The 144,179-nt window shown below is 45.9% G+C and overlaps 2 protein-coding genes across 2 annotated transcripts; both read right to left on the bottom strand.

Annotated features, from left to right (window-relative positions):
* Nucleotides 1-18,376: 18,376 nt before the first annotated feature.
* Nucleotides 18,377-49,226, bottom strand: CD101 (CD101 molecule). Its single transcript, XM_058660111.1, has 9 exons — nt 49,150-49,226; nt 40,716-41,096; nt 38,709-39,125; nt 36,755-37,135; nt 33,422-33,805; nt 32,398-32,802; nt 29,089-29,496; nt 25,287-25,679; nt 18,377-18,941 (listed from the first exon to the last, which is right to left on the bottom strand). The coding sequence occupies exons 1-9, from the start codon at nt 49,190-49,192 to the stop codon at nt 18,700-18,702; spliced, it is 3,054 nt and encodes a 1,017-aa protein (XP_058516094.1). The 5' UTR covers nt 49,193-49,226; the 3' UTR covers nt 18,377-18,699.
* Nucleotides 49,227-61,709: 12,483 nt separating this feature from the next.
* PTGFRN (prostaglandin F2 receptor inhibitor) lies at nt 61,710-139,660 on the bottom strand. The gene is made up of 9 exons (XM_036494282.2): nt 139,457-139,660; nt 106,466-106,834; nt 104,354-104,767; nt 98,405-98,785; nt 86,443-86,868; nt 80,427-80,846; nt 70,638-70,745; nt 66,583-66,888; nt 61,710-65,139 (listed from the first exon to the last, which is right to left on the bottom strand). Exons 1-9 carry the CDS (start codon nt 139,503-139,505, stop codon nt 64,973-64,975), a joined length of 2,640 nt encoding a protein of 879 aa, XP_036350175.2. The 5' UTR covers nt 139,506-139,660; the 3' UTR covers nt 61,710-64,972.
* Between the last annotated feature and the right edge of the window lie 4,519 nt (nt 139,661-144,179).

The raw sequence follows: 144,179 nt of genomic DNA, 5'->3' as shown, positions 1-144,179 counted from the left end.
CAAGTCCGTGCTGTTCTGTGGTGGCAGCCCAAGTTGAGTAATACAGATTCCTGGGCTGATTATCTGCTCTCTGCCATAATATTTGTTTCCTAACTGTTCCAATCTACATGCAAATTGAATTCTCTAATTCATCTAGGTGTAAAATACCTCGCAATAAGAGTCTTTGGTGACTCCATTTCTCATTAAATCCCTTAGGTGTATTGGTCTGTATTTGGAACTCCAGGGTTAACTTACCCTGGGTTTTCCTTTAAGAATTTCCTTTTCAGGGCTCAGCACAGTAGTCTAGTGGCTAAGGTCCTTGCCTTGCATGCAGTGGGATCCCATATGGACAGTGCTCCACTTGCCTTCCAGCTCCCCACTTGTGGCCTGGGAAAGCAGTATAGGATGGCCCATAGCATTGGGACCCTGCACCTATGTGGGAGACCCAGAAGAAGCTCCTGGCTCCTGGCTTTAGGTTTCAGATAGGCTCAGCTCTAGCCGTTGCGGCCACTTGAGGAGTGAACCAGTGGATGGTAGCTCTTTCTCTCTGGCTCTCCTTCTTTCTGTAAATCTGCCCTTCCAATAAAAATAATCTTAAAAAAATTTCCTTTTCAGAATTTGAAAGCAAGCAGTGTAAACCTAGACCTCACACTCTCCTTTAACTGTGAGCATGCACAACTGTAGTGAAATGTCCCTCTGTCCACATTGTTTCAATATCATGATTTGTTTTGGAAACATCATGCTTCATTCTCCCTGTTCAATCCATAAATTAGCCTGTTGTCTGAGAACTAAAGCACTGATCCCATTTTGCGGCAGAGGCCACACTTACCTTGGGTTCTCATGTGGGGTGCTAAGTACACACTGCAGGTATCTGGCTGCTTTCCAGAGGTGGGAAGAATTGAAATGACTGGTTTACCAATGACAAAAATGATGACACCTAATGATTATGAGGTATTGCTTCTTTTTTTAGATTTTTTTTTAATTGGAAAGACAGATTTACAAAGAGGAGAGAAAGATTTTTCTATCCACTGGTTCATTCCCCAAATGGTTGCAGCAGCCAGAGCTGAGCCAATCCAAAGCCAGGAATTAGAAGCGTCCTCCTGGTCTCTCATATGAGTGCAGGGTCCTAAGGACTTGGGTCATCTTCCACTACCTTCCCAGACCATCAGATGGAGCTGGATGGAAGGTGGAACAGCTGGGACATGAACTAGCACCCATATGGAATGCTAATGGCAAAGGCAGAAGATTAGCCAATTGAGCCATCACACCAGTCCCATGATTATGAGTTCGAAGCCCTCCCCTTGTGACTCACGATGCTACCAGGTATCGTCCCCATTTTATGAATGAGGAAAGTGAGCTGAAGAGAGACTGTCAACAATCACACAGCCAAGGGGTGATGTGGTCAGAATTTGAAAACAAGCATTGTAAGCCTAGACCTCCCATTCCTGGCTCTTAACTTGCCAGCTGGAATCCCTGAGCACACCACCGACAAGAAGCAAAGAGCTGAAAAAGAAGACAGGAGGAGGGAGCAGTCGGGGGCCTCATTTTTATCTTGTTGGGCCATCCTTCTTAGGACGGCTCATAGATCTACCATTTCTTTTATGGGAAGAATTACTAAGATATGGTGGCTGCCATTTGCCTTTGTCATCAGAGGGGACACCTGTGGGTTTACTGCATTTGATGACCCACAATTATCAGCACATTGGATGCTTGCCCCCCGTCAACACAGATGTGTCAAGAAAGCTGTCTGGGCATGCTGCATATGATAGAACTGCTGCTAGGCACCACCTGTCACTTTGTATCGAAGCTGTGCTCAGCCAGCCGCAGACTCCTGTGACATCACTCCATGGCTGCCTTCAGGAGAATAGGTTTTTCACACAGCACTCCCTTCTACAGGTTCTAGAAGGTGTTTGCCCCATGCTTAGGATCTATAAGCTACATAGCACCAGCACCCCTCACACTGGACTTGTTTGATGATGAGCATGGAAGGACCTTCCATTGTCTATTGCCAGCAGAACGGTACAAATAGTTGCTGCTGTTACACAAACCATTAACTAATACCAAAATCTCCTAGAGGCAGACTCAAGAACTTGTAGTGTCTGCTTGCCACCCTGGGAGACCCTAATCAGTCATGCTGCTTCGTGTGGATTGGAATAGTGTTGTAAGATAGCACAGGGGAGCCACTGAATCGGCATGTACTGGGCTGAAGGGCAATCGAGGGAAACCAGGGCAAAGATAGCGAAGGGTCCCCTATTCCTTCAATCTGAATCCATCTCTCTGGAGTCGTGGAGACCCAGGGACAAAGCAAGAAGCTCTCTCCCTGTTTTCTGACCCATGGTCCTCTTGCTACTTTATAATGGGAATGCTTTGTTGTCACAATGAGATAGTAGAATGTTTGCAGCCAAAGGAACACTTTGGTGAAGGAGAGTCACTCTTGGAGGCAATACCTGTGGCTTTAATAATCGTGAGTCATAATGCCATTTTTAAATATACTTATTTATTTTTATTTGAAAGTCAAAGTTGCAGAGAAAGAAAGATCTTCCATCTGCTGCTTCACTCCCCAAATGGTTGCAGTCACTGAAGTTGGGCTGCTCCGAAGTCAGAAGCTTGGATTTCCTCTGCAGGGCCCCAAGGAACTGAGCCATCATCTGCTGCTTCCTCAAACACATAAGCAGGGAGATGGATTGGAAGTGGAGTTGTCGGGATTCAAACCAGCACCCATGTAGAATGCCGTCTCCATAGGTAGAGGCTTAACCTACTATGCCATAGCACCAGCCATGAGCCTTAATGCCAGTGAATATCATGACAGCAACTAGTCTTGCCTGATTTGCAGCTGTAGTGGTCACCTGTATGTGTCAACCTGCCTGAGCTGAGGGACCCCTGTGTAACTGACAGAATATGATTTCCGGATGTTTCTAGGAGGATGTTTTGGGAAGAGATTAGCATTTGAATCAGTAGCGTCCCTCACTGACACAGGTGGGCATAATCCAACTGTAGAGGGCCTGAACATGACAAGAAAGCAGAGAAAGGGAGGGTTCTCCCTGCTCCTGAGCAGGAGCAGTCTACCTGCTCCATCTTCAGGCGAGACCACACTTGGTTCTAGGGCCTACAGACTCTGGGACTGGGTCCTGTGTGCGTCTCCACTTCTGGACAGCAGCCCCAGGCTGGGAGTTAGAGAGCACCAGCTCTCCTGGCTCGCAGACCTTCGACCGGAGAAAGACTTGGACCGGTGGCTTTGTTGGTTCTCCAGCATGGAGCACAGGTCCTGGGGCTTGTTAGTAGTATCTGTAAGCAGGTGTGTGACGGTTCCCAGAGTAAATCTCATTGTGCATGTGTAATCTAAGCCCATGGCTTCCATTTCTACAGAGGGCCCTGACTAATACAATGGTTTCAATTTGGCTTCACTACATCACTGGCACAAGCATTCAGTCCTCCTAACACACCACAGTTGCTTGGTGCTCGGAACATGTTAGCTCCTTCTCCTCTCCTGCTTAAGAGAAGGGACAGTGTCAATGATTTATGTATGCCTTAGCACCTAGCTCAAGTCTTGGTGCTTACGAAATGCCAGAAAACTGCTTGTTGAACACACTCAACTTTTCATTTCTTTTCTACATGAATATCCGGTGGGAGGGGCAATGCATGGGGCACACTGGCTGAGATTCCATCATCCTGCCTCTGTGTTTGGCTTTGAGTCTGGGCTCTGCTCCTGATTCCAGCTGCCTACTACTGCACACCCTGGGAACCCACATGAGCAATCCATCTTGACTCTGGTTCCCAGCTTCAGCTTGGCCCAGCCCCAGCTATTGTAGGCATTTGGAGAATGAGCCAGTGGGTAGGAGATCTGTCTGTCCATCTCTCCCTCTTTTCTCAGTACCTTTCAAATAAATAAAATAAAGAAGAAAAATGTTGTTAATTCCTCACCTCACATTGGTCATCTATCTGATTCTCAAATCTGTTTTGAAAGATTTTTTTTTTTTTAAATCACTCAGCACGGCAGGTTAGACCTCTGCCTATGGTGCTGGGATCCCATATCATATTGGCACCAATTTGAGTCCCAGCCATTCCATTTCTGTTCCAGCTGCCTGCTAATGTGCCTGAGAAAGCAGCAGAGGAAGGCACTGGTACTTGGATCCCTGATCTCAAGTAGGAGAACCAGAAGAAACTCCTGGCTCCTGGGTTCAGACCAGTCCAGCTCTGGCTGTTGTGGCCATCTGAGAAGTAAACCAGTGGATGGAAGATTCTATCTCCCCTTCTCTCTGTGTAAATCTATCTGCCTTTCAAATAAAAATAAGCCAATCTTCAAAACAACCCAGCAGATTTGAGTTATTTGCCTACAGAAGATATACTATTACATACATTCATGTTTTGTTATTTACATAAAGTACAATACCCTTTTTTTAAACATATGAATATACTCATAAAACCATCACCTAGGTCAAGATACAGAAAATTCCAATTCCCCCAGAAGGTTCTTTGCTGTTACTTCCTACTTGCTACTCCCCTGACAGAGGAAATCATTCTGATTTCTATCACCACAGATTAGTTTCTATGGTTCTTGAACTTCATACCCTTCTGTATCAGGTTTCTTTCACTCAACAAACGCCATGGGATTCATTATATTGTCATGTACATCAGTAGTTTATTCATCCTTATTATAGTATTCAATAATACATAGAAACTATAATTCACCCACTCATCTGTTGATGAACAATTTTTTTTCTTTAACAACGACGAATCAGTTACATGTCATTTAGTGAACATCTCTTGAGTACATGCTAGGAGTGGAACTATTGAATCATAAGGTACGTGTATTTTTACCTTTATTAGAAACCTTTGAACTATTTTACCAAACAGCTGAACAGATTTACAGTCCTGGCAGCAACGTACTAGTTGCTCCAAATTCTCTCCAGCATTGATACTGTCTTTTACCTTTTGTTTTAGTTCTGCACGTGTGGAGTTATCTCACTGTTTTAATTTGCATTTCTCTGATGAGTAATAATGTTGAGTATCTTTCATTAATATCTCCCGTCAAGGAACTCTGATGCTGAGAGCGTAGCTGATTGACAGCCTCCAGCTTCCAGATCTTCAGATCTATCATGTTCGTGCTGGGGTACATTTCCTTCCAGCTGCTTCCAGCCAAACACTAAGCCTGGCAGCGATACTAAAAATAGGCCGTTTCTTCCTAATGGGGCTACTCCTCCAATTGGCAGCCTTTGTTCAGACGGCTCTCAGTTCAGCCCAGAGGATCCTGGAACTGCTGTGTTCTCTGAAGCTCTCACTGTGTAAGCCTTCTTCCCTGCCTGTTCCCTTTCACACCAATCAAGCCTCCATGGCAATCAAGGGCTCTTCCACTCCTCTCAGGCTCCATTGAGCCAACTCCCTTTTGCCTTTACACTTCTTGGCCCTGGTAGAGCCTTTGCATGACTAATTCTGGTGTGTGTTTCTCAGAGAGCCCGAGCGACACACGTGCTGATCTGTGCACACTGTTCTGGTGCTCTCTGGAGAAGCTCACCTCCAAGTCTTTATTTTTCTTTCTCAAACCCTTGGTTATTATTTGCCTATTTTCAAATGGAATTATGTGCTTCTCCCTTTTTTAAGTTGATTTATAGGAGTCCAGTATACAGCCTGGATGCAAGTCCTTGTTCTATGTTTTGTGAATATCAGTTCCCCAGTCTGTGGGGAAACTGCTTCAAAGTTGTCTTTTAATAAACAGGAAATTTTAATTTTAATTATGTCCAGCTTATCAATCTGCTTTCTCTATCACATAAAGTGTGATAAAGATATCAAGATTTATTTTTGTAGGATTAGTCCATTATTCCAATACCATATATTAGAAAGAGCATCCCTTCATCAACATAATATTGCCTTGAATGAGAATGAGGTTTATGCGGGAATGTATTTCTGGACTCCATTCTGCCACATTTATTTCTTTGTTTGTAAATACACGTTTTCCACATCATCTTCATTGTTGCAGTTTCATAGAATATTCTGGGATCTGAAAGTTTTATTCTTCCAATGTTTTATTCTTAAATACTGTCCTCAGTGACCCTAATTTGTTTTTTAATTTAATGTAAATAATTTGTCAATTTCTCAAATCATAACTCAATATCTGAATTAAGATTAACTTAAATCAAGATTGCTGACACTACTGAAATCTTGGAACAGACAGTCCTTTGTTGTGATGACAGAGATGTTAGCAGCATCTCCATTTCTGCTCACTAGATGCCAGGAGCACCTCCCCAACTGCTGACACCAAAAATGCCTCCATAAATTGCCTAGTGTCTCCTGAGGAGCACAGTGGTCAGCTCTTCCCCATTGGTGACAACTGCAACAAACCTAAAGCTGAAACTGAAGAAAACTGACCTCTTCATAATATTGAGCCTTTCTCTTGATAAAGTTTCCATTAATTTTGTTGATTTGAACAAGACAGAGAAACAAAGGGAGGAACCGGGAGTGATCTCACCTGCTCATCCATTCCCCTAACGCCTGCAGGGTCTGGGGATGGGTCGGATGAGGCTGGGAGCTGGGAACTCAATCCACATCACCCATCTGAGTGGCAGAAACCCAACTATCCAAGCATCACCACTGTGTCCCAGGGTATGCGTTAGCAAAAAAGCTGGAGTCAGGAACTGGGGCTAGGAAGTGAATCCTGCACTCTAGCAGAGGTTGCAAGCGTCCTCATTGGTATCTGAGTCATGAAGCTAAATGCCCACCCATCATTTATTCTGAAGGCTGCTCTTGCATCCAGCAGTCCTGTTTGTAAATACTTGTGAATTTTCTCCAAATATTCAAGTAATCTGCAAATAAATGTACATTAACTTCTTCTATTTCAATCTTTTTACTTCTTAGTTTATTGTACTTGCTAGGATGGCCTGCATAATATTCAATAGACATAGAAATGTTTCATCTTACTGCTAACTGTGGGGCAGAAGGACTCCATATTCTACTACTGAATATAATACTCTTCAGAAAGTTCCCTTCTCTCACTATTTTCCTGAGAAATAATACCAAGAATGAGTTGATGTTATTAAATTCTTTTTCTGGAGATGATCAAGTAATTTTTCTTCTTTATTCATGATTATTTATGTAGGTCATATTTTAATATTAAAACAACCCTGGGCCCGGTGGCGTGGCCTAGCGGCTGAAGTCCTCACCTTGAACGCGCCAGGATCCCATATGGGCGCCAGGTTCTAGTCCCGGCAGCTCCACTTCCCATCCAGCTCCCTGCTTGTGGCCTGGGAAAGCAGTCGAGGACGGCCCAAAGCTTTGGGACCCTGCACCCGCGTGGGAGACCCGGAAGAGGTTCCTGGCTCCTGGCTTCAGATCGGCACAGCACTGGCCCTTGTGGTCACTTGGGGAGCGAGTCATCGGACGAAAGATCTTCCTCTCTGTCTTTCCTCTTCTCTGTATATCTGACTTTGTAATAACAATGAATAAAATCTTTAAAAAAAAAAAGAAAATGTTTTCTAAAAAAAAAAAAAAACACCACCACCACCACCAACAACAAAAAACCCCTGCATTTCTTTTTGAGGATTGATTTATTTGTTTGAAAGGTACAGTTAGAGAAGGAGAGAGGGAGGGAGAGGAAGAGAGAAAGAGAGAGAGAGGGAGCTTTTTCATCTACTGGTTCACTCCCCCAAAAGTCCTCAATGGTCAGGACTGGGTCAGGTCAGCACTAGGAAGCAGGAACTTCTTCCAGGTCTCTCATATGAATGAAGGAACCCAAGAACTCGGACCATTTTCTGCTGCGTTCCAGGCGTGTTGGCAGGCAGCTGGAACAGAGGTGGAGCAACTGTATCTCAAACTGGCACCATACAGGATTCTGTTGTCACTGGCAGAACTTACCTGACATGCCACAGCACCAGCCCCCAACCTTGCATTCTTGTAATGAATCATGCCCAGCAAAAAATTTTGCTTAAATCATGTTTGATTGTGATTTAATATTTCATTGATGTCTATCAATGAAACAATTTCTTAATAGTACACTAAAATTTAATATTCATCTAGTTTTGTTATAGCTAGCACTACCGTGGAGAAATAACACTTTTTAAAAAAGCATAATATGGGCCCAGCGTGATAGCATAGCGGTTAAAGTCCTCGCTTTGAACACACCAGGAACCCATATGGGCACCGGTTCTAATCCCAGAAGCTCCACTTCCTATCTAGCTCTCTCTTTGTGGTCTGGGAAAGCAGTCCAGGACAGCCTAATGCTTTGGGACCCTGCACCCACATGGGAGACCTGGAAGAGGCTCCTGGCTTCAGATTAGCTCAGCTACAGCCATTGAGGCTGCTTGGGGAGTGAACCATAGGACAAAAGATCTTTCTTTCTCTGTCTCTCCTCCTCTCTGTGTATCTGCCTTTCTATAAAAATAAATACATCTTTTTTTAAAAAAAAAAAAAAGCATAGGGAGGGGTGTGGGGAGGGGTGGGGGGATTCCCAGAGCCTATGAAACTGTCACATAATGCAAAATAATTAATAAAAAAATGAAAAAAAAGCATAATACTTGAACTGTGAGATCATCATATAGAATAAAACAAACCTTGATCTTTCTCCCGCTTTTTATAATGTAGTGAAATATGCACAACATGAAATTTTCCATTTCAACCATCTGAGGTGTGTGGTGCAGGGGAATGCAGTTCAGAAACATTGTTGTACAATCCCCCACATCATCCGTCTCCAGAAATCTCATTTTCTTAACTCTATAACCCATTAAATAATAATTTCCTCCTGTCCCCCATACCCCCAAGTACTGACAATAATGTTCATTGTCTCTATAAATTTGACAGTGTTAGGGACTTAAAATAAATGAAATAATACAATACTTACCCTTTTGTGATTTATTTCACTCGGCGTAATGTCTTCACAGTTCATCCATGTTGTGGCATGTATCAGAACTCCCACAATATTCAAAATGATACAGCATCATACACATACAACAGATTTTGTTTATTTGCCATCAGTTGACAGTAGCTGCTTTCACCTTTTGTCTATTCTGAATTATGCTGCAATGGACATAGGTATGCCAGTGTCTCCTCCTGTCCCTGGTTTTAATTATTTGGGATATGTGCCCAGAAATGGAACTACTGGGCACATGATAATTCCGTTTTGAGAAACTGCCATACTATTTTTCATAACAGCTGCGCCATTTTATATGCTCCTCAGTAACGCTGTTTTGTAATTCCTATACAAAAATTAATTTGAGATGTATTATAGATATCGTTTTTACTGGCAAAGCAATGAAGTTGCTACAAGAAAACATAGGCAAATAGCTTCATGATTCATCTTGCTGTTCCTACATTTATTTATTTGCACATTGAGTTATTTTTAGATTTATTTATTTTTATTACAAAATCAGATATACAGAGAGGAGGAGAGAGAGAGAGGAAGATCTTCCATCTGATGATTCATTTCCCAAATGACCGCAATGGCCGGTGCTGTGCCGATCCTAAGCTAGGAGCCAGGAACCTCTTCTGGGTCTCCCACGCGGGTGCAGGGTCCCAAAGCTTTGGGCCGTCCTCGACTACTTTCCCAGGCCACAAGCAGGGAGCTGGACGGGAAGTGGAGCTGCCGGGACTAGAACCTGGCGCCCATATGGGATCCTGGCACGTTCAAGGTGAGGACTTTAGCCCCTAGGCCACGCTGCCAGCCCTGCACATTGGTTTTTGAAAAGCAGAATGACAGACAACGGACCGAGAGGAAGAGTCATGTCATCAGCTGGTTTAAATGCCTGGTAACGGCTGGGATCAGATCAGTCAGAAGCCAGTGCTTGGAATTCAGTCCAGGTCTCATACTTGGGTGAAAAGGACCTAACTACTTAGGCTGTTATCTGGATGCAACAGCAGGAGGATGGAATGGAAATGGAGGAGCCAGAACTCAAACCGGCACTCTGAAACAGGTTATGGGCATCCCAAGTACCGTTAATTTGCTGTACCACAACACGCTTGCCAGCCTAATGATCTTGAGATGAAGACATAGCCATGAGATACTATTTTGAAGGCAGATTTTTCATTTCTAATAGTGGCTTTAAGATACAGTACAATGATGACAAAAAAGGGAATTCTCCCTAACTTATTCTAATAACCCTGGATAATATCTTATATCTTATGTTGTGTTAGAATGCTTTAAATAAGAATGTATATCCTAGTCTGTCAAGGCTTCATCACTAAAGAACTCTTCTCAGACTCATTGATTTTCATTTGTCAGCCCTGACTCTGAAACATCTAAGTTGATGATCCTTGATTTATAGTATTATTGTATTCAAATAATTATTACAGGTAACTTTTTTTAAAAAAAGATTTATTTATTTTTATTGGAAAGGCAAATTTAAGAAGAGAGGAGAGATAGAAAGATTGTCCATATGTTGATTCACTCCCTAAGTAGCCACAATGGCCAGAGCTGGGCCAATCTGAAGTTAGGAGTCAGGAGCCAGGAACCTCCCCCAGGTCTTCCACACGGGTGCAGGGTCCCAAGGCTTTGGGCCGTCCTTGACTGCTTTCCTAGGCCACAAGCAGAGAGCTGGATGGGAAGTGGAGCAGCCAGGACACGAACCGGCGCCCATATGGGATCCTTTTACATGCAAAGCAAGGATTTAGCCACTGAGCCATTGTGCTGGGCCCACCGGTATGTTTTTCAATTAGGAACTAACTGTGCTTACACATGTGCATGCCATCAACAAACATGTAGTGTAATTGTCCTAGTTTACCTTTATTCTATTGGCTGGGGACTCTTCATGATTAATGTTCTAAGAAAACTTTGAAAACCCCTCACAATTTGTGCACCAGTGGCACAGGACAGGCTGCACATTGTGTGTCCCTCCCTGAGTGGAGACAACAGGTAACAGAGAAAGGTCTCCCAGCAGAGTGCGCAGTTTATCATTGTATAGTTACAAAAGGGCATGGATCGGGGAAGGAGGGTGAATTAACAAGCATGTCATCACTTTGTCAAAATACCTGACAAGTCTCCTTAAGAAGAAATGGAGGGCATATATCCTACAGTTTTGGAGGTTCAAGGGTCCAGTGCCTGCATCAACTCAGGGTTGGTGAGAGTCATGGATGGGTTGTAGTGGTGGGAGGGGGAGCAGTCATATATATTTTTTCCAGATTTATTTTATTTTTATTGAAAAAGCAGATTTACAGAGAGAAAGAGAGACACAGAGAAAGATTTTCCATCTGCTGGTTCATTTCCCAAATGGCCACAACGGCCTGAGCCCAGTTGATCTGAAGCCAGGAGCCAGGAGCCTCCTTGAGGTTTCCCCAAACATTGGAGTCATCTTCTACTGCCTTCCCCTTAAGCAGAGAGCTGGATCAAAAGTGGTGTAGGCAGAACACAACCTGGCACCCATAGGGGATGCCAGCACCTGAAGATAGAGGATTAGCCTGTTGAGCCACTGTGGAGCCATGCTTGCTCCTTTTATAGCAACCTCCCCTCAGCAGCACTCACCCTAGAAGACCAGTATCCCCTCCAGAGGGCTGCACACTCCCTCCCAGACCTAAGAACCTCACATGCTCTCACCTCTTAAAGCTTCCACCACTCCCCACCACCATGCCCAGGACCAAGTTCCCAGCACCTGGAGCAGAAAGCACAGCAGAGGCTTTCTGAGATTGCTGGATGGCCTCACAGCTCTCTCAGGGGCATGGTCCAGTTCAGAACATTGCAAGCAAACAGAAGAAACACTTTGGTCTTCCTCTTGTTTCTTAAATGAATATCCTGAGCAATAAATAAATACCGAAATGAATTCAATGGGGATTGTGGGATCATGCAAAGGGAGAAGAGTTCCAATTGAAAGACACCAAATGAGGGCATCCTTAGGGCTCGGTTACCTGTAATGCTATGAGGTCAGAGCACAGCATACCAGGAAACAAATATTGTGAGATGAGGTCACAAAGAGCCTATTACCAGCAAAGGCCATTGAAAATGGGAACATAAACCTTCTCTACATCCTGCCATTGTGACCCTGAAGGAGTAATAAGTTTGGATTTCCACCCATTGGTTGCTTATAATACACGAACTTCTTAATCACCGTGCTTACCCAGTGTATTTTTTTGTCACAGCAAATGGTTTAATGGGATAATTTACACTGTAGTCATTCACTGCTATTTAGCCATCAGAACCGGTCTGGAAGGAGCCTTAATTTCAGAGGTGACATGATAGAAACTCCAAATTTCCAACAAGTAACTTAAATATAAAAGCAAGTACTGAAAGGCCAAACGAGAAGCCCATTAAGATGGTGAGGAGTGTCTCTTACCTCTGCACTCAATAGCAGAAAGCAGGTTAACAAGACACAAGAGCAAGGATCTCTAACAGACAGCACCGTGTTTAACAAATGTATACATTACCAGTCTCTATGACCTTGAAGTGACATGCAGAACTTTCTGGTAATTTTGTTTTGGACTTGAAACATTTACAAGCATTATCTCCATCATGTAATTCAGGAAAGGGAAGACCATTTTCCAGCTGGCTGACCTGCCTCACCTTGGTACTAATGCCTCAACCCAGCCCCTCATCTGTGTTGATGTACTACTAAATAATATGCAGTGGCTTGCCTATTAAGTAACATCCAATAGCTCAACACTGTCAAATGAAGTCCAAGTTCATATGCATGTTCAGGAGCTATTCTCCTGCCCCTTTGTAACTGGCCCCTCTAACTGCCTTTCCAGATTTATCTCCATGGTTCTCCTCCATGAATCCGACACTGGAATCATGCCAAAGCTCCTCTGTACATTGTACTTTACCTGGGCCTCCTGGACCAGACTACAGCTTACCTCCCATTCCCCTGTCAAAAGACATTCTTTTGTTTAAGGCCCAACTCAAATGACACTTCTCTTTGGAGTTTTTGTCTAATTTCTTAATATCCATAACACTTTTTTCACTAGGAGTAAAAAAAAAAATAACTGGGGAGTAGATTTTTAGCCTAACAGATTAGATGCTTGCAACCAAAATTGGAGTACCTGGCTTCCATTTCTGGCTCCAACTCTTGACTCATTCTTCCTACCAGCTCAGATCCTGGGAAGCAGTGGTGTTGGCTCAAGTAATTTGGTTCGTGCCACCGACATGCGAGAGCTGGATGCCATTCCTGGTTCCTGGCTTCGGCTCCAGGCCTGCCGAGGCTGTTGCAGGCATCTCAGGAGTGAATCCGATTGTATGTGCTTGTTCTTCTCTCTCTGTTTCTCAAATAAAAGCAATTTGAAAAAACTGGTAGCCAGTGTAACAGAAGTCCCATCTGAGCCTACAGGAAATGTACACTTCTCTGGTCCTGCCTAAGAAGGGTGGAGCAGTACAATCATACAGTACAATCGTATGATATCATCTGTTGGAAAGAAGTGGGAAGGTGTGATGAATAGGTAGGTGCATAGGTTCTTGGGAGCAGAGCATAGAAAATGGAGAAGATATGCAGACTATCTCCCAGCCTTGTCCAAGATATGCTCCTGCATGGACCCCATGGGGACAGGAGGTATTGGGCCAAAGCCCATAGAGCTGTTTTCCCAAGAAACTCTGCAGAGAGACAGAGGGACATAAATAGGCTTGGGTCTGTCTTCTTAGATTAGGGGCAGAAGGAGAGTGTTAGCTTGCTGTCACTGAGCCCTGACCAGCCTGTGCACAGAAAATGAAGCCTGGAAAAAACTTGGGTTGTGTTGACATTCATTTACAATCTGGAATTGTTTAAAAATTTGTCTCCAAATAATTGTCTGATTTGATCACCAAAAACTCCATGTGAGCTGGGTGTATATCTGCCAGGTTCTCCCCAGAGCAATGGATATGAGCACAGTATTTGTGGAGGAGAGAACCCAAGACTTGTTGGCAGCTCTAACTATGAGCACAAATTTTTCTTCATATGGCTATAGAAGCATGGATAAACCATGATCACTCTGAGCTTTGATTCCTTAGCTTCAGAATAGGAATAACAACTCCTTCTGCATGGGGATGCTATGAGACCCAGAAATGACAAACAAATCCTGCACGAGTGTGAGAAATTATTATGGCACAGGACTATGCACCATGCCATTCATCTTCTGTCATAACTCAGTTACTCTCATACACATTGCAACAGACCAGAAATGATGAAGGAACAACCATGCCTTATTCATCTGTCTCAACTTGTTTTGCACAAAGTAGGAATTCAATACTATGGCATGCCCCAGAAGCACTGCGCTTCCCATCTCTAGGACAGGCCTGGGAAACAGGATTCTAATTGCAGAATGACTTGGACACCAATCCTGACAGACCAAGGTCATTTATTCAGGTAATCAGGTATGTAAGAGAGTCAAAAACGCTAGGACAAATCAAGTTTCCCAGGAATGCAATTCGTGGTAAGATAGGTAGTAATAAAGCATTGTTGTGGTTTGCATATGGTTGGAGTGTTGCCCAATGATTGGAAGCTTGGTCTCCACACTGGCAGGTTTGAGTTAGGCAATGGTTTGAGTCTTTAAGAGACAGTGGTTAATGGGAGGTCCTGGGATCCCTTTGGGGCCCTGCCCTCTAAAAGGAGTTAGATCTTTTCTTTTTGAGCCCTGGGTAGTCCCCACGGGAGCCTTGTTGTAGTAGGAGCAAGCCCTGCTCCTGCTCTGTTTTCTTCTTCCTGACAACAGATGTGACTGCTCACAACCAGTGGCTCTCACTTGACTCCTGTGTCATGCTATTTGGGCTTCCAGCCTCCAAAATTAAATAAGACTTAAATAAGCCACTTTCCTTTATAAAGTTAGCCTACTTTAGGAATTTTTTGTTTTGATAAGAATAAACTGACTTGGGGGGGGGGGACCCCAGAGTGGAGCAAGCGGACAGGAGGAGGCTTGTATCCCAACCCTGGAGACTCCCGGATCCTCACCAAGGACTATCAGTACGGGCACCAAGGACTACATCCCAACTGCCAAGGAGACCACGGGGAATTGGAGTGCCTTCAGAGGCCGAGAACTCTGAGGTCATCCACCCCTGTTTGGATCTCCCACGTGGGATGGACGAAGCCCAAATCCTTCCTCGCAGGATCCAAGGTCATCGGAGCAACAGCCAAGAACCCTGAGTGGTCCGCAGAAACAGAAGAGTAAACTTCCTTTGGGAGTAGGGAGAGAGAAGCTTTCTCTGGTCCTTACTTAGTTCCAACTTTGGATCCCCACCCTCTCTTACAATAACCATTAGGGTTGCTCTGGAGCAACCCCTCAACACACACACACAGACATACACACACACACACACATTAGAATAGATAGACAGAGAACAACAAGGAAAGCTTAGAACCAGACAGGAAACGGTCAGTGTGTACTCACACGTACCTTACTAGGTAGGACACAAAGATTAGTTACTCCTCAATAAGGTACTGAAGATTTCTCTGCACACCCCTCCTAAAACTGTTCTGCACCTCAATTGTTGACATATGCCTTGTTAGAGTTACAACCCAGTTTAGACTATCCTAAAATCTGCCAAGTTCAGCAAAATTATGCTTCAACACTATAAACTGCTAAATACAAAAATGAAAACAGACACAAGACAGCTGAATAGTACCCTATAGCCATTTTAAGGAGTATAGAAGCCAGTAGTATATAAACTAAAATTGAAATGTCAATGAAGTAGTCACAGGACATAGTTAAGAACTTGCATTTTTTTTAACATATTGGTTACTCAATGCCATGTCAATTAATTCCATAAGGTTGTAAATTGTCGTTGATGTTATGTTGTGGCTTTAAATTGATCAGGATGATATTCTGCCAGCTCTGCCTTCAGATCAGAGATGGTCTCCCCAAGAAACTGTTGAATTTACCTGGACAGTAAGATGCTGGACTCTATGCTTGGTATACGCTTGCAATGAAAGAATCTTGACTGATTTTGAAATGTAATACAGCAACAAGGTGGAGGAATCCACCATGGAGGGAGGGTTTGGGGAGGGGTTGGGGGGAATCCCAGAGCCTATGAAACTGTGTCACATAATGCAATGTGATTAATAAAAAAAAATATATATATATATGTTAAAAAAGAATAAACTGACTAAATATAACTATTAAAAGATAGCGAGCAGGGACTTGCATTATGGCATCCCATGTTACAACACTAGTTCACATACTGGCTATTCCACTTCTGGTACAGCTTCCTGCCAATGCTCCTCAGGAAGCAGTAAAAGATAGCCCAGGTGCTTTGGTCCGTGCTACCCATGCGAGAGACTTGAAAGGAGTTCCAGGATCCTGGTTTTATCCCAGTCCAGTCCTGGGTATTGCAGGCACATGGGGATTGAACCAGGTGATAGAAGCTTTCTCTTTCCCTTTCTCTGCTTTCCTAATAAAATAAATCTTTTGCAGGAGAGAAAGTGAGCAGAGACAGGCATACCTTTCCAATTAAGGGCCAGGTAGTAAACACTACACTTTGTCACATTAACATAAAAGCAGTTGCTGACAGAATGTGAGCAAAAAGAGTGACTAGTTTCCTAGAAATCATATTTAAGAAACAGAAGTGGTGAGCTGCAGTTTGCCAGCCCCCAAGGCGGAAGCCAGGGAGGGCACACGGCACAAAACATGGAGGACGTAAAAGCACCCTGTGACACAGAGCTGAGAGGGGGACCCCAAAGAGGAAAGGTAAAGCTCTTGGTAAAGTTTCAAGCACTGAAATGAACAAGTACATCGCTGGAGAGAAGACATTCTGCTTACACTAGATCCAAGCAAATTTCATCCTAGAAGCTCAAAAGGAGAAAGAAGACTCTGGGGTTTTAGCTGCCTAAAACACCCATATGAGCCCCACAGTGAGATGCAACAAGCTGCTTAGAGAACCAAATGTGCTGTTGGGCCTACTCATGAGAGCAGAGAGACCAGCCCCAATACCACTGACCTTCCCTGGGAAGTCATGTACTTGACCTTAAGTCCTGCTGAGCATCTGACACATGGGAGGTAGTCCCTGGAAATCATACCCTCCTGTTTTGCTCTGGAACAGTCTGGTGGTCTTCTTTGTAGCACTCTGAAAGGTGACACTGGGTGAAAGGTAGGTGAGGGGTTATGGGTGTGTAGAGGGACGGAGCACAGGCAGCACTCCAGGCAGGGGTATAACACCAGAATCTGTGATGCCCAGCAGGGGCTCACGTGCCTTCAAATCCCCAATGAGAATGCAGGTGCCCAGAAAGTGAGGGGAGCAGGTCATCTGGCTTTCCAACAAGTCTCCAGCTTTTTAGCTTCTGTTTTTGTTTTTCCTAAAAATGTGCTCCCTTACCTGAGAGAAGAAACTAATGTGTTGATGTGTTCAAGGAAACATTGGGAGTATTTGACAGGAGGCTATAAAGGGAATGAGTTCAAGGAACAAGCGCGTCTATAGCAGGAGTTCTCATCACCACCAATAATCCACTTGCAAAGGAACTAATTACATTTGGAGAGGATTGTGTGCTTGATAAAATAATTAAAAATAAATTGCTCTCCTTGGAAATGCCAATTGCTGAATATTAACCCTTTGTCACACAGACATTAAATAGCTGTATTTTCTCAAGTCTGGCATGCGGCTTTGATGGCACTCTAAGACTGGGTACAGAAAGGCCTCGGTTTCTCAGAGGGCAAAGGAAGGGGCCCTCGTCCAGTCGTTGAAAGCCTCAAGCCATGACATTGGCCTCCTTGGGACTTTCTAGCCTAAGGGGCTAGAGCTGACTCACCTGAACCCTGAACCCTGCTCCCAAGGGAGCGGACAGAAGCACCGTTAGCCACTCCTTTACCACATGACTTGTCCACCTTCCCGTGAGCCTTTGGCAGGGGGAGGGAGGGAAGTAGGGGGCCCTGGGGTGGGCAGGGGCAGTGCCACTCAAAACAAGAAAAAGCCCAGTTGTTACTCATGGTGACTCAGGAAGTCATATTGAACAATAGCAAGGAACAAAACAACAACGAAAATAGGTTACTGCCTGTCTCAGCATTTTGTCAAAGAGTCGGTACAGGTTAAACACCTACTCCTAAGGTCTTGGATAGCCATTTGTAGATGGGTTGGAGGAAGAAAAATGGATTTTTGTCTCAAAAGAAGCATGGAGGCACACAAGAGCATGTTCCTGGCTTTTCCTGCCTTGGAGACAGCAGGCTGCCTGGGTTTTACCTCAGGATCTCGTGGAATTTAGAGGCCACTTCTATCCTTACGAGGAGGCGTGGCCTCCCATGAGGGGTGGTCTGTGCAGGGAGATACAAAGGAGCGATGAAGTAACATATATCACTGAAGCGAAAACTGGCCTGTGTGTGGGCAAAACCCATGCTCATATGCAGAACATGGCAGTCATACAGCAAGGAAACAGGTTTCATAGGAACAGCAAAGTCAGGTAAAGTTTGGAATGCTGAGGATCAGGAAAGAGATGGGAGAAGCTGGCTGGAACAACTCAGGAAGTTCCTGGGACTGTATTAGCCCAAAAGCTAACCATGTGTATTTGCATGTGTATCCCCATTCACTTGCCTCCACCAGCACTAAAAAATAGCTCCTGCCACTGCTCTATAAAATGTAGAAAGAGTGGACCACTGAGGCCCAACCAATACGGCATGATCCAGGCTGGTGCCCTCTGGAGCCAATCAAAGGCTCTTCCTCTCCACAAGTGGCCATCGAGTCTGGTGGTCAGTTTCCATAACAGCAGCATGAAACACCACCTGACCCCATGGACACAATCAATAATACTATGTGTGCTTACTGATTGCTAAGGCCACAGGCAACGGTGACAAAGAGAAAATGCCTGGAGAGTCCAATCCAAAAGCCTCGTGCTCCTTCCAGTCCGCAGCAGGTGCCTCTCAGCAGGCTCAGTTGTCTTCCTCTTCCTCTCCATCCTCCATCCCGCCGGTGGTCCTGTCTCCAGCCCCTCTCAGGTGCACCCAGGGAGCCTTCTGCTGCTGAGCCTTGAAGGTCAGTGTCGCCACCTTCCTGGCATTCTGGTACCAGCAGAGCAGTGCCAGGAGCAGAAGGAGGATCAGGACCAAGGGGCAGATGATTAGGAAGTAGAGCAGAGAGGTGGAGGAGCAAATTCCGGAAAGAAATGCGGGTTCTGCAAAGAAGGGGAGACAAAAGAAGCCAGCATCAGTTGATGGCTGCGTCCTGCTCAATCCCTGACTCTTGTGGGACTTGCCGTTAAGGCAAATAATGTCCATATAATGGGGCCAAATAGCCCCTTGAGCGGGCCAGGAAGGGAGGAGGGCGCTGCTCTGTTCTTCCAACACAGCTCCCCCTGGGTCTGGCAATTTCCAACACCGCTGGAGGTTCCAGTGACCTACTTAAAGCCACCAGGCAAAACAAACAAACAAACAAACAAAACAAAACAAAAAAGCAAGCCTCTCCTTTAATCTACCTTCCTGGGAAAAGATATCCATAATTCAGCCCTCGTTCTCAACTGTGTTGCTGCTGCTGAATTTTTAACTCAGTTATTCCCACCGCTGCTTCCAGGGCACAAACCGCCCTGTTCTCAAAATCCGCTGCATCTTCAGTGAGGAGCCCCTGACAAAACTCCCCCCTCCACACCGCCGAACACATACACACAGCACCTGCCGCTCCCCAACCCGGGGGGCCCACCCTTCGGCTCCCTGACCGCGTAGCTCCGCTGTGGTCACCGCCTGACCTACTCCAGGGACCCAAGCCTCCTCCTCCTTCCCAACCGGCTGGTACTACCCTTCCTCCACCTGCTTCCTACCTAGCCTCAGGCACAGTTCCTCTTTTTTATCCCCTTTGTGTAGACATCTTTCTTGCCCTTCCACCCGCCCCCTTTGCTTCCTTGTCTTTAGTGGAGGTTTGCTGAGGATGCCATTGGCTTTAGTATCCCCTGCACACACGTGCTCGATCGCTTCTGCTGATCTGAATTAAACCGGATCGACTGCAGCCACACAGACAACGGGGACTCTGTGCAGGCAAACAGAGACACTTGCTCGGCGGCAGCTGCTGTCCCGGGGGAAGAAGCGGCAACAGCAGCCAGCACGCTGAGCACGCAGAGCAGCCCAAAGTGGATGCTGACCACTCAGCCAGACAAGCAAAGGCAGGCAGGACAGCAAACACTCTAGTTTCCAGGAAGCTGCGTCCTGAGCAGCTGGCCAGTGAACCAGGTGTACATTCTCCTGGAGCTGAAAGGCACACGCTTAAAGGGACACTGCTTACTAAATGGGGTCTTCAAACAACTTACATTTATTGATGAGATAGTATTTGAAAGCAGGGGTGTTCTGAAAATTCTGACGCTAACAGTAGCTAACAAAGATTTTGCTGGAGAATTGCAATGATAGAAGTAATTTCTTTCTCTTAGTTTACACACTCTTAGAGATAAAAACAGCTTTTAGAGGTCATTTTGACCAGCCTTCTGCAGCAGGAATTCCATTTTGTCATTGCTGATTCATTTTCATGTGCAAGAATGTCTCTCTGGTGGAAGTCAAGGAAGGTTCTAGAAAAGTGCTGAACTCCTGCATTATGAGCTTCTTGAGGGTACAGCCTGTACCTTACACGTCATGGGATCTGGGGCAGCACTGTGTGCCGGGCCTCCATGGAACTCAGTGACAGCATCCACGGCGCAAGCACACTCACAGTTGGGAAAGCAGCGGCGGCTGCCATCACCTTCCACGAGGTCAAGGTTATCACTGTGCATGAGTTGGCTGCTCTGAGTGGGCTAGTGAAGAGCTGCAGAGGTTTGGGCTGGGATTTTCTCTGGGCTCCTTTCTATTTTCCAGCCAAACTAAGTGGTGTATGTCTCTATATGTGTCTCTGTGTGTTCATGTATATATAAAAGGAAACAATGATTAAGCTAGATTTCAAAATCTTGACCATCTCCTCTTCACATCCTAGCCAGCCCTGCTCCCAAATAAACCATCTTGATCATTATTCTTCTTCTAGGTTTGATTGATGTGTATTTGAAGGCCAGTGGGCCAAAGAAGGCATAGATCACAATGCTGAAAGAGAATGAAGCCAGACTCTAGGTGTTAGGAACCCTCATTTGGGGATTTTACAGAGAGTACCGAGTGAACACCTAGTGGGTCTCAAAGAGAACCTGGTTCAAATCCTCACTCTCCACTTAGCATTATTGACATTGTATGTTACTTGTCCGGTCTAATCATCATTTTACGGTTTTTCAAATGGAGATACTAATTTCTAGAGTTCTGAATATATATATATATGTATATATATATACACACACACATATCACTTCACAGAAGATTGAGGGTACTTGCTGAGTTGGCAAACCCATAAGCATTAACTAAAATGCTACTGAGAAAGTTATGGTACAGGATAATCACAAGCAATCTCACAAGACCAGAGCCTGCATCTGTTCTATTTTTGTCCCCAGATCAAAGTGACGTTCCCAAGAGAATGAACACTTGGCCCTTCTAATCACAGAGGGCAGAGAAATGTGAGGTCAGAGTTCATGCACCAAGTACCGTAGTTGCTTACATGGTGTAATCAGAATGGCAAGAATGATCAATGTCCAGGACCTGGGAGAATTCTAAGAGTGTGCAGTCTTTCCGTGAGACTTCAACATGACAGCACTGCCAGAGAGCTTGCCTATCTTAAAGGAGAGGTTGGCTCCACTTAAAGTGCTCTTCTCAGTGCCAAACTGGCCAACAGCAGCCACTTGCAGCTCTGGAGTTTCTACATGACCCCTCCTGGGAGCACACTGTTTGCCTGACATCCTACAATCACCATGTCCCACCATCTGCCTCTCACCCATATCTGGACTAGAATTAGTGACATTCCACCATTAAGTTTTGGCATTTTCAATCAGTCCAAGTGTTCAGTGCTCAAAGTACAAGGCCTGCAAAACAGAGCCAACAATGTAATGAGAATACTTCATCATGAGGTTTAGCTCATAACGTGCTGCTGCCCACAGCCAAATACAGCATGAGGAACACTCTTTTTTTGTACTGTCCTAGAAATACATCAGAAGAGAGCTATGGAATAACAACGGGGTTACTAACTTCTTTCCATATGCAACTCAAAACGTGAGCATCTAACCATGCACTGTGTGCTCATGTAGGTGAATTGGCTCCCGTAAAGGAAATAGAAGTGGGGTGAACTGACCTAGTAAGAAGTATATCCCACAATAAGTATGGAAAAGACAAGATCCTTCCCCCAAGAAATCTGTCTTAATTTTTCTGCCTTCATTTGCATAACCACATGTTCCAAGAGTTCTGGAATGTAGTCCTAAAGCAAAGTCAATCTGAGATGAACAAATAGAGTGAATAGAAAACCCTTAGGGAAGTGAGAATTGGTACTATGTTATAATTAATCTAGGTTTCCTCAATACATAGAACTGATACTCACAAAGAGATGAATTCACTGTGATTCTGTAAATATTTAAGCACCTGCCCCCATCTAGGCACTGTGCTAATTAGTGCTGGCAACAAGATGCTCACAGTCTTTGTGTCTCAGAATTCATGGTCCGGCAATGGTGATGAATGATAAATAGGCAATTGCAGGTGTAAGGACTGAGAAAAAGGTAAGTCACCGAAACTGGCAGTTTAGTTGGTAGGCAGAGGATTAGTAGATACTTACCCGGGAATGGTAGCATGGAGCGTTCCAGTGTGGCGATCCATTCAAACTGAGAGGTCAGACATTCAGTTATAGCTACTCTCTTCTACATTGTACCTTTTTCCTTTCCTCTTTTCCCTTTAGAACTTAAAAGACCTCAAATCTTTAGCATCTTGAAACCAAAACAGAAAAGTAGAGCTAAAAACACTTTGACTAACACCTGTCGTTTGCCACTGCCTTTTCTCTTTTCCTTTCCGTCAAAGCTCTTGATAGAGTAATCTACACTTGATGTGGGCACTTGCTTACTCCTCAGCCCACAGCAGTCTGATTTCTCATTCTTTTTCTATAACTGTCCTATAATGTCAAATGCAAAGGACACTTGAAGCCTCTTGTTGTGATCGACCCCTTAGCAGGAGCTCAGTGTGCATATTCTCCCCCTCCTCTATGGATACGCTCTCTGCCTCTGCATTCTTGGCTGTCATCAACACAGCTTCTCCTCAGACCTCTCAGGCTCCGCTTTCAAGCTCCTTCACAAGTTCTTCATCCTCACTCCTCGATAAATGCTGCTTCTCTTGGAGGTTCATTCTTGGGCATCATTACTGGCTATAAATGGATAACTAACTGTTAATGTATAGCTCCATTTGAAAGCCATCATGTGTCCCAGACACTTCCTCTTTGACAACTCACAGGTGCTCCAGTCTCAATTCCTGATGAACTGACTCAAAATTGAACTAATCTCCCTCTAAAGCTTTCTCCTGTATTGCCATGCTTGGGAAATAGCTCCAGTCCCCACCTAAGCCAGAATCCAACCATTCAGCCTTGCTTTTCCCTTCCACTCACTCACTCTCCACATATATGAAACCAGTTTCTGAATCTTGAAGAGTCTCATAATTCTCAAAACTTGTCCCTAAGTCACACTGGTGCTGCCATAACTGAAGTCTTCACCTTGTCTTACACTCATTCGTACATTTCTCTTTTTGTTCTATCTGCCTCCCCTCTAATTCCTCTTGAACACTACTCCCAGTTAGGTATTCTAAAATGCAAATCTGATGTCACCTCTCAGCTGGAACCGGTTCAATGACAGTTTGTGTGAGTATCTGCATCTGTGTGTGTGTGTGTGTGTGTGTGTGTAATATGTTTTGAGGCATGGGGAGAAGTGAACTGTGCTAGATGCTTGAAATGCACTTGTGTACATAAGTCAAATGATATGCATATGATTTCATGGATAGTAGGTAGTGGAACTGTGAAGCTTATCTGACTCCGACTTTGGGGGGCTTTCATCAGTCAAAAACGTGGATGGAAATGCTTATTGGGGTGGGAGGGGTTCCAGAGAGCTTTGATTGTAATTATATAAAAAGCCTTCCATTGGTCATGGCATTAGTTACTTTTGAGACTTTGCAATTATGAAGAATACAAAGATCCCTCAAGTTTTAATATTGCATTTTCAGAACTCAACTCTTTAAAATATTACACCTGTTTCATAAGGATTCCACAGAAAATAACAACCTACACATTCATTATATATATATGCATATATATGTACTTGTATATATATAAAATGAAGGATCTCAACTGCTCCATGGGAAATGTGTGTTTTAGTGACAGAATATATACTGTTTGGGTTATTATCTATTTATTTTGCTGCAAAAACTGCTGATTCTACAGAGCCCATGAATTCTAGTGGGAAAACATGTATGGGATGTTCTCTGGGGTGTGTGACTTCCTATAATTGTTGGAATAGAAGAAAGGCTGAGAGGAAAAATAATGTTTTGCCTGGACACTCGGGAGAATAATTTTGCTGAAGAAGAGAGGGGGCAAGAGGATGATGGTGCCCCAGGGAACCTAACAGATAACTCTGAACTCACTCTTGAAGCTGGGCTGCAATTGTCCATGCTTTAAGATGTTGTGTTTTTCCCTCCTGAGAAAGTTGGCAGGAGTCGTTGGAATCTTTCCTGATCATTTCTGTGTATTCTTCCTGGTGTGAGCACAAGACCACACCTCTTCTCCTCCAATGATCTTCCCACAGCAAGTTCAGCTTCTAGTTCACCTCTTGCCCAGTGGAATGAACTGAGTAAATGAACTTGGCTACAACACCTGCTCACTGATCAGAAGGGAAGATGTCCTAGCCTGTCCAGGGGCATTTGGCTTTTCACTAACAAGGGTTCAATAAATGGCTATTATACGCCTGGCACTGGCCCTCTCGTCCATCACAGTGACCTATAACACTGCCCTCCTGAGGCTGGGTGTCCAGCTGAGAAGGATGACCTTTGCTCTTCGAGAAGGGTCACCCTTTACCAATAACCTTGAGTAGTTGCCCTCCTTGCTGGAACCCCCAAACAAGTTCTTTCCTTGATGCTTTCAGGTGTTAGAATAGAGACACTAAATGCCTCATTAGCAACGTCATCCTGGAAGTTTGTGGAGCACAAAGAAACACCAGGAGGTTGGCACTTATTCATTGGGGCAGGTTTTTATTTTTGACATAGGGAGCCCTTAGCTCTGCAGTTGACCTTGGTTCAATCAGATCAAATTGTAAAGTCACCACCTCCTATCTCTCATTCCTATTCTTACTTTAGCATTTCTGAGATGAAAAGATCAACCAAGGGATAAGCCTGTCTGCCTCAGGCATTATTTGGCTATTCAAAGGGACATAACACTGGTGGCTTTGATGTTTGGGGGAAGAAGGGCAAGCAGGTCAGATGCTCCTGATAATTAAATGTCTGTGCTAAAAACTCATTTAGACTTTGTTCAGATGAGCTACTGTTGAGAGAGACTGCCATAGTATTGACTTTAGGAAATCTTAAAACTCTCTTCAGCCCAATGGAGAAGCAACAGGTACCTGGGAGGAAAAGCCTTCCCAGTCCCTGACCCTTGCATGTCAGGTGAATCCCATTACCTGAGGGCAGCACCGTGAGCATCATGCGTGGTGACTCATCGGATGCTTGGTTGATCCACCTGCTTGGCTGCCCGTGTAACTGCCACTCTCCCACTCTGCACCAGTACATTCCAGCATCTTCCATCTCCACCTGATGAAGCTTCAGGACGAAGTCTGCAGGAGATGAACGGTAACAGTGCAGGCGCTCCCGGAGCCCTTCTCCAAATTCCAGCAAGCCATCATGCTGCAGGTGTACCAGCATTTTACTTCCAGAATTCTCTCTGTCCCAGTACCACATCACGGAGTACAAGGAGGCTGGGCTGCCTGAGCTCTCCAGGCCACAGCGCATGGCTGCCTCTCTGTGCTCAGTAGCATTTTCTGTCCAGTTCACTTTGGAGATACGAAGCTTACTTCCTAGGAAATAGATGGCAGTCAGTTAGAGAAGAATGCAGACTGACCTTGTTCTCTGAAAAATCTGTTTCTCCATAGGCAGATCCAAGAGAGAGGTGGCAGTGGGGTGGAGAGAGAGAGCTGGAATGAGAGTGAGCCACCAATGGCTAATACACTCCTCAAATGCCTGCAATGGCTTGGACTGAGCCAGGCCTAAGCCAGCAGCTGGGAACAATTTAGGTTTCCCGTATGGATGGCCAGGACCCAATTACCTCAGCTGTCACTGCTGCCTGCTAAGGCAGCTGGAGTCAGGAGCTAGGGCTGAGAGTGGGCCTCAGGAACTCTGGTAGGAGTTGGGAGCACCTTACTGGATGTCTTCATCTCTGCACCAAATGCCCACTCTCAATGTTTCAACTTTATTACTTTTCCTTGGGCCCTGGCCTTCTTTCAGATTTGCCAGAACATTCTCTACTGGAACCAAACCAGCCACTTCTCTTTTTTAACCCAACCTCTTGGCCCCTGGACCTACCACTGAGCAACACCCAGATTGAAGTGGATCACCTCACCAGCAGCTTCTAGTTTCTCCTCGGTTCTTTTCCTGTTTTGCTTCCCAGGGGACCTATCTGGCCCTCTCTGCACCTCCGGTTTTATATCCACCACTCCTCCTCCTTAGCAAGCTACCCTCTGTGCACACCCAGGCTTTGCCTTTGGATTCAAGCATCAAAATACTACCCAAGGGAACCATTTAAATGACTAGATTAGGTGATGTTTTAAACAGATTTTAATATTTAGTTTTTGTTTCCCTCCTTCCCCATTTCCACTAAACAGCAGGTGAGGACTTGAAATGTCATCCAGAGTAGTTACAAACAAAATAAATTCCAATTCTATTACAAACATTTATTAATCTACTTTTTAAAAAAAACTTATTTATTTGTTTGAAATAATTACACAAAGAGAGAAAGAGAAAGGGAGGGAGGAAGAGGGAGAGAGAGAATGAAAGCAAGCTCTTTCATCTGCTGGCCTACTTTTCAAATATCTGCAATGGCTGGACAGGGCCTGGGATAGGATGAAGCCAGGAGCCTGGAACTCCACCTGGGTCTCCCATTTGGGTGCACGGGCCATATTTTGCTGTTGGCTCAGGTCATTATGGGGAACTGGATCGGAAGTGGAGCAACCAGGTCTTGAACCAGAGTCCTTATGGGGTGCTAGCACTACAGATGGAGGCTTTATCCACCATACACTTTACCCACATTGGCCCCTGATCTACTTTTAAAAGAACAACTTTGTCTCATCTCGAACTTTCTAATTACCATATCTACTTTCTGCTTTCTTTCTTAGAGAAGTAGGTGAAGTGTTAGCTCATGGGATATTGTCTCTGTTTCCTGGCCTCAGACCACTCCCTATTTTATTGCAATCTGACTTCCAGTCCCAACACTAAATTTAGCCAGGGCCTGGTGACTCAGCTCAAGGGAAGCTCCAGTCTTTCATTATTATTTTTTTTGTCTGCAATATTTATCACTGACATTCATTTTCTTCTTGAGATTCTCTTTTGACCTCAGAGAAAACTTCCCTCCTCCAATTCTAACCAATTTTCCTACGTTTCTTCTTCAGGGGCTTCTTCATTAGTCATTCCCTATAACAGACTCTCGGCAACCTGCAGGCTGTTTTGTGTGACAGCTACAGTATTTTATTTTACTTATTTTATTGTTTTTTGAGGGGGATGCAAAGAAAGAGAACACACTCCCAGCTGATGATTCACTCCTTAGATGCCTGCAAAGATAGGAGTAAGGAGTTCAGTTCAGATCTCCCAAGTGAGTGGTAGGATCCCAAGTACTTGAGCCATCATTAGCTGCCTCCTAGAATCACATACCAAGATGCTAAAACCAGTTTTAGCATCTTAACTCACATCTTAACCACCGTGCTAAGTGCCCACCCCTACTTAGAGTATATAAAGAGATTAAGGATTAGCAATTAATGTGCTAAAATTGGGAATCTTTCTTTCTCTCTCTGTCTCTCTGTCTCTCTCTCTCTCACACACACACACACACACACACACAGAGAGAGAGAGAGAGAGAGAGAGAGAGAGAGAGAGAGAATATAGTTATCTCTAATGTACAAATGATCTGACAGCACTGAGCCCACATCTCTACATGGGAAGCATGTCTCTTTAAAAGGTGGCATAAGCACATGGCGAAGACTCTGTCTGAAACACAGCCTAAGCTATAATAATGTTCTTTGCGCCTCCACAGATTGTGAGTCCCTTCAGAGAAAAGAGCTGGCCCTTCTATATCTTTGTATACCCTCTACCTCACACACAGCATTGTCCAATTATGATATTGTTTACTTCTTTGAGAGACAGAAATGTCCCATTTATTAGTTCACTGCCCTCAATTCCCACACCTGGATTGGACCAAGCCAAAACTGGGAGCCAGGAATGCAATGGATGGCAAGAACCTAAGTTGCTTGAACCATCACCTGCTTCCTCTCAGGGTATGCATTAGGAAGCTGAAATCAGAAGCAAACCCAGGACTCTACCCCAGGCACTAAGTTGTGGGATGTGAGCATCTTAACAGCCATGCCAAATGCCTGCTTCATAATCTTATTTTTTGATGCTGCCTTGAAAACAGAATTTTAAGCATGAAACTCAACCAATTTGCGTTGTGCTACCGGAGCTTATCCAATTGCTGGACCTTAGCTGTGACATTCATTTAATTTTAATCAACATTGGAGGTGACCTAACCAATGCTGAGAGGTCTAATCAACCCTGTCCACATTTAAGCTAGTGCAAATGGGTGGTATTTCCATTACATTTTTAAAGATCTCCTGAGGAAGAGGAGATTCCCTCAGTAAGCCATCGCAACGGTTAACTACTCTTATTTGCCAAATGTTGAAAAGCAATTTCTCTACCACATCCCCATAGAGTTGTACAGTTTCTGTTCACAGTGGGAGAAATATGCTTCGTATTACTCTTTCTCAGCCAAATTACAGTTGAGCCCCATTGGAATGACACAGCTTGTTATTATAGAGATCCGGAGATATGATACTCTGGGTAGCTGCAGACCAGGCTGCCAGGCTGGTAAGCGAATCAGTCAGAGATCTTGCGCCCATCTGAGCTCCTAGGACTCTGGGATGGATTCACCTTGAATGACCTCACTTCCTAAGTGGACTAGTAGGTGCTAGAGTCACTGCTGAATGGACATCAACTCTGAAATTCAAGGTCATCTTTTCATTTCCATATAATCACACCATAGGATAGCTACCCAAGCAAAGATGGTAGTCCTACAGAAAGACACATGAGAATCCATGCATAGTTTTTCCTAACACATGAATTTTTGAAGGTCTCTGATATGCATGGGTTTCAAATTTGCTTACATCAAAATTAAGTTGCCTTTAATTCCATTTCCCATACACTCATGTACACTGCAAGGTTTACCTGTGAACTTGAGTCTCAATTCTGTTAGTCCTGACTTCTCACGTCCCAGCTTGTGCCAAGTGCTGTTTGTAGACAACAGCCACTCTTCCACCACACAGTGATAGTGACCCTGGTCACTGTTATCCACACCCAGAATGTGCAGTTGAAACAAGTCCTGGGAAACTTTCTCAGTGTGAAATTTTTGTTTCTTCCAAGGGGTGAGAAATTCATCCCCATATTTCACAATATTGGTTTGGTCCATTTCCAGGATCTTTAGCCAGGGTGCATTAGTAGAAACAGAGAAATACCAAATAACAGCAAATTTAAGGTTTCCAGTGGACCAGGACAAAATGTTACATTCTATGTTGATGTTGGAGTTAGAGGAGATCTCTAGAACTTGGTTGCTTGAATTCACTTTTAGCTTGCTTTCTACATGAAAAGAAAGGAAACAGTTACTTTAAAAATGAAATTTAAAGGTAGAAGGGTGCTTGCTCTCTACATGAAAAGAAAGGAAACAGTTACTTTAAAAATGAAATTTAAAGGTAGAAGGGATACTAAAGATCAACCAAGGCAGTTCTTCCTACAATGTCTATGTGAATTCCCTTGACAACAGCCGCTCTAACTGCTCATTCAGCCTTAGAAGCCACCTTAAGACCAAGCAGCCCATTTCAACTGCAGGACGCTCGGCCACTAGGGAGACCTCTCCGTGATATCAAATTGAATTTTCTTTCTTCATACTCCATCCACTCTTCCTAGTTCTTGCTGCAGAAACAGATGGCAGAGGAAGCATCACCCCAAAAAGCCCAGTCTCTTTTCCACATGCTAATAGTTTGCTGTTTAAGCACAGGTCTGCTCTCTGCAGCATTGCATGCAACAAATCAAGGGGAAGTGGCATTGTTAAAGCTTCCTTTTCTATATGTTTGTTACCCAGAATACTTCTGGATACACAGTCTGCCAGACTGTACTTGTATCTGCCTTCAAACATGGGTAAACACAAAGAAGTCATCATGGGCTATTAAAATTGTATGTCTCTTTGATGGGCTGTAAGTCTTGTTTTCAATTCTTATTCTGACTTTTTGCTGATCTACTTTTGTAATTGCTTATTGATGTTGACATAGGTCTCTTTTCTATTCTTCAACAAACATTTATTAAGTGCCTAGTATACTCTATGCTGGACCACTCCAGGCTTCGTGGCTTCTCAGTGGCTCACAGTTAGAAGCAGAGACATACACATGGACAGAGGCTTAGAGATTACAGCATCATGTCACTCTGAGCTACAGGGTTATAGAGAAGTGGTGGTTATCAAAGCACATGGAAGGACCACAACCCAAACATAGGGATGTAAAAAGATATTGAGCTAAATCTTACGAGTTCGTGGGAATAATTCTAAGGCAAAAGGACTTAAAGAACTCCACACGAAAGAAGCAACTTGAAACACTCTGAAAGGGAACACTGAAAACGGAACAACTGTACATGATTTCATGTGGCTAAACTCAAGATGGAAAGTGGAAGATGGTACAGGAAAGCCCAACTGTGCCAGATAAGAAATCTTGTGGAGCATGACAAGGGAGTTTGGACATAAGATGCATGTGGAGGAGCTGTGATGACTCAGGTTTCCAACATGTATCACTGGTGGATCATGGGGACATGAGAATCATATAGGAGTAGATCTGGATAATCATGATGGATTTATGTTTTTGCCCTTTTAAGTGTGGACATGTCTTCGACATGTCTCTCCTGGAGGTCAGAAGAGAAGTGCTTCAGGATAATGCTTTGGGGGAATTGTTAGGCTGCATCCATCTTGGGAGGGTGCAGGGTGGAAGGAAAACAAGCTAAAGATAAAACTCAAAGGAAGAGTTTTCTTTAAGTACTGAATCAGTAAAGAGGTGATTTCTGCAAAAGACAATGAGAAGGAACACCCGCTGTTAAGAACAAACTCTAGTGTTATGCGGTCAAGAGAAAAAGAAGCTCCAAGAAGAAAGTCTTGGGACAATCATTTCAATACCAGAGATAGCACAAGTAAATGGGTTCATAAGCAAAACAACACTGAGCACAAAACAACACTGAGCAGCAGAGAATATGATAGCTATCATGTTTAAGCACGTGTCAAGCATTGTACTAAGCATGTTACATATGTCACATTTAAATTGCATATCAGCAATTTACAGCTGAAGTAACTAAGACTTGAACAAATTGATTGATCACTGCTGCTATTCAATGCCTGTCAGGTCTAAATGACATCAAATCTCTCAGTCATTCTTAAGAGAACTGAAATTATGAGACAGAAGATACACAACATAGCAGAACTTTGTCTAAGTTGTGTTTTAGTTTTAATGAGTTGATGAGGTAGATTTCATTTGACTGTAATAAGAAATTCCTTGGTTCTTATATATTAACACATTAAAAAGAGATAGATAAAGGTATTCTGATGGAATTTACATGCTCCTGACTACTAGGCAAGACATTCCAAACATTAGATAATTGGTAAGGCATGGGCAGTAACCAGGAAAAAGACTTTTCTCTCCTCTGCAGTTGGGTCCTTGAGGCTCCCTGCTGTACTCTGGTTTCCTTCCCTTCCCTTTCCTTTCCTGTCCTTTTTCTTTCTTTATTTACTTCTCTTTCTTCTTTCTCTCTCTCTCCTTTTCTTCCTTCCTTTCCTCCTCCCTCCCTCCCTTTCTCTCTCCATACTTCCTTCCTTTCTTTGTTAAAAGATTTATTTCTAGTTGAAAGGCAGATTTACAGAGAGGAGAGACAAAAAAGTCTTCCATTGCTGTTTTACTTCTCAAATAGCCTCAACAGCTGGAGCTGAGCCAATCCAAAGCCAGGAGTCAGGAACCAGGAGCTTCCTCTGGATCCCACATGAGTGTAGGGGCCCAAGTTCCCTTCCTCTTCTGCTTTCACCGTCCATAATAAGGGAGCTGGACTGGAATTGGAGCATCAGGGACACGAACTGGTCCAACTATGGGGTGCCGGTGCCGGTGCCACAGGGGAGAAGTATTTGCCTGTTGAACCTCCACACCAGCCAATGCCCCATGATATTTTAGTCAGCAGGTGGAAGGAGCTTTATAGGAAGATGCTGAAAGGACATAATACAGTGGTTACATTAGCCAGTATAAAAGGATGCTAGTGCCTCAACCACCAATATGACCATCCCATGTAGTCTTACTTGATGTTGGGTTGAATGTCACGTATCAATGATGCTTATTTATACAATACAGGAATGGGGAGGAGATGCTTTAAATTATATTTCTGTGACTTGCCGAGGATGGGAAGGATGCTTTAAAACAACAACAACAACAAAAAATGTAGAACTTCAAGAAGTGCTTATACCTGGTAAAGTGATGGCTATCTTCACGGGGTGAGAGACAGCAGAAGCCTTTGCAAATGTATTCGTTTGTAGGACATTTCTGTCATAAACTTCCACTTTACACCTGTACATCCCTGTCTCTTCCTCAGCAGCATCGTAAATTCGGAGTTGAGAGCGCCACAAAGATTGCAACACCTTCGTCTTCCTTTGGAACTGGGGTAGGAAATCCCCCCACTCAATAGTGCCATTGTAGGTGATCTGGATAAGCTGCTGGAAGACATGAGACCCAGCTGGCTGGAACTGCCATGTCACGGTCAGTGGATACCTGAGATTACTGAAGTTGGCAACAACGATGCAGGACAAGTCAATGGTGTTGGTTAACTTCACTTGTGGTTGACGGCTCAGCAGATTAACTTGTAAACTTGACTCTGCACACAGAAAAGCACAACACAATCTCTGCTATGCTTCCCAAATCCAAGTACTTTCAAGCATTTCTTGTTGCTCCCTCTTCACATTGGACTGTCCATTTGTATATTTGGAGTGTGGTCTGTCCTGCATGCTGACCCTGTTTTCTAAACCTGCCCTCTTTTCTACCACTGTCCACGGTAATGACAACGAGTAGGCAGTATGTCTCCAATTTGGGACTTGGACAGCTGCCCCTGGTGGGTAGAACCCTCCCCAGCCTGGACGCTGCTCTCCCTCTCCTCCCCCTAGGCATGGATGCAGTATCAGTACCCTCTTGCACCTGCTAGAAGACTCTGCAATGATAGGCAGGCACAGCTACATGCTTCCATAAGTTGTAATTTACAGACATTAAAAAAAACTTTGACAACTTATAAGTTGTACTGTAAAGATGATCTTCATACAGATAAAAAAAACTGTAGAGATTGATGGGCAGAGCCTACAGCCAGTGACCATGTGCTGTGTGTCCTGAGATATACATGGCATTACCGGGGGACTCAGGATGACACACGATCAAATTCCACTGCAGGATGAAAAGACAGATACACGTGTTCGGGGGCGGGGGGAGAACCCTTTGACACTTACGCAGAGACTTGACGGTCACTGCAGTCCTTTTAGTCCAGCTCAGATCTCTGGCCTGCCTCCGGGTCCCTTCAGATACTCTGCACTCATACGTGCCGCTGTGCGTGACAGCAGCAGAGGTGATCTCCAGCTGGAAGGTGGCCCAGTCGCCTTTCTCCAGCCTTGCGTTACCATGGTTACTGTGTCCCCCAGAGGAGGCTCCCAGCTGCACAGTGCCATCCTGTGCCATGGCAGCCACCAGCTCAGGCTGGGTCTGGTCCTGCGGGGTGTGCCACCAGCTCACAGACAGCGGACAGGCTGCTCCCCCGACCTTGCAGAGCAGGGTGAGCGGCTCTCCTTCCCACACAGCCTGCTGCTTGTTCTTAGTTGACACCATCACACTTCTTGCTGTGCATTTCAGATTTTAGAAGAAAAGAGGGTTTAGGTCAATGAAAACAAAAAAAGAAGTCTAATACACATAAAAAGCCAGTTTACTGGGATTTGATTGGCTTGTCACAAACCAGATCTAGCTGATTCTTCCTTCACCCCCTCCAGGGAAAAGATTTGCTAAACATTGAAAGAGTGGGAGCAAGAGAGCAGAAAACATATCAAGCCTGTTTCTACTTACATAACTAATCATCTGTGTACATTTTTAAACCAGTTTGTTAAATTGGCCCTTCCTTAGGAATATAGAGTTGGGCAAACATCTGGTGATACTGTGTTAGAGTAATTAGGGTAGGGGTATTGGACTGGAAGTAATAAAGTTATATTTATTTAAATTCTTAGGTTTTCAAACTCATATCTTTGGCTTCAAAATGATCCTCCTCTTCCTACTTATCTTTCCCTAATTAATCCTAATTAGTTTAGAATATGTTTCAAACAGGGAAAGAACATTATTAAATTTCTGTTTACAATACTTCCATAAAATAATGACTAGGAGGAGGGACAATGACTTGGGAAATATACAGATACATGTATCTGTATAAATACATCTACACACATATTCATACATTGACATACATATGTACTTTTTGCTAATGAGAGGAGATTTTTTGATCTAAGCCGCAGTTTAAAAAAAAAGTGAATGTGAATGTATAGATGTAGGACTAGTTCCCAGATGGGAAGTTAAAGACGCAGAAAGGCAGACATCCATCCAGCAGCCACTTATTGCATAGCGTCTTGTCCTGGTTGTGGGCAATGCAGAGACACATCAGGAGCTCATACATCCTGCACAGCCCAACACCGTGTTTAAGGTCAAAGCCCCTGGAGTTACAACCACCCTGGCAACCTATTCAATCTTTCTGAACCTCGGTTTCCTTTTCTGTAAAATAAGGAAAGCAATACCAGTTTCCTGGCACCTGCAAAGGGCTTAGCCTGGCTAGCTAGAATAAATTCTCAGTAAAGGTTAGCTGTTAGCATCCGTGTTTAATGACATGCACCTGTGAAAGAAGAGGTGGTTCAAAGCAAAAGAGAAAAAGCAAAAACAGAGCTGGCATTAGCACTCTTAGGAGGATCTAAATGAATTTGCAAATTGCACTTCCCTGCTGAGAAAGGAGTTCAATTTGTGTTTTATGTATACATAACATGTAAGTTCCAAAGGCAAACTGAAGGTTAACGTTCATAAATGGGTTAAAAAATTAGCAAACTTGCTTCCAGAGTTTGCATGTTAGAAACATGATTATACTTTAAAATTTTTTTCAAGTTAAAAATAGACTCATCACTGAAGTGTAGAAATTAGAGGGGAAATTATGACACATATTCTCACCACTTTAACATAACCATTATGTGTTTCAACTAACATCATTTAAACAAAAAACCCAATGAGGTTTCCTTAGCTCATTGTGGTTGTTATTGCCTCTTAGTAGGAGATAATAAATTTACTAAGTGTGTATAAGTTACACGTTCACAGTGGTAGTGGATGCCCCCTTCTGTTTAAAATATTCATAGAATGATAATACTCTTCTCATACTTCAAATAATGGAGCAGCATACTAAATAAGGTACTTAATGAATTTGTGAATGCTCCTGGTTCTGCCAAGTAGGCGCAGGCTGGACTTGAGTCCATGCAAAGAGCTGTTTTCAGCTTTGGAAGTTGCCCCTTTGTTGGGTTGAGTTGCTGTGTACTCAAAGCACAACTTTGGACATCTTTGGCACAAATTGCCACCTCCCAGGTTGAAGAAAGCCTGCAGATTGTTCTAGAAGAGTCTGAGACACGTGAAGCAGAGATTTAGCTTGATGTAAATATCCAAATCCGCCTACATTGTTTTTCCTGAATCCTAGAAAGTTAGACCAAATGCTCAGTGTGAAAACTCCACCAACACACTTCCTAGCCTGCCATTCTACACCAGAGCTTGGGCGTCTTCGTTTCTGGCAGCTGGGGTGATAGAGAAGAGGAAAGGGAATTTATCCATCTTCAGAGATGCTTCCCATGAGCAAGTACAACAGGATGTCTTTATTTTTAGCTCAGCTTATTTTTTTTTCTAATTTTGAAAAACTTGGTTTGCTTTTGGGCAATTGCTCTAAGTCTTTAAATTTAACACCCAGTCCAGAGCATCCTAATATTAGCTGTGAGGTTATCTGCTTTGTCTCCACGCTGAAATATGAATTATCCATAAGGGATGAAGGTCACAGAGTGCAGGTGAGCTGAGTGTTTTTCTCAGTTCCATGTATCAGATACTCAGAGCCTTTTGGACAGGTATCTCATTCCATCACAGCAAGTTCAGGCACTGAAGTCTGCGCCATCATCCACCTCTTCATTTCTCATTTTAAGTCAGAATTACAGCCAAGCATCCTTCCGCATCATGGGTTAATATAACAGGCAATTAACAGAAGACAACTGAATGATTTAGCCCAGCTTTGAGGTGTAACCGGGGTGTTCCCCCAGGAAGGGCAACAAGGATAGCAATGCTTAATCAACTTTTTCTCTTTCTTTCTTCCTTCCTCCCTTACTTCCTTCCTTTTTTTCTTTCTTCCTTTTTTGTCTTTTCTCTCTTTCTTTCTCTTTTTCATTCTTTCTCTCTGTCTCTGTTTCTCTCACACACAGAGCAAATAAGTCAAAGAATCTAAGGCAGTAAGAAGGAACTTAGGGTCCCTCTGATTGCATGCCATTGTTATATAGACAAGGAGGAAGACATCTAGAGAAAGGAAGTGGTGTGTCTGTGGTGGTGGCCCAGGAGTTGGACTCAGTTCTTCAGCTACAGTGGATATTTCCCTTCACACATTTCACCCGCAGCATGATCTGTTTGACACTGAGGCATCAGGGCAACATTCTTTTCTGTCTAGCAAGGTGCCCTGCACTGTCTGACAAAGGAGAAATCTAAATGCAGCCCAGGCCATGCCCCATGCTGTCCTTACCCACCTGCTGGCTTCTTCAGGTACACGCTGTTGACTGCTGACTGCTTTCTCTGAAGCTCCTGCCAGGAGCCCATCTGATTTCTCACCACCTCTGACACAGTGCAGCTGTAAGCACCTTCGTCCTCTGGGCCCACAGAGAAGATCTTGAGACAGAAAGCCTTGGGGTTTAATTTTGAAACCTGGAGTTGTCCTTGACTTGCTTTCTTTTTGTAATCTTTGCTCAGAACCAGGACTCCGTCAGCATCCATGTGGGCAATTTGTGTCCCATTGAAGAACCAAACACCCTGAAGCTGTTGGTTGCTGCCACTGCCCTCCACCAGGCAAATGAGTTCTAAAGGCTCCTGTTCTGCAAATGTGCTCTTAGCTGTAATGTTGATTTGAAAATCTCTCCCTGGGAAACAAAAGTAAGGCTGGTAATTAGAGAGTCCATTGCGTCTATGCTTGCAGTAACAGAGAATACCACATTGCAGGAATACCACAGGGCTCACCTTTCATTTGGGAGTTCAGTTCTGTAGTGGCAGGTAAGCAAAAATAAATAAATAAGAAAGAAAATCAAGTCCCTGGAGTGAAATATACCCTGGCTGCTCTTTAAATCACCTAGACAGGATATCCCATGGAGCTTTTGGAATGCAACCCTTATAAACAGGATGGAGGCACAAGTGTAGAAAGCACACAGTTAGGTATGCTTTTCAAATTAGAAAAAAACATTTTATACTATGTTGAATGGTTGCACGCTGTGATTTATCATGGCTGAGACTATCTAGAGGAACTTTTGTAAGTAAAAGGCACATGTGTTGTGGCTCTGCAGGAATTAACTATGAGGCCAACGGGATAACTTAATTGAATATGGTAACTTCTTAAATTTTTATTAACAGAAACAGAATAGATTTCGTTCATTTCAGGGACACTATTCTAAGACAACTCTACTTCCTTCCCACCCTCAATTAGAGTCACTTCTTTAAAAAGAAAAGTGGAGTGAGAACTTGGCCTAGAGTTTAATATGTTAATGTCCCACACTCAAGCCCTGGGTTTACACCTGACTCCGGATTCCTGCTCATACAGACCCTGGGAGGTAGCAGGCTTAGCTCAGGTAACTGGGTCCCTGTCACCCACGTGGGGGCCTTGGATTGAGTTCCTGCCTCCTAGCTGTGATCATTGTGGCCATTTGGGGTGTGAGCCAGCAGCTGGGAGCTCCATCTCATCTCTTTGCCTCTCAATTTCTTTTTTTTAAAAAGGCAAACTTTAGGAATCCAACAATGACTTTTAGCAAAGGATAGATGCAATTTTAACAACTCCCTCCTGCAGGACCATCACTCATGCAGAAGGACAAGGATTCAGATTTAGGCCTTCCTTCTTGTCTGGATGAAAATACCAGTGAGGGTCACAGCATTCCAAGTTGGGAGAAGGAGGGTGAGGGGGAAGGAAACCCCAGTTCTGACCAAGGCAAACCTTGGGCTGAGAACTGTTTCTGCTTTGAGGTATCCATGGTGAATGTCTCTGCAGAGAGATTGGTCTGGCTCTGAGTCCAGGCCCCCTGTCAGGCTGGGGGGAGGAGAATGGGGGTGGGAGGTGAGTGGGAGGCAGTGGTTATGGTCAGACAAGCTCAGCAACCTCTGTTTTCCAATGGGGAGTCAGCTTCTTGTCTCTCAGGTTGACTATAAGGTTTTCATTAGGGAAAATAGGTAATGTGCTTGCACAAAGCTGGCTAAAATGGAAACTCCATTTCCATATGTCTCGGGGAATCCATCTCACCCCCAGCAGGCCTTGTCTCGTGTCAAACCCCCATGGGCAGAACCAGCAGAACATCCTGCTTAGCTATACTTCCCCCAGAGACAACATTTACTCAAAGCTTTCAGCCGCATTTTCTGGGAGCCAACAAACGATCAGAGAAAACGAAAGAGGCACTCCCTCCCTAACCCACCACTGTGTATTAATGAATTTCGTGAGAAGATAATTACCCGCTGGCTGGATCTTCAGAGTGGTGGGAGCCGTCTGCTTTTTCGCGATGCAAGTCCAGGTGTCGTCTGGATCCTGAACCCACTCGGCTGCCTCACACATCAGCTGGCCTTCATCTGAGGGCTGCAGTCTCCCTAGGGACAGCCTGTAGGTTGTGACCCCAAGCTTGTCCAGCCGCACATCACCTGCCACAAACCTCTCTGCATACGACGGCCCAGGGATCAGTACCAAGTCTTTGGAGAGAGAAATGATCTTGGTGGCTTGAACTCGTCCTCTACTGGGCATCAGGTACCAGGTGATAGAGAGGTGTGTGTGTTGGGCTGTGGCTTTGGAGGCCTCGCAGACCAGTTCTAATGATTCACCTTCTTCCTTGCTGAGAGTCTGGGGGCTCATGGTGGCAGACAGGGTGTCTGGCAGAACTGGAAGCAAGGAATGATGGTCAAATGACCCGCCTGTGCTTGTGCAGCCAGCCCTCGCAGGTGGAGCCTGAGCCTGCAGCCCTGTCTGCGTGGTGTGTGCCTTGGGATGGATTTTTCATCAGCCATATGCTTTCCCCATTGCCCATGGGAACATTGGCATCTATGTAGTCTATGGAACTTGGCAAAGTGAAGAGCTCAGTGATGTATTGACTCTGGCTTTGCTTCATCAGCATAGCTGTAACCAATTCAGGGCCTCAGACATGAAGTATTTAAAGGGGAAATTCATGGGGAGCTGCAAAAGCTGCATCCTGATCCTGCTTCTGTCCATGCCAACGCAGCCACAGGCACATCACTTGACCTGCTGGGCTTTTCTCTGCTTATTCATAAAATGCAGTTCTGAAATAATCTGTGACATTTTACCACTTAGTGTCAAGGTTTAATCCTTACTGAGGTTTTGCAACTATCCTTATACCCTACCATTATCTTTTTCCTCAAATAAAATCAGACAACCAAAGAGTATATGAGAGCAACATGTTGGACTGAATCACATTTAACTGCATTTACTTAGCATCTATTCAGTGCTAGCCACTGTGCTAGGAATTAAAATGTGCATGCTCTTCTCAAGGTGTGGTGAGAGAGATGCTAACAAACAGCCAGTTGTCACGTGGCTGGTGAGTGACACAAACAGTGGTATGGATTGAGCACCAGGAGGAAATCAGTCAGGGCCAGCGTTGTGGTGCACTCATCTCCTGTGATGCCAGCATCCCATTGGAGAACCAGTTTGAGTCCTAACTGCTCTGCTTCTGATTCAACTCCTTGCTAAGGTGCCAGGGAAGGTGGTGGAAGATGACACTGGGACTTGGGCCTCTGCCTTCAATGTGGGAGAACTGAATGAAATTCCCGGCTCCTGGCTTTAGCCTGGTCCAGCTCCCTGGGAAGTGAATCAACAGATGAAAGAGCTCTCTCACTTTTTCTTCCTTACCCTCTCTGTCACTCTACCTTTAAAGGTTTATTAAAAACTTTTTAAAAATTTATAAACAGATGCAATATTGCTTCAGTAGTGAAGAGGGATTTCACAGATATACTGTCTATCCTGGTTGCTGAAGTAGATGCAGGATTTTGATCAACTTAAAGAGGGTACTGTACAGTCCAGGCAAAAAGGCAAAAATAGCAATTACATGGACAACAATCCTCTCCCCTAGGTAAATATGCCTTGGGATGGTAGCTTGAGAATAATCATTTTTATGTTAGTCACCTATAATATTAATACCAGTTCTCTTATCAAATTTCTGTTCTGCCTTCAAGAAGAGAGGATATGAAGAGAATGTTTAAAGCTTTGCTTAATGCTACTGCTAGTACCAACCTACAGATACATGTGGAGGAGACCTTTGGAAGACTGCATGTTGTTTAAAGTTTTATGGCATAGTGGTTGGGAAGAAGGGGATACCTATTGGGGACCCCTCTCTAGTATATCCAAATATGTAGGTGTGTCATTTCCCAAAGCACATGGAGCAGCATAAGGGCATATGGGCATGTCATGATGCCAGGCCCTCTGTTACAGCATCTAGGTAACAGAAGCAGACAACTTACCGGTGAGATTAGTCTTTGCACTATAACTCCCATAATATTTCTCATCAGTGCTGGGAGTGTGACATTCATACACACCAGCATCCTCCATCTGGAGTGCTGAGATGTGCAAAAAAACGGAGTTGCCCTGCACCCTCTCCACATAGATGTCGCTCTTCTGCACTCGCCGCACATACACTGTGTAGGGAAAGTTGGCGTCCTTGGTGCTAATGATCTGGATTTCTCGAGCCGGAGCTGTCAGCAGGTATACAGACCACTCGAAGTGCTGCTCAGAAGATCCCTGATGGCCTGTTACGTTGCAGCCAATGCTGACTGAGTAACCTTCAGTTCTATAGAGTGGTCCTTTTTGTACTGTGACTTCTCTCTGGCCAGCGCTGAGCTTAGCTTGCAAGGAGGAGGAAGAAAGAGGAATAAAAATAGATGAGCGTTTGGGTCCCCAGTGTGCTGCATTATGTAGCCTCCTATATTACAAAGCTGGTAAATGAGAAGGAGGTTATTAGCTATAATCAACTTTAATGTTGTACACCTTCTTCAGGCTGAGCAGTAGTAGAACAGGTTGATGAGTTCATTGTTCTTTTATAACTTGAAATCCCATAGTAATCGCTAGTCTCATTCTTTCAGAGTTAAGCTTCATCAATGTAACATGGCTACTTTCATAAAACATCTGCTTATCTAAGTGTGCTTATTTTAAAGCACAGACAATGTATGATGATTGATCTTTCATGGGAAAATTTAGCATCCATGTCCTCAAATTCCAGAGTACCTGCTCCTCCCCCTGAGGGAAAGTCTCCAGCTTTCCTAGGTGCCATCATTGTTGTAGCTGGTTGGTTGGGACAGTTTGTAGCTCTCAGCCAGGTCTGAGGATAGACTAGCTAAAATTAGCATCTGAATGGGCAGCACCACTTCCTTCTTCTTCTTTTTTTTTTTTAATTGTCTTGTGATTTTTCTAAGAGCCTGTTTTACTGAAATACTTGATAACAGATGAGCTGTGAAGTCCAGTAGATTCCAGGTTCAGAATTTATTATAGTTCTTTGTAAGCAAGAGGGTATCAGTTAGGACTGCCTCTTGTGGAAGTGAATCTCAAATATTAGGTGCAAAGAAGAAAGCAAGATGAAATGGCAACATTTGAAACAACTCTTAAATCAAGAATTTTTTGGAACTTGAAGGAAAGGTTTAATTATTAATACTAACATCAATCTTTAAAGGTTAGTTCATTTTGCGTTGCAGGCAGAACAAAGACTGATGAAAGAGTGGTCACAAGGATGAACTGGATCTTTCAATAGGGTTGTAGGGACTGAGAATAAGGAAGTCAGGGCTGAAAGGCATCAGAATGGGTCAATAGGAAGGGACTGCTGCTGCAACAGAGCTAACAGCATATAGTTCATACAAAGTAGAAGAACAGCACCTTTGCTACATTTGGTGACTCAGTAAGGACAAAGAATAAAGGACACCTGAGAGGAGGGTGGGGAGTGAGGGAATGGAAAATGATGTTATAGCAAGCATGATGAGACTGAGCATAACAATTCTAAATGAGATGAAAACAATTCTAAAATAGACAAGGAGATACACACACATACACACACGAAAAGGACAGAGAGAATGAGTGGCCACCTGAATATATCAATTAAACATTGTACTTATGGAGGTCCAGATCATAGTGCAGTGGGTTAAGTTATCACCTGAGATGCTAGCGTCTCATTTCAGAGCACAGATATGGGTCCCAGCTGCTCCACTGCCATTCCAACTTCCTACTAATGCATCTGGAAGTCAGCAGAAGATGGCCCAAATGCTGAGGTCCCTACGATCCACATAGGAAACCTGAATGGAATTCCTGGCTCCTGGCTTTGCCCTGTAACTGCCTCAGGCATTTGGGGAAAGAATGACAGAAGGGAGATCTCTCTTTCTCTGTCTGGTAGACAAAGAAATCAATGCTCAATCAACTAATCAACAAACTAAAACACTCCAGTAATAATTTAAAACACGCTCATTTATTCCTAAATCTGAAGTAACAGATTTATATCATGTTCTTTTTGTAACAAGTATTTAAGAATGAATGTTAAACCACCTTAGAAAAATTTGTTACTTACCAAAATGTAAACCACAGAGGCAGTTTCAAGCATTTTTCAGTATTATTATCTTAGAGAAATGTGTACACTATATACCATACTATGTGAGAAAGAATATTGCTAGCCATATTGTTCATGTGGTAACCCATATGATCACCAGTGGCAGAAAGCATAAACTGGAATATTTTACAGAACTGAAAATGAATGGAACAGGTGTTTGGCAGGGTAGTTAAGCTATCTATTGGGATGTTTGTATCCCCCGTCGCAGTGCCTAGGTTCAAGTTCTGGCTCTCCTCCTGATTTCTGCTTCCTGCTAATGCGGACTTTGAAAGGGAACAGGTGATGAATCAAGTACTTGGGTCCTTGTCAGTGGTGTAGGGGACTGAATTCCAGGTTCTAGTCTTTAGCCTGGCCCAAGAGTTATTTAATTATTCAAAAGACAGAGTAATAGAGAAAAGGAAAGCTTGATTTTCTATTCACTGATTAACTTCCCAAATAGTCATGACAGGCATGGTTGGGCCAGGCTGAAGACAAAACCCTGGAACTCTATTCTGGCTTGCCACATGGGTGTCAAAGATCCAAGAACTTTCTACTGCTTTTCTGACTTCATTAGGAGGAAGCAGGATCAGAAGTGGAGTAATCCAGACTCAAACTGGCTCTGCCATCTGGGAAGCTGGCAGCATAAGCGGTAGTTTACTCTGGTGAGTCACAATAGTGACCCCTAAATCCAGAAAGATGGAAAGAAGGAAGGAAGGAAGGAAAGAAGGGAGGAAGGAAGGAGGAAAGGAAGAATTTGAAAAAAAGTGAAAATTAATTACAACTATTCTCAATAACACGAATGACTATGCGCAAAGGTAGATGCAAAGCACTTTTGAATCCTTTGACAATGTAGGAGATGATTCTACAGTTTACAAAGTTTGAAAACTGGCAAAACCGCAGTGTGTTGTCTAGTGATACAAGTAGGAGCGGTAAAAATCATTGAAAGAAAAAGGAAGTGGTTATTGTCAAGTCAAGAGACCAACTGGGTTGAGGAGGGATGGGGGGGTGGTGGAGAGGCACACAGCAGGTGGTTGAGGAGGGATTGGGGGTGGGGGGGGAGGCACACAGCAGGTGGTCTAGGACACACACCCCCCCCATGATAATGTTCTATTTTGTTGGACTTGGATAGTTGATCACACAGCTTTTAGTTTTCACTTGTTTGTTAAACTGTGTGTTTGTTTTGTTAACATTTTCTTATGTGACATTTCACAATAAAATATTCTTGTAAGAAAATATGCCTTTTAGCTACTGCTAATCTGTTTATATCAGGGCATGTTGCCACAAACGAGGTTATTTTTGGTGGCTGGGCGACACTTCTGCAACATTTTCCATCACTTTTCAGAAAGATGGGTACCACATTTGAAAAGTTTTATTGTGAGAACTAGCACTTCATTTTCTAGTGCTTTATCTGCCAATTCAAAAAATATTTATCCTTGATGCTTGAGAGACTAAAATATGAGGATATGTTTGGGAAGTCCCTGCCTTGTAGATTTTAAGATCTTGTCAAGTAGGGTGGTAATCATGTCTTTGTGAAAAAGATATAAATAAAAGTGCTTATAAGAATTTAAAGAAAGTTGCATTCTTGGAAGAAGTGGGTAGTAGGAAAGACTTACAGAAGAGGTGGCATTAGAAATAGACTTTGGAGACTCAGAAAGAGTCTGACCAAGTCAGTGGGGAGGCAGGGCCTGTTAGATGAAGGCCACTTCCTGATATGATTATAAATGCGTGGAAATGGATACATTTATTTAGAAAACAGAGAATCATATCCTGAGTAGGGAAAGTTGCTGAAGATTCACAGCAGAGGGTATCCTGACTAGAAATTTGGGGTGCAGAACAAGAGGGCATTAACTATCCTGCTTAGAAGTTTGGACTTAGTTCATTACAGGTCACTGAAAATGTTTGCAAGGGTTTAGGACAATTAACTAGATAGTTATGAAAGGTGATGGAAGTTAAGATAAGCATTCGGTAAGTATAATGGTCTAGGATGGAAGTACTGATGGCAATAGGGAGGAAGAAGGGAACTATAGCTTAGGAGCTTCTGTGGAGACAAGAGCTACAAAGTTTTCAGTGTTTGGGATTTTGGGGGATAGCATAGGTAAAGGATAGGATGGGGGAAGGAGAATTCATGGATGCTATCCAGATTATCCAGTGTAGAATAACAGTATTCTTAACAGAAATAGGAGTATCAGGAAGAGCTACTGTTGTTGTGTTTGAAGGTGAAGGAGAGCATTTAATTTTATAAACAGAAAGGATAACCAGCAAACATTTAGAAATATTTAACTGTGCGTGTGAAACTTACAGTAAAAATTTCAACTCTGAAAATTCCATAATCTAATCCTTCCCCCAACTCTGTGTTATTCCCATATTTAGTAATATTAAAACTTATAAGAGATGAATCACGTTTGAACCCAGACATTCAATTGCCTAAACCATGGCATTTTTACTGCTTCTCACTACTTCCTGTCAGCCCCTGTCGATAACTCGGGTGGGTTTAGGGATAGAAGCTAGAGGACTGGGAAATGCTAGAGAGTATAAGGAGAGCAAAGAAGAGATTACAGAAGTGAGGGAGGCAGGAGGACACCCAGTACCCAACGTCTGCTTATCCACGAAGAAGAGACTTGCAGTGGTGCTCAAGGGTGGTAAGTTGGGTCTCTGAATCATCAGTTGGAAGAGGCCGTCCAAGGACATTGTTGTAGAAGAGGTTCTGTTGGAGCAGAAACCAGTGGGCTTAAAGAGTGGCAAGTGACTGCAGGAAGTATAAACTTCTTCAAGGGGTCCCATGGAGGAGAGAGAAGACAGGGATGGTAGCTGGGAAGGGTGGCTGTGTGAGGAGACAGCGCAGGGCAGCGTGGAAACTTTCTTAAGTTAATAAGCAGGGGCAGCAGCAGAGAGCCAAGATGGATGAGGACCGTGCAGGTGATGAACGGAGGAAGGTTCTACCTAATCAGGAATGGTGTCAAGAATATCCCAGGAGAATCCTGTAGCATGTGGCCACATTTGTATCAGTACAAGTCCATACACTGGAACCCAAACCCTGAGTTGTTGGCATTTGGGAGTCAGATCTTGGAGAGGTGACAGGGTCTGAAGGGTCATCCATGGAATTGGTGCCCTTATGAAAGAATCTGGAAAACGTGCTGGTAACTTCTACCAGGTGAGACCACAGCTAGAAGGTGCCATCTACAAGGAGCAGGCCCTCAGCGAGCCCTGCATCTGCTGGGGTCTTGGTCTTGGACACCCCCAGGCTCCAGAGCTGTGGACAACGAATTTCTGCTGCTGGTGGTAACAGCCCAGATGAAGACATCTGGCTTTGTTAGAAAAACAGTAGAAGTGTAGTGGAGGCTTCTGAAGTGTTTCTGGGGTTAAAAGGACAGCAATCAATTCAGTTGAGTGTGTCTGGGATCCTGCACTGAAGCATCTTATTTTAGACCTGTTCTCTGGGGGCTGCTTCAGGAGCTGAATGCTCCTCCTCCTAGGGAGGGAGTCAGCACCAAAGGCTGTTTCCTTGCTTTCTCTTTTAATAGATGGTGGCATGGCCTAGCGGCTAAAGTCCTCGTCTTGAAAGCCCCGGGATCCCATATGGTCGCAGGTTCTGATCCCGGCAGCTCCACTTCCTATCCAGCTCCCTGCTTGTGGCCTGGGAAAGCAGTCGAGGACGGCCCAATGCTTTGGGACCCTGCACCCGTGTGGGAGACCTGGAAGAGGTTCCAGATTCCCGGCATCGGATCGGCGCCCATCGGCCCGTTGCGGCTCACTTGGGGAGTGAAACATCGGATGGAGGATCTTCCTCTCTGTCTCTCCTCCTCTCTGTATATCCGGCTTTCCAATAATAATAAAATCTTTAAAAAAAAATAGGTGGTGGGTTAGGCACCCCTGGCACAGCAGCGAGGTCCTTGCTGACCCATGAGTAAGCAGTTTCGTGGTGACCTACTAACAGGGAAGGCCTCCCTTGTTCGAATTCCCTGATAACATTGGCATTCTTACACAAAAAATCACTGGTGGGATTGTCATATTTACCATCTAAATAATTATTTGAAAGGAAAGTATTAAGTTAAATCCTATTAAATGGGCCATATTTGCTTATTTTTTATATAAAACACTTGAACCGATTTCACTGATACAAAACCTACCTGGGGAATACACAACGTAATAAGCAACTTCTCTTTCTTTACATATACAAAAACCTTAATGCTTGGAGGTGAAGAGAGCTTCCTTCTATGATGAAGTGGAGTCTTCCTCTAGCCCCCAACCACGGACACAAACAGTAGCCTCTCCACCAGCGCCTTCCACCTTCCACGTTCATGGCCTTCGTCTGTACAGCAGGAGCCTGACAGATCAAACAGGCAAAGCAAGCTGCCAAGTCCAGAGACCGCTTACCCATGACATTCATCTCCTCTGGTACCGTATCCTGAAGGGATTATTTAGCCTTTGTATTTGCCAGGAGGAGAAGGGGAAACACCGAAGGACAAAGTTCATATACATTTTCTAAACTTTGTAATTAATCTGTGATTCATCATTTTGGTTACTGCTTTACTACTGTTCTTTTTCTTATATATTTATAATGACAAATAGCAAGCTTCCAAAGATTTCAAGTGACTTCCTGATTGATTGATGTATCTTGCACTGAAAATCTGTGATTCTATACAAAATTAGTGCTTGATTTTGAGTCATAATTTACAGTATGTAAATATATAATCTGCTGTAAGGGAATTGTTTATTTAAAGAAAAGCTTCCAGCTTCCCCTTTTCGGATCTTGGTTAGTACTTTCCTTTCCCCAATCTTCTACCTTGCACAAAACACAGAGAAAGAAAAAGGAGGTTTTGTAACTGTCTGATTTATTGCACAATGTAAACCCAGTTTCCCCATTAAGCACAAGGCAAATATTCTCACACAGTCCAAACACACAAATCACATAGATTCAAGAGCCACTCAGACAACTAAGCAGGACAATAGAGAAAAACATCTATCCCCAAAGGGTCCCGCCCAGGCTCCTGTGCATCAGCACCTGCCACAGCATTCTTACAGGCAAAGAAGACACTCCCCAGCCCTCCAGCAAAGGGCCTAGGACCTTGCCCTCAAGGCCATCTCTGTTCCCATCAGGCCCAAGATCTGATCTTTACCTTACACAGTCACACATCCCTTGAGACATTAGCACAGTCTGACTCTGCAAATGTTTACTCAGTGCTTTGTCATACTGAACACTTGGTTTAGTTGCCTGCATTCAGGCCGTTCAAGTCTTACTCCATCCTGTCTCTCAGAAACTGAGTTCATAACGGGGGTCCATTTACAGGATTAAAGGATCCTACACACTGGAGTGAAAAGGCCCTCAGTCCCTTATTTTCACTCGCCTCTAACAGAAATGTAACACTTCCTTCTGTTAAGAATGGAGACAACAAACCACAGATTAAATTCATACCACATTATAATTGTTGCAGCTATATTAAAATATTATTCATGCTTATCAGTACACTGAAGTTTAGTGGTTAATAGAACCATCTCCAGATCCTCTCCTATGATGTATAAAGAATTAAACAAGTCACTACATCACAGTTTGTTAACAAATATTTTGATAACTGTATTTCAATGCTGATTTCTTCTATAATCCTACGCCTTTAAAAAAATTATTCCAATATGAGGTCTATAAACTTCACCAGAGGCTAAAAGAACTCATAGCACAAAAAGTTGCTGTTACCTGTTCTATCTGGTATGGGAGTATTTCATTCTGTCTGTGGTTTACCTATTCTTCATTCTACCTCTGAATATCCCTTTCCTTCACTCTGCTCTTACGGGGAGAAAGAGCCAGGAAAGCTTTTCCGGGGCCCTTCAGCAGGGTCATCTGAATCTCCCCAACATTTTCCTAAGCTCAAAGTTGCCAGGTAAAGTTCATGGTCTCCTTCTAAGCTTAGTTTAAACCTAATAGGTGCTCTCTTAACATAACCTTCAATCCAGCCATATCCCAAGACAGACAGGAAAACGTTAAGGTCTCTTCTTAGTTTGGGAAGCTAAGTATTTCACCCTGTGTTGGAAGGATTAGCCCAAGAAGATGAGATTTAACCAAACCCAAGAAAAACTGGCAGATCTGGCAAAGCGGGCAAGCCTAAAAAGCGATAGAAAGAGGCACCATGGAACTCAACCAAGCACTGCGCCTCCCTGGAACTGAAGGCTGGCTAGGGAAGCCAAGATCTACCATTAGAATCAATAATGACTGCCCACCCCAGAGAAATGTGGCCTCGTTGTTCCTGTGAAGACCTGAATGTTAACCTGTTCCATCACGGAGCAGCCTTCAGACAGCCAATTCCTGGAATGACAGCAACATGCAGAACAATGACACTTACTCAGAATGAAAAAGAGAGATGCCACACTCAGGATGGGTGCCATTGGGGACCAGCAGAGATCTTTCAGGGTTTTGTCACCGAAGCTGCTCAAATCTGAGTGACAAAGGCCACACTTGCTGCAAAAGCAAAGAGGAAGCGATTGTGTGGTTTTCAGCCCACTGAGAAGCAGAGGTGGCTTGCAAAGAGCCACAGTGGCTGCATTAAACAGGTCTTGGTGGATCACTCATATTTGGGGGCAAAAAAGTGATCTTTAAGGTTAAGTAGATACATACAGATAAGAATAAGAACATTTATTCAACCTGAGTGAATATGGATGGACCAATTTGGTAATGAAAGGCAACCGTAAATGCTCTCTTCTTGGCCCTTACCTCCTTTTACTTCCTCGGGGAGGAAATGAGAGAAGGGTGCTAGGAAAACCTGGTTCTAAGGAGAGGTGACATGGTGGTGAGTCAGCTTAGCTAGGTTTGTGCATCGATTCAACTTTTGCTTAGCTGTGTGATCTTAGAAAAGCTAGTTAGTGGCAGGCATTGTGGCATAGCATGTTACTGCCACCTGGGACACCTGCATTTGATACTGGAATGCCGTGGGGTCAAGTTACGGCTACTCTCTGCTTCTGATCCGGCTTTCTGGTGGTGAGTCTGGAAAGGCAATGGCTGGTGTTCAGGTTCTTGGGTCCTTGTCATCAACAGGAGAGACCTGGTTGGAGTTCCACACTTCTGGCTTCAGCCTGGCCCAGCCCTGGTTGTTCTAGGTATTTGGGTAATAAAAACCAGCAAGTGGAAGATCTCTGTCTCTGTTCCTCCTCCTCTTTCTGTCACTATGACTTTCAAGTACATAAATGAATGGATCTTTTTAATTTCTTAAAAAGGAAGCTAATAAACCTTGTCTAACCCTCTTCCGTAAAATGGGGATACTAATAGGGTGTACCACATTAGATTGCTCTGAGAAGCTGAATGCGTGAATTCATGAAAAACACATAATATCTGGTTTGAGATTGGCACTCAACAGCTATCAGCTACTATCACTGTGTGAGACATACAAGTGAATCTCTACCTGCTCAGGGTCGGCCTGGGTACAAAGATGGCAGAAGAGCAGCTAAATGCACAAGTAACCTTGTTGTAGTTCATTAGGGCCACACTGTAGAATGGACAAACTTATTGAGGACTTTAGTTCCTAAGGTCAAGCCTATATTGAGACAGGTTAGTTTCAAACTAGTCTGTTTCAGTCCATAGTTACAGGTAGGTCCTTGCTCCCTCCTGTGTGTCCATCTGTCTGTCCATCCATCCATCCACTGTGAGTTTTTTTTTCAGAGTTCTGTGGTAATTTCTGCATAAATAAAATGTGTGCAATCCAGGTTTTCACTCTTAGGATGTTTCCACTTAGCTACCTGCAGTATAATGAGTCAACCATCACTGATGGGCAAAAGAAGGAAGTGGTGGGCAGAAGAGCAGGTCAAGATGGATTGAGCTGAGCCAGATGAGTCAACCAGGGAGAAGGAGGGCCCACACAGGAAAATGGGGCCTTGTTGTTTTTGTGAAGGCCTCAACGTTAACCTGTCTCATCACCCAGCAGTCTTCAGACAGCTAGTTCCTGTGACGACAGAAGCATGCAGAGCCCGGTTCAGTGGCTAAGTCATCACTTTGCAAGCATCGGGATTCCACATGGGCACTGATTTTCATTCTAGCTGCTCCACTTCCCTTCCAGCTCCCTGCGTGTGGCCTGGGAAAGTAGTAGAAGACAGCCCAAAGCCTTGGGACCCTGCACCTACATAGGAGACCCAGAAGAGGCTTCTGGCTTTAGATTGGCTCAACTCCGGTTGTTGTAGCCACTTGGGGAGTGAACCAGCAGATGGAAGATTCTCTCTGTATCTGCTTCTTCCTGTAGCTCTACCTTTCCAATAAAAATAAATACATCTTAAAAAAAAAGCTCAGCACAGTAGCCTAGTGGCTAAAGTACTCACCTCACATGTGTCAGGATCCCAATATGGGTGCCGGTTAGTGTCCCAGCAGCCCCGCTTCCCATCCCAGCTCCATGCATGTGGCTTGGGAAAGCAGTCGAGGACAGCCCAAGGCCTTAGGACCCTGCACCCGAGTGTGAGACCTGGAAGAAGCTCCTGGCTCCAGGCCTTTGGATTGGCTCAGCTTCAGCTGTTGTGGCCACTTGGGGAGTGAACCAGCAGATGCAAAGGTTTTTCCCCCTGTCTCTCCTCCTCTCTGTGTATCTGACTTTCCAATAAAAATAAATAAATCTTTAAAAAAAATGGAGATATAGAATAATCATAATTATCCAAAAAGGAAAAGAGAGATGCCACACTCAGGATGCATGCCATGGGGACTAGCACAGATCCAGCATGGATGGCAAAGCACAGGCTGTTGGTATATCAGTTCAGACTGGTGTAAGGAGGGAGTAGGCTGGGCCAGACCTTAGTGAACTTTGCATGCCAGGTTTTAAAGTGTGCGTGCTTCATTTTAAGGATCCATTTATTTATATTTATTTGAAAGGTATAATTAGAGACAGGAAGAGAGACAAAGATTGTCTGTTCCTTAGTTCATTCCCCAATTGGCTGCAATGGCCAGGCCTGGGCCAGGCTGAAGCCAGGAGTATCTTTCAGTATCTCTTGTGGGTACAGGGCCCAAGCACTTAGGCCATCTTCTGCTGCTTTCCCATATACATTAGCAGGGTGTTGGATTGAAAGTGGAGCCTCTGAGTCTCAAACCAACACCCATACAGAATGCTGATGTTGCAGGCAGAGGTTTAATATACTATGCCACAATGCCAGCCCTAGAGTGTACTTTTATCTTGAAGGAGATATGAATAACTAAGAGTATTTAGCAGGAGCATGGCCTTTTTTTAAAAATTATGTTTCATTTTATGACACAGTTTCATAGGCTCTAGGGTTCTCCCAACCCCTCCCCAAACTCTCCCCCCATGGTGGATTCCTCCACCTTATTGCTGTATTACAGTTCAAATCCAGTCATGATTCTTTCATTGCAAGCATGTACCATGCATAGAGTCCAGCATCTTATTGTCCAGATAAATTCAACAGTTTCTTGGGGAGTCCATCTCTGGTCTGAAAGCAGAGCTGGCAGAATATCATCCTGATCAATTTAAAGCCACAACATAACATCAATAGCAGTTTAAACCTTATGGAGTTAATTGACATGGTATTGAGTGACTAATACGTTAGAAAATGCAAGTTCTTAACCACTTCCCGTGTCTACCTCATTGACATTTCTATTTTGGTTTATACGCAACCAGCTGCTACATACCTTAAAAAGGCCATAGGGTACTATTCAGCTGTCTTGTGTCTATTTTCATTTTTGTATTTAGCAGTTTATAGTGTTGAAGCATAATTTTTACCCAACTTGGCGGATTTTAGGATAGTCTAAACTGGGTTGTAACTCTAACAAGGCATATGTCAACAGTTGAGGTGCGGAACAGTTCTAGGAGGGGTGTGCAGAGAAATCTTCAATACCCAGTGAGGAGTAACTTATTTTCGTGTCCTAGTATACCTAGTAAGGTAAATGTGAGTCCACACTGACCGTTTCCTGTCTGGTTCTAAGCTTTCCTTGTTGTTCTCCGTCTATCTATTCTAATTTTTTGTTGTTTTTTTTTTTTTTTTGGCAGGGGGGTGGTGGTTGCTCCAGAGCAACCCTGATGGTCATTGCAAGAGAGGGTGGGGATCCAATGTTGGAACTAAGTAAGGACCAGAGAAAGCTTCTCTCTCCCTACTCCTGAAGGAAGTTTACTGTTCTGTTTCTGCAGACCACTCGGCTCCTGGCTATTGTTCTGATGGCCTTCGATCCTGCGAGGAAGGATTTGGGCTTCGTCCATCCCATGTGGGAGATCCAAACGGGAGTGGATGACCTCAGAGTTCTCGGCCTCTGAAGGCACTCCAATTCCCCGTGGTCTCCTTGGCAGTTGGGGTGTAGTCCTTGATGTCCGTACTGATAGTCCTTGGTGAGGATCCGGGAGTCTCCAGTGTTGGGACTCCTCCTTTCCACCTGAGGAGCATAGTTTTTTATTTTTTTATTTTTATTTTTATTTTTTTTAAAGATTTATTCATTTTTATTACAACCAGATATACACAGAGGAGGAGAGACAGAGAGGAAGATCTTCTGTCCGATGTTTCACTCCCCAAGTGAGCCGCAACGGGCCGATGCGCGCCGATCCGATGCCGGGAACCTGGAACCTCTTTCAGGTCTCGCACGCGGGTGCAGAGTCCCAATGCATTGGGCCGTCCTCAACTGCTTTCCCAGGCCACAAGCAGGGAGCTGGATGGGAAGTGGAGCTGCCGGGATTAGAACCGGAGCCCATATGGGATCCCGGCGCGTTCAGGGCGAGGACTTTAGCCGCTAGGCCACGCCGCCGGGCCCGAGCATAGTTTTTTAAAGTGAATTCCGTACTTGTGTATTTCTAACTGTTTGAAAGGTAGGGTAGAAGGGAGAAAGCCAAGTACAAGATTTCTGCAGTTGTCTGATTTAGGACCCTGAAAACAATACCAGAGGAATCAGTGAAGTGATCAAACCTTCACGAGCACCCTCTAGAGGTGTTAGAGAGCTGTGCATGATTAAACCTTCGATCTTGAGTATGGTGATAATCTTGGGATGGTGAGTGGGACAGAAAAACATACCTGACCTCACACCAGAGAGATGAGGTGAAGCTCCTGAGAGGGACAAGGAAGGAAATACAGACATTTAGAAAAGGGAGAGAGCATATTTAATTTGGGGGAGAATGGGAGGTCAGGAAGATCTTCATGGGAAACGTTGGGATTATAGTAGAATGGAATAACATTCTACAGACTCAGCTCTAACAGCTTCTGTCTTATCTATCCATCTAAACTGCTAAATTCATCTATTTTATCCACCAAAATCTATATATATCTATCATGTGTCTACTGAATCCATCCATCTTATGCCTTTATCATCAATCTATCATCTATCTATTAAATCTATCTTATGTATTTAAGCTATTTTACATATTCACTTAAAATATAAGATATATTATCTATCTTATCTCTCTGTAATGTCTACCAACCATCAATCTATCTGGTTTCATTCATTTGCAATGATCTCTAAAAATTAGTCCCCTGTGGCAGTCTACCTACAATGAAGTGAAGAGCTCTGCATTCACCTTCTCAAGGTCCTGACTATGTTAGGTAAGGTTTAGGAGATAAAAGAACCATAAGAAGGAGGGCTGCCCTCCAGGCACTTGGAAACATTCAATTCAGGGTTCACACAGGAAGTACCCAAAGAATTAATAAGCTGAAGAAATAGCAGGCACCAGAGAAGGCCATCGAGCAAAGTCTGGTGGGACAGGCACTCTGGTGAAGCAGGTTGTCACCATTTGGTATACCTACGGCCCATCAGGCCTGGGATTCAGTTCTGCCTACACTTCCGCTTTTGAATGGGCTCCTGCTAATGCATCTAGATAGCAGGAAGTGATGGCTCAAAAAGCACTGAGTTCTTGCTAGTTACAAGATGGAGTCCTTGGTTCCTGGCCTTGGCCTGTCCCAAGGCTGACTGTTGAAGGCATCTGGGAAGCGAATCAGTAGATGGAAGCTCTCTGCTTCTGTTCCTGTTGCTTTCAAATAAATGAGTCCCTCCCTCCCCACTGATTTTAAGTAGGTCCTTAGAGGTATTGCATAATTCAAATGGGCAAGGAGAAATGGGAAGGACACTTCAGTAAGGAAAGGGAAAATGTATTAAAGCTGAAGCAGGGATGTGCAGGCTGTGTTTAGGGAAATCTTAAAGTGCAGTGTGCTGAGAACGAAGTTTCAAACTCACCTCTTTAGGCTGCTAATTTGTTCATCTTCCAGTCAGAGAGATTATAGGTCACCCTCAGGCACCCATGTTGTTGACAAAATACACTGTATTAATCAGTTATTGCTGTGTAAACAAATAAACACAAACTCTTGTATCCAACAGTGAACCTTAAAATTAAAAAAAAATATTTGAAGAGCAGATTTACACAGAACAGAGGAAGAGACAACTAGGACTTGAATTGGCACTCCTATGGGATGCTGGTGTTGCAGAAGGTGGCTGTACCCATAGTGGTATCACATGGGTGCCAATGTTTATTTTTGTTAACAAGTCTTTGGGTCAGCTGGATGCTTCTGCTATTGGCAGTGGATTTGCTCTTGTCTGTGGTCAGCTGATGGGAGCTGATGGTCTAGGACCACCTTGGCTTGGACTTGGCTCTGCTACACAGGCCTGATAACCCTCTAGCTGTTATGATGCTGCCTGGGGCCTGAAAGAAACATGTTTTGAAAACACACTAATACTATTTAAAGGTTCCATTTACATCATGACCAATACTAACCTACAGGCTAGAGCAAGTAACATGACCAAGATTAAATGCAACAGACAGATATACAGACCATCTCTCTAGGAAAACTGCAGAGAGAGATATAAACCAACTGAGGTCGCCAATGCAATCGAACTACCATGAAAATTGCAAGAATTATGGGGCAGGAAATTGGCACAATAGTTAAGCTGTGTTCTCTTCTTGTAGCTCCTGGTTTGGGTCTTGAATCAGATTTGAATCCACCTTCCTACTTATGCAAACTCTGGGAAGGCAGCTCATAGATGATGGGCCCAGTGGTTGGGTCCCTGTCACTCCATGGGAGACCCACATGGAGTTCCTAGTTTCTGGCTATTGTGGGTATTTAGGTACTCCATCAGGGGATGGGAGAGCTCCATCTGTCTCTATCTCTCTGTCTTTCAAATAAAATGAAGAGAAAAGTAAGCTTTCACCACAGTCATTGTCAATATACAGAGTTCTCTGTTTCCACGAAATATATACAACCAAGTCATGCTATGTAATGTCTCATTCCTGGCTATGGCCAAAATATTTTTTTTCCTTCCCCGTTTTAGTGGTTCCATTTCTGCCAGAACTTAACTGACAGGATGATGTCACTTCTGTCTGGGGGGGAAAAAGCCCTCTGTTGTTGTCAGAAAAAGAAAAAAAAGAATCAAATAAAGCAAAACTAGAGTCATCCAGAAACAGTTCTTGTATTACCTTGGGAACCACTGCATCACAATTGTGTCAGGTAAAAGGAATGCAGGACCACAGTTCCTGATTCATATGGTGGGAGAAGGGCCAACATGGGCCAACAGCAGGAATGTGCCACAGGAAAAATTCTGCTTCAGTTAAGAAAAGATTATTTTGAAGCTGACATGCTCCAGTGTTAGTTTCCTAGAGTCATAGGAATTCCCAGGCGTTGGAAACTCTGTTTATTAATTATGTAGGCCCAAGAAATGGTTATTTCTATTTATTTATTTTTAAAAATGTATTTACTTACTTATTTGAGAGACCAAGAATCCTCGTCTGCTGATTCCCTTCTCAGATGCCTTGAATGGGTTGAAGCCAATACTCAGACACTCAAAGTCCAGGTCTGCAATGTGGGTGTATCCAATAACTTGAGCTACCACTTGCCACCTCCCAAAGGAGCCAGACCTGGGTAGCCAACCCAGTTACTCCAAAATGGAACCTGGGTTTCTTAATTGGTAGGCCATAGGTTTCCACCCCTCCCTGAGAAACTTTAAACAGGGATTTTACAAATCCATGCATCATGCTTCATATGCATGATTTCATAAAGTGACTCACATCACTCTGTGGTAGGCATTACTAATCCTTTTTTTTTTTTTTTAAAGATTTATTTTATTTTTATTACAAAGTCAGATATACTGAGAGGAGGAGAGACAGAGAGGAAGTGGAGCTGCCGGGACTAGAACCAGCGGCCATATGGGATCAAGGCGAGGACCTTAGCCACTAGGCCACGCTGCAGAACCCGGAATTACTAATCCTTTTACAGATGAGCAAGCTGAGACTTGTAGACTTCCTCTGGTGATGCAAGACCACATGAATCGAACACATGGCCAGGCTGCCTCCCTGCCCTAGCATGTCATTTGTGCCAATGCTTATGGTCTACACAAAGCAGAGTGTGGGATAGAGTGGTGGGAGAACGGGAACGCCAAGGGAGTCTGCAGAAAGTTGAACATTACTAGGTCCCTTTCCCACCTGAGCTCTTTCCTTCAGGTTCCATGGACTGCTCTTCCACAGCACCTGGGCTTGCCAACATCCAGGCAGCTCCTGCACCTGCGCACCAAGTGGGCGTTCCAGTGGACTTCTTCATGCAGCCCAAGGAGAAATTGAAGCTTGCGATGTCCCCAGCGGCAGCTTGGCCCCTGTGGTCGACAATGATGTCCAGGCCTTAAGTCCCAGCCTCGCCATGCTTACTTGCCATCGGCTTGGCTTTACCAGGATGTGACAATCAGTTAACCAAAGCCAAAGAGATTTTCTACATGGATCACTCCTCTTGTGGTTTGTGGGGTAAAGCACAGATGAGGTGTCTAAGGGCAGAAGTGCAGGCCAGGTGTCAAACTTCCTGGAAGATAAAGGACAAAGAATGGGACTCCTGGGCCAGCCATGTTTTTTAAGTGCACATTCCTTTGGGAAGGGCTATTCCTACTCTTCTTAAAGAAATTAACTGAGAGTAAGCTTTGATGAAGGAAGTTTGATGGGAAGTGCAGAATAGGGAAACTCTTTGTCTGGACCCTGGACAAGGGACAGACATGCATCCTATAAAAAGGTGCAAGTGTTCCTATCCCTTAAAAATAGTCAACTGTTTACTTCTAAGCTCCCTTCCTTCCCCACCCCTTCAATCTTCTAAGAGTTCCTAGGTATTCTGTCTGTGTCCTTGGATTTCCTAACACTCATTGGCTCTTCAGCCCAAGGAAACCTGGGCTGGGATCCACTGAAAATCCAGTACAATGGACACCACTCATGGGGCTTGGCCCTTCTGTGTCCGTGGGCATGCACAAGCCAGTTTAGAATTCTTCCTTCTTCCTTCTAGGAAGGACTTTCCCTCACTACTTGGCAAGTGTCTTCTTGCTGGATCCTTTTCCCCGTCCCACCTTGACTTTGTAGTCTTCTCAAGGACCCTCTGCTTTGTTTTTCTCCCCTCCTACTGTCCCCTCTCAGTCTGCATTGACATAGGGACAATCACAAAATCCAGGTTCTTCCTTAGGGTACAAATTGATGATCTAGCTAGGCCTGCAGGAACTCAAATTTGACTCAAACTGAAATCACTGCTGGTGATCTCCACTGTGGTTGAATGCCACACAGGCCCTAGGGCCAGCTTCCACAGTTTACTTCCACTTAATAAGCCTCATCAATTTTCTTTTGAAATCTCTTTTTAAAAGATCGATTTATTTTTATTTGAAAGGCAGACTTGCCGAGAGAAAGAGGTCTTCCATTTGCTGGTTGACAACCCAAATGGCCACAACAGATTTCAAGCTGATCTGAAGCTGTGAGCCAGGAGCCAGGAGCCAGGAGCCAGAAACCAGGAGCCAGTAGCCAGGAGCTTTCTCTGGGTCTCCCACGTGAGTGCAGGTCCCTAGGCTTTCCTAGGCCATAAGCAAGGGGCTAGATCGGAGGTGGACCAGCTGTGACACAAACCAGCACCTTACAGGCAGAGAATTAGCCCATTACACTACTGCAACTGGCCCCTCCTTAAGATCCTTTTATGAATGAATTCTACCTGCCACTGTCACAATAGAGGCCTCCAGTTTTCACATGGGCCTCATGTAGTCCAGTAAGTCTCCCAGCCTTTTCCCTCCTCCCCATCCTCCCACCAGAGTGATCTAAGATACAAACACAGCCATGGACTTTCCAGACCAGTGTTTCTTCAGAGGCTTCCCAAATACTTCTAGAAAACATTAAGTCCAGATTCCTTGGCAGAACTTTTATGAGCTGTTCCTTGGGGATTCCCCCAGTACCTTCCACATGGATTCTTACGCTATGGGAAACATGGGCCGCATGTATTTGTCTGTCTTACCATTGTTTCCCTCTCCAACTTGGTGAATGCTGCTCCTTTTGCTTACCTCCTTGCTCCATTCCTACCTGGCAAGTGCCTACCCATTTAACTACTTTAAGACCCCAAATTGCATCTCCTATGCCAAGTCTTTCCTGACCCCTTCGAGAGACCCTCCTTTGTGTTATCCCAGTGAATCTAAATGCTTTTCCTTGTTGGATGGTAACACGATCGACATGCCTCACTCCTATACATTTCATTAGGAGCAGGACCCAGCTAATTCTCATTCACTGATCTAACAAAAAATACTTATTAAGAACCCGGAACAGTTAGGCTGCTGTAGGGATTTGGAATATACACAGACTCTGCAATCAGAACAAGTTGGGTTCAACGCCTGAGCAAGTTAGCTTCATTTCTTGAAGTCCCAATGAAGACAATGTGTGTGAGAAGGAACTCTTACCTGACACAATTAAGCCGTTGCTTAATCAATTAAGAGAAAATATCAGGTAAAGTTATAAATTATAAAGACTCTTATATCCCATAGACCTTTTATTTTCACTGAAACCAGACACACACACTTCCATTTACCGATCTGCAGACACAGGCCCAACCTTTCCTTTCATTATTTGGTGTTTGGAGTTTTTCACCACTGGTTTGCCCAAGTCATGTCTGTGCTGCAGTCTCCCCAATTTTCAGATTTAATTTCCTTAAAATGAAGTTAAAAATGTAAAAATATCTGTGAAGCTGAGTACAGAATCCTTCGCTGCTTGCATGAGCCATCCCACTCTATCCTCAACCTTCGACTGCTGTTTTGGCCCTAGCTAAATCGACAGCCTCCCTGCCGTTTAAAAAAGAAGCAGTTTGTACGGGTGAACTTTGCTTTAGTGACTAAGATGCCAATTAGGACACCCATGTTCAGCAGGGGAATGTCTGAGTTTGATACCACCTCTGGCTCCTGACTCAGCTTCCTGCTAATGTGCACCCTGGGCGGCTACAGCTGACAGCTCAAGTAACTGGGTGCCAGGGAGACCTGGACCATTCAGGGGCCACAGCAGACACTGCAGAGAGCCAGCACATTGGGAGCTCACGTGCTCGCTCTCTGGTTCTATTCCTCTCAACTTAATCATCATAACTTTATTTATTTTTAGATTTATTTATTTTATTGGAAAGGCAGATTTACAGAGAGAAGGAGAGACAGAGAGAAAAATTTTCCATCTGATGCTTTATTTCCCAAATGGCTGCTACGGCCAGAGAACTGAGCCGATCTGAAGCCAGGAGCCAGGAGTTTCCTCTGGGTATCTCACATAGGTTCAGGGTTCCAAAGCTTTGGCCCATCCTCCACAGGCTTCCCAGGCCACAAGTTGAGAGCTGGATGGGAAGTGGAGCTGCCAGGACACGAACCGGTGTCCATGAAATGCCAGCACTTGCAGGATGAGGATTAGCCAATTGAGTCATCATGCCAGGCCCATTCATCATAATTTTAAGTCATTTGCTTCTCAGTCTTTACAGAACATTTTTTAGTGATACTTCTTCACTTCTTTTATTATGATATAAAAACATACAACATAAATTTATTGTCTCATGTATTGTTAGATCTAATTCAGTAATGTTAAGCACATTCACAGTGTGGTTATCAGAGTTGCAGAACTTTTTCATCTTGCAACATGGAAACCCTAGACCTATCACTTATCTATTTCCCCTTCTCCAGGGTCTCGGCAAACACTTTCTGCCTTCTGTTTCCATACTTTTTGATTACTAAACTATATGACCTTGTGGCACATGATAGGAAAAGAGTCCCTGGGGCTTGAAAGAGAAGTACAAGGTAGACAGGTGACAAGAGGCCCTCAGGCAAGCCAAGGGTATGTGCCAAGGCCTGCAGGCCAATTAAGTGGCAGGTCACTCTCACTTAGCACAATGCCTCGACATAGTTTATATGTACAAATAAGGCTTTGTTTTGTTTGTAAATTTAAATTGAGGCAGGAATGAGTTAAGAAACAATGGTTGCTGAAGACCAGCTCTCTGTGTATCAGCATTTGACCTGAACCCAAGCCTCCGGTGTAGATCAGGAAGCTGGCAATGATGGTCCTTTCCCACGCTGAATCTTAACTGCACATAAGATGCGAGGGCCTTCTGCAGGTCTGAAATGGTATCAAGTCGCCAGGCAGTGGGAAAGGTAGGGATGTAGACCCAGCCTGCGAATGACTCGCAGTGTGAGGCAGTCAGTTTCTTGACAGGACAGGAGGCCAGGGGAGGCAGCAGGGAGCTGGGGTACAGGCACTCACTCCTGGCTGGGGCTGCTGGAGCCAGCCACCTGGGGCAGAGTGAGGGGCTGGAACCTTCTCGGTGGATTTGGCTCCAGACTGCATCACAAGTCAGAAACAGCTTTCTGTTGCACTGACAGTACAGCCACAGAACCTTGGGATGTGCTGCCCGCTCCGCACGGTGGAATAATGTCCAGCTTTTCTTTGTTGAGAAGTGAACTACAAAATGCTGAGAATTCCCTGACAGACAGCCAGAATCTTCCATGAGCAGCTCTCTCTCCTAGCCTTCACCTCCACCGTTGGTGGGAAACCCAACAGCAACCCTATTCAGTGCATTCCTTCTCATTGGATGTGGGAAAATCTACGTTTACAGGGTGCAGAGAGCTTTCTTAGGAGGTGCTAACACTGCACAGGGGATCAGCTGTAGTTCCTTGTACCGGAAACCGGAACAGAGGAGGCCAATATCAAGCTCTTCATGCAAATTCAATTTAAATTAAATTTCCTTTAATGAAATAAAAAACAAACGGTGCATTGCATAATATTTGTGGTCACAGTATAAAACAATACAATTAGTTCATATAACTTCGGATATGGACAAAAATACACAAGACCCCTTCTTTGTCAATGGAAAATTCTGCAGATCCTCAGGTGCCAAGCTAAAGAAAAGTCAACCTTTTTTCTCCCAGTGACCTGCACACATATTTCTCACTGAGAATTGGGTCAAACAGCAGAGAACTTACCTAGATCCCAGCCCCCTTCTTCCTCTGTTGTCGTTGGTGAAGCTAAAAAAAAAAAAATCTTTTTTTCTCAAAGTAGCAAGTTGTGTAGTATTGCTTATTATTCCTGCCAAAAAAAGGCTCAGTCTTTGGCTCACAGAGGTGACAAAATCATGGTTGCAAAGCAAGAAGCAAGAGCCACCAGGGAAACAGGCAAAGGTCTGGGCAGAAGGGGTCTCCTTTACCCCAGGATCTCCGGGAGCCACAGGGCTGGGGTGGGGCTGGGGGAGTTGCGGGGAAGACACACACACAAATAAATACATTTCTAAATTAAGAATTAATCCAGCTGGTGAGTCAAGAGTTCCACCGATCTGTGAGAAATCTGGAAAGTTGTTAAAAAGTCAGTTTGCATTTTTCTTATCATTATTTTTTCTAAAAAGGAAAATGTGTATGTAAACATCGTAAAGTAAACAATTTACAGTACAGTCAGGCGGCGCTTAACGACGGGCACACCTCATGAGGACATTGGGGTCGCCCGCCGAGGTCACTCCTGCCAGCTAAGACGTCGTGGTGACGCTATCAGACAGGACCGCAGCGGCAGGTGCTGCCAAACTAACACGTCCTCATGAGCAGCATGACTGTAATTTTGAGGCGTCTATCTGGACACAGGGTAGGCTCTTTCCAGGGAGGAATACTTTTATGAGTAGGAAAAAAAAATCCAAACTTTCTATAAAGTTCCTTTTTGTTAAGAAGTGCAATTTCACCGTGTGAGGCCTGGCGACATTCTTGCTTCATTCACACCAATGCTGCTGACTTCTTCCGGAAGAGCACTTTGTGGGGAACCCTATTTGGTACAACAACACTGTCATAGCCCAGACAACGTCCCTGGAAGGCATCAGCTCCCTGGGGACAAAGTACTAGATTTTTCTCTCTTCTTTCTCCCAGCCCCCAAATGACTCGCAGCTTGGCCAGCCCAATGGACATCAGAGACACACAGCCATAGGTGGAAGCCAATGCCCCAATACCTGTAGCCTTGAACTTCATATCAGTCTGAAAGCAAAAAGGTACAATGCGAGAGCATTCCGCGTCACGCTACCACTAAGCATCTGGAGTGACTCAGTGCACATGTCTTTTGTCCGCCCGGGGCTACCTGGTCACAGCCAAAGCTAAGTACCTTTTCCTCCTCCTAAGAAGGGCCTGAGCTATAACAATCCTGAATTTCCTTTGACCGTAGGCCTGGTAACTGCAAAGGCTTGAAGGGCCTTGGCTGTGACAGATATGGAACCTGTTTATATCTGTTCTCTTTAAATTCTGGTTAGGGAAATCACCTGTGATTCATCTCCTCCCAAATAGCGTTGTTAGAAAATACCAAATCAGCTGCCACCATGGCTGCCTGCTCCTCCTGTCATTATGCATGCTTGGGTGGGGCATCCCCACACTCTGTGCTGAGACCATCAGTGCAGAATCTAACGTCCCAACTCACATGGGCCTCTTGGTGGGCAGAACATCAGGGAAAATTCGGTGGAAATCTGCCTCGGGGCCATGTGGGGGTAAGCACAGAGCCAGGGGTGGGCAGCGGAGAGGGGCAAGTGCGGGGAGGTGGCAAACTGGGAGGCAAGAGCTTAGTTCATCAGGCCAAGCTGGGCAGGGGTGACAAAGAGCCGCATGTGAGTGGCCATGATTTTGCACTATTTTATTGCTCAAAACAAACGGATCTTGTTTAGGAGTCCTGTTGGGAGCCTCTTGCAAGGCCAGCGCTGTGTGTGCAGAAGTGTCAGGGGAGTGCCAGGAGAGCAGGGACCAGGGCCTCGGGGACAGACCGGCCTGCTCTCAACCCTACTGGAGAGGCTGTTCCCATGACAGTCCATTGCTGGGCTTCTATTCGTGTTCCTAATGGGAAAGCAAAGCACGCTGCAAAGCACACTCTTTTTCACTAGATCCCTGTGGGACAGCCTAAAAAGATGTGAAGGGCTGCAAAGGTCATGGCAAACTACATGCCTGCCTGTCTTGTATGCAGCAATCTGCCTTCATGCTAAGGAGCCCAGGCAGCGCCCAGTAGACCCATCTGTCGGTGCCTTTGCAAAGGCCCTGGTGGACAGTTCCTGTGCCCTCATGAGGGGAGCCATAAGCAGCCCCTTGTGCTCCTGGGCCTTTGCTTAAGCTCCTGGGGATCCCGCAGAACTCTCTCTGGAGTCTGCTCCTCTCCTTGTCCCCAGCTTCTCCTCCTTCCCGCCCTGGACAGAGGTGGCTGTGTATTTTTTTTACATATTCATTCTTAAGGCTAAGGTGGCAAGATAAGGTGCTCGGTGGAGAGCTAAATTCTGGATTCCAGGGCCGCCATTCCAGCACTCGCACAAGAAAAACAAACACAAAAGAAGTGGTCAAGGAGCAGAGAAGCGAGAGGGGAGAGGGAAGAAAAATGCATCTGGGCTCCATGAGAAGTTACACACTCCAAGTTTAGGTTTCCAATGAGGTCTAAACCCCTGAAAATGTGGGGCCAGCCAGCAAAAGCCACCCTTGGCCTGCAGCCTCTGGCACAGCTCCACACCAGGTTGAGGCTGAGCCACCCCACCCTGCTGGATGAGCCTCTCGCTGGGCAGGTATGGACCAAGATCTCCCCAGGCCCATCACCCCTTCCTTACCACCACCCCTCGCAATGAAAGCTCTAAACACGCACAAGTCAGCGGATCTATAAACCAGTAGGAGAAAAAAAAAAAGTTAGACGCAGGTTAACCATTAGGAAGCTGCGGTTGGAAAACACACACACACACACACACACACACACACACACACACACGAAGGTTGTCTTTCAAAGTGCCGTGGGAAGAAGAGCTGTGTGCTGGTAACCGTGTCCGCGCTCAGAGCTTGACATGCAGAAGAGAGAGCGCGCCGAGTCCCACCTGAGATTAGAGAGGACTGGTTTGTAGTGTCACACACTTCCATTTGCAAGGTCAAGGTCCTCTTCTTGTCCTGTTGTTCCCACAACGTCCCTCCATCAGTCCCTCCCTTCCCGTGTGCCCGTACACGGCCTAGTCCATTTCCATGGACATGAGCCGGCGCCGCTCCCGCCGCGTCTCCTGCACCTCCTTCTTGCAACACCAGTGGGAGCTGCAATACCCGATGAGGCAGGACAGGAGCCCAATGACGGTGGACAGGCCCACGCCGATCAGCAGAGGGTACTTGAAGGCGTTCAGCACTGGCAGAAGAGATCAAAGGGGAGGCTGGTTAGTGATTGGCCAAGGCAGCCTCCCTGCCCTTGGGAGTAGGGTATCCCTGAGGGATCAGAGCCCATGCATTCTACAACACTGTACCAAAACCTTCATCTGTTGCAAAAATGAGCAAATATCTCCCTCCTCAATTCCCTCTGTGCGTGTGTAGGGTAAGGGAGGAGGATGAAAAAAAAATGATTCCACTCGAAGCCTTTGAATGTCAACCCGCTTTTTAAGCTTTTGGCAGGAGATTGATTTTTAAAAGTCAGGATAAGGGCACCGCACATTCGGCAGCAGATGCATCCTTTAAGAAATTGCATAAATCAATTCTATGCATCAAATAACTGAAGTGTACTAAGGGTGTTATTTTAAGTAACACTATAGTAAATTATCTAGCAAAGTGAATAATCACTCCCCGACTTGTTTGGTAAATCCGGGCTTTCATATGGAGTCACTGTAAGCAAGCAGTTTCTAAGATTCACATAAGGTATTAAAGATGAAGGAAATTTCCAGAAAGGCACAAGGTGCAGATCCCCCCCCCTTCCCCCTCAACCCCGGCCTGAAATCCCACCTTCCTTCTTCCAGGTGGACCTCTGCTGCTTGGGTGACTGCCAACCTGCGCTAAGGGCCTTGTGTCTAGTGTGGCTTCCTTTACATAACAGCCCCAAGGGAAGGTATTAGCTCATCCTACCAGCAAGGAAGCAGATCAGAAATGCTAAGTGACCCATGAAGAGCTGAGGCTTTACCTTCCATCTGCCCCAGACCGACACCTCATACAGGAAACACACTAGAACTCCCCAGAGGCACCTGCACTCATATGCTCTCTAAGGAATGCTTTCAGTAACACTTTCTGCAGAGAAGGCACGTTTCCTGGGAACCAATAACTCCCTACCCTGTGATGCTCCAGGAACGGGGCAGTTCCTGACCACCCAGTGAGGTTGACCTTGGCAATCCGTGTGGGCCAGCAAGGCCAAGTTCCTGGCTCCTGGAGATCCTTCTCTGCACTGCTGACTTCAGGAGGAGCCTCCCCTCTCCGGAAGCAGTGGACCCTAGCAGAAGGTCTCTGAGCTACAGCCCTGCTTGGAGACCTGAGCGCTCTCAGCACTGCCCTCTGCTGGTGTCCCATAGCATCTTTGCCAAGTGGGTTTGTATGGGATTTATAGAAGAGGCAAATCCTCCAAAACTCTTCCCAGTAAGTCTCAAAAATCATTTCTCAGGGGTGCCAACCAGCAGACAACAGCAAAGCAGGAAAGCTAGTGAGAGTTGTCGGGTTCCTTCTGGGGACAGGCGGAGGGCAGGTCTAGAGAGGGAGCAGCACCGACAGTGGCATACTTCCCACTGTTTTGGGAGCCTAGATCCCACCGGTAGCCACAGGGTACATAGAGCCAACATTCCGCGAAATGAGGGCAAGATGTGCATGTTATACTTACCGTCCATCTTCACGGTTATAAAGACAGGCTTAGCCTGGATCTCCACCTCCTTTTGCCAGGAGCCAGTGGGTGACTTCACCCATGGAGTCACGGAGCAATAATAGTTGCCAAAGTCCTGATCCTCAGAACCGTGCACTTGCAGCAAGAACTCCAGCACGCTCACGCGCTCCAGGCTGAGGTTGCTTTTCCAGTCCCTCTGGGCCGTGCTCACTATCCCCTTTCGATCCAGCGAAGACAGCAGGACAGGAGCCTTGTCCAAGCCAAAAGAGTGCACGGCAAACCAGGACACGTCGAAAGCCATGTCATCTGTGGATGGCGAAGCCGAGATCCTGGGATTAGATCAGTGGGCAGGAAGGACCTGGATGCCTCCCACTTATGTGTGACTCTGGCTACAGGCCAACACCACACCACAGGCCTCCCTGAATCCCCTCATAGCTGTTCGATGAAGATATCACATCCCCCCCCAGTGACAGGGAACACCCCAGATCTTCAAAGTAGCACTGCTTGAAGACGTCCAGTGTGAGCTCAGCCCCTAACCACTCCACCACTGTCCCCACCACCACTTAGCCTATAGTCACAGAAGCCAGGGCCAGAAAGGGACTCCCATAGACCATGAGGATCATCAAACTGCCCTGACATGACATTGGAAGTGACATTCCAGGTAGAAGGACCCTGGACTGGAAGGACACTAGAGATCCATGGAACAAAATATACCTAAAAACATTGCTGCCTGAAATTTAGAGCTGTAAATAGTTTAAACTTTATTATTCATTATGTTTTTCTTTTCCCCCTTTCTGTACCAATGTGCTTATGTTCAAAACAAGAGGGGGCAAAAAAAAGTCAAGCTGAGAAATGGAACACGGTTTAACAGTCAGGGAGGAATGCTGCTGAATTGTAAAGTGCCCCGCGAAATTAAGGTTGCAACAGCCTCAGATCAATGGGTATGGGCACAAGAGAAAAGAGACTCTGTCATGCATGGCGATTCACAGAGGCAGTGCAAACGGCACCCAGCACCTGCCCCTGACCCTTCCTTGCGACCTGTGTCAGCAATGCTTGGCTGTGTCAGCTCCGGGCGCCCCCCGGCAGCCCAGAGAAAGGTGCAGGTACCACAAACACTGTGGAGGCTGTGTTCCTGACAGCCTTCTAAGAAGGGTTTTTCTGTAGATGTTAAATAAAACAATTTTCCCCCAAAACAAAATAAAATAGAAATTTACTCATTTAGGAAAAACATACTAAATAACCTCAGAAAGCACATCAGGAGGCAAATGAATCATGCTTAGCTGCTCACATGTTCAACAACAACAAAAAATGATGTTCAATGCAAAGCAAGAGCTTGGGCAGCATTACCCAGATGCTAATCCTTGTCTACTCTTAAAAACATAGCCTCTGCCACCCTGCCTGGTCAGCCCAGCGTGGCAGTCAGCTCACTGGGCACTGTGGCACTGCACTGTCCTCTTCCTGGAGTAGAACGCTCTCTGCAGGAAGAGCAGTGGGAATACGGGGTCCTCCTCACACCTCCCCCAGGGCAGGGGTGGGAGGGTGGGTGGGGGTCGAGTGGGACCCCAGCTCAGCGCTGTTGCCTGTGTCTGGCTGCTCACTGAAGGTACAAAGCCACAGTGGAGTGCTTGGTCCTTGTGTGGAGACTCTAGCCCCTGCTGCCCACTGTGCCTTGCCAGAACCCCAGCACCGGCACTTGCGGCTCTAGGCCCTGGGCAAGGTCACTTCCTTACCTATAAAACAGGAATCATAGCATCCACGATTACAGGTTATAAAAATGCTTAGAATGGGTCTTGGAACTTAGAGTTCCCTAACAGTAGGCACATGCTTAATTATCCCCACAGTTCAACATCCATGGTCCTATACACACATGCCACTAACCCGAAGGCCTGTTGGTGGTACTCTGCCTGCACCAGCAGGGATACTGAGTCCCTTCCCTCCTCTACTCTGCAGGTGTCAGCTGCCGAAGCTCTCACCCCTGCCCCTCTCCCCAGACAGCTGGCCCTTGCTAACAGAAACCACCTCCTAGGGGAGCCTGGCAGTAGTTGTGCAGTGCCTTAGCTGGTGGGCACTGCAACCTAAGGATGTAAAAGCCCAGAACCTAGGTGGCCTACGCTCTGTGGTAGGACTTGTTGCAGCATCACATGGGGAGTTGGAATCCCTCTGCCCATCCTCCTCCTTGGTCCTATATAGATTCCTGATTCCCTCGCGGTGCTGGGCCTTGGGGGACCACTAGCATGCTTGCCTTGGGCTTCTGTTTCTACGGGCTACATTGTGCCATTCCTCCATCTCCACCCTGGCCACTGTGGCCTTGGCCCCCAGCATTCATCTGTAACACACCCTCTCCAGAAGCAGTTTCTCCAACCCTTAGGAGATGTGAGGGAAAACTAAACTGTAGCTGTGTTTAATTATTCAGAATCTCCCACCCACACAGTCCAAGGGTGCAAAGTTCTGGAAAATTGGGATCTGCCAGGTAACAGCCACCTATAGCTTTGCAATTACTCTGTAGGAAAAATACTTTCATATTGAGGGCACAACCAGTGACCCATTAATCTACTGAGAAAGAGCATTTAAAGGGTTTAGTTTTGTGCATCATATGTGAGTTTTAGGGGGTAAAAATGGCATTAGCTTATCCCTGCTTTGGGGAAGCATGTGTCCCAACTTTTCTGTGTGGACTATTTTATCTCGCTGTCCATTTCACTTCTGGATGCTGCCTTCATTTCCCCCCATCTGCACACAGGTAGCTCAATGGAGGAGTGGCAGCTCACTCAAGACCCAGGCTTCTCATTCTCTACCTACCCACCCAGTGAACGCCCCGGCTGGTTCAATGGGTTTCCTCCCTTTCCTTCTGTCTTCCACAAACACTGCTTTTCCCCACCTCTGGCAGGCACCTGTATCTAGCTTCCCAAGACAGCCCATGTTGTTATCCATCAACAAGCCCAGGGTCAGCTAACCACAGCTCGTGGGTCAAATCCAGGCTGCCACCTGCTGTTGTAGGCAAAGCGACACCAGAACACAGCCATGATCATCGGCTTCTGATGCCCACTGCTGCTGTCGCACTGAGTTACGGTACTTGTAGCTACTGAAGAGCCAAACATACTTCCTGTCCAGGTCCTTCACAGCAATCAGTGCAGGCTGTGAGCCAGTGGTCACCTGCAAGTCCTGCGGGGGCCTGAACCAGGCCTCCACTGTCACACACCAGCCCTGGGTGCTGGCTCTGACTTCACTAGGGTCACCGTCCCCAGACTGAACCTGCTTCTAGTTTCTCACCAGGGCCACGTCTCAGAAGTACAATTCTGCTCCTGGCCAGAAGCCAAGGTTCTGTTTGTGACAGGGTGGGGCGGGATAAGGAATGTTCAGGGTCAAAGGGGCAGAGCAGAAAGCAGCCTGTGGTGAGCTGGGTTCCCTGAGGGAAAGGGCAGTGGCAGGTGCAGGCCTGGCCAGAGCACAGATTGCCTCAATGTGTTCAATGTTCTTCTGAGCCCTAATGAGTAAGACCGATAGGTTCTCACAACTCTTGGCCATCCTGTTGGGAACAAAGAAAAGCTCTACAAAGATGTCCTGAGAATTCTAACTTCAACAGTACCCCTAGAGTTGCTTGTAGCCCCTCTGTTCCGTATTTCTCCACAATGCTAACTGCTAAGTGACACTATTCAGCAATCTGTGTCTTGCTTCTGTTTTTAGCTAGCTTGCACGCTCCAGGGTGGCAGCCTTTGGGTACTCTGTGCACTCCACCACTCTACATTCACAGCAGCACCTGCACGTAGGAGCTCCAGAACCTCTGAATGGATGAGATACACAGAGCAGGAACAGGACCTGGAGGGGTGAATCAAACCAGCCCAACATGGGCCTGGAGGGATCCACTGATTGCCCTTTCAACTCAGCCACTCAGCAAGTATTTATTAAATGCCTGTAATGTACATAACGTGCCAAGCCAGGCAATTGTGGGACAGACAGATAATCCTGTCCCGGACCCCGACATCTGTGTAGCACATTGAAAATGATATGGGAGAGCCACAGAAAGCAATGTGAGGAGGGGCTGGGATGGGGAGAGGTACCTGGATCCAGCACTGCCCCTTCAACGGTGATGATGCAGAACAACCTGACCAGGTCTCCTCGGGTGACCGACGGCGTTTCTGAATGCACAGAGGCGTTAAAAACAGGACCTGGAAAAAAAAAATCACACTTTTGTGAGATTCCACTGCTGGTGCTCATGTGGGAATCTCCATGTGGAAAGTGGTCTGGAAATTCATGAATACATGTTTTCAGGTTCCCTTGCTGCTCTTCAGAGAGACACAAACCTTGGCTGCCTCCAAATGCACCTCACCTTAAGAGGAGAACAAAACAGAACTCCACCTGGAGACTTACTTTTACTCCTGGCTTTTCCTTTGCTTTCTTCTTCTTTTTTTTTTTAAGATTTATTTATTTTTTTTTAATTTTTATTACAAAGTCAGATATACTGAGAGGAGGAGAGATAGAGAGGAAGTGGAGCTTCCAGGATTAGAACCAGCAGCCATATGGGATCAAGGCGAGGACCTTAGCCACTAGGCCACGCTGCCGAGCCCTTCCTTTGCTTTCTGACAACCTTGGCCTCGGGCAGGCCACCCCTACCTTGCTTCCTTGTACAGCCAGGGTTGTTTCTGATTCAGTGCAGTGAGTTCTAGGTCAGGGGCACTTGGAAATCACAAGGACAGGGACTGGTCCATGGACGCTTTTGGGGTGAGCAGCCTCCTCACGCTGTGCTGGGCACTGCGGACAGGAGCTCTGATGTAGAGAGGCTGAATGCTAGCAAGGACATGGGCACACTAACATTGCTGATATGTCTGCATATGCAATAGGACGTGGAGCATGGCTCCAGGCCACCAAGGGAAACTGAGGCAGCCTGGATAGTCAAGGGTTTGAGGCTGTGTTTAGGTGTGGACAGTGAATATATGAGAACTCTGTATTTTCTGTAACTTAAAATTTCCCTTAAAAAAAAGTTTAATAAAGCTGAGCAAACAGAACTTCCTTCTCCAGGCAAGACCTGTCCTGCATACCTCCCTGAGAACACAACGGACACCGTGTCTTTGTGTGAGAGTGTTTCATAGCTGTAATGCACACTGAGCTCAGAGTTGCAGGCTTGCTTTATCTCAGCGGGGTTTCCTGGGAAGCAAAGATAGATGAGCTTTGGCTGGTGACTCTCACAGAAGAATAGAGGTATTAGGTACAGTGTGGTGGTATAGCCTGATAATCCTCTGCCTGTGGTGCTGGCATTCCATATGGGCACTGGTTCATGTCCCAGCTACCAATCCAGCTTTCTGCCCCAGCAGCAGAGGATGGTCCAGGTCCTTGGGCCCCTGAACCCATGCGGAAGACCCAGAAGAAACTCAGGCTTCTGGCTTTGCACTGGCCCAGCTCTAGACGTTGCAGCCATTTGGGAAGCGAATCAGTGGATGGAAGGTTCTCTGTCTTTCCTTTTCTCTGTAAATCTGCCTTTCAAATAAAATAAATCTTTAAAATTTTTTTTGTTTTAATATAGTTTTATTTTGAATTCTGAACTATGTGGTACAATTTTGTATGGGCTGGGATTCCCACCCCCAAACTCCCATCCCTAATAATAAATAAATCTTTTAAAAAAATGCAAGTGTTACTAGTTTCATGTTCAAGTTGCCAGAAAGGAGAAAGGACCCTAATGTACTGTTTATAAACTTCTAGATGAAATGACTATGAGAAAGACAGTACAAGGTCATATCAACAGCAGGAAGCAGTTGACTGAAATGCCTTATTTCCATTTCACCATGACAACTACTAACAGGACACATTGCCAAGTAGGGAAAAAATTGTGTTTTGCTTGGAGAAAGGTGAGGGGTGGTTGTAGAGCATGGAGCCCTTGGGGGGTCAGCCAGCCCTGGTGGGTCCCGCTGAGATTCCTGATTAGCTGGAGGGCAATGGGGCAGGAGGAACTCTAGAGGGGAAGGAGGATTTAACAGAATGGCAGGCCCAGGGAGGGCTAACAGGACAAGGAGTCCCAACCTACTCTGACCCCATGTCCTTTGGTGAGCTCAGTTCTCAGCCCTGGCTCCCTTGGGTCCTCAGCACAGACTTACTCTGTCTATAGCGGCACAGAGCGAGTGGGCAGGGTGGTGGTGGTGGCCGAGTGGACCTGAGAGTGAGTACAGGTGGGCGGCAGCATGGCAAGCCATGGCATGTGCTCTTTGTGCTCTTGGATTAAGGATATCATGTCATAAACAGAATTACACCAAGACCCTTCCCAAGAGAAAGTAAAATGACAAAAGATGAAGAAATCTTCATGGTGGATTCTTGTGTTTAGTGGCTTGATCTGAAACATCAAAGACTTACAGAATGGGTTACAATTCACTATTCCCAGAGAAACCCTCCAGTGCTTTCTAGTCACAGGTGAGCGTTGCCATTCCCCCCGCTGGTCATGGACGGTGGCTTTGCCGTGACACACCATTTGCTCAAGGCCAAGAAGAGGCCGTGGGTGTGGTAGCCCTTCAGTGGCCTTCCTGAACAGGTCATCAGCTCCCTGGGTCCCTATCCCAGGCTTAAAATATTTCCATTGTGGTTAACTGTTAAAGGTGATGCTGCTGTGAGGGGGATTTTTCCCAGTAACAGATAATGGCACAGGGAGTTCCCATGAACCGGACTCCCTGAGGGTCCAATCGGCAGAGGGCATCAGGAGCGCTAAGCTTTTACAGACAAACACAGCCATGTTTAACGCCAGCCCTTGAAACACTTATCTGCTAATGGCAGCACTTTAATGAAAGCAAAAATCATAGCCCATCTGTCTGTTCATCAGTACCGTGACAATTAAGCAAATTCTGGCTCTGGAGCTGCCATTTACCTAGAGTTTATTCTAGCTCCAACAATGCTTATCTTACAAGACTAAATGGGGGAAAGCAGGCTACAAAGTGGGAGAGATAGCCCAAGATTAAAGCCATAAGTGAAAACCTACAGGACAAAAACTCCAGGAAAATGAACAACACAGAATTGTCTCAGTTTGCTAAGAGTCTCTTTTCCTTTTTTCTATTATTTTACTCTAATTTTCAAACTTTATGTATTAAGAAGAAAAAAATTCACTACTATTTTATTAAAAGGCTAAAAGCCTAGACACCATGCCATTTCTGATATCCCAATTTCCTCCCGACACTGGATTTCACCAAGAGGCAGTGGTGCTGAAATTGGGACAGGAAGGTGGCTGCAGGGAGGACCTTGTCATCACACGTCTTAAAGCTAAGCTGCTGGTTTTTAGGAAAGAAGGGCCGTTTGCTTTCAAGACCATGTTTGCTGCAGGCTACTTAGGGCTACCGCATTGTGCTGTGTGAATTCACTGGCAGCTTCTCCTACTTAAAATGTGAATTGACTACCCTGGCATCAAGGATTAAAGAAGATAAAAACCTTAGGCAGGCCATTCAACCTGGAAGCTGCGGGGATTTTATCTGTTCTGCTGAGATTTACGAACTTGAGAAATAAGATTTAATACCCACTCCTCACCCAGAAAAGCATGGAAAGCTCTTATGTTTTCCTTTTTCCACATCACAGATTAAAAGAGAGATCAAATAAGAATGTAAAATGAGATGGAATTGATGTCTATGGCTACACAAATAAAGGACCACAACCACAGGGTCATCTCCATTGCAGGGACAACGAAGCAGCATCAGACAACAGCTCCATGACAAGAACTCTCAATAACTTAAGAACCAAAGGAAACTCCTTCAGCCTGACAAGGGATACCCAGGAAAACCCACGTGTGACACAACACACCGTGATGGAAGACTGAAAGCCTTCTTCCTGCCATCAGGAATGAGCCAAGGATGTCCACATGTGCTACTGCTTCTATTCAACGTTGTACCAGAGGTTCCAGAACACACAGCAATGAAGCAAGAAGAGGAAGTGGAAGGTATTCGGCCAGGTTTGGTCACGACAAAAGCAGTACACAACACAGAATGCCAAGGTGAGGTTGCCTGTGTCAGATGTGACCGCAGCACCCAACCAGCACATGTGAGAACCAGAAATGGAGGGGGCAGAGCCGGCAGGGGAATAAGGGGTGGTTCCCTTGCTGGACAGCTACTCCCACTGGAGAGCGTGAGTTGGGATGGGGACAGACCAGACTAGGCAGGGCTACAACACCTGTGCGCCTCATGTGGACTAGATCAGGGAAAAACCCGGCTGGGCTGATTATTCCTACCGGTGCAATTTACAATTAGAGTGGGTGAGGGTTGTTTGGGCTTAGCCACAGCATCAGCTGGCAGATGCTGGCACTGGGGTCTATTTCTGTCAAGTTAAGCCACAGAACCACCTGGAGAGTGCATAATCTGGGAGTGGGAGTAGCCTGGGAGGGAAATAGTGGGCTCCTCCCTCTTGGGTTACCACTCCCATGGGAGGGCACGAAAACTAGGACAGGGACTGGGGTGGCTTGAGAGACACCCAAAAACATCCGTGAAGGCTGGATAGTGGAGCTGGTTAGATGGAACTAAGCTTAAATACCCACTGACATGTATGAGAGCAGACTAGTCCGCTACACATACTGGCAAACCAGGGTAGGGGGCAGGTGTGATGGGGTTATTGTGGGTTGCTCCGACTAGACTGCAGCTCCCACTGGTTTATGTGAGGGCCGAGTATGTGCTGGGCAGAACCAGGCTGGACTACAACACCCATTGGTTCCAGTGGAAGACAGGGCTGGAAGCAGAACCAACCCAGCAATTGCAACCACCAGCTGATCGGGGCAATGGACTATGCCGGGCCCTGTGCTTGCTAGCACATACAAGAATCTGGTCTGGAAATATCTCAGTTTCTTTGGGGATCCCCCAATCGAGCTTCCGGACTCAGAACCCTAAACATCAAAAGACAGAGGACAGAACAAGTCAATCAACCACCTCAGCTATATGTTGGCAGTGAAAAACTGGGCAAACGGAGACTCTATGTTGGACTATGTCAATCAGTGGATTCTTCAACGACCTCATCATGCTTGGAGTGGTGAGAGTGGCAGCAATTCAGAACTGTTGAACTATCAAAACCACTTGAGTAAGAGCCTCAGAGCATGCCACACATCAGGGACCTGGGGTGGGTGGAAGATTGGGTGGGGCTTCTCCCTTAAAATCCCCTTTTACATCAGATATATTAAGGAAACAATATGGAGCTAATTGTCTTGCCCATCTTCCTATAGTGCTTGAACCTTTTTACCCTAATTATGTCAAGATTGTCCAAAAAATAAATTTAAAAAAAACCTATCCCTAATCACAGATGACATGATATCTTCCCAAGAAGTCCAGAAAAAAGTATCAAAATTAATAAGCAAGTTCAGCAAAATTCCAGATATAAGACACACAAAAATCTGTTGAATGATAAATTAAGAAAGCAATTCAATTTATACTAGTATGAAAGAGTCTAAAATTCTTAGGGTAAATTTAACAAAGGAAGTGTATTATATCTACAGTGAACTCTATAAAACATCACTGAAAGAAATTACCACGTCCAAAATAAATGGAAAGACATCCCATGTTTATGGATTGGAAGACAATATTGCTAAGTGACAGTATTTCCAAACTGTTCTATAGATTGAACACAATCCCTATCCAAGACTAAGCTGGTTTGCTTGTTTGTAGCAATTAAGAGGCTGATCCTAAAAGTCACATGAAATACAGGAAATCAAACTAGCCAAAACAATCGTGAAAAAGAGCAGAGTTGAAAGGATCACACATCTTTTTTTTTAACGATTTATTTATTTTTACTTTAAAGTCAGATATACAGAGAGGAGGAGAGACAGGGAGGAAGATCTTCCGTCTGTTGATTCACTCCCCAACTGGCTGCAATGGCTGGAGTTGAGCTGATCTGAAGCCAGGAGCCAGGGGCCTCATCCAGGTCTCCCACGCAGGTGCAGGGTCCCAAGGCTCTGGGCCATCCTTGACTGATTTTCCAGGCCACAAGCAGGGAAAGCAGGGCTGCTGGGATTAGAACCAGTGCCCATTTGGGATCCCTGTGCATTCAAGGCAAGGACTTTAGCCACTAGGCTACCTACCGCACCAGGCCCAAGCTCACATGACAAATTTTACATACAAAACTTCAGAGCACAAATAAAAAATGAGTGGTGTAATGAATAAATTGACCTCCTAAGATACTGGTAGTCTATAAGGACACCAGCTCTCATCCTGCCTGCTCCAATTGTAATCTGGGTGTCTGCCAATGGCTAAGGAAAAGGTGACCCAAAGGTTTGGTTTTCTGTACTCACATGAGAGACCTGGAAGAAACTCCTAGCTCCTGTCTTTGTCCTGACCCCGTCCTGGCCATCTCATCTCATCTCATCTCTTTCTTTCTCTCTCTGCAACTCTTTCAAATAAATAAATAAATCTTTAAAACAAACAAGCAAATAAAAACAAACAAAAAAAGATACTGGTATAAGGACAGAAATAAAGATCACTGCAATAGAACTAAAAAATCTAAACATGTAAACCTTTACATGTCTAATGATTAAATGCTTCTTTGCTAAGGGCATCAATATAAGTCAATGGGGGAAAGCACACACTCTTCAGTAAATGTTGCTGGGAGAGCTGTGCACATCCACGTAGAAGAACAAAGTTGCACCCTTTCCTCACATCCTACACAAAAATAAACTCAAACTGAACACCGCTGCAAATGCAGAGCTAAAACTGAAAAAATCCCTAAAAGAAGTCACAGGTGTAATTCTTGATGTAGATTCGACAATGATTTCTCAAGACATCCAATGTACAAACCAAAAAGAAGAGAAAGAAACACAACAAACTGGACTTCATCAACACTCTGACGGTTGGCATCTGGCCTAGTGGCGAAGGCGGCCTTACTGACGTGCCAGGTCTGACTCCCGGCTGCACGGCAGATTCCAGTTTCCTACTAATGAACACACTGGATGCAGCAGTAACAGCTCAATTGTGTCACTCATGTGGAAAATGTGAATTTACTTCCCAGCTCTTGGCTTAGACCCAGCACAGCCCTGACTATGGCAAGCATTCAGGGAAAAACCAGCAGATAAGAGGTCTCTGTGTGTCTATCTCTCTGTCTTTCAAATAAATCAAAACAATTTTTAAAGAAAATTCAAAACTTTGTTTCGTTAGTGGACTCGAAAGTGGAAAGAGAACCCAAAGAATGAAAGACGCTAATACACATGGAAGCATCATTCATGACAAATGGCAGGAAGAATCTAAATGCCCACTAGCAGGTAAATGGATAAATCAAATGTGGCATACTCATACAATGGAATATTATTCAGTCACAAAAGGATTGAAGTCATCATTCATGCTATAACATGGCTGCACCTGGGAAACATCATGCCACGTGAAAAAAGTTATCCACAGAGTTCCATGTGTTGTTTGGTTCTGTTTGCGAACCAAGAAGCCAATTTATGGGGATGCAGTAGGTTAGTAGTCACTAAGGGACGAGGGTTTGGGGCAGGAAGTGGCTGCTAATGGGAACAGGGATTAAAACTAGTAAGAGTGGTCCCAGCGCGGTAGCCAAGCAGCTAAAGTTCTTACTTTGAATGTGCCAGGATCCCATATGAGCACCTTTTCTAATCCTGGAAGATCACTAGTGAACTTTATACATTCACTAGAAACCACTGAAAACTGCACACTCTAAATGAGTGAATGCTGTGGCATATGTATTGCACCTCAGTAAAGTTGTTATTGAAAACAAAAATATAGATACACAGCAGAGGAGACTTATGCAATTTTTTCTCTTCCCACACCTAAAGGCATAAATCAACATTTCCCTTTTATTAATTTAAAGGTTAAAAGAGGCTAGGAGATTTCACTGTCTACTATAAGAGGTTATAATAATGCAAGATAATATTATTAGAAAACAAACTTTACTAGAGTTTACCTTTAATACAAATGCTAATAAATTCATTCAATAAATATTTATATTCCTTTCACTGATTCAGTTCATACACAAATTTTTATAAATGAGTATAAATGTATGCATTCAGAAATTTTTAACTGGGATAAGTAAAAATACCTACTTGTAAATTCACAAATGATAATCTTTTTATTAACCGTCTAAATAAGGTTCAGAGGTAAAAGTTTTAAAATCATCTTTCTGCTGCAACACACACACAGGTCTGAGGATCTTAAATTACACACATGAGGAGGAAATACTTCTATTTGAGAATAGAAGCAGATATAAAAACGCATGCCTTAATCAAGTTTCCTACAGTTGACTATAACTAATGACTCTTCTTAACAAATCGAGCTGACAGATACGTCCATCCATACCGTGGCAGCTCCAGCAACTTGACTATTTAATAGGGAATCTTTTTTCCAACCTCCAAGCAAGGTAAGGAATAAGGCTGAGATGATCATGGCCCCTATGGAAACAAGGCTGTAATGAGTTGGGCCAGGAATAGTAGTCACGACCTTCCATCCTAAAGGGCCTCAAGAACGGAAAGCCATGCGATTGGGTAAGACCAGGGTCTCAGCTTTCATCTGACGTCACTTAGGACGTCACTTAGGCCCTCTGTAGGTTCAACGTATTCATCTTTCGTCACTTTTCCAAAGGCTCTCAAGTAGCTAAGTTTCCACCTATTTCTTAAAAGTAAGAGCAGAAATGAATGTTCACCTAAATATTTGTACACAAATGCTCACAGCAGCATTATTCGTAATAGTTAAGGACTGGAAACATCCATCAGATGATGAATGGATAAACAACACGTGGTATAGCCACACAAATGATTATTAGTCATAAAAATGAGGTAGAGATACATTACAACAATGGACTTGGAAAACATCATGCACAGGCACCAATGACCACAGATCACATGATTCTAATTGTGGAGAAATGTCTAGAACAGGCAAATGTACAGAGACAAAAGAAGAGCAGTGATTCCTGGAGGCTGAGGGGTGGGTTGGAGGATGTCAGCTAAAAAAAATCCAGGGATTCTTTGAGGGATAATGATAATGTTCTAAAATTGGCTGTGGTGTGCAGGGATGGCCACACAATCCTGTGAACATATGAAAAACCATCTAACTATGCATGTCACATGAGTAAATTCTATGGCATGTGAATAAATAAAACAAAACAAAATGTGAGGCCATTCCATTGAAACCTGAGGGTGAGAGTCAGCATTGTAGTATGGTCTTTGTGGGGCTCAGGGGCAAAGAGGTCACTAAGTCAATAAGATGGCGACTAAAGTCAGTCCAGGCCACTGGTGGGCAAGATGGCAGCCAAGGACAGAGCCCTGGGCGTGAACCAGAGCAGGAGTCACGTAGCTCCAAGGAAATACTGATCGACCAGGGCCACCTTGCTCACCTACCCCTGGCCTACGGGAGGTGGCTTCCGCAGTCATTCTCCTAGTAAGTGGCTCCTAGTTTCTCCCCTTCTGGAATTCCCGAAATTCCCGGGCTGAGGCTATCCCTTACCCTATATAAGAAATTGAATTTCCCCAATCAATCGGAACTGCTTAGACAGAACCCCTGTCAGTCTGTTTGTCTCTCGTAGGCCGGGAGGCTGGGTGGCGAGCAGCAGGCTCATTCTCTCTGGCAACGGGGTACTAAAGGAATCTGTGGGGGAGACCCTGCAGTCTTCCCACTTGAGTACTAGTTCAAGTCTAGATTGTTCCACTTCCAATTCAGCCCCCTGCTAACACACCTGGGAAAGCAGCAGAAGATGGCCCAAGTGCTTGGGCCCCTGAAACTTCATGTGGCAGACCTGAACTGAGTTGTCATCTTCCAAGATTTGGCCAAGGCTGTGTTCCCTGTGGCCATCAGTGGGGAGGGAGTGGCGAACTAGCAGTTGGCAGCTCTCTGTCTCTCAAATATACAAAAAGTATTATTTTTCCCTCAATAGAATCAATCTATGACCCTACGGGGCTCCCTACTTACCTGAGGTTTGGAAGTCAATTTCAATAGGATTGGAAAGACTAGTTGCTGCTTCTCGCCACAGGCTGCCCCCAACAGGTGACCAGGCTGTCACCACACAGCGGTACAGCCCCGCATCGGAGACCTGAGTTTGGTACATTCGATAGCGGAATTCATCCTCTTGGACTTTCTCCAACACAACACCATCCACCCGCGATGCATCTGTCCAGTTCTCCAGCTTCACCACAGAGTCCTGGTCCAGGGAGATGATGTACTTGGTTTCATTGGGGCTGGAGAGGTCCCCGACAGGTTTCTCAGCCGTGATGAGAACAGAGTAGCGTGGCGACTTAATATTCTTGGAAGACACTTTGCAAGTCATTTCAAAAGTATTTCCTGCAGCAAAGAAAGGCTTCGGCTGTCTTGCCTTCACCACGAGCACAGACTCTGAAATGAAGTACAGAGGGAATGATTTCCAAGAGTATCGGTTAGAGTACATTTGCATGAAAAGCAAAGTGTCGAGGAAATAGAACATTGTCTACAAACTGCCCCACAAAGGCAATTAGGAGATTCTAGAAACCCAGGGAGACAACATGTGGAGCTGGAATCAGGCTGAAAGCTGCCATATTGGACAAAGCAGTCAGAAACGACTTAATGGGAAGCAGGTGTTTTGCCTAGGGGTTAAGCTTCCCCTTGAGATGTCCACATGCACACTGGCATGCCTGGGTTTGAGTCCCTTCCCCACTTCTGAGGCCAGCTTTCTGAAAATGCACACCCTGAAGGGCAGCAGTTCATAGTTCGAGTAGTTAGCTTCCTGGCACCCACATGGAAGATCTGGATTGAGTTCTTGGCTTCCAGCTTGGCCTGGTCCAGCTCAGCCACTGTGGGCACTTGGGGAGAGAGCTGGTAGATGGGAGCTGTCTCTCTTTCCCTCCAAGAAAACAAAACATTTTTTCTTAAAAAAAAAAAATGAGTGGAAATTTGGTCTTAAGGATTTTCAAGTCCTTGAGAAGTTTTCACTAAGCAAACTGGAATCTACTGGGCCCCCAGGTATATGAGGTGGAGTCAGTTCCTGGCGAGCTGTGGAACACAGGGATGAATGTGACAGAGGCCAGCCTGTGAGCCAGGCTACCTGCTCTGCTCCACTGAGCATCTGCTGAGTGTAAACTAATCCTAGGGGACCAGCCCGCCTGGAGGGGCAGGGAAGGGAGAAATGGATTCTCTGTGTTTAATCATAGGAGGGTAACATCCTTGAACAGATCGATTGCTAAGGTGATCACAGCAATATGCATTTGTAGGTCTAATCATTCCCACTGGGTTACACTTTTAGAGACCCTGCTTTAACATGGTGAGCAAGTGTGTACAGCAGCATAACTTCAGGTCTAACTGCGTCACCCCTTGCTTCCCTGCCAAGCCTATAATTGAAGCATATATGCACTAGAATTCATCTTTTAGAGTGGCACAATGTCACTTGGAAGCTACTTATATATTTGCTGAATAGATGAATAAATGAATTAGACACACTCATTTTCTCCTTCAGTAAGACACCTAATCCTATAATCTGTCCTGTAATACATGAGATTTTTTATGTTGGGCTTTTCAGAACACTTGTTCCCCAAATCTACCAGCAGAACATGTATGCTATTCCAGGACTGCCTCTCCTGATTTCAGACATTGCAGTGAGCCAACCACATTCTTGCTTGGTTCTCCTGTGAATCTGGTCAACATTTGTTGATTAAACAACTCCTTTTTGAGAGCCTGCTGGGTACCAGGTCCTGGGAATATAACAGTAAACACAACATACAGAAATCCCTCCCTTTATATGTCAGAAGTCAAAGTGGATGAATCAAATGCATGATATGGTAAGATGTTGACATATGCTTTGGAGAAAAGAATCCAGGCAAGGAAGAGAAAAGGTGTGGGTTTACACGGGGGGTAAGAGAATGTATTTAGAGCAGCCAGGGAGGTCCTCACTGAGAAGGCTGCACAAGGAGCTGAAGGCAGGCAAGAAATCAAGTCCTGAAGCCATCTGCGGAAAAGCATTCCAGACAGCAAGAAATACAAGCATAATGCTGTGATGTAGAAGCAGGCCTGGGGTACGCCCAAGGAGCTGTGGGAAGGATGGAGTGGGTGTGGAGTGAGTGGTAGGTAAGGCCAGAGGCAGTGGGAGGTTGGTAGAGGGCACCCAAGGCCACTGAAAGTCCTCTGGCTATTGCTGACATGAAGGAGTTTCAGGAGCCTCCTGGTGTTTATCAGGATTGCTCTAGTTGTCTTGTGTAAGAGCAAAAGAAAACTGGTCAGGAGCCTAGTGGCAGAAGTCAGGCAACATGGGATGGCGGCTCAGTACTGGTACAGTGCGACAAGGGCTCAGTTTTAAGAATGCGGAGTCGTGTGTGAAACAGCTGCGGTCTGAACAAATAGCTCAATGATGCCTGAGAAGACTGAAAGAGGAGAGCTGGCCAGGAAGATTGAAGCCATTTAATTCACTTATACCTTACTAGGTGGAACACAAAGATTAGTTACTCCTCACTAGGGTATCGAGGATTTCTCTGCACACCCCTTCTAAAACTGTTCTGCACCTAAACTGTTGACATATGTCTTGTTAGAGTTATAAGCCAGTCTAGACTACCCGAATAAAAGCCAGGTTCAGCAAAATTATGCTTCAATGCTATAAATGCTAAATATTATAATGAAAATAGACACGAGACAGCTGAACAGTAATCTATAGCCATTTTAAGATGTATAGAACCCAGTTGTATACAAACTAAAATTGAAATATCAATGAAGTAGTCACAGGATGTGGTTAAGAACTTGCATTTTTTTAAAGATTTATTTATTTTTATTACAAAGTCAGATATACAGAGAGGAGGAGAGACAGAGAGGAAGAACTTCTGTCTGATGATTCACTCCCCAAGTGAGCGCAACGGCTGGTGCTGCGCTGAATCCGAAGCCGGAAACCCGGAATCTCCTCCAGGTTTCCCACGCGGGTGCAGGGTCCCAAAGCTTTGGGCCATCCTCAACTGCTTTCCCAGGCCACAAGCAGGGAGCTGGATGGGAAGTGGAGCTGCTGGGATTAGAACCAGAGCCCATATGGGATCCCTGTGCATTCCAGGCGAGGACTTTAGCCACTAGGCCACGGCGCTGCCGAGCCCAAGAACTTGCATTTTTTTTTTAACATATTGGTTACTCAATACTATGTCAATTAATTTCATAACTTCATAAATTGTTGCTGATGTTATGTTGGGGCTTTTAATTGATCGGGATGATACTCTGCCAGCTCTACCTTCAGACCAGAGAAGGTCTCTCCAACAAGCTGTTGAATTTATCTGGACAATAAGATGCTGGACTCCATGATTGGTAGATGTTTGCAATGAAAGAATCTCAACTGAACTTGAACTGTGGTAATGCAACAAGGTGAAGGAATCCACCATGGGGGAAGGGGGTTTGGGGAGTGGTGGGGAGAATCCCAGTACCTATAAAACTGTGTCACATAATGCAATGTAATTGATAAAAAAAAAAAAAAAAGATTGAAGCCATTTAACAGAGGATCGAGATATCCTTTAGACAAACAGAGGTGTCCAGAAGGCAGCACCACCCTGGGCAGCAACAGGGGATGGTTCAAACACTTCCATGTCTGCCACTCTGGGAGGAGATCCGTGCTGAGTTTCCAGCTTCAGCCTGGCCCATCCCTAGCTACCCCAGGCATTTGGGAAGTGAATCAGTGGATGAAAGATCTCCTTCTGACAGTTCATATCTATCTCTGTCTCACAAATAAATTTTAGAAAAAGAAGACAGCATATCATGGGGTCTCTGGAAAAAGGTCCAGGGTAGAAGTGCAAATTTGGGAATCAACGTTATCTAGATGATACTTAAATTATTGAGATTAGAACAGATCACCAAAGGAACAAGGTTACATGGGAGTCTAAGGACCACATCATGAAGTGGTTTAATATCTGAGGGTCAAAAATGAACAGGAACTAGCAAAGGAAGCTGAAGAGTAGCCAGGATGGCTGGGAGAAAGCCTGGTTAAGGCAGTGTCCAACAAGGCAAGGGAAAAACCAAAACACCCCTAGAACAAAAGGATGACCATTATGTCAAACTGCACCAAGTAAAGCAAGGGAATTGACAACTAGATTCTGCATGTGTGATTCACCGATCATCATACCATGAACAGGAGGAGAAAAAAAATCTGATCAGAATAAGTATCAAAGATAGTGGAGGTAGAGAAATTGGAGACATCAAGTATAAATCATTCAAATAATATGATGGTTAATATAAAGGAAAAAGAGGAATAGGTAGGCAAGAGAGTGTGGGGAACAGAAAAGTGGCAGGGGAGATGAGACCAAGACTAGGTTGAAAAACCAAACCAAACAAAATGCTAACAGGCCAATGGGAAACATTTAGAAGAGAGAGAACCACTGCTGAGTTACGTGAGGAGCCAGGTGCTAGAGCCGTAAGAGAAGCTGTTCTCTCCTAGGACACGGGGCGAGTAACATGGCTCAGCTACTGGGCTAGAGCATGTGTGAATCTTCTTGATACGGCATTTTTTTTTTTTTTAAACAGAGATAGGAAGAAGGACTGACAGCTGTTTGGGGAAGGAGGTGGCAGAGATGGCAGAATGGAACACTCACGCAGGAGAGCCAGGAAGCAAACAGATGAAGGTAACGCAGTGCTGAGAGCCCATGAGACATAAATGATCGCTGGCAAAGGAGGCCAGTCAACATGTTGTGATGTTTTTTTCTTCCACCACAGTTGGCCTTGCAAATGCAGGGAGGGAGGCAGAAGGGAGGTGCTTTGGACTAGGCTGTACTTTAGACAGAGTACAATGCAAACTAAAGGAGGGACAAGAAAGTTAAAGGTAGACGCAAGAATGCGATTATGAACAACTGGGATCTGGGCTGCATTATAGTAGTAACTGCATACCTGATCCCCACCTCCCACTCCTGGACTTACGCTACAGTGGAAGAGCAGTCGTTCCAGCAGGACAACTGGTGCCATAAATCTCCTGAACAAATGGTCCCATCCGAGGTAAGAGAGAAGAGAGGAGACAGTAGGAAGGAAGCACAACAGAGGGGGGTAGGCACAACTGATAGCTGGCCCTGGCAGGGCTGAAGGGCGGCGGCTGGAGTACTACAGAGATTGATCTAGAAACACAGCAGCTGTTTAGAGAATGGGATGCTTGCAGTCAAGACCATGCAAGTAGCTTCAGTCACCAGCAGTGCTATGGTCCAAGGAAAGGGCTCAGCATGCGGATGAGGCAGCAAAGGGGATCAAGAACACAAAGACTAGAGAGAGGCTGACAGGGTTCTTGACCTTGGCTGCACTTGTAAACCACCACAGGAGCACTGCAACATTCCAGTGTCCAGACTGAACACACAACACATCAACTAAAATAGTATTTTAGTGGGACCCAAGTACCAGTCTTTTTTGTGGTTGTTGCTAAGCTCCTCCTAGGGTGATTTGGGCTGTAGCTCAGTGCTCTGCCTGGATATTGAAGTTAGCAAGAGAGAAGCAGTATTAGAGAGAGTGGTCACAAAATGGAAGTTATCATCTTCAAAGAGTGATGGACTAAAAGGCAGCAACAAGGGCAAGGAGAGGAGGTGGTCTGGCCTGATAACATGAATGTCTAAGACAGATATTTTTCCAGGCGAGGAAAGTGATCTGGAAGCTGCAGTGAGGAACCAATGGACACTGGCCCTACTTATAGGCCTGGCTATAGCAGGAGTGTGGGAAGAAAACGCCACCACCTATGAGGGCTCCGGGGAGAAGTGGCTTCAGTGAGTGAGGTGGCTAGTGTTTAAAGCACAAATAAAGGAGCACTCAGGAGATGAAGTTTAGGAGGCAGAAGGATGTCGGTGACGGCAGTGGGTTCTATAAAGTTCTCTAAGGTTAGAGGATAAGAGTGGTGGTAGTAAGTCCAAAGACAGCGTAGAGGACTGTCAGATGATTAATGGGTTCCCAGAGTATCCTGAAGTTGCACAACTGGGATGACTTCAGCAAAAACCAAAACAAACCAGATCATGAACAGGAAGGAAGCTCTTACCTTCTGATGCCCAAAAGATGTTAATGGGTTTGGAGAAGACATCCTTGCTCTTCACCCAGCTGCTGTTCCGCTGCTTGGTCCAGGCGGAAATGACACAATAGTAATTGCCTCTATCTTCCTCTGCTGTCCTTTGGATCCGGAAGCTGAATGAGTCTGGGCGTTCCTTAGAAAAGATCAACTCTCCGTCCTGGGCCCGCTGCTTGCTCCTCTCCCCGTATTTCACTGTCCAGTCCCCGCCCATGACTGCCAGCAGCTCGCTGGTCACCACGTCATCACTACGGCGGTTCCTCCTGTAGTACCATGAGACCGTAAAGCGCACACTCGCCTCTGTGCTCTTCGTGTCCAGCACCCAGCACTCCAGCTCAGTGGGGTCGTCCGCAAAGCTGGGGACCTTGGACGCATTCAGGTACACTTGATAGCTGGGTTCTGGAAAGTCAGGGAGAGAAGCCAGAAAACAGAGTGACATAGCGACACTACACAGAAGGAACCAGACACACACTGCTCTTGCTCTACCCACTAATGCCTGTCCTACTGACTATCAAGACAGAAAGCAGTCTTTGCAGCACATGAATATGAGCCCACTTTCTGCCGCTCTAACAAAATACTTGAGGATGGATACTTTAGAAAGGAAAGGGGTCTCACAGCTTTAGAGGCTAGATGTCCAAGATGAGGTGGTCCTATCTGTTTAGCCTCTGCTGAGGGCTCCTTAGGCTTTGTCACAACATCGTTGAGACGGGCAAAGGGAACAGGAAGCATTTGGGACAGACCAAGTGCATGAGGTGCTCTCACTTGGAAACAATCTGCTCTCCTGAGAACTCATTTACTCCATGACTCCAGCATTAATCCCTTCCAAGAACAGTGTCCTCATGACCTCCACTAAACCCCAGCCTTGAAACTTGGGGGTCTGTGTTGTGGCATAGCAGATTAACTGCTGCCCAAGACACCAATATCCCTTACGGGTATGGCTTTGTGTGCCAGCGGCTCTATTTCCCATCCACCTCCCTACTTATGGCCTGTGAAGGCAGCAGGAGATGGCCCAAGAGTCTTGGCCTCTCCTACCCACGTGATAGACACAGATGAAGCTCCTGGCCACTTGGGAGTGATCCAGTGGATAGTTCACTCTCTCTGTGTAACTCTGAGCTATCAGTACTCAGCCTCATCACACTAGGGACCACATCTCCAGCACAGGAACCTGTTACAGACAAACCGCAGGGGGCAGAAAGGGTCCTGTCAGGGGGTCTCCACAAAATCTAGAAAGTACTCTTGCCACACGCTACCCAGAAAGTCTCCCCAGGACAGAAGCCAAGAACCTAGGTCTTCCTGCAGGGCTGAAGTTTGCTGCCCACCTTCCCCACAGGCTGGAGTCTCCTGAGAAGGACTTTTCAGCAGTGCAGGTGCACGCTTTGCCAAGACTGGCTCAGAAATGCCCAGCAAGCTGGATGATCTCCCATGTGCCTTGGGAAGCCCAGACCACATTACACGATGGGAGGTCCATCCATACTACCATGGCTTGGGTTCCTGCCTCCCTTTGTCACGACCCAAACACACACTTTAGGTCATCACTCCCTCTGCACAGTCTCATCCTCACAATGAATTTTCTATTGACTGCACTCAGTAGTTCTTAATCACTCCCATCTTCATTTCCCCCAAGGATGTTCTTATTGTGTAGGCCTGGGACCATCTACTTGTGAACCTGACCCCAACAGAGCACAGTACCTGCTGCCACTCTGCTCCCTGCCCTGTCCTCGTGTTCAGTGCTGGGAGAGAACCCGGCACCCTCCTGGCATTCTCCCCACCTCTTATTCAGTCTAGTTTTCGCTTGTGTAAAAGCCCTGTTTCCTTGGAGGCTCACTGCATTATGTAATCCATTTCTGCCCCTCCACATTCTGTCCCTATTGGCTTACGATTTCCTGCACATTTGCCAAAGGAAAAATGATGGTGGAATCTCTTTATAGCTCCTTTTCCTCTCCCTCCCCCACCCCCAGACTCTCCTGTGGGTTTCATTTCATTACCTGAGTTATCTGGTCATCACCTGGACTCATCCCACCTGCTCTCAGCCACCTGCGTGCAGGGTCTCAGGGCTGATGCTTCTCTTTCGTGCTCCCCTAAGCCATGTCCTCTTGCACACCTGCCAACCAGCTACACTGCGCTTGCAGACCTCACCCCCAAGTTCCAATTATGCTGCCTTATTTGAAGTGGGCACTCACTAAGCATTGGCTTTTGCTTCTGTCACATTTTGCCTTCTAGGAGAAAAACAGTTTTACTGAAACAAGAACTTCCCATTCGCCAACACTGTCTTTATTTGCATCACCCTTCACGAAACCACTTAGTTTTATATAACGTGGCTTTTATTTATGACTCATACAGATTATAAACTGCTGAGGTCAAGGAATTGTTCTTTTTCTGATTTACACCTCTAAAGAAATTTATAATATCACGACTTCTCCAAAAAACGATTCACTGGGCCAAGAAACAGAAAGAATTCAAACTCCTAATTCCCTCTGAGGTCATCTTCATTAGTATTTAACTACAAGCAACGTTAGACCCTGTGCCATGAGAGGCTGAGTCAGTGTGGCCCCTGCTTGCCCACAGGGACAGATTTGGCTGGGAGGTGGACCCTGGCGACATACCCCAGACAACGTGGCCATCCTGCTGCCTCACTTGTCAGGTGCATGTGCTGAACTTCCCCAGCTGGAGGGTGTCCTTCACACAGGGTGCTGACACCACAGGCTTCCCCAGCAGCAACTGACAGCAGGATACATACCTCCACAAAGTACTGTTATGAACTAAGACGAGGAATATTCATATTACTCACATCCAAGCTACAGACTTGAATGCAGACCCATGAGCAGAGCAGAACAGCCAGGTCTGTTTGACAAGGGGAGGACTTATTCGAACCGACTATGTGCACAGCAAGAACTTACTCCCACAGGCCTGTCTAAACTGACCTACAAGGCTGCAGCATCAACCAGACCCCACGCCAGCTGCCTCTTTCACGACTCCAGGTCAAGCACAATGTCAGAGACCCCTCAGCTTGAACATCACACTGTGAGGTAGTAAAGTACAGCAGGTAAGAGCCAGGGGTCTGGGGACACACTGTGTTCACATCAGCCTGTCTTCTTTTTCTGTGCTGTGTGCGTGTATATAGGTGTACACACAGACACAGATATCTGAGGTTGTTATTCATGGTCCCCATTTCTCTCCAAGTAGAAGGACCTTTAAAGAGGCTGACAAGTTGCCCACAGAGCTGCAAAGCAGCAGCTCGAAACCAGGGTTGCTTCCTTTCCCCTGCCTTGCCAGAACATCCCCATATCTTGGATGAACCAAAAACTTTCTATTTTCCATCTACCGCTGACTCACAGAATGCTTGCTGGAAGCCTGAATACTACGGTGGCTGTGACACAGCTAAGCCACCACACTGGAACTCTGACCCGGGAGATCTGTCTCTGCAACCCAGCACCTCAGCCTGACTGACCAGCATGACCGGGCTGTGAGGAGTCCATGCTGCCTGTGAGGAGTCCTTTCCTAGGCCCTCCCAGGGATAATCTTTCCGTCTGTCAAGGTTTACTTCCACCCAACCCCCCAGACATATTCTTTCAGAGTCACACCCTTTCGAAGGTGTTTTGTGAAAATCAGGATGAAAGATCGTGGGTGTTTATCAACACATTATTCATGACGGCCAAGATAAGGAATCAACCCCAGTGTCTCGCGACAGGTACATAAGGAAACTTGGTCTATGTGCACATGGCATTGATTCCAATATTCCCTAGGAGACAGATGGACCAAGAAGACAATATGGTAAGTGAAAGGAACAAAGCCAGGCACAGAAAGACAAATGTCTCGTGATCACACTTATAAGACACTGGACCTAAAGAAGAAAAACCCACAGAGGCAGAGAGTAAAAACAACAGTGAAGAGGGCAAAGAGATGGTTGATGGTCAAAGGACCCCTAGTGTCAGACGGGATAACCTGTGACTGTGACCAACAACACACTTGAAAACTACCAAGTGATCTCAAATGTTAAATTACATCTTAAATGTTCCTACCATTAAAAAGATACATCAGGTAAAAGTTATGTTAATCAGCTTAATTTAGCTATTCTACAAAGTATGCAACATCACGTTGTATGCCACAAATATATTTGATTTTAATTGTCAGCTAAAAAATTTTAAAAAGTTAGCAGAGAAAAGACGACTTGAATGACCCATTGGTGTTCAGAACAAGCACCCATGGAAAAGGCAGTCAGAACCAGGGCCTGCACCGATCCCAGGATCAGCCTCCCTGCCCCAAGCCCCAAGGCTCAGACTGCTGTAGCCAGAAGTTCTCCCTAGGCCCACGACCCACCAGTGGCCCAGAGCCGAGTTTCCAGCATCCTGACCTATTTGTCTCCATAGCACCTCAAGTCAGACATATCCATAAACCAGTGCTCTGCCCCCACTTCCGCCTCTGCCAACCCACACACATATGCACAACACACACAAACACACACATACACACACCCCAGAACCCACTCCAAACAGCCAGCCCCTTCTCCCAACATCCGCCCTGCACTCTCCCGGCCACCTTAGCTTGAGGCATGTGATGGCTCCAACGTGCCCTGTCCCTTGCTCTCCATCCTCAGGGTTCCTGTGTCTCACATATCCCACCCCTCAGGAGCTCCCATTTCTCCTGCTTGCAGGCATTCCATAAACACTGTGGTTAGAAGTGAACACTTCATGGACAATCCCCTTATCCTGGCCCTCCCTGTCTGCAGCCAAGACAATCTCCCAGTGGCATCTCCGGAGCAACACAACAGCCAGTCCATCTGTTGGTAACCACCCCTCGGCCCCGCCCCGTGACCTTTTCCCTCACTGAGTGACTTAAGCGCTCATAACCCAGGCTGGCACCCAAGGCCTGCACAGGTGCTCCTAGACCCACAGGCCCACAGCCAACTTCCTTCCTCGCGCCATTTGGGCAGCACCTCTCACCACCTTAATCACCTCCATGCTTCCCATCACTCCCTACCTTCCTTCCCGCAGGTCCCTCTGCCTGAGCACATGAGCTCTCTGCTAAGTTGTTGAAGAAATGATGACACAGATTCTCCCAATCTACTCCATTTAACACCTGAAATGGATCCATTTAAATCCTCTGGATTCAAACAGAGAAGGCAGGGTGCCAGGGAGCAGCAGGTTGTGTGCATTTAGTTGCTGCAATTCCAGCTTGGTAGGCGAGAAAAATCTCTTTATGGACTCCACTAATGGCAGGTCCCAGAAACAAGACCTCAGCTTGAAGACAAAGACAAAAATAAGAAGATTCTTGGCTTGTGAACTCCCTGACCTGGTCGGTCAACTTTGGCCTTACACCCCTAGAGCAGGTAGGAGTAGGGTCAGTTTATTTCAGTTTGGGTGCATGTGTAGAAATGATCCTTTAATGCTATTTTTACCATTTAAAAGATGGTTTGCAGAAATCATGTCTTTCCTCAATGCCCATCATGCAGACACCTCTTCTAGGAAGCCCTTGCTACTTAACAAAGGATGCCTCCTTTGAACTCGCTCAGCATATCACACCTCTGCTTGTTATTCAACAAACATGTGCAGTGATCCTACTACCTGCCAGGCTCTTTGCTCTCTAAGGATTTTCTCTGAACACTGCCTTCAACTCTGGTTATTTGTATGGCTTACACCCCTTCCACAGGACTTATGCTCAGAGCTCTGGACTTCCTATCTTATTCATCTGTATGTGTTATGCACATAGTGCCTTGTACGTAAAAGATAGGAGCATACTTCTTCGATTGCGCTAAGCTTAATATTTTGCATGAAAATTGGCTCATCTTTGGCACCAACACTGATTACCACTACATTCTGCTCGATCTCATCAGGAAATCAGCTAAGAAATGCAATGATGCTTAGGCTTTCAAAAGGCTTATCAGTTAGGGATGCACACTCAAGTACTGGACAGCAACAAGATGTTTGGGACATGCTTTATCCCGCAAGAAATAAAAACTATGTGTGTGTTTATGAGAAGGAAGAGATAGAATAAGATCAGTAACCTATTAAGAATGACTGATTTTGGCGCTTATTTCTTCTGCTGGAATGAAAATTTCTATTTTTATAGGTTAAGAAAGAAAACAGCAGCAGCCCATGTGGTAATCCTGTCCACAGCAGGACACCAAAGCCCATCCCAATGCCATGTCACTGATATCCTCCCGAATCTGGACCCCAGGACAGCAGCTGCTCATAGACACCCAGCCTCTGAAGCTGCAGACAGGAGGGGACCCTCTCCGAACCCAAGACCCTTTCAACAATACAGTTTATGCATCTCCTTTGTAGGGATTTTCAAATAATGAAAAGCTTTGGGGATCATTAGCTAGTTTGTAAAAGAAAGTATCTGGTGCCGACTGTGTGCAGCAACCTGATCTCGAGGTTTCCACATAACAGTTCCCCTTTGCTCTCACAACAACTCCACAGAGAAGGTATGATTAGCTCCATTTTATGGTATGAACGACAACACTGGCACTTATGCAAGGCTTCCCACACATGCCATGTTATATTCTTGCCTTGTTATTTGCTTTTACTCTGTACAACAACCTGGTGAGATTGGGATTATTTTCACATAGGCTTCCTTGGGTGGGGGTGGGAAACAAACCTACAGCCTGACAAAAACGAAGGCCAGCAAAGCTAAATATGTACACTAAGTCCATGTGAGCAAAATTACAGAAGGCTTCAGATCCATGACCTGGCTCCTATTATGATTAAGCCATACAATCCTGTTACACACTCAAGTTATTAATGCTTCCTCAAAGCCCGTTGCATCCGGGGAGACAAGTGTGGTCACAGCTGCCACCTGGGTCCCAAACAGTATGCAGCACAGCCATGTCCTCAGACTCTTCTGAAACTGGCCGGCTAGTTGAATAAGCTGCAGTGAACTTATAGGACACAGGAGAGTCCTGTCTCTGTTAATGATGATGATGATATGGTTTATGATTAAAATTGGGCAGGGGCTTTAGAGGCAGCTAAGTGTAATGACTAATTCTCAGTCACCACACAGTTGCACAATTCAATATTCTCCAACATTTAAACAGAGCTGTAACTATGGAGCTATTGCTCTGGGGGTAGGGAAGGAAAGGAACTTTACCCAGCTTGCAGAGTCATGGTGAGGACGTACTCAGCATTAGTCACTCCAGGGCAACAGACATACCACACGAAAGCTCCCTATGCCCGACACCCTGCATAATACACAGTTTCTCTGCATATTTGCTCTGCCCAAAGAAGGCTGTGAATGACCAGATCTGGGGCAGGGACAGAAGGGTTGCCTCTTTGAGTGCAGGTGCTTCTAGCACACAGGTATCCCTGGCTCCTCACCCTGTCCATTCCTAGTTGGTTAAGAACTTGGTGTGGAAGGGCCTCAACAGTAATACATTATCATTTCCACCAAGAAAAAGTGCCAGGTACTTCACAGGTGTCATCCCACTAAACCAAGCACACCAAAGCCTCAGCACATCATGTGACATGCCCGAGACAACACATCCAGAAGGAGGCAGAGCAGGGGACCTGGACTCCACATGGGTCTCCCTGCCTCCAGCATCTGGCTACACATTCTTTTGTCTTCAGGAATAACCCAGACAGACTGCCAATCATAATTTCCCTAAAAAAACACACAGAGCTACATTTGGTCTCCAATACATGGCATCCAGAACCCTGAAGTTTCTGTTAAGTACTTAGCAGACTAACAACTCCTTTTAAAGAAAAATAATTACCTTCCTCATTGGCACACTTGGGAGGGTTAGGGGGAGGCCCTCTAGCAGGGAAGAATGCAAATCAGCCTCTGTAGCCTGAGGAGCCAAGCTGGGCTCTGCTTCCTCCGGCTCCTGCATCTGTAACCCGTGGAACCTTCTCCAATTAACACCACAGAAGTCTGATACTTTGGGCAGGGAGCTCAACCATGAACTGATTAGTATCCAACTCTTGCCAAAGGCTCATTTAAGACATCTGATAGCAAGGAGAGATGGCTTAATGTGCAGATTAACTACTCATTCCACTAGACTCTCCTAAAGTTTTCGCCGCCTACTCCACATGGCTTCGACACAAAGCAACGCTTGTCCCCCAAAGTAATTCAGCTTCTTACAGAAACTCCTTCACACATTTAAGATTTATGCCCTCAGCATTTATAGAGTGGATATAAGAAACAACCATTTAAACAATCATGTAGGGGCTTTTGTGCAAGAACAGTTGAAAGCACTGTCCATGATGTCATCCAGTGCCCCTGGAATGAAAAAGCACATGCTAAATTCAGTGCCAAGAAAAAGTTTATGTCTCTGCAGTTTGTTTTCCCTCCTCAGTGGAGAACTATATAATCACATCTCTATTTGTCTCAACTCTTAAAAACCTCAGAGGCAAATTTAGTGCTCAACTGCAGTAACTAATTCATCACAACCATCTTGAATATCTATCGCTAGATTTTTTAAACCCTTTTTGATTTTATTTTTCTGCTGCTTGCTTTAAATTGTGCTTCATTTTGCAAGCCAACTTTAATCTCTTTGTTTCTCCGTCCTTCAAAGTGGGACATAAATCCTATGTAGAAGGGGCTTTTTCTCACCCTCTCAACCTTCATCATGATCCTCCTGATGGCTGCAAGCACTCTTGATTTGGTCAACCCCATTCACACTGAAGCCATGGTGTTTCTGCAGTCAGACCCCAATCAGCTTCAACCCACTCACCTTCCTCCAGGTATCAACCCAAGCAAACCAGGGCAAGAAGTGCCTGGCTTCTGCTACTCTGCTCTGGAGTCTCAAAAGTGAAGCTAATTCCCCAAGGCCAAAAACACGTCTACGAAGATAACACTGGGACAGACCTAACCTGGAGGTACAATTCTCTCCAAGCTGTCCCAAACATCTCCTCTGAAATAAAGGAATCTACAGTCCATGTCCCTTATGTGATGTGTGCTTGCTGGGAGGGTCCTTGGCTTCCCATCCTAAGGAAGGGATATCTTTCTCTCCCTCTTTTGACCTTGAGTGGTCTCTGGATGTATAGAGAACAGCAGAAGGGATTGGCAAGCTCCCACTGCTTGCCTTTTGAGAGTGGGTCAGCCTGAAGAAAATGATGCTGGGAGAAGCCCAAGCCACAGAGAGAAGGCCTGGAGGATGAGTGGCATGTGGGGAAGCAAGGCTCCAAGTGCCTGAGAAAGCACACGAGGACCTGCAGTCCTGACTGTCCCAGCTGTCATCATCTATCTCAGAGAAAAACCCCTTTGAGTCCTTTCCTAATGCCTGATTTTCAACATCATAAGCAAAATTAAAAACACTTGGGCTAGATGGTTCCTGGTTCACAGGGTTATTATGGGAGTTAACTGTTCATTGCATCCAGAATCCTTAGCCTAGCACCTGGCACAAAGTAAGTGCTCAGGAAATAAACTGTCAAGTAGCAAATTCAAGTGGGTTCATCCCACCTGCTTTCTCAAGAGTTCTTCCATGACAATATTCCATGTCGCACAACCTACAATGGCATATGACTTATGAAGGAGAGTTCCTGACAGGTCACCACTCTGGATCACGGGGACATGCATATATCTCACACATTTAGAGACCTGGAGACCATAATCCAGTGTCAGACCAGACCCATTGGTTTCTGGGAGATCTGCAGCAACATCTGCTGTGGTGCTCAGGCCCCAGTGGCCTGCTGACAAGTGTTTAAACAGCCATAAGGGTGTGAGGCACAAGCAAGTAGATTTAAGAGGAATTAAGGAGAAGAAAGCAGGTTTTCCTATGGCACACCCACTCCTGGTGGGTTTACTTATGGATCTATCTGCTGAACAGCGTAACAGTTGAACAGTTCTGCCTTCTTCAACATTCTAGTTTGCCTACACACGTATCTTACAACATACTCCAGGCTGATTTATCCATTCAGTTACTATCCTTGAGTGTCTATTCCGTGCAAAACACTGGGGATCCAGGGCTCTGTACTGAGTCAGGGCAAAGTAAGCAGCTGACTTACACTCCAGTGCATTGGGGGCAATGAGCAGCAGGATCCTCAGAATGGGGATGAAGCCCTTGCCACAATCTAGTCTCTTCTTGCCGCTCTCTGGGGAACACAGCCCCCAACAAATCCCTTCCAGTTACAAGAGCCCTCTTGCTCCCAGAGCTCCCCCTTGTAATCTGACAGTCCCTGCATCTCCCCCAGGGTATGCCCGGATCAATGCACAAGTACTTCAAAGAAGCCCTCAAATTGGAGTGCAGGCAGCATTTAAAAAAAAAAAAATCCTGGAGCTTGGATTCAGAGTCGGGAGGGGGAGGGGTAAGAGCCAGCAGTGGACTTTGACAGCGCCACACAATGCACTGGAGATCAGAGCTGTGAGACAGCTTCAGCTCCAGAGATGAAAAATCCTTTTTCGGTGCTGACAACATCTGTTTTATTTTGAAGGTTGCTAAGGAGAGTTCTAGCTGGGCCAGCATTGTTCCAGTTCAGTACTTCACGGTGAGTCTTTCTTGCGGGATTCAGACGGCAGGAATGAAAATGCACCAGATAAATCCTGCTCCTTCCCCTTCTGCCTATCAAAGGCTCACTTTGCTAACAGGGCTCACAAACGCCCTGCCCGGGCTCGACCGTAAAGGGTGGGCCCTCTGCTTGCTTATTTTTTTTTTAATCTGCTTTTATTTATTTACCAGGCACAGACTGACAGAGCTTTTGCACATTGGTTCGCTCCCTAAATGCCTGCAACAGCTGTGGCTGGTCCAGGCCAGCGCCAGGTTTCCAGGACTCCCATGTGGTGTTTGCACCACCACCTGCTGCCTCCCAGAGTGTGTACTAGCAGGAAGCTGGGATTTCAACCCATGCACCCTGATATGGAATGCAAGCGTCCCAATGGACAGGTGGCTTAACCTGCTTGCCTTCTTCCTGCTCTCCTGCTCCCCATCCCCTCTACTCCCACATGCAAACTCTCCGTCCTTGCTAACCCAAGGCTCATTAGTTCATACACTCCCACCCCAAGTACAGACAGACCCCGCTGCAGGGGTGAGGCAGGGTTTCAGACTAGCAAGAGCTCACAGTGGCAGGGCATGCAGCATCAGGCAAGGCAGGGGAGCTCTCCCAGACCTTCAGAGATCTGCTTTGCCTCCCAGTATTCATGCCAAATGCCGCCTTCAGGGCACAAAGCACTTGCAGTACAGTGGAGAGACAAGAAGGCCCAGACAGCAGAACCTGACAGGTCTCTGCAACAATGTTGGTGGAAAGTGAAGCTCTCCACACCCTGCTTGAGCCTAGCCTTTCTAAATCTACTTGCAATGACAATAAAAACAATTAGGAAATGTTAGACTAGCTTGCCCAGTGGGCAAACAAGTGGGACTCAAAGAGATGGAAATACCGGCATGGCAGAGAACAGAGAAGCCAGTGATCTTCAGAGACATGACCCCAGTTGTGGGGTGGCTGGTCCTGTGCGCTCCTGCGCTCCTTCCCCTGGGGGACTGTGCCTGGGCTTGGGGCACCCAAAACAGGAGCCTGGAGAAGTAGGGAGACCCCTCCCTAAAATGAGGATCTGCAGATACAATTATCCAGGCATTCCAGGGTATTCAGTGGAAAAATCCCAATTATGGAAGGAATCCTCTTTCTGCACCAGCTTTGGAAAAGCACCAGTGCTGTCCGCACAGCAGCCAGGAGTCCCGGAAAAGGAATGAAGCACAGCAGGTTCTCCCTCCAACAGCGATCCGTTTCAAAGCACCATTCCCCAGTGCTCAGGCCTCGCAAATTTCAACAACAAAAGGATGCTCCATCCTCCCAGATGAAGGTGCTGGGGTCAGATTATCTGAACATCTCCCATGCCTGCCAGACTCTGTTTCGAGCCAGTTTGATCTGGGATCTATTTGAGCTAAAGAATGCCTATTCTGATAGAAAGAATGACAAAATTGTGCACAATGCTGATTGCTCAGACACCTCTGGATAGCTCAGAGGACAGACTCAGCTGGGAGGCCAGTGACAACTCTGCAGACACTCACCTATCCAGGTCACACCCACACCGGCTGCAGAAGACATGACCTCTGCCACTTTGTGCCAGCTCCTGTTGTGTCCTGGTACCCAGAGTGCCACATGGCAGAAATAGTAGCCGGAGTTTTCTTTGCTGACATCTCGAACCAGCAAAAGGAAGGAGCGGGCATCCACGTGACTTAGAGCCACATGAGGTGAGCTGTGCAGCAGGGAATCTCGGTCCAGTCGGGCCAGCACACGGGGGCCAGGCAAGGTGCTGTCAGGTGTCCTGCTGTAGTACCATGTGACCTCAGGCCGCATGTCATCCGCCCTGTCTGTGGTGATGTTGCAGGTCAGCTCCAGGTCCTTCCCTTCAGCCACAGACACATTCCTGGCCACGGACACCCGGAGAACTTGGAAATGAAAAACAAATATATCTCAGTAATTGTCAGGGCTATGTCTTCCTTGCCCAACCTTCCCCCAGTTCATCTTCTTCCTGGTTATTGTTTATGGCATCAAAATTAGAAGGCATTGTACAGTTGTGTTTGCTAAATATTTGTAATGAAAGCATTCATAAAGCATATATTTGTTTATTCCATAAGAATGCTGGCAGCAGCAAACACTTGCGTATACTTACTATATGTCAAACAGTATTCTGAGTGCTTTATGCTAATCTACCCTCAAAATAATTCTTGGAGGTAGGAATTAGTATCGTCTTACAGGAAACTAAAGTTAAGTAACTTCTTGAAGACCACCTAGCGAATATGTAGCAGAGTTGGAATTTAAATCTAGCCTGTCTGCCTCTAGCAAATCTGCTCTTAACTGCCCTTCCCCCCAATCCGATTTATTTATTTATTTGAAAAATAGAGTGACAGATGTAGACAAAGAAACAGAGAGCTCTTCCACTTGCTAGTTCACTCCCCAAACAGCTGATAACAGTCAGGTCTGGGCCAGGCTGAATCCAGAACTCCATCTGGATCTCTGACATGGGTAGCAGAGACCCAAGTATTTGGACAATCACCTGCTACTTTTCCAGGTGTATTGGCAGGGAGATAGACTGGAAGTAGAGCAACAAAGACTTGAACCAGCACTGTGATATGGAACTTAAATGCTTATATCACAAGCTTAGCTTACTGTGTTACAACAGCGGCCCTTTCTCTAGCATCAATAAGAAGTATGTTGAATATCACAGAACTAAAATTAACCTTCACTATTTATAATAAAGTGGGTGATTTTGCAGAAAAAGGGCAAGTTAGCTCTTTTCAAAATGTTTTTGGTTGTTTATTTTCATTTTGAGAGACAAATACAGAAACACAGAGAGACCTTCCATCCACTGGCTCACTCCCCAAATGCCTGCAACAGCTGCAGCTGAGTCACACCAGGGCTGGGATCCTACAATTCCATCTGGGTTTTCCACGTGGGTGGCAGAGACCCAACTACTTACATCTGTTGCTCTCCAGGTGCACATGAGCAAAAGGCTGGAATGAGAGGGAGAGCCAAACCCAGGCTTCCTGGTATGGGATGGGAGCATCCCAAGCAGTAGTTTAACTGCTGTACCCAATACCTGCCCTGACTGCTGAGTTTTGACCGGTGCCCACACACAATGTCAGCTGCAAGCTGGAGAAGAGAGCGAAGGAGATAAAAGTAGAGCACATTGTGCACCAAAGGGAAAAGTTTCCTAAGAGAAGAACCACTTTTCCTTAGGAATCAAGTCTTCAAAATGTAATGTATTTGGAATATCGCTTGTTTCATTAGGCATATCACCTAAGAGTCAAGTATAAAACATACATTCTAAAACCAAAACACAACGTTTTTTTGGATTATCCATGCTACTGTTCCCTGTCATTAGTGGGGATAATTAAAAGCCAGCTATATTTAGCTGAAGCAGTCAAGTATTTGGTGCCAGAGACTCAAGGCAGATCTAGTTTCAGCATTCCCCTGTTGAAGCTTTTTACATGGAAACATTTTCCTCTATTCAGAGGGTTTTGAAAACGAAGTTGAACATCTGTAATCAGAGAAGAAAAACATTCAGCCCGTGATAATGGTGCAGGAACAATTACTTAGATGATGAACAGCCAACACCTCCCAAAGGATTCACGTGGAGGCACAGCCCCAGACTCTTAGCAAAGTGGCTCAGCATGAGGCACTGCCCAAGCCCAGGGATAGGGGCTGGGCCCAACTCCGAACAGACCCAACCCCTTTCATGTGAATATTTCCAAATCTTGACAGCATTTAAAGCAAATTTTTCAAGCTCAAGCATGACCTTGAGAGATACAGGAAATAAGTTCAACCAAGTATTAGATAAGGGAATTTAAAAGTTCAATCTCTCTTTTACCCACCCTCCAAGCACCTCCTCTTCATTCACCATTTTCAAGGGGCTAAAAGTAAACTGAGGGTAGCTTTGGAAGGTATTCAGAATGGAAGCTGCTGCCCTGAGCTGGGTTCTATAGTTTGAATCACTCGATACACAATGCCTGTGGTCATATGGTGGGGTGGGTGATTCCTGGTCGTTGTCTTTGACGCAAGAAGGAATTCAAGCTGAGCTACAAGTAAAGGCCAACAGATAAGCAGGACTTATTCATGCACAAAGAGAAACTGCACAGGAAGGAACACTGGTCAAGAGAGAGTTACATGTAACACAGCTTCAGGCCATTCCTTGATATGATCTGGAGGCACCAGGGGTGGTATCTCAGAAAGGGCTTGATTGAATATTTAAAAGAGCAGAGTTTGGGGTAGGGCTTGAGTACTGCCCATTTCTTTGCACTTTTTGGGGTGGGGTGGTTGGGTGGGAATCTCAGAAGTGTCTCCGCATCAGGTGCATCATAGGAGCAGGGGTATCAGTCAGGGTCACTGTAACAACTTTATAATGAACTAAATGCCAACACAGGGTAGCAGCTGGCAGTCACAATGGGTATTTTTACCCAGTAAAATTGCAAAATTTGGGATTTCCCACTGCTAACAAGGTGGGTTTGGGCAGTGCTGGCAGGGTTGTAGGGGTGTGCTGGCCACTTGAGCTCCTTGCAAGTTACCTTCCTGCCTACACCAGTTAGAAGCCCTGGAATCCTCCTGGAGTCAGCAACTGGGCTGACAACTCCTGGAATCAGAGGGAATGTGGTCAGTGAGGAAGCAGGAAGTAGACAGCAGGCAGTGTGGACTGTGAGTTTGGAAACCATCGTTTTTAGGTTGTAGAAGTATTGGCAGGAATGTCTCTTCAACTGCATAGTCCACCTTGTAATTTTCTTTGTATAAGTGGCTAAACACCTGTTGCCTCCCTAACCATAGGTCCTGTACATACTGGATTCAAGGGTTTACTGCTAGAGCTGAAAGGACAAAAAGAAACACACTTAAGGGGTCTGTATAGCAACAGGGGACTGAGGTAAAGGCTGCAGGAATGCAGACTCTCTCCCCCAACGTAACGGAATTCACAAATTAGGTAGCAAGATGCCACCATTCAGACCATGCCAATGATGGAGGGTGGTGATGCCCCCCACACAGGCAACATGGATTTGTTGTCCTGGGGGCTCTGTGCCTTGATCTTAACAATGTGAGGAGAACATAGGAACAGTTGGGTACAGACCGTGTCAAGGCTGATAGGAAGAGAAACACCATACCCTGCGGTCCACAAAGAGAACGGAGGGAGTCTGTGAACCAGAGAGGAAAACATACAAAATCTCATCTTCCCTTCCGTTGCCTTTACCTGAAATACAGCCTCTGTTCTCAGTGTGAAAGCATGAACAAACCAGTGTGGCATTCCCTGTCTCTGGGATTTTGTTCCCCCATAGAAATCACAGATATTTTCTTGTCACATCATAGCCATTGCAGATACTCTGAAAACCAGTCACATTTCACTGCTACTTAGAAATCACTCTGGTTGTTAGGTCTGCCACTGAATCTTATTATTAATGCATTTATAAAGTAGCATAAAATGACTGGAAAGCAAATTTGTCTTAAAATATTTTGATAACTTATTCAATATAATTGCTTTCCTTTGTCAGCTGGAATACTATATTCTACAAATTAAAACATTTTTTTTTTTCCTGAGAAAGGGTCTGTCAATGTCAGAAGACCATCAAAGAAATCCATGGCACAAAAAAATTACAAGCTCCCAGTCTAATAGTTTCAGAGTACTGTAGTCTTATAACTGGATATTATGGGCTTTGAGGTATATTCTAAATAAGAAATACCTTTCCAACAAAGTCCTGCATAGAAAGAGTGTGTGCTGCATAGTTCAAACCCAGAAGCTGTCTGTCTCATTGAAAGTGTTTATTGTGGGCCCAAGGTGATAGCCCAGTGGCTAAAGTCCTCGCCTTGCATATGGATGCTGGTAGCTTTGCTGGCTGCTGTACTTCCCATCCAGCTCCCTGCTTGTGGCCTAGGAAAGCAGTAGAGGACAGTCCAAAGCTTTGGGACCCTGCTTCCACATGGGAGACCCAGAAGAAGATCCTGGCTCCTCGCTTAGGGCCAGCTTGGCTCCAGTCATTGCAGCTACTTGGGGAGTGAATCAGCAGATGGAAGATCCTTTTCTCTGTAAAATCTGACTTTCTAATAAAAATAAAATAGATCTTTTTTTGGAAAAAAAAAAGTGTTTATTGCAAGCTGAAAATCTGAAGATTTCTCAGGCAGCTTGAAGACAGATCACACGCTAAGGTGGTTTGAGGTGATCTGCAAAAGCCATTTCTGCAGCTAGGGGAGCCACCCTGTGATGACCAATCACATGAGCTGCTTTTTAGCATCCACTTTTACCAGCCCAAAACAGAGCCACCAGCACCTATTGCACAGCCAGTCAGCCATGGCTTTCCCTTACTATTTGTCTAAGTGTATTTTCTAAAATGCATTTTGTATTTTATTGATTACTTCTGCAGCTAGAATGGGGAAAGTTTTAAAAAACAAAAATCGAATTACAGATAACAAGACAAATTAATTTTTGTAGCGACCTCAAGCATGGATGCTCTTGAGGTATGCATGACATAGGAAAGTATGAAGAAATTCAACCCGATAGCACCTTACCCCACAGACATAGGGCAACCGAGGTGGCCTGAAAGCAAGCCTGGAGGATCACAGTCAGACAGGAAGCCCCACAAGGAGCACCCATCACCAATGGCTGAGGAAAAGGCAGATGGAAAGACTGAGATGAGCTCAAGGGACAGTGTGTGAACAGATGCAACCCAAATGCAGGTGGGACCTAACACTGATGAAAGGGCTGGTAGGCATGGCCTCTGAATGAAAGAACTGTCCCAACATTACCAGGGAACTTCAAAATGTCTGTGGAAAATAGAATGAAAGGAGTAGGTATTTGGTGCATTAGTTATGACGCTGTCTGGGGTGCCCCTGCCCCCATCCAAGTGCCTGTGTTTGGGTTCTGGCTTCTCCGTTTCCTATCCAGCGTCTCGCTAGTGTGCAATCCGGGAGGCAGCAGGTGACAGTTCAAGTACTTGGGGTCTTATTCTCTCCATAGGAGATCTGGATAGAGTTCTGGGCTACTGGCTTTGGTTGTATTCCAGCTGTTGTGGGCATTTGGGGAGTGCATCAGCAGATGGAAGATCTCTGCCTGCCTCTCTCTCTCTCTCTCTCTCTCTCTCTGTCTGTCTTTCAAATAAATACAAATAGGTAAGTTTTTTTTTTCTGAAGGCAAGTTTGTTTTGGTGGTATAAGACATTTCAAATCTATTCATTCAAGGAATTTCCAAAAAGTTCATGGAGAATACACATCATGAAATACACACTCTCAAATGTGTGCTGCAGTTCTCCGCGGCCACAAATTCAGACAAAAACAGTTGCAAAGCAAAATCGTGCACACAGCACAAAACAAACACACTCCTCTCCAAATTATCAGTACCACCTTACTTCCTGCACCATCAACCAGAAGTAGAAATAATTATAAAACCAGAAAAAGATGGGGCTCCTGGTTCTTGGTTCCTCACGTCACCTACCACCATCACAAAGTGAGATCCCATACAGCATGCACCCTTCCCAGATGCCTACCTGTGGGCTGCATCACCACAGTGGCGACCTCCACAGCCTTTTCTTGGATTTCTTGCCAGTTGCCTTGCTCTGTGATCCATTCGCTGACCACACACTTGTAGGATCCCTGGTCAGCAGACAGGGCGCGGGACACGGAGAGGCGGTAGGTGTCGCTGCCGGCAGTGTCCAGGCGCACATCCCCGCTGTGGTAGCGCTGCTCATAGCCAGGACCCGGGCGGAACCTACCCTCGTGTGTCAGGGCCAGCACACTACGCTGGGCGGGCCCACGGTGCAGCTCCCACAACACTGCCAGGTGCGTGTGTAATGGCGATGTGGTAGAGGCCGTGCAGCGCAGTTCAAAGGGCTCCCCTTCCCGCAGGCTCAGGCTGGGTGCAGGCCTTGCGCTGGGACCCAAGTGTAGGGCATCTGGTAGCACTGCAGGAAGAGAACAGTGTGAGCCAGCTGAGCACAGCATCCCTGCAGCAAGGGCTACAACTGCCTGACCCCAGCCCTCAGTCATGGTGGGGGCTGTCAACCTGGAACAGTTTCCCTGCCCCCTTCACTCAAATGCCCATGTGTGGGCATGTTCTCACCATTCTTACTCCTCTATAATCTCAACTGACCTGAAGCAGGACAAAAAGAGTTAGATGCAATAAAACACCTCTGCCAGCAATGAGTGCTGAAGACTTCTTTTGGGAACTATATCTGGGGTATGTACTTCTACCACGTAAGAAAAGCTACTCTACTCTCTGCTTCCACTTCCTAAAAGGGAGATGACAACTAGAAAGGCTCCAGGGAGCCAACACAGAGTGGAGGGAGTTAAGGAGAGCACTTTTGCTGGACAGGCACTGTACCTATCAGTCATGATAAAATTACAAGTATGGCAGCTAGACACTCCTTGGGTGAGGACACAGGGCTGCAAGAGGGAGCCTGAGGGGTTGGAGGTAAGGTGATCCTCCACTAGTTAAAGCAGGAAAGCATGGCACGAGCTGCCTGTGGCTGGAGCCTACAGGATAGGGGCCAGGCAGGGAGAGCAGCAGCCTCCTGGCTACTGCTTCCACTTCTATAGATCCCAGGGAAAGGAAACTTAGGAGGGCACGGACACATTGGTCACCAGAGGGGGCCGCTACCAAGGGCTGGGGTTATCGCCACGGCTTTAAGGTTTGACTGTTTGAATGCCTACTTAGCAGACATGAATTAATATCATCATGTGTGATTTCTGCTTTCCTAATAATTACCAACATTGCTACACAGAAAGAGATTTCAAGGGGAATAAGGCCGGGCACAAATAATTGCATAATTGAGTAATAATAATAATCTTCTATTTTGTCAGCCTCAAATTAAATTTTTTTGTTCTTGCCCATTTACTAATTGGCTGTGTGATTTTAGGCAAGTAACTACCCTATGCTCTTTCATTTCCTTCTGTGTACGTCATGGAATGTCCTGCCCTACATTCTTTATCAAGCTCTAAAAATTGACTGCAGGAGTGAATCTTAAAGAGGATTTGGAAAAACGGCAAAATCAAAACCAAACCCCAAACAAGTGATTATTTGCATGGTCGAATCCATCAGTAAGCAGTGGCTACATCCTCGTTTCTCTCGGTAGAACACTTACAACATCTGCTAGAAACAAGCACTTCAATCAGAAAGGTCACATCAACTTGAACTTTGTAGTGTATGTTGTTCCCATGAACCGGGACAGCCTCCTGACCACGCCCCTTCCTCATCAGTAACCTCTGAACACTTACTATGGTTCTGCTCCAGAGTGTTTGCTTGTTCACCTCCACCACCTCCTCACAACCTTGAAGATGGACACTGTAGTATGGAGGACGTAGCTGAGGCTGTGATGGGCCCACTGCCATGCAGCTGACAAGTGGCAGAGTGGGTAACTGGTCATATAAGCCCAAGCAGTCAGAGCTGGGCTCTACCCTAGGCAATCTTCACTCCCCTTTCATGGGAGGCTTCATGACAACACTGGCCCTCTGAGGTCACCTGCCTTCCATCAGGCAAGTCACTAGGATCCCACTGTCCATGGAGGGACTAAACACCCAAAGGAGCTAGGCCAGCCACAGCCAGGGGAGTAGGCAGAGGAAGATCTAGCCATTGGCAGATAAATCCCACTTGAGGACCATACCTTTAACCTGCACTGTGTCCTCATAGTTGCCCTGGACGGTGGCATCCGTGCTGGGCGTTGAGCATTTGTAGTAGCCTTGGTCAGAGGGCTGGACATTCCGTATGTGCAGCTCCACGGCGTCATTGGCAGTTCGCCTCAGCAGGATCTCACCCCTCTGCAGCCGCTCCTGGTATGGCTGCGCTGGGAAGCCCACCTCCCAGGTGCTTGCCAGTTCCACAAAGCTGCTCCCGGAAGGTGAGAAGCTCCAGTCGAAATTCTGCTCACTGGGGCCGTCATAGTCACTGACGTTGCAGGGGATCACCAGCTCTGTGCCTGCCACCCGGACCAGGGTCCCTGCGGGGACTCTCACCACACGCCCTCGACACAGGGCTGCAATGACAAGAGAACAAAGGCAGGTCTTTCATCACAGAACATCTTCCCAGGCCAGGTGCAGCAGCCCGCTGAGGCTCCTGCTAACAGCAGAGATGTGGCACCTGACGCAGAAGGAGGATAAGTGAATCCCTGGAACCATGAGCCAGGAATAGTCCCGGATATGAGCACCTCTCACTTGACCAACTCCTAGGGATGGGCAGTGAGTTCGGTAAGTACTAAAGCAGGCAAACCAAACACCTGGCTAGCTTCCCCTCCAGTTGCTGCTGAACGTAGCATGTCACTTGGGGTGATGGAGAACGATTGGTATGAAAGGAAGGATATGGCTTATCAAGTGTTTACATTTCTGCCCACAGGGTATCAACCCTCATCCTACATACCATCCATTGGGGGCTTGCAGGAACTGATTTACAACGATAGATGCCAATTTCTAAATCCCAGAGTGGCTTGCTGATAAAATGACTTAATTCCTGCTATCTGACATGGCCTATAAATTAATTTCAAAATATGACGACTCTACCGAGTATTAATTTTCTATTTTCTGGCTCATTTCCTTCTCTCTGATCTAAATTCAGAAGGAAGATGGGGAAGCACAGAGGGAGAGAACCTGGTAGGTCGCTGGGCATTGTAGAAAATACCACACAGGGACGAGCCCAGTGGGCATGGCTAAGGGCTCAGGGGTGTTCCCTGGCCCACAAGCATGACATGCAGGGGGACAGATTGGAGGCTATGATTGCTTTAAGATGCAAACATCAGCACGGTGTGGAGGAATACCTACGGCCTGTGCTCGGACCTCAGTTAGACCAGAGTGAGCATCAGCAGCTCCTTTTTGATGCTCCGGGAACAGCCAGAGTGGTAAAGTGTACCGAAGAAAGTGTGGTTCAGCCAAGCCCTCTCTGAGCTTCCTCACTTCTACAATGGGGCAAGAAGGGTTCATTTTATGAAAGAAATAAAACCCTTAACTCAGAGTCGGCCAGGTATCAAGGGCTCAATTAAAACAGAAACTTTGTTTTCACTTGCATGCTTCATTTGTTACAAATGGGTCAGCTGTCCCTTGCTCAAAATTTAGACACTGACCCCCACGCCCAAGAACTTGAGAACAGGACCTTGTTTAGGGAATGGGACTTGTAGTGGATATGGTTAGCAGCTACAATGCAAAGTGGCTGGGATCCTTAAGAAGAGAAACTAACAGGGACACAGTCACACACCCAAGGAGAATGTACATGAAGGTGAAGACAAAGACACAGCCAAGGAACTTAACAACTGCCTGAAGCTACCAAGCTCCTGGATGTGGCAAATTGCCAACACCTCTGTCTTCAACTTACAGCCTCCAAAACCGGCAAGCAACAGAATTCTGTCTTTCATGCCCCCCACATTGTGGAACTTGAATGAGGCAGCCCCAGCATGTATCTCAATGCCACTTGCTTTCCACAGGTTAAACTTGTATTTTTCACACTCTGGAGCTGGCACCCTTCAATGGGCTATGAAGTGACTGTGTAATGGTTGTGGCCAACATGTGTGAGTTCCCTAACAAAACTATATAAATGGAACGGAAAGTATTAAGATGCCCTGCACTTCATAAGAGGTAAATGCTAAAAAAAAAAAAAAAAAAAAAAAAAAAAAAAAAAAAAAAGAAAAAAAAAAGAGGTAAATGCTGTTTCATGAAACTTTCTTTTTTTCCCTCCCTCATTATACTTTCTTTTTTTTTTTTTTTAAGATTTTATTTATTTTATTACAAAGTCAGATATACAGAGAGGAGGAGAGACAGAGAGGAAGATCTTCAGTCCGATGATTCACTCCCCAAGTGAGCCACAACAGGCCGGTGCGCGTCGATCCGATGCCGGGAACCAGGAACCTCTTCCAGGTCTCCCACGCGGGTGCAGGGTCCCAAAGCATTGGGCCGTCCTCGACTGCTTTCCCAGGCCACAAGCAGGGGGCTGGATGGGAAGTGGAGCCACCGGGATTAGAATCGGCGCCCATATGGGATCCCGGGGTGTTCAAGGCGAGGACTTTAGCCGCTAGGCCACGCCGCCGGGCCCATATACTTTCTTAAGCAGACAAAATTATAGGTGTACCCAATTACTGTGCAAGAGAACCATGTATCTTGTTTGGGTTAGGGTTAAAAAAAAGTTGAGGTGCACTTTCTTAAAATGATGTCTAACCTTCTTCACCCACTATCGTTTTATCTTGAGAAGGGAAAGAATGTAGCCTTGTAAGAGGAAGAGTGACCAAGGATCATGTGTGTTCTGAGCATGGCGTCCAGCTTGGGGCAGGACCAGTCTAACTCCAGTTCTAAGAGAAGCTACAGAAGTCTGCACCACGTTGCCCTCTTTACAAATAGCTGCTGCACGTAGTAGCAACACAAAGGTGTGTGAGTGTGTGTGTGTCTCCCAACTCCCTGCAGAGAATGGACTCACAGCTCAGTACTGTGGGGGAGCAGCGTTGGAACATGCTGTTTCCCTCACTCCCTAAGCAGCACCTACGGTCTCACACCTCCCACTCCGAGCAAACACGCAGCACAGCCCTGACAGCTGTCAGAACTCCCCATCTGTTAGGTGGGGCTGACCCCATACTTTCTGCCCAGAGAGGAGCCAGAGCTAACACTATGGGAGGATCAGACTTCCCTCTGCAGCTTTGTTATGCTACAGCCAATTGTAAAGACACCTCTACTTTCACTGGCATCAAGATGCCGTATGTACAGGCAGACTTACTCTTAGTCTGGGAGCCAGCCACATGTCAGACTAGGACAAGTGACAGGGGCAGAGAGGTAAGCAGACTGCAGCTGACTGACCTGGATCCAGCATTGTCTTCTAGATCATCCCATACACACTCAGATGTGTGTGCATGCACAAATGCACACACCTTATCACAGAGACTTCATATTCTTAGGCTCTTACCCATGATCACACCCACGTACTTTTATATTTTTAAAGCTCATCTTTGTCATTGGTAATCCAAATATCAATGAAATAATATGAGACTACCTTAAAAAGTTTGTGAAAACTGGTATTCAAAAAGGATAAAGGACAAGTCATGTGGGTCAGCAGGCTAAGACATTCCATGGGACACTGGTAGCCCATTCAGGAGTGTCTGTTGAGTCCCAGCTACTTGTTTCCAAACTAGTTTCCTGATAACCTACCTCGGAAAGTAGCAAAAACAGCCCAAGTGCTTGGGCCTGTACCCTACCCACCGGGAAAACCAGGATGAAAGGATGGAGCTTCTGTCTCCTTACCTCAGCCTTGCCAGACCTGGCTATTGTCACCGTTAGGGAGTGAACCAGCAGATGAAAGCTCCCCCTCTCTCCCTCTGACACTCTGCCTTTCGACTAAATCTTAAAACACGCACACATACATACACACACAAAAGACACACTAGGGATGGACATTGCAGTGTGCAGCAAATTAAGATGCCATTTGGGATGCTTGCATTTCATATCAGAGCACTGGTTATAATCCCAGCTTCCAACCCAGCTTCCTGCTAATGTGTCTGGGGAACAGCTGATGATGGCCACATACTTGAGTTCCTCCCATCTACATGGGAGATCCACACAGAGCTTCAGGCTCCTGGCTTCAGCTTGGTCTCATCCCAGCTATTGGCTGCCATTTAGGAAGTGAATCGGCAAATACGAGATCTCTCTCCATGTCTATCACTCTTTCAAATAAATACATCTTTCTTTCTTTAAAAAATTATTTTGGGGCCTGGCATGAGAGCCTAGTGGCTAAATCCTCACCTTGCATGTGCGAGGATCCCATACAGATGCCAGTTCATGTCCCAGCTGCTCCACTTCCCTTCCAGCTCCCTGCTCGTGGCCTGGGAAAGTAGTCGAGGATGATACAAAGTCTTGAAACCCTTAACTTACATAGGAGACCCAGAAAAAGCTCCTGGCTTGGATTGGCTCAGCTCTGGCCCTGCGGTCACTTGGGGAGTGAACCAGCAGACAGAAGGTCTTACTCTCTGTCTCTCCTTCTTTCTGAAAATCTGACTTTCCAATAAAAATAAATATATCTTTAAGAGAGAGAGGAAGAAAAGCAGAAAGAGAAAGAGAAAGAGAAAGAGAAAGAGAGAGAACACTCCCTTCTGCTAATTCACCCCCAAATGCCTGCAGCAGCAGGCCAAAGCTGGAAGCCAAAAACTCAATCCGGGTCTCTTATGTGGATGTGGATGGCAAGGACAGTTACTTGAGCTATAGCCTGCTGCTTCCCGGGTCTACATTTACAGGAAGCTGGAGTCAGGATCTAGAGCCAGACCCAGGTTCAAAACTAGGTATCTCAGTATAGGACAGGGCCTGTCTTAACCAACAGGTCAAACACCTGCTCCTACATTCACTTTTAGAGGGGACCAGGCAATTCCAAGTATCCCAATGTGACAAAAGAAAGCATTACAGGTGAGACCCTTTAGAGGCAACACCGTCCAGCGTTTAATCTCCTTGTGCCCCAGTCTTGCCATCTGAGATGCAGACCCACTGAGGGTCGCAGTGATGATGAACACAGATACTGCAGTTACAGCACTCACAACTGTGCCTGTCACTTAGTAAGCAGTAAGGAGTGGGAGAATGCGGAATGATGAGCCTGGCCACAGGCCGGGTCCTAGATGACCTGATAACATTTTTTAGTTATTGATTTTGGAAGTATCCACTCTTCGTCCTGCAGCACTTCCTCCCCCTTTCCCTGCGATCACTTAGGTGCTCCTTCCTGCACCTTCCAGCTCAACCTGCAAAAGAAGTCCCTCTGACAAGGATTGTGTGATGGTGCCACAAGGGAAAGTATAGCAGCTACAAACAGATGTTGAAAGAACAAATTTTAATCGGAGGAGACGTAACCCTGAGCAGTGTCTTGCATGCAGAACTGGAATGTCCCCTCACCCATGCAAATCAAGAATTTAGATTTTGGTAACAGAATTCCGGCTTGCCACAGGCAATCTGGTATTTAGCACAGACTTCCGTTAATATGGTTAAATAAGAGCTAATGATATTTAAAAATAAATATTGCCTTTTAAAAAATAAAGCATATGGCTCTTTTCAAATCAAAAAGCATATCTGCAGTCATACATTGCCAGTTTTTTTTTGTCAAAACCTTTTGTAGCAGTTGATAATTGAGGGAATAAAGGAAAGAAAAATGTTTCTCTAGTTTCCCCAGCACTCTGAGTTTCCAACTGAGAATCCCACAATTTCCTGAACTGTATTAGTTTGCACCCCATAAACATGTCTCTAAGTAACAATTTAAAGCAATGGTTTCATTTGTTTTCAGGGGTCAATACAAGAAATCTTCATATGAAAACCACTTCTTGGCCAGCCTTAAGAACACTATGTTGTTCACTGACACAAGAATCTATGTGATAAAATGCCATTTAAATTTATTACCAGAAAAAAATATATTTGTTAACGGATCATTGTATACTCTTTCCCTAGGAAATAAGAAACACATGAGGGACTGAAATTGCATGACAGTGGGTTAAGCTGCCACCTAGGGTGCTTGTATCCCATATCAGAGTGCTTGGGAAGGAGTTCCACATTTACTTTTGATCCAATTTCCTGCTAATGCACACCCTGAAATGGAGAAGATGATGCCTCAACTACTTGAGTTTCTGCCACCCATGTAGGAGACCCAGATGGAATTCCTGGCCCCTGGTTCCACCTGGCCCAACACTGGCTGTTGCAGGCATTTGGGGAATAAGCCAACAGATGCAAGATACATCTTCCTCTCTCTCTCTGCTCTGCCTTTCAAATAAAAAAAAAATTTTTAAAGATTTATTTATTTTTCTTAGAAACACAGACATACAGAGAGAAGGAGAGAAAGAGAGAAAGATCTTCTGTTTGCTGCTTCACTCCCCAAGTGACTACAACAGCTAGAGCTGAGCCAATCTGAAGCCAGGTGCCAGGAGCTTCTTCTGGGTCACCCATGTGGAAGCAGGGTTCCCATCCTCTACTGCTTTCCCGGGCCACAAGCAGGGAGCTGGGTGGGAAGTGGAGCAGAAAGGACACAAGCCAACGCCTGTATGGGATCATGGTGCACGCAAGGTGAGATTCAGCCACTAGGCTATTGTGCCAGGCCCTCAAATAAATTTTTAAAATTTCAAAAGCAAACAAAAATTCTTATTTTGGAAAAAAAAAAAGGACTACATAGGCAAGTCTCATGTCAGGCCAATTCAGACACCCCCTTCCACACCTTTAATGCTGAGGCCTATATAAGGGCCCTTCAGGATCAGCTTCTCACAGTGGTGTTAAGGCTCCTGGGCCACATCATTAGTAATCCCAATGACCAAGTAGCCCAGCATCAGGTTTACACTCTGTGCAGACCAGATACCCTTAGACAAGTCTGCAAACATACCACACTCTACTTCCATTGCCACCTGGATCAAATTTTTTAAAATAAAATTATCCAAATCTACAAAAAGAAAAAATCATTTAATGTAATGACACTGCTGACTTCATTTCCTTTTAATCTCTCTATAATTCCAAGTTCTCTTTTCACCAACAAACATAAAATTCTTATTTCCTTTTATAACTTGGCTTCAAGGAGAGTAAGTGCTAAATACCACAGTCTGTTATGGAAACCACTCACGGTTTAAATTTCCAGTAACCCTCTCCTCCCTCTACCTCTATATGTTCCTGTGCCATCCTGTGCCTTTGTACTTTTGATGTCTTACCCTATCTTAACGTTCTCATTGCACATACAGGTGTATTTCATTGTAATAACTTGCTCAAATATTGTGGGGGGATCTGGGAGAGATAAGCAGACTATAAATTATTTCAAAAGACCAATAACTGAGAGTTGCACTTTCAGATCTTGGCTTCTTGCTTTCTAGAGTAGCTTGTATTAGAACAACTGCTGATCTGAGAACAACCAAAGTGGACAAAAAGAGGCTGACGCATTGGAGAGCCACCCAGGCCACCTGCCACCAAGGGACAAAGATTACAAAACGCACGGAAGTGCTGCCAACCACATCCACTGCTCTTCTTGGGAAATTTGCCAATGCTTACATGGTTTTGGTCAGAGACTAAGTAGAAGTTTCTAACTCAGAGCCTCCAGCCACATGAAGAGGGTAGCAACTTAAATTCAGGGACACTTAGAATATCGAGACTTTGAGGAATCAAGACCCTAGAACAAAAGGGCAACAGGAGAGAACGGAGCCTGATATACTGTGTGGCTTTTCCTGTTAAGTCACATGAAATGCACTGTAGGGCTGGCGCTATGGTGCAGCAAGTTAAGCTACTGCCTGCGACACAGTGTCCCTAATCAGCGCTGCTTCAGGTCCCACTGCTCCATTTTTAGTCCTGGCTCCTTGCTGAAGTGTCTGGGAAAGCAACAAAAGATGGCTCAAGGGCTTGGCCCTCTGCTCCCCATGTGGGCGCTCTAAATGGAGATCTGGGCTCCTGCTTTGGCCTGAACTAGCCCTAGCTATTGCAGCTATTTGGGGAGTAAAACCAATTGATGAAAAATCTCTCTCTCTCTCTCCTTTTCTGTTGCTCTTTCAAAATAAACATTTTTTTTTTTTTTAAAAGAAAAGAAACATATTGAGTGGTTAGGAGTGAGTGACTAAGGGCCTAAGCAGAGAACAAATACTAAAAGGATAAAAATTTAAACAAAGCTTTCAACCATTCTCAGAGAATGGAAGCAAACATTGAAATTGTGAGTCCACAGTGAAAGGTGGACTGTGGGCAGTGTATATCCAGACTTCTAATTACAACTCTGGAAGAGCTATGCTCTTGAGTTAAAAGCAAAGTTGAAAAAGCCAACTAGCTCTCTTTAAGATTAAGATCCAGTCTTAAAGTATCTCAATACTTCATTGGATCAAATTAGCTTTCCTTAATTTAATGCTCTTCCAAGAAAAAAAAGTAAGTTCTCTTGGGAAGAAGATAATATGTAGAGCCTCTATAATTTTTCCAATATTCAATAGTAAGTTACCAGACATTCCAAATAACTGAAAACAAAGCAAACAGAAAACAGACAATAAGAACAGATCTATAGGATCTAGATACTGATGCCATTAGACACGGACTTCAGAGTAATTATCATTAATATGCTAAAGAAACAGAAAACAGGATTTTCTTTCCCAAGCTGCAGCCTACTAAACTAATCAAATTTAAATTAAAATGCTTTAAAAACACTAAAATTAAGAGCTCAATAATTAGGTTTGAGAATATATTTGATGCTGTATGAAATAAGTCAGTATAATCCAATCACTAACTTCTGTCTGAAGTCCAGGTGTAAGAAAGAATGAAAAAAGGATACAGAAAAGAGCCTATGACACACAAAAGACATCACAGAACGGCTAAAGATACGTGTAACAGGAGCCAAAGAAAAGAAAAAGAGAATGAAATAGAAATAGCATAAACTTTTGAAAGAATAATGGCTAAATTTTTTCCAAAACCATAAAGACATCATGCCCCAGATTCAAGATAGTCTATGAATGAAAACCACACATAGGTCCATCCGGGTAAAACTACTCAGGACAGAGAATGGAGCACAGCACAACTATATGCTGACGCTCAGAAGGAACAAAGCCCCCAGGTTCATGGAGTGACATTTCTAAGTGATAAAATCACTGCTGACCTAGGATTCTATACACAGAAAAATATCCGTAAAAACATAAGCCACGGAATCTGAACCAGTTTTCAACAACGCAAAGAGAATTAACTGCATTCAAAAGCAATAATAGCATTCAAATAGAAGGAAAATAATTTCCAATTTAAGGCAGGGGCAGGCGTTGCGGCAGGCGTTGCGGCAGGGTAGGTAAAACCACCACCTGTGACACTAGCATTCCATGTGGACATCAATTCCTGTTAAGGCTACCCTTTCCAGCTTCCCTTTCAGTGACCTGGGAAAAGCAGTGGAGAATAGCCCAGGTGCTAGAGCTCCTCCCCCATCCACATGGGAATCCCGGATGAGACTCCCAGTTCCTGGCTCAGCCCTGGACCCTGTCTGTGGCTTGTGGCCACCTGAGGAGTGAATCAAGAGGTACAGGACTTTGTCCCTTTTTCTGTCTCTTGCTAACTCTTGCTAATAACTCAAAGAGTTGTTAATAATAAATTTAAAAAAAAATAATAAATTTTTAAAAAGAGAGAATAAATCAATTTAAAAAAAGATTAAAAAAATAGAAAGTCACTGTGTAGGTAAGTCTACTGAATATTGACTGTATAATACAATACAAACAATGTATTTAAGAGTGCAACAGATAGACATAATTAAAACACATGTCATCAACAGGAAAGAGGGAGAAACTGAATAAAGTGGAGCTTGGATATCAAAGGTCTTTAATTATCCTAGAAATGGTAAAAGGACCTCTGGTAGATACTAATAGGTGGGCATGCTCTAATGTTTAGAGTGACCACAAGGGATGGACAGAAAAACTAAATGGAAGAGGATGGAATAAGAAATATTTCATTAACCAAAAGCTTAAAGGGGACAGCATGGCTGCACCATAGGTTAAGCTGCATACTACGACACCAGAATCCCACACAAGCACCAGTTCAAGACACAGCTGCTCCACTTCAGATCCAGCTCCAGCTAATGCTACTGGGAAAGCAGAAGATGGAAGAGCAGCTGGGTTTCTGCCAACAGCGTTCCTGCAGATTTTTGGCTTGGCCACAGTCCTTGCACATTTGGGGAATAAACCAGCAGACAGAAGATCTCTGACTCTCCCCCTCTCTTAACCCTGCCTTTCAAATAAATAAATATACATTTTTAAATCTGCAATTCTAGCTAAAATCATACAAGCATTTCTCAAGTAATTATTGTATAATATATTCAGTTCTGTTTACTGTCAAATTCAGGTCTCTTCTCAAAACAAAGAATGGGATAGAGTTAAGAGGACGAATAATAATATGCTATGGATCTCTAACATGCCTTGCACTGAGCCAAGCACTGCTAATCAGTTACCTTAATTAACACAGAGAACATGATCATTGGGTAGATACTATCACCCCTCACCTATAAGGAAAACTGAGAAGCAGGGCCATAGAGTTATCTAGAGAGGGATTCCAGCTCAGATTTGTATGGCCTGTGCACTGCCCTGTCAGGCCCAAAAAGGGCTGGAGGGGCCTGCCTTTGAGCACTACATCACCTACAGTTGATCTTCGCTCAGAGTAGGAGGAAAAAACATTTTGGAATCATCCATCAAATGTTCCAAATTCTGCAAGGTTCCTGTGAGCCCAATAGGAAGCAAAGAAACAGGAATAAGTCACTAAGAAAGATTCCTCGTTGGAGTCCCAGCTTCGCTCAAGATTCCAGCTTCTTGCACATGCACGCCCTGGGAGGCAGCAGGTGATGGCTCCAGTAGGTGGTTTCTTGCTAACCACTTGGGAGACGCAGACTGGGTTCCCAGCTCCTGGCTTTGGTTTAGCTCAGCCTCAGCTGTGGCCGTCCCCTGGGGAGTCAACCAGCAAAACAGAGCTCTCTGTCAATCTCCCTATCTCTCAAATAAACATACTAGAAGTTTAGCAAATACAAAATTTAAAAAATAAAAACAATTTCCCATGTCTTTAAATGTCAGCTTTATCCCAAAGATAAAGAGAACTTTATCCCCAAATCCTCTAGACAGGATTTTGAAGCCCTGTGCTCTGACTTCTCAGCAGTAGTTAGGTAAAAACCAAAGTTAACCATGCACACCTTACCATTCCCTTACCTTTGGAATACTCAGAGTAATTAAATGTCTTGACCTTTCTTCTACCATGGGGGAATGGGTGTGGACAGGCAGGAAAAGTCAGGCCAGGTAAACACCTACACCTGCAATGCTGATTACCGTAACTGCTACTGGCAGCTGCGAGGAAATCAGACAAACCAGTATGACCAAACTTATCTTTGGTCTTACCCTTTCTATCTCCTCTCAATATCCAAGGGAAATAGCTTTATTTCTCAGATGATCAAACATTATTCTAAATCTAGGCCTGTGCAGCATGGCATCTCTGCAAAGGAATCTTGTAGATGTTCCTATTATCGCTCAAGTTTCTCATCTCACCATCCACCAAGCACAACACAATCTGACTCTCCAATCTGAACCATCTGTAAGATAAGAATCAGTGGCTATTGAATCCAGTGGTACAGTCAGTGCTGAAAGATGGAAACTAAAGGGCTTATGGATCTCAGTCTGCCTTGTAAAACGACAGCACAATCTTCCTTCTGGAGGTCTTATAAGGCCTTTAAGACATTCAGGGCCCATCAAGCACCCGAACCACCTAGGCCAATTTGTCTACCCTTTGCCACGGTGCCTGACCCAACAGAAGGAAAAACCTTTCTTGAGCACCTCATTTTTGCCATGGAGAGGCCTGGCAGGAAGGGACTGGGCCAGCGTCCCTCTAGGCAGTCCCTAAGTGATGAAAATGCAGCAATGTACACATTAAACAAGTTACAGCCAGCAGAGAATGTGTAATGAAGTCACATATGGTAGTGCTTTAAAACCCCATCCGAAAGCAAATACACTACAGCAGCCCTTATCACCACTAAAAATAAGGCCTCCCTTAGACAAGTCTAGGACAATATGTATATTACTCACTAAACAGACAGCTACTGAGCAAGAAGCCATCATGAGCAGTGATGGCAGAGTAGGAAGGTCAATGAGGACCTTCTAAGTTACCTGTATGGGTATGGGAACAACAGTAACATGTGCAGAAACACTGTCATTCATGGAAGTGTGTGAGCAACCATGGGGTACAACAATCAAAAAAAGTTGGGGCATTCTCATGGCAGGCCTTCCAAAGGGTCAATGTTTAAGCCAGACCTTTGAGAAGTGGTTGAGCGAGGGGGAGGTTGAACAGAACTACTGAGGAGGAAAGAGACTAGAGATGAGGGGAGAAGCAAAAGCAAAGCCCCAAGAGGGGACATGGGGGGCCAAGCAGGATGACAAGAACAGGATCTCAAGAGCAAACTGGAGTGTGGACTTGGAAGCCCAGAGACCATTCGGGAGCCCTCTACCAACTGAGCGGGGAGCGGCAGCAAGGATCAAACAAGGGCAGTGCCAGGACGGAAATATTGTGGGACGGGAAGGATCAGCAGGTGGCAAGACAGAGGTTAGAGGAAGATGAACAGCTGGTGAGAACTGTTTTCTGAAAGGACAGAGAAAAGGTGACCGTGAAATATGAAACGGCCAGCGGGCAAGTGGAACAAGTGTCTAACCTGAAGGTAGAATCACACATGTGCAGGGAGGTAGGTGAAAAGAAGCTGGCCTGCAGGTGACAGTGTGGCAGTTCACGAGGTCAACAAGAGGTTAAGTATGCAGAAGACATGACTAAGGGGGATGAAACCATAGTCAACACCAATAGGACACAAGCAGGAAACACAGCAAGCAGAGAAAAAGGGAACAATCAGCTGGGAAGAAAGCTGGATAAAATACCCTAGTAGCCGAGGGATGCAAGAATTTCAAGGAGAAAGAACTGGGAGTAATACCTACTTTCCATCCATGGATGTACCTGCTCCTGACAGACTCAAGCTGCTTCCTGCACTGCATAGTATCTGCATACTTCTGGGCCTCAGGCTTGGTAAAGAAAATGACTGGTAATGTCAGGCATTCAGCAAAGTCAAAGAGGATGCATGAGCAAACAGAAGGAGCCTACAGTGGTGGAGGTGGGGTTTGAGAAGTAAGAGCCAGTGGAGTGGGAACAACCAGAGAAGCAAGGATTGGAGGGCACATTGTGGAAAGGACACAAGAACAAGAGGAGACAGAGGGCTCGGCCAGGAGGTTCATCCTGGGAAGACAGACACATAACATGTGAACCCTTTTGGTTACTGAGGACATGAGGCCTAGAGTCCTGCTTGTGGGAGCAGCATTGGAGTGCAACAGCTTAACTTGACACCTGCGACATGGATATCCATATTAGCTGCTCCATTTCCTATTCAGATCCCTACTAACCCTGGGAAAGCAGTAGAAGATGGCCAAAGTGCTTGGGTGCCTGATATCCATGTGGGAGACTCAGATGGAGTTCCAGGCTTCTGGTTTCAGCCTGCCCTATCCCTGTCCATTACAGTCACTTGGGGAGTAAACCAGCAGATGGAAGATTGATCTCGCTGTGTCTCATCCTCTCTCTGTCACTCTGCCTTTCAAATAAACAAAGGAATCTTTTAAAAAGAGAAAGACAAGAAGTGTCCAGCTTGCAAGCAGCTTATGTTCTACTAACAAGAAAGTGAGGAAGCAAACATACTAACAAGTCCCATCAAGTTACAATACAGAAACAGTAGTGAAAAGGGGCAGGAACAGTCAAGCAAGGCCTTTCTGAGAGGGTCATGTTTGAATTCAGCCCAGAATGGGGAAGACAGCAACTAACGCTCTAAGGCAAGAATTTTTCCAACAGTAAGAACAGTAAACACAAACATTCCATGACGGCCAAGTTTGGCAAGTTTAAGGGACAGATAAAAGGTCAGTGTGACTGCATCATAACGAATGGAGGGGCAGAGACCATGCTTGTGACTTCCCTCAACCAGGGAAGGACAGAGCCTGGCTCCTCCAAGGAAAGTTCACTCTGGCTGCTGTGTGGGAGATTAGAGGAGCCACTTAGCAAGCAAAGACACCAATCTGAGGACGTGACAAGAGACCACGCAAAGCATGAAAGACAACAGGCCTCGGGCTGGAGTGGTAACAATCCTCAAGGGTAGACAGGTTCAGGCGACAGCTGACATACAAAGGAAAAAAGGTGCTGGCATTTGGAACAAAGACAAGTCAAGGATAAACTAGACTTGTGGCCCAAGCACCTGTGTTTGGAATGACGTCACTTTCAGAGATTCCAGAGCAACCAGAGAAGCACATTTGTACCAGGCAAGGTCGGATTGTTGTTTGGGATTTAAAAAAAAATGAACTTTATTTTATAATGCCTTATTTTTATTTGAAAGATGGAGAGAGATCTTCCATCCATGGGTTCATTCCATGAACACCTACAATAACCAAGGCTAATCTAGGTTAAAGTTGGGAGTTGAGAACTCAATCTGCATCTTCCTTGCCTCTGTGCCCACACTGGCCCTGCTTCTGACCACTGTCACCGCCCAGCAGAGACACTAAAATGACGAGGCGTACTCTGGAGGGTCTAGGAAAAGCCGGAACCGCAACCGGACCCCTAACTGCCAAAAGCGGCTGCGTTTAAAACCTTCTCTCTGCTGCTCCAGTCCCCATTGGTCTAAGCTTTCCTCCCCGCTTCTCCAGCCCTCTTTCTGCCACCCTTCTTCCCATATTTCTTCCCGTACCGCCACCCTTCCTCCCGCCCTTCCTTCTCCCTCGTCACGTCTTTTTCCGTCGGCCATCCGTCCATCCGTCTGTTGTCCGTAGTCCTCGCCTAGCTTTTACCGGCTACTTTTATATCATTCTTCACCAATCACTCCTCTCCGTGGGTCCACTTGGTGCTACGTGATAGGCTAGTAATCACAGCGAGGGCATTAGCCTATCCCTGTGACTTCCTGTTTACCTGCTGGTGAGACCAATGGCACCTCCTGGCCCTGGGCCAGCCACCATCTTGCCACGGCCCCTCTCAATACCGGAGCAGCTTCAGCACCCCGCTCCCCACAGGCCACTTTATATTTGAGCTCCCTATCAGACACCACAGGGAGGGGCAGTGGAGAAGGCAATTGCATTTCTAAATGTGGAGCTCAGGGGAAGCCCACGCAAGAGTTACTCATTAAAGAGTCAACAACAGATGGGTAGTATTCGAAGCCTCAGGTTGCATGGCATCACACAGGGACAGAAGTGAGTCAGCTGGAGCCTTCTGAGTCAGCTGGAGCCTTCGCTTTTTCCAGGTTAGGAGAAAAGGCAGCAGGTGTTGCAGCCCAGTTAAGTTTCAGCTTGGGAATCCTGCATCCCACATCGGAGTGCCAGCTGGAGGCCTGGTACCTCCACTCCTGATCCAGCACCCTGGGCCTGCATTCTTCAATGCCCAGGATGATGGCTTAAGTGTTTGGGCCTCTGGCACCCACGTGAGACACCCAGTTGGAGTTCTAGACTCCTGGCTTCAGCTTGGTCCAGCTCTGGCTACTGCAGTCATTAGAGAGTGAACCAGGGGGTAGAAGATCTTGTCTCTTCCACACTTACTCTGCTTTTCAAGTAAATAAAAGAGAGAGAAGAAAAGAATAAGTAAAAACACAGAAATTTTGGGCCCAGTGTGATAGAGTAGTGGTTAAAATCCTCACTTTACATGCACTGGGATCCCATGTGGGGCCGGTTCTAATCCCGGTGGCCTTGCTTCCCATCCAGCTCCCTGCTTGTGGCCTGGGAAAACAGTCGAGGATTGCCCCAAAGCCTTGAGACTCTGCACCCGCATGGGAGACCTGGAAGAGCTCCTGGCTCCTGGCTTCGAACTGGCTCAGCACCAGCTGTTGCGGCCGCTTGGGGAGTGAACCATTGGATGAAAGATCTTCCTCACTGTCTCTCCTCCTCTCTGTATATCCGCCTTTCCAATAAAAATAAATAAATCTTTAAAAAATAAATAAATAAAACAAAAATTTAAAAACACAGAAATTTTGAGTTTAAAAGCTTAAGGAGCCCTTGGTTGACCTCTGTTGGTTCAGTAGAGTAGTGGGTAGGGGTTTAGATGCTGAAGATCATGGGAAAGGTTTAGAATAAGCACAAGAGGGAATAGAAAAAGATGCCGTAACTTGTTAGAAACTCAGCTGGGTAAGTTTTGAGACTCCTCAGTACAACTATAACCATGAGGGCTGGTGTGTTACTTGAACACAATATGAGCACAGAAATATGGCAGAGGGTCAGGGAAGGTTCATAGGTCACTGCTGAAATGTTGATGCCTGGAGACCCCCTGGGATGAGGAGCCAACTGCAGTGAGAATGGCTGAATAAAAAAGGAATGCAGAGGATCAGAGGATGAGGAGAAGGTTCAAAAGACACAGGGAATATGAAAGGTAGAAGGCAAAGAGTTTGTGGCCACAGAAGGAAATATCAGAGTTGACAATCAAAGAGGTAAAAGGATTCTGAGTGATGATAAGGTCCAGGTATGGCCTTCAGAGCTCACACAGTCTTTTATTTTTTCCAAAGGTTCAGATTATCATCAAAGACACTCCCTGAGTTTTTGCTAGCCCGTGCCTGGCTACAAAAAAACACCAGGGGAGGCAGCCCACCAGTGTGGAAGGGTGCAGAGTGGTCCAGAGAGGGAAGGCTTGTTCTCACTTCACATACATCTGACAGTGCCTGGCTCTGTAGTTATTTACATCCAGAAATCACCTCGGCGCACGTGGAGGAAGTTCTGAAGGTGATTTCTGGATGTAAATAACAGACAGGAGGTGACAGGAAGGCGACTTCACACCCTATCAGGATTGATAGGCTCTGGACAATCAATGCAACTTTACTTTGCTTCTGCTATTCAGATTATCATCACCTCCTGAATTATAGACAAGAACGGGCAGGAGGACAGAAAGAGAAGCAAGCAGCGGCACCAGTAACAGAAATAAAACAGTGCATTGCTTCTGAAACTTGAAGCATTCGGCCCAGCTGTTAAAATGCAGCTTGGGATGCCAACATTCCACACCAGAATGCCCTTGTCTGAGCCCCAGTTCCACTTCCTAATCCTGTTTCCTGCTTACATGCTCCCTAGCAAACAGCTAGGGTACTTAAGTTCCTGTCGCCTTCATGGAAGACTCAGATTGAGTTCCTGGCTCCCAGGTTGGGGAAAGGCCTCGAGTGTTGTGGGCATCTGGGAGTGAATCAGTGCATGGGAGAGTTCTGTCTCTTTCCAAAAATAAAATCAAATTCAAGAGCAAGCTCCACGGGGGTAGGCATTTGGCATTGTGGGTGAGACACTTCTCAGAATGCCCACATGCCATAGCGGAGTTTTGGGGTTGGAGTCCTGGCTCCCCTGCTGACCCACCTTCCTGCTAATACAGTCCTGAAAGGCAGCAAGTGATGCTTCAAGAGAGGTCCATGCCTTCTACTTGGGAGATCTACATTGAGTACTGGGCTGCTGATTTTGGCCTGGTCCAGACTCAGATGTTTGAAGGGCGTTTGGGGATTGAACCAACAGATGAGAGATCTACCTATCTGTCTGTCTGCCTTTCAAATAAAATGAAAGTAAACATGCAATACTTTAAAAAACAAGCAGTAAAGAAACAGACCGGGTATTAACAAACCGAATTCCCACTTAGTAGAACCATAGCGCTAAACCATATAACCATAACATTGCCTGAGAAGACTTTTCTGTAACCATCATTATTTTCTCACCTGAGAGACAGAGTTTCCATCTACTGAACTATGCCCTATGTTATGCTGGCACTGTGCCAGGGGCTGCAGATGGGAACTCAGTTCCAGTCTCCCCTGCTCCTGACGCCACCCCTTTCTGCCTCTCCTTCATGGTGGAATAACAAGAAGCTGCCATCAAGAGCCAGAGTTGGGAATCCAACTCAGACATTCTAGAGTGAGATGTGGGTATCTTAACCACTCAGGCAAAATTCTTGCTTTCAATTTTTCTTTACCAAACATGGAGGCTTTGTGCAGTGGCAATATGGAAAAGCTGGAACTACATTTCCCAGAACCCTCTTCTCTATGCAGTTCCAGGTTACAGGTGGACAAAGTAGAATTTCAAGCAAGATGTGAGAGGTAAAAGAAGAGCAACAGCCATCAGACTCCAGGGGCCTTCATGGCGAAGGGAAAGGAGGAACAGACGCAGAGGTGACAACGAGCATCACTTAGTCCTTGTCCTTTTTTTAATTTAAGTTTTATTTATTTTTATTGAAAGGGCAGATTTGCAGAGTGAAGGGCAGAAAGAGTAAGATCTTCCGTCCACTGGTTTACTCCACAAATGGTCACAACAGCCAAAGAGGAGCTGATCCAAAACCAGAAGCCAGGAGCATTTTTTGGGTCTCCCATGTGGGTGCAAGGTCCCAAGGCTTTGTACCATCTTCCTCTGCTTTCCCAGGTCACAGGCAGGCAGCTTAACAGGAAGTAGAGCAGCTGGGACAGGAACCAATGCCCATATGGAATCCTGGTGCTTACAAGGGGAGGACTAGCCAACTGAACCATTGCACCGGGCCCGGTCCTGGTTCTTGATGTTTCTGTCGTCTTCCCAAACATTATCCTTTCAGGCCAATGTGATCCCAACGCCACCAGATGTGCGGATGCAAAAGCAGAGGGGGTCAAGAGATGACTCCCTCTCTCAGACTTCATGGTCTCACTCTCCCTGGCTTCCAGATTCCTCTTCAAGTTTCAATTTGTCCAGCAACTCAGGGCTTTAGGAAAATTGCCTGGTGACTCCCCTGACCCTCCAACTCCCCCAGTGCCTCCCATAATTGTGTAATGTCAAATTCCTCTAATAAGTGGCTTATTCTGTAATATTTATATACCCCTGCTTCCCTGATGGAGCCCTAACTAATATAGTAAACCAAGTATTGAGCAGACGTTTTGTACTTAAGGACTCAATAATTGACACAAACCACCTTACATTTACAGCATTGCTTTACAGTTTGCAAATCCTGCTCACATGATTTAATACTCAACCTTTAGAGGATTAAATAAGGAAACTGAGGTTCCCAGAAGTTATATGACCAAACAATATGAAAAAAAAGATATAAAACCACTTTGAGACAATCTGCACTGATGAGTAACCAAAACAACTCAATAAACATGAAATGATTTACACAATTTTCTGCCCAAAGAACTAAGACAAAAAAAAAAAAAAGACAATCTATCCAAGAGGATTATTTGAGAGCATTCTATGAAATTAACAGCTGCTAGTGGACCAAGCACTGCCCAGCATCCCTGACTACTCAGCCATTTTCAATCCTCTTCATGTACACACTGGCCAACTTCATCTGCCAAATTCCGAGCGAACACCTGGTTCTCATCTGAGCCTTTGGATGAAAAAGACTGGGGGATTCGCATGAGCTTGAGAAGAACACTCCTGCTTCCTACCTTGGATAGCTTTGTCTTTTTTCTCCATCTTGCTGGTCACCACTGCCATTTGCAGCTCTTCTTTTGCCTCATCTATTCGTCCTCCCAAACAAGGCCTGCCCCTGACAATCACGGATGCCACAGATGGAGGTAGGGGTCTATGCCCAGTTTCCCCAATAAGGCTCATTATGGATTGGAGTGTGATAGTTTGGCTTGCAAGGAACTGAACTCCAATCAGATTCTGCATTCAGCGGTCCTTTGCTGCCCACTGAGCGCAGGACCACATTGTAACATGAAAAGCCTGATGAGCAAACAGCAAGTGTCAGAAGCAGTAGCAACATCTTAAAGAGCTGAGTTTCTAACACCCATGTGGGTAACCTGAACTGTATTCCTGGCTGCCAGCTTCAGACCACCTTAGCCCCAGCCACTTGGGGGGCATTTGGGGAGTGAACCAGAGGGTGGGAGTGCTCTCTCTAAATAAATAAATAAATACATAAATAGGTTTTTTGAAAGCATAAATCTGTTCTTATAAATAGGAGGATTTCTTTCCCTATGTTCTTCAGAACAAATTACCCATTCCCCACCAAACAAATAAATAAAATAAAAAACCTTCCTAATCAGGATTTAATGAGCTCCACTGAACCCACCTTCTGAAGCCTTTCCAAATTCTTCTCTAGCCTCAACTCCCAGTCCTGATAGAGTTCAGAAGGTACCTGTGGCAGGAACACACACCATCATGCTCACTCTGAGCTTGCTTGCTTGTCTGATACAGAAAGTGAACAGCACAGGGTTGAAAAAAACCATGACACACATCCTTCAAGAGAATGGCTCTTGACACATGAAAAAGTACCACAATCTCCATATTACCAAGCCCCAATTCCAGCGTACTGGTTTATCGGCTCTTCTTTAGCCGGCCTTTAGGAACACAGGCCCAGGTGGAAAGCAGACACAGGCTGTGATGCATCCAAGCACAGAGGATCCTGTCCATCGTGCTACTCTTTCTGCAAAAGCACCTGAGCTGAAAGCCAAATGTGCTCCCTTTTCCCTAAACCTTGAGCTTCTTTCTTTGTCTCTATTGATCCTCAAATACTTGATTGTACCTCTCTCCCTCCATATAAACAATGCTTCCACATTTGGACTGGAGGCTATAGGCATCAGGGGACCATGCCCGAAACTGTATGTGCCCTGAGCTATACAATCACGCTGGCATGGGAGAAATAACAGCTGTTATGAACCAAGCAGACAGTGAGCTGAAGCACATGCTGCAGCCTCCTAGCCTGACGTGGCTCAGCATCGGCTGCTTGGCTGGCTGCTCACTAGACCAGTGATGACAAGCGGCCAGTCTGTGGTCTGGACTCACCCAGCCACAGACACTGGCATGATACGCTAGGCACTAAGTCTGCTCTGCACTGTGAACACCAGGGTGAAGCCCCAGAAGGGAGAGATAAATGCCTTTTGGGGATGGGAGAAGCTGTATCCATCCCACAAAGGCAGGAAGCGGTGGAGGGAGCGGAGAGACAACAATGAGACCCCAGGAGCTGTTGGCCTTCCACGCAAGCTGCCAAGGGAAAATGTGAGCAAAGCCACAGAGGAAGAAATGGAGATCCTCCTCATCCCTCCCTTCTCATGTGCGGATGCCAATTTTCCCTACTCTACTGCAAAAATCTTAGCAATGAAGTCATAGCCATTCTTTCCTAGACACTATGGTAGTAACAAAAACAGGCTAGAAACACACACACACACACACACACACACACACGCACACACACGAGGTAAGGCTCTCCTGACACCCTCTCTGACTGAAAGGCCACACTGTGATCCAAGCTTCTGCAGACATGTATTTTTTTTTTAAGATTTATTTTGTTTTTATTGAAAAGGTAGCTATACAGAGAGAAGGAGAGACAGAAAGATCTTCTACCTGCTAGTTCACTCCCCAAGTGGCCACAATGGCAGGAACTGAGCCAATCCAAAGCTAGGAGCCAGAAGCAGGGTCCCAAGGTTTTGAGCCATCCTCGACTGTTTTCCCAGGCCACAAGCAGGGAGTTGGATGGGAAGTGGAACAGCTGGGACACAAACTGGTACCCATATGGGATCCCATTACATGTAAGGTAAGGATTTAGCTACTAGGCTATCATGTCAGGAACTTCAAACATGTATTTTAACACATTCATATAAAAGAATACTTCCAAAAACTCACAGAAGATTTGACTCAAAAGATAAATTTAGGAGTCGTCAAGAGTTGTGGTGTAGCACATTAAGCCACCTGTGGCACTGGCATTTCTTATTGGAGTGCTAGTTCAAATGCTGGCTGCTGCACTTCCAATCCAGCTCCCTGCTAATGCACCTGGGAAAGCAGCAGAAGATGGCCCAAATACTTGGGACTCTGCCATATATATGGAATTCCCAAATGGAGCTCCAGGCTCCTAGTTTCAGCTCGGCCCAGCCTCTGCCCTCACAGCCACTTGGGGAGTGAACCAACAGATAGAAGATTTCTTTCCTGTCTGTCTCTACCCCTCTCTCTTCTACTCTGGTTTCCAAATAAGTTAAATCTTTTTTTTAGTAGTTCATTTTTTTCCCACACACACACAAAAAACTTTTTTAAAGATTTATTGCTTTTTTTTATCTGAAAGTCAGATGTAAAGGGAAAGAGAGAGAGAGAGGTTGTCAGTCCACTGGTTCACTCCTCAAATGGCCACCACAGCCATAGCTGAATCAGTCAGAACCTGGGAGCCATGAGCTTCTTCCGGGTCTCCCACGTGGGTGCAGGTGCCCAAAGCCTTGGGCCATCTTCTGCTGCTTTCCCACACTGTTAGCAGGGAGCTGGACCAGAAGTGAAGCAGCTGAGATTTGAACCAGTGTCTATAGGGAAGGCTGGCACTGTAGGCAGAGGATTAGCTTGCAAAAGCAACGCTTCAGCCCCTGTAAAAAATTTTAAAGTACATACATGAAGGGTCTTCAAAAAGTTGATGAAAAAGGCTATCTTTCACTATGTGAGTAAAAAAAAACTCCCATGGTTCACGAGTGTGTGTCTATCAATGTCATAAGTGTTTTCTAAGAACAGATTAAATCAACCACTCAAAGATTCTCGTTTCCACACATTGCAGCAAGTGAATTCATGGTCCTGCTTTTGTGTTGCTGATGGTTCAGGGTGAGACAGAAAACACTAACCATACTAAACAGATTCCAAAACCTAATGACTGTGTTCTGGGGGAATGTGGCTCCACAAGAGCCCATGGCCGAGGCTGGACACACGGCGATCCATGACAGCAGAAACATCTGGCTGCACATGTGTCCTCATCTCTGTGGAAAACTGAGGCTTTCCTTGCCATGCCAAGAGGCCAGCACCTGGAAATCACTCTAAGGCCGGGCCAGCAAGGTATGCATTTATTTTACAGTCACTTCTCAGAGCCTGGAGTGAGGGATTCCTAGGAAATCCTCCAGAGGAGTTTTGAGTCTTAGGTGCTCAATTCTGACACCTGTTGGTTGTGAGCCCCCAAAACCTTAAACGAACACATGGCAGAACTCACCTTCTCTTTTGCCACTGAGTCTGTGTGCTAGCAGGTGGCATAGGTGAGCTCAGCATTGGCACCAGGATCCCCAAGGGTGCACTGGGCCTCCTCGACAACCTAGAACTAGGTTGGCAGCAGAGGCGCCTTTGCTAGTTACTCATGAGCCAAGTATGACACTCGGCTTCCTGGAACTCACACCGATGTCTGCGGGACACATCGTTAGGAAAACCTTATTTTGGTACAAAACCAACCGAAATCCCCCATTCCTCCTTTAAAACTGGCCTGGGTTGCTTATCAGGTGATAGCCTGTCAAGCAAATGCTCCGCAAAACTACCCGAGGGGAATATCAGTAATTGTTCAGTGAGTTGTTTTCCTTGTAAGAAACAACCAAAAAATAGGATTATGCCCTGACTTATCACCTTCATTTAGCAGGCAAGCTTCCTGTAAGCCCGGAGAGACCTCCCCAGCCCCACGCCCTGCCGGCTCCTAGCTGCTCCGGAGGCACTGACGATGCTGCCAACCTCTTGAGGTGGTTTGGCTCACATTCTTGTTCTCTGCTAGCTTTCTCCCTCACCCACCCTGCCCCCGCTGCCAACATTTAATTTCCACATCCCCTGAGGTCTCTCCCTTAGTTTCCCAGAGAAGCTAGTTAATCCGCAAGCAGGACAACCACGCGAACACTGATCTATTCCCACCTGGGAGAAACCAGTCCGTTTCTGCACTGGGGCTTGCTCTGCCCCAGCCCTACTTGCTCCGTAGAGCTTTTCCATCATGACAGCCGCTGGCCTCAGCTTCCTCCCTGTGACTCTCCCAGTCCCACATGCAGGCACAGCATCCTAAGAACTCATTCACTCAGCCCCTTCAAAAGCTCTTCCAACCCATTCAGCTATTCAGCTATAACCGGTTCCATTGCCATTGTGGGCTTCATTTCCTAATTCCTTTGTAATCTCCCAAGGTGTCAGAAACCCAGTAAATATTCCCTAAATGCTGCTCAAGTACTAAAACATAAGACTACAAGGCGAAGTAGCAATGTCTCACACTGCCGTGCAGAATAATAATCGAGCACAAACGATGCCTGCAGGGGTCACAATGACGCTCCCTTTGACGCACACAACTAAAAGCCCCCCATGTGCCAGACTCTGGCACAGGCACTGGGTCTTCACTCGGCACTTACTATGTGTACTTCTCAACCAACGATGATGAATTACAATATTTCTAAATAAATAAGAAAACATTTGGATGTGCCAGCTTTCAGGAAATGAATAGCTGTACCAAAAGATGGTGCTTCTTTTTTCTTCTTGCTGCCACATAAACAAAATGGCAGCACGCTGGACAGAATTAAATCAGCTGATCCTCAGCTGTCTGTTCACTGGTGAGGACTCATGCATTTACGAAGCCCTGTCTACCCTCCGACCTCTGGAAGAGCAGGCGAGAGCAAGTGACTTCAAACACGACCCAGATACTCTCCTGGAGGATTCTTGATAAACCTCAAAAAGACCTACATCAAAGCCAAGGGAGAGACCATCCTGGGGCTGAGCAGAGCAAGGAGAGCAGCACCTCCCGGAGCCAGAGAGGGCTGTGAAGCTGGAAGTCACCAACACAGGCTCCCAGTAACGACGCAGGCATCTTCTGGAATGGTTGCTCTGCCTCGGTGCCATAGGCAGCACCACTCTCACTCCTTCCCTTTCATGCCAAGAAATGATGAGGAATAAGTCCCCAAACACTAGAACTACACTTCTCGGCCAGTTAAGACTATTGATTGGAGATGTCCAAATTAAACTCTCCTGTCTTTCAGACAGGCTATAAAATCCAACTGCAGTGTCAATATTTGGGCCCATCTGAACAAGTTGCCTGCATCTCTTCTTGCTGTAAATCATGTGTATCAGGGAAAGGGAAGTCTGGGAAATGAAATGTCTCCCAGGTTCCTCCCTAACCTTGATGGCTAAATGTGGAAGAAAACACAAGTCACATTTCTGAAGGCGAGGACTCAGTTATTCAACACAGCTTACACAGGGCTGAGCTTCTCCATGAAAACTTGCAAAAAAAAGAAGTGTAACTATTGTGGCATAATGAGTTAAGCTGCTGCTTGGGACGCCTACATCCCATCATGGATGCAAGTTTGCTAACAGCTACTCCTCTTCAGATCCAGCTTCCTGCTAAGGGTCCTGGGAAAGCAGCAGATGACTTGGCCCCAGTACTTGGATCTCTGCCACTCATGTGGAAGACCCAGATGGAGTTCTGGGTTCCTGGCTTCAGCCTAGTCCAGCTCCTGGCTGTTGGCAGGCATCTGGGGAGGGAACCAACAGATGGAAGATCTCTCTCTCTCTCTCCCTCTCTGTAAATAAACCTTTAAAAAATGAAAATAATAAGAAACAGCCTATTACCTAGAAATACCTTTTTTGGTTTTGTTGCTTCTGTGTCCTTCCCTGGAAAACTATGTGAAAGTCCGGTTAGGTTAGCAGTGAGGATATATCCCCACCTTAAGGACAGATCTCCAGTTTCACAGCACAGAAAACAGGCTAGAGTGAGGAAGCCACGGCTGACACGAGGACAGAACAACAAACAATGCCTGGAGCCCTGGAGGCCAGGCCAGCCCCGGGTGGAGAAATGCCAGGCAGGTGAGAGGCAACAAGCACTGGCTGAAGGCCTGGGGATGGCACAGAAGACAGGCATGGAGCCAGGGAAGCCAGGCCATGCAAGAGGCCCATATGGCCACGGCAGGGGTCAGTGCAAACTCGAAAAATTCTGAAGACAGAAAGGGAGACCTTGGGGACCAGCTATCCTAATCCTTAGTTTACAGCAGCTGAGAGCTATTCATAAGTTTGTTCAAGGTCACAGAATTAGTGTGTGAAAGCACGGGGCCAGAATCTTCCAAGACAAGGAAACAAACATCACATTTTAATGAACTGAGTCCATTTCTTGGGCTATGTTTTCCAAGACACATTTGAGTCTGAGTGAACTGGACTACAGAAAGGGCAATGGGTTGTGAGGAGCCCCAGCTGCAAGCAGATAGTCTGGGCTTATATTCTGGAAGCTCTGCTACTCAGGATGTGACCTCGAGCAAGTTAAGTGATTGGGCTGTGTCCTGATAAATGGGAGCACATAATGGCACCTGTCATGTGAGGTCGTGAAGTCTCATAAAGGGGTTCACACTGTGGGAAAGCATGGTGCATGGCACATAATAAACACTATGTAAAAGAACAAGTTTATTAGGGAAGAGATAATGCCTGTAGTGGTTTCTTCCCAGCATTCCTGCTCTCTCACCTCCAAGTTGTCTCAGTCACAAGCTGTCATCTTTTCCTATAACATCTAGCACTAAAGTTCCTAAAATGGCACCTGCTGCCCCATCCTGCCTAACCTACTCCATTCAGGCCTAATCCCATTAAGAGATAATAGTAAAATTGGCCAAAACAGCAGAAGAGTTAAAAACTCTGAAAACCTGCTTATTTGACCCCTTACTGCCCATCCCCTCACTACTCACACCTCTACTTCCAAGAGCATGATCTCCCAAGTAGCTGGTAGAGCACAAGGTCATTTCACAGATCCACATGGAAGAAGCTGCCCAGAGAATGCTCAAATGTGCATTGAGAAGGACGGGAGCCTGCAGACATCTGGCCTGCCCAGGATTCTGGAGCAATCCTTGGGACTACAGTGCACTCCACACCACCTGCTCCTTCCCTGGCTCCTCCCCTTCCCTCCTGCCATACACTCCAAGGTCAAGGCCAACCTCATCAAGTGTCTGTTGTGGAGTCCAGACCCTGCATCCAGGCTTGCACAGGCCCTTTAAACCCCGCTCCATACCACAGGCATCCCCCAGCTGGCCTGTTGGACATCTTAAATCTGCAGGATGCTTCTCTGCTGGGCCCGGCCAGCTGAGCACTGGACTGCTTGCTGCCCTTACTGTGGCCTTCCACTTGGCAACACTTGAAAAGGTCAGTGTTAGTCCCCAACTCCTCCAAGTTCCTTTCCACCTTACTTCTCCCACTGCTGGTGTCACTTCTTCCACACCAGTTTCCAAATCCCAAGGCTTCTCTTGGCCTTTGTCCCTTTGGGCATGGCCATAGCATATGACCAGGCCTCTTGAACAATTCCTGTCACACCAGTCTACAACATGGTAGGTGTGTTCCTGCCCACTCCTTTTAGAAGCTCTGCCCCCATTTCCTGTCACCTAACTTCATCATCTCAGGCATCCACTAACCACAGTTCTGGTGCATGCTGTCACTCTCTGGGCTTGCCTGGGTCAGGACGGAGCAGCATGCTGGGCAGGAGGCAGTATACACTTGCTCAGTGTTTGCTACCCTGATCTTTGGGCTCCTTGCCTTGCCACTGAGCAACTCAGCCCATCTTCCAGCAGCTCATCTACCTCTAAAGAGCAGCAGTTCACAAGCGAAAGAGAGAAATGCCATTTGCTAGATCACAGCACGGCTAGATAAGCAGCCCCTAGTGATTTGAAGTGGCCTCTGACCTCTGAACTCTAGTTAGGCGGGGTAAAACAAGAACAAGATATCATGACATATCTCCAATCCAATCAGGACTCACATGAGTTCCTTCCCCTGGCCCATAAGCTAGGAATTTCTGGCCTATTTCAGTGGGATTCATGATCAGGACAGTCTTGGCTTGCAGTCACTCCAAGGGAAGTGAGAGGGACTCACCTGTCTGCATACTGCCACTACTTCATTAGGATTCCAGGGTAGTGTGCATCCTGATCCTCGAGACACAATTCTGTTCTCCACCGTTCAAAGGCAGATTCATCCTGGACAGAGTGGGACTAGCCACAAGGTACTTCCCAATTCCCTGCAGTATCTCAAGTGATGTGAAGGCTTTCATGTGCCAGCTGCTCAGAAAGGTGTGAAACAGGATGCCGTAGAGGTCCCAGACATCATCCTCAAACTAGAATCATGCTGCTTAGTGACTCCATAATCTAGCACAAACACTCAGGGAGTACTGTGGGGAAATTGTATTTGAGGTGCGCACACACACACACACACACACACACAGTCATTATCTCTCATCTCCTGGGAATCACATTGCTGGTACAAGACAGTCTCAACCACGGAGTCTCATTCTGCCGTTTTCCAAGGACTACAGTTGGTGTGGGGAAAAAGATTCCAACGTCCAAGAAACCACTGACTGTGCCAAGCGCAGCACTCTGCCTTTTCCAGAAGATAAATGATGAAGAATTTTTGCCAGTTCAAGTTATTTTCCCAAAGCAGAGAGTCAAACGGCCTCGCAACCTTGCCTTTAAGAAAGCAATGCAATTAAAGGGAACAGCTCTGGACCGCCCTGACAGCTTCCCCCTCAGCCCCAGCTTCACTTGATGAAGTGAGACACAGACACGCACCGACAGACAAGCCCGCACCTTGCATAACTGCCAAACACAGCGTTGGTATGAAAATGTACTTTCAGACTGGGGAGTGGGGGGTGTATATGGGCTCCATAGCTCCTCACTAAAACAAAATAGCCATATAAACACGGACTAGCCCCATTGCCTTGTAAGGAATGATCACTGACAACCAGGGTTCCTATTCAGCAGGCTAATAAGAATAATTATAGCCAGGGCAGGCATTAATCAGCTTGGCAGATACAGGAATTCTGTTAACAAGGCTAAAATGAGTGCCAAGGAATCTCTGAAGGCCACAGCACTTCAAAGACTGTTAAAGCTGGATGCATTCACCAGGCTTCCTCCTGCCCTGCTCCTCCTTCAATGCTCTCTGCAAGAGGCTGCATTTCAGAGGCCCTGTCCTCCTGGGTGACCTGCCAGGGACCTGTCAGGGCCTTAATGCCACGGCCTCTGGGAGCTGTATGCTTGCCCCACCCTCCCCCCTTCAGGAGTCATGCCTGCACTGTGCACACGCCACATATTCCCATTCTTAGCTACACTTCCCACTTCCTACCACTGTCATCCTTTTTCACTCTCCAACAACCTACAGCCCATCATGATGGTGACCATTAGTCCATTCTGCTTAGGAGAGGGAGAAAGGAGTCAACATCGAATCCTGGCTCTGCCATGCATGGAGGTAACAAGGTCTGTTACTGAACTTTTCCAGAACTTGGCTTACTGAGTTGCCACGAGGAGAAGATAACGGTGCCTTTCTGAGAGTGCTGTTATGAGGAAGAAACCACTGAATACAAGGAATAGCCTGGTGTTTGACATTCACACTATAAATAGTAGCACTTGCCACTTTGGCCCGTGAGGTATGCAACCTTTACAGAAGCCATGAGACAAGAAGACAGAAGAGTGAGCAGACAGACACAGGCATTACCCAGGAATGGTCATGCACATCTTCCTTTTTACCCTCTGTCTGTCAGGCACCAGAGACCATTAGCTGCACCCCCTCCCCCCCCAAATGCCTTCTTCCCTTCTTCCATGGCAGTTGACACATGGCTGTCAGGCTGCTCTGTGCTTTCCAGCTTCCCTTGCAGCTACTGCAGCATGGGACATGGAGCATGCGCAGAACTAAGTGCATCACTTCCAAGCACTCACCCTGAAGCCACAACCCAGCCTCACACACACTTCCCCCCAGCCTAACCCAGTCTTGCGCACACTTTCCCCCAGCATTCCTCCTTCATGGGGCTGGAAGGGTGTCAGTAACTCCCAACATGATCCCAACAGCCTGAGATGGTACCACTGTCAGCAGCCTGGGTCATAGGCAGCAGGAGTCTCACCCAGCCTTCTGCAGAAGCAAGCATCCAGCTGGTCACACTGAAAGACTCTTGTATTATTTGAAGCACTCTGTCTTGAGACTATTTGTTAGGGTACTTTAGCTTTCCTAAGTAATGACAGCCTTCTGAACTTTTTAAAATTTAAAAAAATTAAAATGTAATGCTTTTGTCATTGATGAACTATATCGAAAGGATTTGCTAAAAGAAAAAAAAAAAACAAGACATAAAGAGAATATGTTAATCCCACTCCACAATCCTCTACTCTCCAGTTCAGGATTGAATTCACAATTCCTCTACTGTACCCCAGCTGTGGATTTGTCCTCTTCACACATACCTCCGTGGTGCGTTAATCTCACTGCTCATATTTTTAGTGGTTACCCATTTCCCACAGACAAAAGAATGCCTTTGTATGTATTCAATCAGCTGGTATTTATCAAACACCCAATACATATCATAGTGTACTAATAGCAGGGCTACTAGAGGGAAGGGGCCAACCAGATTTCCACCCCCAGGGGCTGTAATTGAGCGAGGGACTGGGATCTGGGACCAGGGTACAGATGGTTATATACAGTGAAGTTAAGAAAGTGCTACACTGGGAAGCACAGGCACCCCACAGTACCCTGTGGCCCCACGGTACTCAGTCCTCAGCGCAGACTTCTTGACCTACCCTAGACATACCTTCAAATCTGCTCCCCCAGGGACCCCCTCCTCACACCTACCTCCAGTTGCAAGAAATTTAAAGGCTGCTTCTGAATGAGTGATGTGCATTTCCTCACGCACACGTCATGCTTCTCCCCAGTGGTTAGAACGCTCTTCTAGCCTTTCTTTCAAAATTCCAATTATCCCCAAGGTTCAGCTCAAATGTCACCCCTTCAGCAAAAGCAACTCCAACCTCCAAGTCAGAATGAGTCAACCTCTTCCTTGCACCCTCGCTTCACCTGGTTTCTGTGACAGACGTTCCGTTCTGTCTGCAGAGCTCATGTTTTTTTACTACGTGTCCATTCATCCCTGCCGACCTGTCCAGGAGACACGATGCTGTGGCCATTTGTCTGGGACTCCCAGGAATGGTCACATTGTTGTAGACAGTGATTCAAGGAAAAGAAGAGCAGACAAATCACTCAGCATCACCTGTCTGAACTAGAGAGGACCCCAAGGTAGAGGGATAGGGGAAGGGGGGTCACATCTCCTTGGAGGGATAGCTTAAGAAACCTGGGGGTAAAGGATCAGCATCCACAAGAGCCCTCTAGGAAAATGATGACCTTGGAAGGGAGAGACTGTAGAGAAGAATTCAACCAGGAAAATGTGAGCCACTGTCCAGGTGAGGATCCCCACAGGGCCCTGGGCTGAGACAGTTCACTGAAGAAACAGGGAGGCCAGGACAGAGCTCCATATGTGCTCCAGGAAGGGCCCCAGAACAGAGATGTGGTGACTGTGATCAGGGAACACTGATACCCAGCTCACACCCAGCTCGCACTCCAGGAGGAGGTGGAGGAGCTTACTTATCAACAGATCAGGTTTCGGGTATCAGGACAGTGCCAGGGTGGTGCATGCATGACAGGGAAGCCTTGCCAGGGGCCAGGCTGAAGTTCAGCAAGGGGACTGAGGGGCAGAGTTACAGGGTGAAATAGGGGCAGGTCAGAGACCCCTTCCAGGAGAAGCCACTGGCTGGTGACACCACAGAGAGCCCTGGGTAGTTCACAGGAGACATCCAGCCAGGGCAGGACATACTGGAGTATGACCAAGACTGCCCCACTTCTGCTTGCTTGCACCAGTGTCTCCGACCTGCTCTCTTTTCCTCCTACACCTCCATTTCTCCTTGTTTTCCAACTCCTACCTTATCCACCTTCTTTTTTTATTTTTCATATTTATTTTCACATACTGGAAAGGCACAGTGAGAGAAAGAAGGGGGAAGAGAGAGCGAGCTTCCCTCCACTGGTTCACTCCCCAGATGCCCAAAACAGATGGGGCTGATTCAAGACAAAGCCAGGAGGCCAGACCTCCACCAGGATCTCACACTGGCAGGATCCCAAGCACTTGGACCATTTGTTACATCCAGGGTGCACTGGCAGGAAGCAGGATTTGAAGCAGAGTAGACGGGACTCAAACTCACACTCTGCGAAGGGGATGTAGGTGCCCCACGCAGCAGCTTCAGTCACTGCAACACAACACCCAGCCCCTATCCCATGCCCTTAACCGAATGCACACTGTGAACTGCAGCACCTGCTGCAGGAGACCTTCACACAGACTGTGAAACCTGAGAATTGTGCAGTACACAACCTGTGCAATCATGGAAGCCATACACAAAAGCTGAGGAGTGGGTGCAGGCAATCACCAGCAACATGCAGCCAGCATGAAATATACAGGCTCCCAACGTCAGACCCAAAGACAAGACACTCTAGGACCAGAGTCAACAGAGAAGGGGCTAGGAAACGAAAGGAAGATCTTGCAAGTGCTCAGTAAACAAGTTGCTGGATAAATTCTCTCAGGGAGTACATTCCAGAAAAGAGCCTCTGGACAGGCAGGTGGCAGGCAGCAGGAGACAAGGAATTGAGGCAGGCTGGGCCCCAGAGCCAGCAGGAGTGCAGGGGCTGTGGAAGGCTCCCAGGGGCCCCTTGCATCCTCTGTATGGCTGGGAAGACACCACACACCATGTTCTGTGTCACAGATGTCAGATCTGCCTTCCCTCGGGCTTGGAGTTGAACCTATGACCAGGTTCCCAGGATATACCTGGCCTTGGCTGCTACTGACCAGCAGGGAAACCAGAATCTCAAAGAATGCCAGAGTCAGCCCTCAGATCGGCACTTCCCAGCCGGATTTCCGTGGCTGGGAATGAAAACCATGTTGCCCACGTGAAGATGGTGTCTGCGCAGGGAGGGAACGGAAAATGGAGAGGGGGAAAAAGCCCAAGAAGGATTCCTTGGGTAAGGGGAGGGCGCCTGGCCAAGGCATCCAGAGGCCCCAGGGGTTTCTGGAGTAGGTAGGCAAAGGACAGTGAGGGAGGAAAAGTAACAGGTAGAAAAAAGTTGGAGAAGCCGGGCCCTCGGGTCTTTGTGTACAAACACCCCATGAGGCAGCTCCAAGAAACGCTAAAAGAAAAGGCTGAGACAGAAGATCCAGGCGCGCCCGGAATGACGGAAGGGCTGGCACAGCCTCCGTCCCCACACGGCTCCAACTGCCACGACCTTCGTGGAGCAAGTTGGGGACTCTCTGGCTTGCTCGGAACGGCCCCCTCGGCGAGGGTCTGCAACCGTCCGGGGCGCAGCGCCCGTCGCGCCCATGGCGGGCACATTAAGGACTCGGGTTTCCGTTCTTGAGCCCGGGAAGCGCGCTGGGACCGCCAGCACCTTCCGGGCCGCGAGTTCAAGGTGAGCCGGGCTCCCGGCCGCCAACAGGTAGGGTCGGCTAGGGGCCTGCCGGCCACGCGCCGCTCCCCCGGCGAGGTGAGGTGAGGCCCGGCCGACGGCTGCTGCTCCCCGCGCGGGGCCGACAGCCGCCCACTGGGCTCCGGGCCGCCCCGCCGCCGCTCCCCGCCGGGCCGGGTCTCCAGGGAGCCGCCCCGGGCACCCTGGGCGCCCCAGGCCGCACGCCGCAGCCGCGCCCCGCCAGCCCCTGTGCCCCGCCGCCCCGCCAAACCCGCGCGCACTCACCCAGCCACAGGAGCACCAGCAGCAGCGGCCTCGGCGCCAGGCGCCCCATGCTCGCGCGGCGGAGCAGCTCGTCCCCCTCCTCCTCCTTCCCCGCCGCCTCTCCTCCTCCTCCTCCTCCAGCTCCGGCTGCTCCAGAGTCGGCGCTCCTCTGCCTGGGCCGCGCGCCTGCTCCGCTCTCCTCGCGAACCGATCAATCCCAGGCGCCGGGGCGTACGTGCGCCCGGGGCTCCGCTCGCACCCTCCCGCCTCTCGCCCGCCCGCCCTCCTCCTCCTCCAGCCGGCCGGGCCCGGCAGCCGGCACGCCGATCCCAGTGTGCAGCCCCGACCGCCTCCAGAAAGCAAAAGGGAAGAACCGCAGCGCCCGCCCGCGCCTCCCATCCGGCGCTCTGCCAGCAACAAACACAAACTTTCCCAAGCCCCTCCCAGCTCCAGGTAACGGAGGAGGTGCCGGAGCCACCCGCTTAAAGGCGAGGAGGCGTCACAGCCCCCCAGCGCCCTCCTTCTCGGAATACCCCATCCTCCCACGAGAAACTTTCCTCCGACCTTTATGGAAGTTGGCCTGGAAAGCGTCATCTGGAAACCCCATCGCCCTGGCCCCATCCCAAGACACTCCGCATCTCCCCTACTCTGAGGTCACCCACGCGCATCTGAGCCCCCAAGCAGCCTCCACGCAAGTCCACCCTTGCGCTCTGAGCATTCCATCACCCCCGCCAGCCGGCTGGTGGGCCGTCGCTAAAAATCTCACAATTAGAGCTGAGAGAGCGGGAAGGCCCTGAGAGCCATGGATCCCGATCTCTTGTGCCTACAGAGGCCAAGGGTATTTAGGACCCTTGCCCAAGGACTCATGTCAAGGGGCAGGGGAAGACCAGAAGGAGCTGCCCCTGCTTCTGCCCCAGCCCTGTGACTTCGACGGGATGCCGGTGACACTGACTGGAACAGCTTCCCACAGACAGCAACCGCAGGCACCAAACCCACGGGTAGGAGTAGCTGCAGCATTACTCTGGGCTGTGTTGCCTGCAGTGGACACCATCAGTTGCCAGTAAAGACTCTCTCCCCTACAAGGGAGTGTTGTACATTGATTGGAATACAAAAGACCCCACAAGATTGAGATGGAGGTCTTATACTCCTTCTTTGAAACATCACAAGGAGGATTCAGTAACTCGAGGAGCAGCGCTGGTACTCATGCCCGGTGTCATCACAGCCGTTCAAAGGCTTTCCTTAACACCAACAACAAGGAGCTGCTGTGTTGCCCTGCAAGCTAATCCTCCACCTGCAGCACTGGCTTCCATGGGCTCAGCGCTGGCCATTGTGGCCATTTGGGGAGTGAACCAGCTGATGGAAGACTTCTCTATCTCACCTTCTCTCTGTAAAATCTGCCTTTTGAATTAAAAAAAAAAAAAGAAATAAATCTTTTAAACTATATATGCATACAAAACAACACATGAGAGATGTTCTGGGGGGCAATGACCCAAACTGGGGGAGAACACAGCTTTTACTCTGATTCATCCTTTCCCACCAACAAGTGTTTCTTTTTTTTTTTTTAAAGACTTATTTATTTTTATTGGAAAGTCAGATATAGAGAGAGGAGGAGAGACAGAGAGGAAGATCTTCTATCCGCTGATTCACTCCCCAAGTGTCCCTGACGACTGGAGCTACACCTATCCGAAGCCTTGAGCCTGGAGCCTCTTCTGGGTCTCCCACACGGGCACAGGGTCTCAAGGCATTGGGCCGTCCTAAACTGCTTTGCCAGGCCACAAGCAGGGAGCTGGGTGAGAAGCAGGGATTAGAACCGGCATCCATATGGATCCCAGCACATCCCAGAGGAGGAGTTCAGCCGCTAGGCTATCCCACCAGCCTCCCCCACCTTTTTAAGATTTATTTTATTTTTATTAGAAAGGCAGATCTACAGAGAGAAGCAAAGACAGAGAGAAAGATCTTCCATCCACTGGTTTACTCCCCAAGTGGCTGCAACAGTTTAGGAGCCTGAAGCTTCCAGATCTCCCACACGAGTGCAGGGTCCCAAGACTTTGGACCATCCTCTACTGCTGCTTTCCCAGGCCACAAGCAGGGAGCTGGATGGGAAGTGGAGCAGCCAAGACATGTACTGGCACTCATATGGGATCCTAGTGCCTGCAAGGCAAGGATTTAGTCACTGAGCTATGATGTCGGGCCTAAGTGTTTCTTATTTCTACCAGTGAACGTGTGATTAGCCAGGAGGAATTCTTCAGACAGAGACTGTCAAAACTAAGTCTCTGACAGTGCCACAGAGTTGATGTACTTAATGCCACTAAGTGGTACACTTAAAAATGGTTCCAAGGGTAAAGAGAATAAGGTAAAGCCAAAATGATTTTGTTTTTGTTTTGTCTTTTTTTTTTTTTTTTTAATTTGTTCCCTCCACCAATCCTTTCCTAGGGCTGTTCACTTGTGTGGCTATAATTCCTTTCTCCTTCCCATCCTAGTCCTTTCCTAGAATTTCACAGGGAAGTTTTTATTATTTCATTCAATCATCCTTGAATGCAAGCCTTATGTCAGGCCTCGCAACATGCTGGAGTTGCAGAGAAGTTTAAGGCCTGGTCCTTCCAGAAGCTCAGATTTCGGCTCATCAATCTTTCTCTTTCTTAACCACCCAGGGTGCTTAACGTCTGGACCGCACATTTTGGCACTTGATCATGTTCAGTTTAGCATAGCTCATCTGCTTCTCCCATCCCTGTAATGGTGCAAGGCCCTAGGACTAGTATAGTCTCATCTTGTATCCCTGGTGCCAGTGGCAAAGTAAATCTAAGAAACAAAACAAAGGTGAGTCTGGGAGCATGCCTGACACGTAGTAGGTCCTTCATCTATATTTACAGAGTAAATTCAGGCTAGGCAGTGGACTGTATCCAGGGACTACAACCACAAGTCCGACAATTCTTGTTCCTCAGGTGCTTGTGAATCATGACTTAATAGGATGACATCATGTTCCAGGTGCAGACATGACACAGGGAGTTGCAAGAAAAGAAAAAGAAAGCTTTACAGAGAAAATGACTTTGCAATGAATCAAGAGATCAGTGGGTCACAATAGACATCATGATGTGTTAAGTTCTTCAGCTGTGATGTGACTGTAAGGATGAACTCACAGTAGGGATTCTTTCTCTACTCCTGTCCCTAGGTGTCATTAAACTAATGGTGCATCTCATAGCCATGAAAGTAACAGTGGTTAACAGTGAACATGGTAAGAATAAAGAGAACTATCCAGGCAAGGCAAATAGAGAGCTGAAGTGGACACCTGTTGGTGGCAGGTAGTCGAGTATGTCATAAGAGTTAACCACTTTTGTAGCAGAGCCCAAGTGAATATTCCCAGACAGTAGGCCATAACCACCATACCCTTTACATAGTCTTGACTGCTGGAGGATAGAACATGCTTCTCAGTAAAGAAACGTGGCACTTGCAGTAGTCTACTGGCTTACATTGGTAACCCATGACTCTGGAATTTGATGATGCTTTTATTAAGAGAACTATTTATTTGCCAGAGTGAGTAACCCCTCCTCCTAAGGGGAAATGTTTGCCCAAGCAACAGTTCTTAGTCTGGTTAGTCTAGAGGCTCACCACAGACAGGAGGACAACTCACGCCCCTGTCATTCTTACCACACTCACTCCCCAGGAGGGTGAATCCAAACATGGATTTTCTTTGGGAGTGCTGGTCAGCCAGCCATTATTGTCTCTTGACTACACGCATCAGTCTGCAGGGGTTGCCTTGAAAACCCAATGAGGGTCCTGGCACTCCCACTCTGAACAGACTTTCCTGCTGAGAGCAGACAAAAACATCACATTATTTAGCTTTGAGAATGGGAATGTTAAAAGGTTCCCAATGAATGATTGTTCTAAGATTACTGTGGACTTAGTATATTGGAACTGACACTTCCACCAACTCAAATACACAGTCTTCAAATGACCCTGGCCCCTGCTTGAGCAGGTCTGGGAGACAGGAGTGTGTTCTCTGGCAACACTTCATCTCACCAATCACTTTTATGCAAAATATCCCTTGTTCTGTGTGTAGGCATACATGAAGATAATTCAAAAGGTTCATGGAATTATACAAAATAATTTTATGATGGTGTAAAAATATCAATCCGCATGTGCTTTTCATGAAATGCATTTTCTGCGACCTTTTTGAGGGCTCGTTATGTACATGGGTTTTAAAGATTTTGTGCATCAAATAAATATCTTTTAATTCCGTTGGCAACAAACTCATTGAAGCACCTTCACATTTCCTCTGTTAACGTTAAATAAAAGTTGGCTGATTCCCAAAGAAATTTGATACTTCATTTTAGAATTAGAGAATGAAAGTAAGAGTTGTGATGGGATGAGTAAGAGAGGAAGCTCAATTTCCCGGTGCGTGAGTATCAGACTGGTGAGGCCATGGAGGAAGTGCTGGAATGCTGGGGTCGGTCAGCCTAGTTGCAAAACAGCAAGGGGTCTCCTTTGTTTGGAATCAGTTAGGCAGGCTTCTGCTGAGTGTTGATCCTGCTCTTTGACCTCTCAACTACCATGAAGGAAACCATTATCCTTCCAAATAGCCCCCATTCCTTCCTAGCTCAACCAGAAGTGTCTCCAGAACATTCACCCACTTCATACAGTATGGCTCCTGCAGGGACAGTGGGCAGAAGAGTGTGAGGGGGAAAATCGGGCACTAGGATGGCAAGAAGTGTTTGCAATCAAAGCATTCTACCAGAACAAGGCCATG

The sequence above is a fragment of the Ochotona princeps genome, chromosome 2 (genome assembly GCF_030435755.1).
Source record: "Ochotona princeps isolate mOchPri1 chromosome 2, mOchPri1.hap1, whole genome shotgun sequence".
NCBI classification, from domain to species: domain Eukaryota; kingdom Metazoa; phylum Chordata; class Mammalia; order Lagomorpha; family Ochotonidae; genus Ochotona; species Ochotona princeps.
This window is presented reverse-complemented; position numbering and strand designations above follow the sequence as displayed.

Coding starts and splice junctions, on each gene's coding strand:
- PTGFRN (XM_036494282.2), bottom strand. CDS start 139,505: ATGGGGCGCCTGGCGCCGAGGCCGCTGCTGCTGGTGCTCCTGTGGCTG. Junction 104,768..106,465: donor GGACACAGTGCAGGTTAAAG/GTATGGTCCTCA, acceptor CTCTTCCTGCAG/TGCTACCAGATGCCCTACAC. Junction 70,746..80,426: donor AATTGACTTCCAAACCTCAG/GTAAGTAGGGAG, acceptor TTTTTTTTCCAG/GTCCTGTTTTTAACGCCTCT.
- CD101 (XM_058660111.1), bottom strand. CDS start 49,192: ATGGCACCCATCCTGAGTGTGGCATCTCTCTTTTTCATTCTGA. Junction 39,126..40,715: donor TGCAAAGACTAATCTCACCG/GTAAGTTGTCTG, acceptor CCTTGCTTCCAG/TTCTGCCAGACACCCTGTCT. Junction 32,803..33,421: donor AGTGACCGTCAAGTCTCTGC/GTAAGTGTCAAA, acceptor TTCTGTGTGCAG/AGTCAAGTTTACAAGTTAAT.